This window comes from Erpetoichthys calabaricus, assembly GCF_900747795.2.
Source record: "Erpetoichthys calabaricus chromosome 1 unlocalized genomic scaffold, fErpCal1.3 SUPER_1_unloc_18, whole genome shotgun sequence".
Taxonomy (NCBI): Eukaryota; Metazoa; Chordata; class Cladistia; order Polypteriformes; family Polypteridae; genus Erpetoichthys; species Erpetoichthys calabaricus.
In genome coordinates, this window is record NW_026261583.1 from 1 (window position 1) to 111,311 (window position 111,311).

Here is a 111,311-nt window from a genome sequence, read left to right on the forward strand (position 1 = left end):
GACCTGGAGGTGGCAGAGTTAAAGATGCTGTCTCCTTCTTTCTGGTCAGTGCCTTTCACTCTTGCTGATATTCATCTGTCACAAATCACTCCTGACACTCTTCTCCACCCATTTCAACTTGCCTGCACTCTCTTTTTTTCACCTCTCTTCCACAAGCCCTGTTACTCTGTACTGTTGATCCCAAGTATTTAAACTCATCCACCTTTGCCAACTCTACTCCTTGCATCCTCACTATTCCACTGACCTACCTCTCATTCACACACTCATTTTCTGTCTTGTTCCTACTTACCCTCATTCCTTTCCTCTCTAGAGGAGATGTCCACCTTTCCAGGGTCTCCTCAACCTGTTCCCTAATATCGCTACAGCTCACAATGTCATCAGAACAGAACTTTACAATTCTGATAAGTAAATGAGAAAAACAAACTGAGCAGAACTTGAGTCTGTGACTGTGGTGGACAGAATATGAGATGAGAACGAATACAAATGTATAGAGTGGGAGATAAGTGTAGTTCCTCACGGTAATTTTTCTAATTTTCCTGTAGATGTTAATAACTGGCAAAGGTCATCCATCCACAGCACAAAGTGTGCAGAAAGTTGACTTAATTTTAAATTTGCCAGTTTTACCCAACAATATACACTCAATAACAAGTAATGACAAAGTGAAAAAATGTCTTCTGAAAGGTTTGCAAATGTAATGCAAATCAAAAAACTGAACCTCTCATTCATATATGTACTCAGACTCTTACTTCTGTACTTTTCAGAAGCCCCCTTGGCAACAATTCCAGCTTTGAGTCTTCCTAAGTAAGTCTCTATAAGCTGAGAACACCAGGATTTAGGCAGTTTATTAAATTCTTCTTGGCAGATCTGTCTTCCATTTTTGAGTTGTGTGAAGTTACTTTATGGTGGTTGGCGTACCAATCCTGCCGCCAACTCCCAAGTTTTTCCTGCAAGATGGAGGACCAATTGCAGGACTGGACTGAATGGGGGTTGCCAACAAGGATCGCGAGCTGTTTTGTCATGTGGTGGGTGTGGCAACACGCTGTACCAGTGCATGCTCCCCAGCCTGACCTGACCTGAGATCTTCACAAGCTCTTGTAGATTGTATGGGAAGCATCTGCAAATCTGCCAGGTCTCTCCACAGCTGTTCTATGGGGTTTAAGTGTGGTGTTTAGCCGGACCACTCTTGGACACTCAGAAACTTCCCCCAAAGCCAGCGTATCATTGACTTGGTGGTATACTTTGTGTCATTATCATACTGAAAGGAAATCCAGCTCCCCAGTCTGGGGCTGTGTGTACTCTAGAGCAGGTTTTGCTCAAGGTTCTCTCTGTATTTGACTGCATTCATTCTTTCCTCAGTTCTGACCACTTTTTCCATCCCTGCTTCTGAGGAGCACCCCATAGCATGATGCTGCCACCACCATGCTTCAATGAAGGGATGATATTAGGCAGATGATGAGCAGTGCCTGATTTTTGCCAGAGACAGTGCTTGGAGTTTTGCCCAAATAGTTCAAATTCTGTCTCATGCAACCAGAGAATCTTTTTCCTGTTGCTCTCAGAGTCCTTTAAATGTTTGTTGGCAAACTCCAAGTGGTCCGTGTTGTGCCTTTTACTCAATAGTGACTTCCATCTAGCCACTGTACCATAAATGCCTGATTGATTGATTACTGCCAAGATGATCGTTCTTCTAACTGGTTCTCCCAACTTCTGATGCTCTGTTACAGCAACCATTAGGTGTTTGATCACCTTCTTGACCAATGCCTATCTTGGAGTGTTACCCTGTTTGGCTGGACTGCACATTTTAGGTGAAATCCTGGTGGTGCAAATCTTATTTCATTTCACAATTATTGGAGGCCAGAGTATTCCTGGAAATGCCAACAGCTTTAGAAATGGTTTTTATGCCCTTGTCTTTATCTATGCCTGACCACAATTTGATTGCTGTGGTCTACAGAGAGTTTCTTGGACATCTTGGCTTAGGTTTCATTGTGGCATGCAGTTTGAATCGTGGGGCCTTACATACACAGGTACACGTGTGCTTTTCTAAACAATGTCAAATCAAGTCAGTTTGTCACAGGTGGTCTCCAGTGAGGTTCTAGACACATCTCAAGAAGAATGAAAGCAAATAGGATGCACCTGAACACAATCTGAAGAGCTACAGCAAAGTGTTTGAATACTTCTACTGTTGAAATGAGGGAATACAGTTTTGAAACTTTTCTGAAAATGTATTTTCATGTTGTCATTATGGGTTATTAAGTGTAAATTAATGGGCAAAAGTGTAAAATGTATCCATTTAAAATTAAACCTGCAACACAATCAAGTGTACAGAAAATGAAAGGCTCTGAATACCTGATGAAGCCTCCATACGGTTTATCCATCTATCCATCCATCCATCCACCCAGTATCCAACCCACTATGTCCTAACTACAGGGTCACGGGGGTCTGCTGGAGCCAATGTACGGTTTTTGTAAACTGCGTAATCCAGTTTAAACAGCATACATTTCCATGCATTGAGTGGGATTGGATTTTTGTTTCTCTCCCTAATCCTATACCACCGTACTGCACAATTTTATATGTTTTGGTGCTAAAGTTCAACTGGTAATGCCTGATAATGAGTGTTAAAGAAGTTATTAACAATTTGAAGTCTGTGTTATTGTCGCACATCTCCAGTAGTGCGAGTTTAAACCTCAGCCTGTATACTTCCCATGTGCAGTTTTCATGTGTGCCCTGTTTCTGCCTTTATTATTAATAATAATAATAATATTTATTCTCCCATGTTCTAAAGATGTATTTATAAATCTAACTTTGCTTTACCAAGGTAGTGTTAGATCGATACTGACTCTTTTGACTTTGGTATCAATACCAGCTTTCAGACCGCAGTATTGGTACTGAGTCGGTAAATAATGGTCATCCCTACATACCACCTGTCCTCTCTCCTGTTATTAAGATCCTCTTTGAGTAAAATATTCATGAAGGTTAGTAATTGGTTGCTACTTACCTGGTTTCTCCTCTTAGGGTTACCCATAGTAGATTGTTCTTCTTGTTTCAGCCTGTTGGACCTTTAATCCGCTGATAATTTGAAATAAAAAGTAATGTGTTACTGTCGGCATGCTACGAACGGTCAATCTTCTTATATAATACACTACCGTGGCTGTTCGTTTGTCTGTCCAGGATTTTAAATCGCCTGTAGCTTGCAAACCATTTCACCTATTGACTTGAAATTTGGTACACATATACTACGTGACGTCTACTGTCCACTTTCAAAGTGATAATTTTTATTACTCTTTTTATTTTTTTATTGTAGAATAAACTCTCGGCAGCATGCAGCAGGGCGGCCGTACAGTGCATGCGTATGGGCGCCGTTATCATTCCCTACCACATTCGCTAATTTATTCTTGAGGCAGATTGAAGAGTTAAGTGCCAGCTTAAGTGATAAATTAAAGTAAATGTACTAAGTAATTGCAACACAAAAACTAACTTAATTAGTTTTAACGCGAAAAGATAAAAGAGAAGCAGCGGGCTGCTAGGGTAGAAAAAAGAAGAACTGCTCAGAGAGCAGCAAGCGCATCAACCTCTGAGCAAGCGAATGCTAAACAGACAGAGGAAGAGTAAGAAAACTAGGAATGCACAAGTCAAGTGTATTCACTGCACGTTATCGTGCAGTACGCCGTTACTGGTCTTTATATAAACCTTAACAGAGAGGGTGTTATGAAATGACATTCAAGTGACTTCAGAGCTAAGTGATGAAGTTTTAATGAAGTTACTTCCTGTTCTTTTTACAGAGAAAAAGAAGACGCTGATGTTTACTGGAACATCTCAATGGATGTGAAACTGGAGAGCTGTGATGTGGACACTAATATCATGGATATTAAGGAGGAGGACTGTGAGTTGGAGTCCATCTACCTTAAACAGGAAAGTCTGAGCATTAAGGAGGAGAGCAGTGAACTACAGACAGTGGGCATTAAAGATGAAGCTGAAGAGAAGTCTGTCAGTATTGAGACAATTAACCATACAAATCTGGACAGTGTAAATGAAGACAACCTTCATGATTGGTGTCAAGATGGAGTGGTAACCTGGTTAGACTCTTCTCAAAGCAGACACTGTTCATCTCCAGAGCCTTCTGTCAATGTGAAGACTGAATCATTACAGTCTAAACCAAAGAGGACTAAGAAAAGTACATCTGTTAGAGCTCAGGAAAATCGGCCACCATCTTCAAAGCAGTCTGGAAAAAGTAAGTGCAAAATAAAAAATGGGCAAGTTTTAGAGTTGGAGTTTATGGGCTTGATAGGTCTAGTCTTGCTGTTTTTATGAGAAATACTGTGTTTTATTGTGTGCTTAAATGTAGTTTGAGATTTCATCAATGTTTATGTAAGGTTTGCAATTTTTCATGCAAAAGTCCTAAACATGTCCTTGGTAAAGAGTGCAATACAAATATACAGCTGCAAAAGAAGGTTGTGAACCTTTTGGAATTCCCTGGATGTCTGCTTTAATTCATCTTAACAATGAGGTCTGATCTTCATCTATGCTCCAAATACAGACAACCGAAGCTAATAACCCACAAACAATTGGAGGACTTCTTGTCAGTCCTGAACACATCATTTTAACATTCACAGTCCGCTGTGTGACCCTCCTGTCTTTACAGACTGGTTGACCCTTCTTTAATAGAAATGGCCTCCACCAAACTTCACGTGGCTGCTGATCAGCCTTGAATTTTAATCCATACCTTCTCTCCAAACCTTTTTGGTTTCTTTTATTCCTGAGAGCTCTTTTCTGATCAGTTCTCTTTAGGTCATGCCACAGCATCGCTTGTCTCTTACTGGCCATTCCAGAACACCAATTTCCTTCTGTTTAAGTCTTTCTCTTTTTGATTTCTTCCTGTGATTTGGCTCGTTATCCTGTATCATAATTCAACTTTTGTTACGCTTCTGCTATCCTGATTTTTTGCTGTCAGATTTCTTGATAATATTTTGAATTCACTGTCCCTTTTATCTCCACCTCTACAGGATCTCCTCAACCTGCTCCCTACTATCGTTACAGATCACAATGTCATCAGCAAACATCATAGTCCATGGGGACTCCTGTCTAATCTTGTCTGTCAACCTGTCCATCACCATTGCAAATAAGAAAGGGCTTAGAGCCGAACCCTGATGTAATCCCACCTCCATTTTGAATGCATCTCTCACTCCTACCGCTCATGCTGTGGCTCATCAATTTTATCCCCCTGTAGTTACTACACTCCTGCACATCCCCCTTATTCTTAAATATCGGCACCAGTACACTACTTCTCAACTCCTCAAATATCCTCTCACTTTCCAAGATTCCATTTAACAATCTGGTTAAAAACTCCACTGTCATCTCTCCAAAACATCTCCATGCTTCCACAGGTTTGTCATCTGGAACAACGGCTTTTCCATTCTTCATCCTCTTCATAGCTGTATAATATAATAAACGTATTTTGCTGCATTTCCATCCATCCATCCATCCATTGTCTCCCGCTTATCCGAGGTCGGGTCGCGGGGGCAGCAGCTTGAGCAGAGATGCCCAGACTTCCCTCTCTCCGGCCACTTCTTCTAGCTCTTCCGGGAGAATCCCAAGGCGTTCCCAGGCCAGTCGAGAGACATAGTCCCTCCAGCGTGTCCTGGGTCTTCCCCGGGGCCTCCTCCCGGTTGGACGTGCCCGGAACACCTCACCAGGGAGGCGTCCCGGAGGCATCCTGATCAGATGCCCGAGCCACCTCATCTGACTCCTCTCGATGCGGAGGAGCAGCGGCTCTACTCTGAGCCCCTCCCGGATGACTGAGCTTCTCACCCTATCTTTAAGGGAAAGCCCAGACACCCTGCGGAGGAAACTCATTTCAGCCGCTTGTATTCGCGATCTCGTTCTTTCGGTCACTACCCATAGTTCATGACCATAGGTGAGGGTAGGAACATAGATTGACTGGTAAATTGAGAGCTTCGCCTTGCGGCTCAGCTCCTTTTTCACCACGACAGACCGATGCAGCGCCCGCATTACTGCGGATGCCGCACCGATCCGCCTGTCGATCTCACGCTCCATTCTTCCCTCACTCGTGAACAAGATCCCGAGATACTTGAACTCCTCCACTTGAAGCAGGATCTCGCTACCAACCCTGAGAGGGCACTCCACCCTTTTCCGGCTGAGGACCATGGTCTCGGATTTGGAGGTGCTGATTCTCATTCCAGCCGCTTCACACTCGGCTGCGAACCGATCCAGAGAGAGCTGAAGATCACGGCCTGATGAAGCAAACAGGACAACATCATCTGCAAAAAGCAGTGACCCAATCCTGAGCCCACCAAACCAGACCCCCTCAACGCCCTGGCTGCGCCTAGAAATTCTGTCCATAAAAGTTATGAACAGAATCGGTGACAAAGGGCAGCCCTGGCGGAGTCCAACTCTCACTGGAAACGGGTTCGACTTACTGCCGGCAATGCGGACCAAGCTCTGGCACCGATGGTACAGGGACCGAACAGCCCTTATCAGGGGGGCCGGTACCCCATACTCTCGGAGTACCCCCCACAGGATTCCCCGAGGGACACGGTCAAATGCCTTTTCCAAGTCCACAAAACACATGTAGACTGGTTGGGCAAACTCCCATGCACCCTCCAGGACCCTGCTAAGGGTATAGAGCTGGTCCACTGTTCCGCGACCAGGACGAAAACCACACTGTTCCTCCTGAATCCGAGGCTCGACTATCCGACGGGCCCTCCTCTCCAGGACCCCTGAATAAACTTTTCCAGGGAGGCTGAGGAGTGTGATCCCTCTGTAGTTGGAACACACCCTCCGGTCCCCCTTCTTAAAGAGGGGGACCACCACCCCAGTCTGCCAATCCAGAGGCACTGTCCCTGATGTCCATGCGATGTTGCAGAGGCGTGTCAACCAAGACAGTCCTACAACATCCAGAGCCTTGAGGAACTCCGGGCGTATCTCATCCACCCCCGGGGCCCTGCCACCAAGGAGTTTTTTGACCACCTCGGTGACCTCAGTCCCAGAGATGGGGGAGCCCACCTCTGAGTCCCCAGGCTCTGCTTCCTCATTGGAAGGCATGTTAATGGGATTGAGGAGGTCTTCGAAGTACTCCCCCCACCGACCCACAACGTCCCGAGTCGAGGTCAGCAGCTCACCATCCCCACCATATACAGTGTTGACACTGCACTGCTTCCCCTTCCTGAGACGCCGGATGGTGGACCAGAATCTCCTCGAAGCCGTCCGAAAGTCGTTCTCCATGGCCTCCCCAAACTCCTCCCACGCCCGAGTTTTTGCCTCAGCAACCACCAAAGCCGCATTCCGCTTGGCCTGCCGGTACCTATCAGCTGCCTCCAGGGTCCCACAGGACAAAAGGGTCCTGTAGGACTCCTTCTTCAGCTTGACGGCATCCTTCACCACCGGTGTCCACCAACGGGTTCGGGGATTGCCGCCACGACAGGCACCAACCACCTTACGGCCACAGCTCCGGTCAGCCGCCTCAACAATAGAGGCACGGAACATGGCCCATTCGGACTCGATGTCCCCCACCTCCCTCGGGACATGGTCGAAGTTCTGCCGGAGGTGGGAGTTGAAGCTACTTCTGACAGGGGGCTCTGCCAAACGTTCCCAGCAGACCCTCACAACACGTTTGGGCCTACCACGCCTGACTGGCATCCTCCCCCACCATCGAAGCCAACTCACCACCAGGTGGTGATCAGTTGACAGCTCCGCCCCTCTCTTCACCCGAGTGTCCAAGACATGTGGCCGCAAGTCAGACGACACGACCACAAAGTCGATCATCGAACTCAGGCCTAGGGTGTCCTGGTGCCAAGTGCACATATGAACACCCCTATGCTTGAACATGGTGTTCGTTATGGACAATCCGTGACGAGCACAGAAGTCCAATAACAAAACACCGCTCGGGTTTAGATCGGGGGGGCCATTCCTCCCAATCACGCCCTTCCAGGTCTCACTGTCATTGCCCACGTGAGCATTGAAGTCTCCCAGCAGAATGAGGGAGTCCCCAGAAGGTATGCCCTCTAGCACCCCCTCCAGGGACTCCAAAAAGGGTGGGTACTCCGAACTGCTGTTCGGTGCATACGCACAAACAACAGTTAGGACCCGTCCCCCCACCCGAAGGCGAAGGGAGGCTACCCTCTCGTCCACCGGGGTAAACCCCAATGTACAGGCTCTAAGTCGGGGGGCAATAAGTATACCCACACCCGCTCGGCGCCTCTCACCGGGGGCAACTCCAGAGTGGTACAGAGTCCAGCCCCTCTCAAGGAGATTGGTTCCAGAGTCCAAGCTGTGCGTCGAGGTGAGTCCGACTATATCTAGCCGGAACCTCTCAACTTCGCACACTAGCTCAGGCTCCTTCCCCTTCAGAGAGGTGACATTCCACGTCCCAAGAGCCAGCTTCTGTAGCCGAGGATCGGACCGCCAAGGTCCCCGCCTTCGGCCACCACCCAACTCACACTGCACCCGACCTCCTTGGCCCCTCCCATAGGTGGTGAGCCCATGGGAAGGGGGACCCACGTTGCCTCTTCGGGCAGTGCCCGGCCGAGCCCCATGGGTGCAGGCCCGGCCACCAGGCGCTCGCCATCGAGCCCCACCTCCAGGCCTGGCTCCAGAGTGGGGCCCCGGTGACCCGCGTCCGGGCAAGGGAAAACGGCGTCCAAAGTTTTCATTCATCATAGAAGGTTTGAACCGCTCTTTGTCTCATCCCTCACCTAGGACCAGTTTGCCTTGGGTGGCCCTACCAGGGGCATAAAGCCCCGGACAACAGAGCTCCTAGGATCATTGGGACACGCAAACCCCTCCACCACGATAAGGTGGCGGTTAAAGGAGGGGCATTTTGCTGCATTTCATGTTCATAATGATATTGTCATCATATGTAAATATGCACTGTAAAAAGTGGCTCAGGTTTTGCAATATTATAACTATATTGCAAGTTTACAGTGAGGTGACTGTATTTATAAGTACAAACAGGTCTGCAATGAACACTTGAACTGATTGAGTGCGTTCAGAGCTCTTGGGATGAAACTGTTTTTGAACTGCAATGTCCCTACAGGAAAGGCTCTGAAGAGTTTGCCAAATGAAAGCAGTTCAGATAGACAGCATGGCTGAGGCAGCATGTGCTTGATGCTGTATCCCGATAATTCTCTTTCCGATCAGCTGCTGTAGAGCTGTGATTTCACACTCCGATACAGTGGGATGAATATTTGAGAGTAACAACGCTAAGGCTACTATGGTATTTGGAATAATTTGGCCATTCCATTAACCATTATATTGTTGCAGGTTAATTACAATCAGATGCCTTAAATTAATTAACAATATGTGGTCAATTTCAGTGTATTTGATAAAGCCACGTCAGGGATGTGGATCTAAAAAAGAAAGGGAAACCACACTGGAACAAAAGCACTACATTGACACTGGGTGTTGCCAATTTGCATATGCCAAAGATTTAGCTGGCGTGAAAATGTGCGTGACTTTACACCAAGTTTAGTTTTTATACATCATGATGTGAGCGTGGAAACGGGAATATGCAACATTTTTGTGCATACACACTGTTTATACATGAGGCCCTCAGGCTTGAATGACCTTCTTCGTGCAGCACCTCCTGGTGTGGCGGAAGTGCTGCTAAACAGGGCCCAGTAAGGGGTGGCAATGGGCCCCAACAAGGTTGAGCTTCCATGCTCCAAACCCGTGGCCCCGTTGCAAGCCAAGGGGGCTGCCCTCTATCGGTCTGTCGGAGACGGTATACAGAATAAGCCCTCTCTCCCTGTCTTTCTGTGCTGAAGGCATCACTGCTGGGAATGGGCCCAGGCAGTCTGTCATACCACAGATTGTCATTAATGTTCAGATCAAGGAACTGAGAGAGCCATGACAAAACCTTAAGCTTGGGCCTCTTGAGGAGTCCATTGTGAATTCTGGGGTGCAGTTCTGATCATTATCCTTTTGTAGAAGCCAAACTCTTTTCATTGTTAGCTTTTATAGATGGTGTGATGTTTGCTTCAGAATTTTCCAATATTTAATTGAATCCATTCTTCCCTCTACCAGTGAACAGTTCCCAGTGCTCCTGGCTTCAACACAAGCCTGAAACGTGATTGATCTTCTCCCATCCTTAACAGTCAGAGACGTTTTCTTGTCATGGAATTCTGTGCCCTTTTCCTCCAAACACACCTTTGCACATTTGTCCAAAAAGTTACTTTTTGACTTCATCAGTTCACATGGTTTGGTTCCAAAATGCATCAGGCATGTTTAGATGTTCATCTGTTACCTTTGAATTTTGTGGTGAGGACACAGGAAATTTTTTCTTTTGATGGCTCTTCCTTGCAGGTCATATTTGTGGTGGTGTTGCTGCACAGTAGAACAGTGCATCACCAATCCAGAGTCTGACTACAAAAGACCATCAGGAAGCTTTAAGACACAGGGGTTTAGATTTGCCATTCTAGCAATGCTATGAGCAGTTGTCCTGGAAAGTTGTCTTGGTCTTCCTGACCTCAACTTGATTTCCACCATTCCTGTTAACTGCCATCTCTTAATAACGTTACCAACTGAGGAGGTGGCTACTTGAAAACTCTTTGACATCTTCTATAGTCTTTTCCTGCTTTGTGACTATAAATTATTTTATTCCTCAGAGTGTTAGACAGCTGCTTAGAGGAGCCCATGGCTGCTGATTGCTGGGACAAGGTTTGAGAAGTCTGAGAATTTATACAGCTTTGAATTTTGCATCGCCTGGCCATTCCTAATGATGATTGTAAACGAACCAAAGCCCTAAGGAGCTAATTAGGGTCTGACGTCTTGGGGGGGAAAAAAGATATCTCAGACCTCCAATCTCTTGGGGTGCACAAACATTTCTGGGGAACTCATTTTTTCACTCTACAGATCAAAAATAAGACACAAATCTTGTTCAAAATGCAGAAAAGAATTTTTTATCTTTAATTGATCTCCAAAAGCCATAAAGTTAATCTGCTATTGACTTAACTATTCACAGTAACAGTTATTTTCATCAGGGGGGTCCCCACACATTTGCATGTCACTGTGTATGAGATCTAAAATGATAAATTGTAATTATTTTTGAGGGATACTCTGATTTTTTTTGTCCTGTCCTGATCATATGTCTGGTTCTTTTCAGTCAGTGCTATTATTGACAGCTAAGACACATTTGTTTCCTTAGAGGTTTTGCTGCTTTCACTGCATTGCTGAAAGTCTATGTGCTTAGCCGAGTGTTGTACCTAAACGTTTCTCCTCAGATTAGTTGCGGCAAATGTCTTTGCTTTAAATACACCACAACTAACTTTTTCACTTTAAACTTTATATATAAAATTCCTATCACATTTCAGATGCTTTAAGATATTTCCACACAGCAGTTATTTTCTTCATCAGTTTCCACTCTGTCAGTGCTGCGCGTGTCCTCAGCTTAACATATTCCATGTCATGAAATCAGTAGACCAGTCAACCAACTACAAGCCGATTTCACAATAAACATCAACAACTGGGCAATTTTAATTCAAGACTGATTAATTTGTGTAACACTACTGTTTAATTCAGTTGTATTTCATCTTTATAGCGCTCTTCATTAAGTGCAGGCTTGGACTGCTTGATGTTTGCAGCCATAACAGAGATAATAATTCCATACATGAACACACACATTGGATCAAATAGACAGTAAAACCTGGCAAATTTTAGCTTACTCAACATAAATAAGTCCTGATAGTAGATACCCTTTAACATTATAATGGTGAGTTTAAATGTCACCCGCATGTCACAAAGGTTACCAGTCCTGGTGTCACCTGCCACTCCCCTGTAGAGCTGAAACACCAACAGCTAAGCTCTTCCTCGGTTTTCTCATCTTCTATTTTTTTCTCTGATGTCACTGCAGCTTCTGTAGGCCTTTGCACTGAGGTGTCACTCATCCATTGCTCTCTTTTGCTTTGGTGAATGAAAGAAGACATTTTGTTGTTTGTTTTGGTGTCAAGTGGTTTTAGTTCAAGTGTGGATAAACGTCAGGGCACATTCTAATTATTGAAGGTGCACTTTTCATGCTTGGCGTGGCATTCTGTTTTATATAGTACCCTCCATAATTGTGGAGACAAAGAAACATTCTTCTTGCATTTACTCCTTTAATCCACCATTATGAATTAAATAATTCAGATGTAATTAATTTTAAAAGTACAAATTACTGATTTTCATATAAGGGGATTTGCAAACATTTCAATCACACCTTGTAGAAATGACAGCACTTCTTCTGAAAATGTCCTCCCATTTCAGGGCACCGTAATGTTTGGGACAATTGGTGCCAGAGGTGTTTGTGATTCCTCAGGTGTGTTTCATTGCTTTAGTCTTGCAGGCCTAAGACACCTCAGCTTACTCCTACCTACAGACTACCTTTTGTCTCTGTAGTTGCCATTGTTCAACATGAGGGCAAGAGCTGTGCCAATGAAAGTCAAAGAAGCTGGAAAATAATAATGAAATCATTAGAGAGATCGGAAAACCTTAAGATTACCCAATTCAACTGTCTGGGATATCAATAACAAGAAAGAACACACTGGTGAGCTCAGTAATCACAAAGGAACTTGTAGGCCAAGTAAGACCACCACTGCTGAAGACAGTAGACATTGCTGCAGATTTAATTTGATCACGACTTGCATACCCTGATGGTAACGATATTGCATGTATCTCTCTACCGTCTTAAGTATACCATCCCATACAGATGGCATTACGTGGCTCAGGGTGACTGAGAGATTCCTCACCAGTCAGGCAGTTCACACTGAAAAGCTGCCATCGTCAAATAACCCACAGCTGTTAAGACCAGTAAGAGAAAAGGGATTGTGTGATTTCTGTATGGTGGTCTCTGTAATGAAGGCTGCAGTTCAGCACACACTTCAAAGAGGATGACAGTAGGGAGTCTAAATCAGCTAAGTCATCATCATGAGCCAAAATGTCATTGTGATACATCAAAACTCACTTCTTGTGTAGCCTGTCAAACATCAGAATGTGAAATGTGTAATGAAATGAGATTTTCTATTCACTTCTTCGTTTTTCCACCTGAAGTTGCTAAAATGCCAACACAAATAAAGTCTGCATGGGACTTACAAATGCTCAAAACTTGAGGGAACTTTGAGCTAATTTAAATGGCAAGTTCTAGTTTTATAAATCCTAACTTTTGCATAAGAAACAGCTTTCATTTATGTGGCCGAGCATAAGGAAGTTTTATACATGTGGCCCTGGTGAGTAGTTGTAATAGAGAATGTAAAATTAACAAATTAAGTGTGTTTTCCAAGTACAACAAAAGTTTTATAATTGCTTATGCTGATCAAAGGTTGTTCCTAATTGCAGCCATCATGTATTTAATGTGAGTTAATATTGATAATGAGGCAGCAAATTGAAAATAACCTTTTTTTTTTATTATTATTTTCCTTTTTGTGTTAAATTTTACACAGGAAAGAAAGATCACTGGAGTGTGGAATGTGGCAGAGAATTTTGTAACAGGAGTGCTCTTCAGAAACACACGAGAGTTCACACCGGAGAGAAGCCATATTGCTGTAATGAATGTGGTAAACAGTTTTCACGTAAAGGCCATCTTCAGGGACACGCGAGAGTTCACACCGGAGAGAAGCCATATTGCTGTAATGAATGTGGTAAACAGTTTTCAGAGATGGGCAATCTACAGAAACACACGAGAGTTCACACTGGAGAGAAGCCCTATTGCTGTAATGAATGTGGTAAACAGTTTTCAGAGATGGGCAATCTACAGAAACACACTAGAGTTCACACTGGAGAGAAGACCTATTGCTGTAATGAATGTGGTAAACAGTTTTCACAAAAAGGCCATCTTCAGATACACACGAGAGTTCACACTGGAGAGAAGCCATATTGCTGTAATGAATGTGGTAAACAGTTTTCACAAAAAGGCCATCTTCAGATACACACGAGAGTTCACAACAGAATAAAAACAGTAGCACTTCAAAAATCAGTCCAGAAAAACAAGAACCCTTCAGGACTCAAGAGTGAGGTTCAGTCGTGTCCTGAAAAGTAAGCAAACTAAACTGTTGTTAAGAAATTAATCTCAAAGAGAAGCCATATTGCTGTTTGGAATGTGGCAAACAAATCTGTCAGAGCAGTACACTTCAGAGAAGCACCAGAATTCACACTGGAGAAAAATACAACTGAACTGTCCTGACTAAAGAGTGAGGTTCACTCCTGCCTGGACAGTAAGCACATGTAACGACTCAAATCCATCCTACTTAGTGTTGTGTCAAAAACAAATCAACATGGAGGAGACATAGAAGTTTATATCCTTTTTCCTTTTGTAGAAACAAAATAAAGAACAGGGCGTCATACAAACGGCTTCTCACCAAAGCCCCTACAGCCTCCACCATGTGCCTAACTCTGTTTTCTTAACATACGTATTACATATAGAACTATTTACAATATATTATACACATTTCATCAGAAAAAAGAAAAAATAACACTTTACAATATACATAGCCTCACACAATAAATAATAGTTCAGCTTTATAATATTATATATTTTGCTATTTTAATATAACAAAAAATAAAAAAAACATACCTTGTCAAAAAAAGAACAAACAGCTTCTCGCCAATGCTTATTACATAATAAATGAACTACTAATAATTATAAACACAAACTATTAATACAAAATCAATAAAATAAAATGTAAAATAAAATTAAAATCCAAAATATACACATGATCATGCTGTACACCACACAAAATTATGTTTTAACACTGTGGCAGTGCACTAAAAGAAGAATGCTTTTTTAAATTTTATTTTGTTTTTGTTTGATTGCTTTTAATACTAAAACATACAGAACTGTATATAAGAACTCGGGCGGGGGGGCACACAACTTATTTAACACTTGAGAATTACCAAATAATATACATGTCAAATAAATACAATAAAATTAGATAAAGCTTGGAGAGAGCAGACTTACCTGTACTGCAGTGGTTCTGAAGCTGTGGGGCGCGAAGTAACAAAAAGGGGGGCGCAAAGATGTGAAAAAAGAAAACAAGAATCAAAAATATGAAAAATACATCTATTGAAACCAAAACAAATTAACTTAAACTACATTCTGATACTAGAAAAATAAATTTAGAGTTAGATAAATGTCGATAAAAGTTAAGTAGGTATAATAAAATATGCATCTGTGATATATCATTAATTTAAAAAGAACAAAGTGGTATTAGTGGGCTCATTTAAAAAAAAAACGTTAGGGGGGCGCAATTAAAACTGTTATGAAAACTCGGTTTGCAAATACTTAATGGTTGAGAAACGCTGCTGTACAGCATCCACCATCACCTGAGGGTGCCTGCCGTCTATGGGGAGTCACATTAATTATCATCCGTACTCCAAATATGACACTAAGTTTACACAAACAACTGCTTTTTGGAAAATTCATAACTAAAAGATACAAACAAATTAAAAGACAGAATACACTTTGCTCCACATATTGCAGTACTGGATGTGCCAACAATTCTCACAAATCGGAATCTTCTGGGCCACAAAAGAATTCAGACTGGTGCCACCTCCAGAAGTGGGCTTCGTTGGAGAAGATCTACACCGGGGGCTGTCTACCCTTTGTCATGGCATACCAGCCCAAATATATAAATGTTCTGAAATACCTGCATTTTATTTTGGTGTTAAATTGTTAATTACTGAACTGTTGTTATGTTAAATTAAAGGTAGAATTTCTTTTTTCACCCAGACAATGTTCTTTCCGAGAGCTTTTCTAAGGTACTAGTAATGTTCACCTGTCAAAGACTTGTGTTAGAGTGAATTTCAAAAGGATTTGATATGTTAGGACTGATAGGCACTGGCAGTGTGTCACCATGAGGAGGTCACTTCAGCTGTCTGTGCTAATACTGGAAAAGCAAAAGAAATGCCAGCAATTGTGTCTCAAATGTTGTAAGACTGCTCAGCGTCACTAAATATTATTATTATTAATGTTATTGTCAAAAAGTTTAGTAAAGTCACGCCTTGTGACCAGAAGGGGTTTCCTGTTCCTGACAGACTTTGCATTCCACTATCTTGGTTTACCTACAGTGTGCTTACTTTATTGTTGTATATTATTTGTTAATTATTTGAATAAATTACAATCACCTGTCTGTCATCTCCAGTCATCTGACGGTGACTCCTGCACTCGGCTTTCTGTTGGCCAAACCCTGTGAATTAGCACATTTTCCAGAGGTCCATGAATCCCCTCTTTTACATGGTCCTTTGAGCCGAAAGCTAAACCGACCAACCCGAGAGCAAAACTGGCAAGGCAGAGTGTGCGGAGGAGCCTAACCTCATCTCTAATAATAATAATAATAATAATAAATTTTATTTATATTGCACTTTATATTTTATCAATCTCAAAGTGCTACAGAGTAACAATAAAATAATAAAAGAAGAGAATCTACTTGTACTTTAACAGAATGTCTTTCTAAAAAGATGAGTTTTTAGATTCCTCAGTCGACTGTGGGGCTCTCAGGTAGTCATGGAGGGCGTTCCTCAGCCTCAGTGCCATAGATGACAAGGCCCTATCACCCATACTGCGACGCTTGGTTCTAGGGACTTGGAGAGTGTTAGTGTGTACAGAGCGGAGGGTGCGTGAGGAGGTATAAGGAGTAAGGAGTTCCTGTAAGTAAAGGGGGGCATGTCCATCAATACACTGATGGGTGAGGAGAGAGACCTTGTACTCAATTCTGAGTGGGACAGGGAGCCAGTGAAGGGTTTTCAGGATTGGGGTGATATGGTCATGCTTTCGCACCCTCATCAGGATCCTGGCAGCACTATTCTGGATATACTGGAGTCTCTGGATACTCTTGCCGGGAATCCCGATAAAGAGCGCATTACAGTAATCCAGCCTGGAGAAGACAAAGGCATGGACGAGCTTCTCTGCATCTGCCAGGGTGAGAGTTGGGTGGAGTTTAGCGATGTTCTTGAGGTGGTAGAAGACTTACAGAGGTATTTGATGTGGGTGTCAAAGGTGAGTTGAGGGTCCATTTTAACACCCAAATTGGTGACAGATGTAGAAAGGGGGATGTTTTGGCCAGCGAGAGTGATACTAGTGATTATAGAAGAGCGGAGATGGTGTGATGTGCCAACTAAGATGGCTACTGTTTTGGATCTGTTTAGCTGAAGAAAATTGAGCCTCATCCACACCTGTATCTCCTCCAGGCAGGTAGTCAATGTAGATATTGGCAGAGGAGCAGTAGAGGAGATGGGGGTGGTCCTGAGGTAAAGCTGAGTGTCATCAGCATAACAATGGAAATATAAACCATGTCTGCTAATGACATTTCCAAGAGGGAGCATGTAAATGGTGAAGAGGATGGGTCCAAGCACAGTGCCCTGTGGGACACCACAGGTGACGTTGTGGGTATGAGATTTTGCACTGCCCAGGGCGACATGCTCAGTTCTGCCGGTCAGGTAAGATGTGAACCAATTGTGAACATTTCCTGAGAGTCCAATGGTGTATTTCAGGCGGTGAAGGAGGATGTTATGGGCTATTGTGTCAAAAGCAGCTGTCAGGTCAAGGAGGATGAGTAATGAAGGGGAACCAGTATCTGCTGTTATCAGAAGGTCATCTCCACATTCAGCCAAACCCCAACTCACACACTGCAGACCACCCATCTGTGGGCGCCGCTACGGCCTTTCAGACAACGGGCTCAGTGCACTAAGCTTGAAGTGCTCGGCCGAGGCTGCTGACAGACGAGGATTCCATCTCACCGTTTGGACTGGGATGTGAGATCCTGTCCTTCCAGAGGTAACGTGTTGTCCATCACGAGCTCCAAGCAAAGTGCAGATAGCAAACTGAGAAATGCAGTGAAGTAACCGATCAGTTAAATCACATCATGGCAGCAACACATGCAGTGTGCGTACAGCTTTACTACGACACTTTGTTTTTCACCATCGAGACAAGTGAAGAAAAGAAACGCGCTGAACTGGAGGAGATTAGGATTTTGTAAGTAATGAGCAATGTAATGAATTTAATTTAAGTGACGTTTCCCAGCACTGGTCGCTTGTGAACTTTTGTTTTTGTATCTGAGATATCATCACTTAAATAATTGGTGGAAATAAACTGAAGTCTGCTTAAGCAACTGGCTAAATAAATAGGCAGAAACGCAATAATGTTTTACTTTTCATCTTCATATCATTTTAAAGACAGAATTATTGACATAACCAATCAAAGTTCTAACTAATTTGCATTGTTGTGTGGCTCTAAAGTATTAATTAATTAATCCTACTTTGAGCCATTCACTAATTAGTGTTGTACTGTTTGTTCATTTGTTTCTGTTACACAAAACTGTTCAATAAAGACACCAAAATAATTTAATATACAGAGGCAACTGATTATTAAAACTGTTTTGTATTAGAAAGTAATCCCTGAGTTATTTCTGCTTTAAAGAAAAATATTAATTTGCTTGAAGGAAATATGACAAATTGTAATTAATACAAAGTGACTTTCGATTACAAATTTGAACTGACAGATTAATTGCAATTGAATTTTTAATCAGGTGTCCTCATGCAAACACATAATTTAGAGCCATTACAAATGATGAAAATCATAATAATTGTGTACAATATCCAGCGCCATTTCTTGCTCTATGAAGTCTCCACAGAAGCAGAGGGCCATCGAAGCCACTAAGGGCCCCCAAGCTGCAAGTTCAGCCTCAGTATATTTGTGGAGTATGAACATCACCTGTCTGTGTGTAGCCAGCTAAGCCCCGTCATGTGTTTCATGAAGCACTTACAGTATCTGATTACAAATTAAACATTTGATTTAAACAAAACTCAGCTGCAGTGGCAGGAAAGCTTTGGCTTGTGTTTGTGGGGCAATTAAATCAAAATCAATGATTATCACCAGACAGTCGTGTCGCACAATGAGTGACGTCTACCGCCAGGAATGATGGGAAGCCTGACTGAGAGTCAGGAGGACAATAACAGGAGCGAAAGTCACATTGATACCTAAGATGGCATGAAAAACGTAAAAAGAAGAAACTTGAAGAGAGAATGTGCACAGAATGAAGGTAAAGCATTTGTTAACGATGATGCGATGGATCAGAGCTGGGAAGAATAGAAATAAAACAACTTCGTAACTGTGCTGGAGTAGAATTTTCAGGTAGGTTATCTGTATCTTTACTTGGGTATTTTATTTATTTGAGACTTTTTATTTGAACTCATTGCATTTAAAAGGAAAAAAATCTCCCTACAACATAAATAAATCAATAAAACATCTGCAACTTACTATGTAACAACAACAACATTTATTTCTAAAGCACATTATCATATAAATAATGTACCTCAAAGTGCTTTACATAATGAAGAAAAGAGAAATAAAAGACAAAGTAAGAATTAGAATAAGAGAACACTAATTAACAGAATAAGACTAAGGTCCGATGGCCAGGGAGGACAGAAAAAAAAAAAAAAAAAAAAAACCCAGACGGCTGGAGAAAAAAAATAAAATCTGCAGGGGTTCAAGGCCACGAGACCACCCAGCCCCCTCTGGACATTCTACCTCACATAAATGATCAGTCCTCTTTGTATTTAGGGTTCTCATGGAAGGACTTGATGATGACGGTCATGTAGACTTCTGGCTTTTAATCCATCAATGGAGGAACATCACGGTGCTTTGATCAGGTGGTGGAGGTGCACGTCAACACCACAGAAAACCAGGATAAGAAACAGAAGAGAGAGTAGGGGTTAGTACGGATTGTAGAGCCACCATGAATAGTTATGATAATGAACTGAATACACAGAGTATCAGGATTAAATGAAGGTGAAGTTATCAGAAAGTCATGTTACAGTAATGTGTTTTCAGCAGTTTGTTAAAGTGCTCCACTGTATCAGCCTGGCGAATTCCTACTGGCGGCTTTTCCAGATTTGAGGTGCATAACAGCAGAAGGCCGCCTCGCCACTTCTTTTAAGTTTTGCTCTTGGAATTCTAAGCAGACACTCATTTGAGGATCTGAGGTTACGATTTGGACTATAAGGTGTCAGACATTCCGATATATAAGATGGGGCGAGATTATTTAAGGCTTTGTAAACCAAAAAACAGTATTTTAAAGTCAATAATTGTATTAAATTATTCGCATGTATATGCGAAATTGAAGGACTATTCCATCTCTTATATATATTTCTCTTCTGGATCGTCCTGCTTCCATTTCAAAACCGGTCCCCAGCCGACATGGCATTTCTCGGCAAGCTACTGAAGTACGTTTACAAAATAAATCAAACTCTGCATGCAGCGCAAATGTACTTCTCCAGAGTCCAGCTAGATTCCATGCTCAGGACCATCAACCCCTTCGCTAAATCACACAAACACACGCATGAAATCGCTCAGTCCAATCCAACAGCATCTGTACGAATGGTTTTCAAGGAATACCCTGAGCAGGATTTACGACGATACAATGTTCCGACATGTCACACCGATGTTGCAGAGAGTTTCGTCGGAGAAGATGGCGAACCGCCTGCCGAAAGGGACATTTCCATCTATCCCATAGGCAACTCCTGTAAACAGATTTCCACGCTCAATATGAATTGCGATCCTATGGTTTACACACTTTTATTCCCTTATGGAGACATTGGCTGGCATAAAGATTTACAACATGTTCCTGATAAAAGAACCGCCAAGCGAATCAGGCTTACTCAACGTCATTTGTACGCGTACAGATTAGCAATGAGGAATACATTTAGTATTTTACACTCCAGCGGTAAACTATTCCAACAGTCCGTCGTAGATGCGTATGTTAAAACAGAGGGCGCGCGTCTCAACGATCTCAGATCACATCAACAAGATCTGCACGTGGAACAACACAAAGGACTATCAGACACACCGCAAGAAAAGGCTGAAAATAACAACATACGTGTAGGAATAATGATCAGATTACCGTCCACATTTACAGGAAGTCCAAGATACATGAAACAAAACTACCAGGATGCCATGGCCATAGTACGTAAATTCGGAAAGCCTGATTTATTTATCACTTTCACATGTAATTCTACATGGACTGTCGGATAGCCAAAGACCGGAGCACAGACCTGATATTGTAGTACGAGTCTTTTGGATTAAGATGAAGGAATTACTTACAGACATTCTACAACAACATCTTTTTGGGGTTCTTATTGATTACGTAATCGAATTATTGAAGCGCGGCCTTCCTCATGTCCACATGCTGTTTACTCGTCACAATAATTCTAACAACCACTCTTCAGCCCCGGTCAGTTGTTCGTGGCTTTTTCTAGGGTCAGATCTTTAAACCCATTATCTGTCGTCTCCACCAAAACACCTACAATATTCACAACTGCGTCTTTCAAGGAGTATTCATTTCTTCTTGATTTCTGAATTCCTTTCTCACCGTTTTCCGTTCCTATTCTCACACCGCTGTGTCCTACAGCGGGTGTCGGCTAGTTATATTTATTTGCACAATGTATGACTTTCATTTCTGTGAATACAAAACATTAAGCACACGGGAGAGAAGCGAAAGGAACAGCAAAGGCAGCAACTGTGATGATTTAAAGGGCGAAGATATCGTCAAACCAAAGTGAAGCAACGCTGGGCTTATTAATGATATCGAAGATACAAGGAGGTCACAAAATACGTCCCTTAACAAGTGGTTGGCACAAAAACGAGCCTTGGTGGTGAATGCGTCGCCTTTTGTCCCAACCATAAAAACAAGAGGTGATGGCGTTCAAAATTCACCTTCCGATATTAAAGAAACACATTGGAGAGAAACATCTGAAGAACTTCTGGTTGTGCAGGAATAGTTGGCATTCGCAGCAGGGTGTCGATTAAAACCCTTGGAAAGTAGATTTCAGATCCAAACTCTAATATGCAGATATAGACGTACATATACGTGTGTGTGTGTGTGTGGGTGTGTGTGTGTGTGGTGTGTGTGTGTGTGTGTGTGTGTGTGTGTGTGTGTGTGTGTGTGTGTGTGTGTGGTGTACAATAAAAAGTTAAAGTAGAACGAGTCTCACATCCCAAATTACACATAAAGGAAAATAGATAACGTTGCAAAATCTTGTAAAAATATGACAAAGAAAATGACAATACTAAAGTTGGTCACTAGATGGCACCATTGTTACTACAGACACTATTGAGAAGCGTTTCACAGAATTAATGAAATTACAAATAGTAACAAAAATACCGTTATTAATAAATTAAATATTCTGAGTTAACCGTGCCTTATAAGAACTACAGAAACAAAGTTCTTAAAAATATACTATAATATAATAATAGCTTATTGGTTCTAAAATAGACCATATATGCGCAAACAATTTAATATGAACACAATTCTTATTTTGCAATTCTTATTCCATTCTTATTTGCAGTGGTGATGGACAGGCTGACAGACAGACGACATTAGACAGGAGTCCCCGTGGACTGTGATGTCTGCTGATGACATTGTGATCTGTAGCGATAGTAGCGAGCAGGTTGAGGAGACCCTGGAGAGGTGGAGATCTGCTTGTTAGAGAGATCTCAATAATAAGGAGACACGGCTCATATTTCAAGGTGCACCTCCCAGTATCCACGAGAGCGCATATTATGGGATGTTAAAATAAACGAAGGAGATGCACGTGTGCTGCAGTAGTCATTTCCGCGTACAGAAAGTGCTCGTTGACTGGTGCGCTGTGCTAATAATAATGTAGCGCCCCTGAGTCCTGACCTGAGAGAGACGCGCTGCTCAGGTGGTCGAGACCTGTCTGAGAAGGACGGGACTCCCTGGAGAAGCCGACAGAAAAGCAGCTCTGCCATCTCCGTTTTACAGACGCAGCACTAAGTGTGCACAGTAGCGGCCAGGAGACGTGCCGGGGGTCCAGCTGCCAGGTGGCCTGTTCGCCTGTGACTCTCGCAGAGCCGACTGCCAGGGCCATACGAGTGCAGCGCTGTGTCTGCGAGCGCCGATCTCCAAACTGATTTTTTTTTTGACGGCGTCTCCGGCAGTCCCGCCGCTTCGACCAGTTTAGCACGTGTGTGACATTTACTGCTTTTGTCGGTGGTAGAATCGCGGTCTGTCTGGGGAATTATTTGGGTTACAAAATGTGTGCCGACATAGAAAAACGGCTGGAAATGCTGCTCTACAATCATTAGTGTTCCTGGCACGCAAAGAAATATCGCGGTAGCTGCCATCTCACTTAGAAACTGACACCGTGCGTTACTGGAGTGGTCATGTTGTATTCTTTACATAAATTACTGAAGATGCAGCAAACTGGAATAATGGTGAGGTAATAATCGTCTATTTCGTAGAATTCTGACATCATATTAGGGAGTCGTCACTGCACGCTACCTGACAGCAGAGCCGCCGTAAGCTACAAGGCAGATGCATAAGATCACTATTTGTATTTTATATGTGCGGCCGTATAGAAATGACAGCAATCTGAACTACCATTTGATAGACGTGCTGAATCCGACGAAGTGAAGTCTTTCACTGGGGCCATGTAAGCAAATATTGTGTTCAATATTTAGGAAAACATAATGACGCCTTTCGTGGGTCCAGCAACAAATTATTTACAGAAAATAATGGCAAACTCCTTGGACGTATTGAAATGATAGCCACATTTGATCCTCCTATGGATGACATTTGAGAAGAGTTTCGAATAAGGGAATATCGGAGTTGTGAAATTCAGAATGAAGCGATCAATCAAAAAATAAAACCGAAATAAAGGAGCGCAACAAGAAACGTAAATATCTTTCTGTTCTTTTGGACATTAACAGATATCAGTCATGAGGAACTGAAGAAAGGCAGACTTGCAATACGCAGTAGTCGCTGTGGTGTGTCGGTTAGAACACAGGAACTAATCCAACCATTTCAAGAAATCGCTTTAATGTTGAGATGCCAAATTCCACATGAAGTAGAATAACTGTACAGGTAGGTGAGTAGGTATATGTGTGGTTATTTGGTTAACAACACACAAACTTAAACTTTTTCCAGCGGCTCCAGTAGTTCCGGCTTTCACGAGGTACATCTCACAAAACGCGCATGCACCCTGCACACGCCACGGTTTTCACGTTATCATGCTTCAGCGCCGTAAAGGCTCAGGAGCCTTTTTTACAGGAACAGTTAACATTTATAATAAGAATTGAGGAATTTCCAAACGATGACATTACAATAAAAGAATATTTCCCTGATTTTCTATCAGTTATTAAACTACAGGATCTAACTGAAGGGTTCAGAGGCCATCTTGCCGATACGGGGTTATCTCTCCAAGACAGCAGGGGACAAGGTGAAGATAACGGCGCCAATGTGGTTGGGAAGCACCAAGGAGCGGGGCCGGCTCTACGCTCGGGCAACAGGGGGCAATGCCCCCTTAAACAAACGTCCTGCCCCCTTAAATCAAACTTTTAGAAGTTGAGAAAGAAAATAATAGATTACCCACAAACTGAATATGGACAATATTTACTACAGTAGCTGAAAAATCCACTGGAAAAGGCACGAATGGAATGATAGGTTTCACCTCTTGTTCGCTCTTTCCCTCCGTGCTCTGTTTGTGCGCATGCTCACACAGCACTCGGCAGAGATCCCCCACTCACCCTCCCCCCAGCTAAACATCCAATCACAGTTAGTATGCAAATGACCAGGTGTCAGGTTTCTCAGTAGGCAGGGCAGAGAGCAAAATGACCTGGGGCCTCATGTATAAACGGTGCGTACGCACAGAAATGTTGCGTACGAACCTTTCCACGCTCAAATCGCGATGTATAAAACCTAAACTTGGCGTAAAGCCACGCACATTTCCACGGTAACTCATTCCTTGGCGTACGCAATTTATCCGCCCGGTTTTGCAGACTGGCGGCACCCAGCGTCAAAGCAGTGCTACTGTTCCTGTGTGGTTACTCTTTCTTAGATCCACATCCACGGCGGCGGCTTTATCAAATACACTGAAATTAACCGCATATCGTTCATAAATTTAATGCATCTGATTGTAATTAACCTGTAACAATATAATGGTCCACAGAATGGTCAAACTACTGTTCCTGTGTGCTCATCCTTTCTTTCTTAGCTCCACATTCCTGACGCGGCTTTATAAATATACTGAAATTAACTGCATATTGTTTACTAGCAAAATACCCGCGCTTCGCAGCGGAGAAGTAGTGTGTTAAAGAGGTTATGAAAAAAAAAGGAAACATTTTAAAAATAACGTAACATGATTGTCAATGTAATTGTGTTGTCATTGTTATAACTGTTGCTGTCTTATATATATATATATATATATATATATATATATATATATATATATATATATATATATATATATATATATATATATATTATATATATAATATACACACACACATAAACATTTATATACATATACATATATATACATATCTACATATACACATCTACATATATATACACACATACATAAACACACACATAAGACTTACTGAGTGAAACGGGCTTTCATTGACAATCATGTTACGTTATTTTTAAAATGTTTCCTTTTTTTTTCATAACCTCTGTAACACAGTACTTCTCCGCTGCGAAGCGCGGGTATTTTGCTAGTATATATATATATATATATATATATATATATATATATATATATATATATATGTATATATACATATACACACATACATGCAGTTTTAATAACACAGAAATCAATATAAACATTAACATCATTATGATATGAGAATATGAAGTAATATATAAGAAGCACATTTCATATAAATATAAATTATGAAACAGTAAAATCTTCTTCTGTAATTTGCTACCGTGGCAATTTGTGTGTCTGTCCAGGATTTTAAATGACCTGTAGCTCGCAAACCGTTGCACCTATACACTTGAAATGTGGTACACATATAGTACGTCACGGCTACTATCCGCTTTATGGGTGATGATTGTTTTACTCTTTTTATCTTTATTTTATTTTATTGTAGCATCAACTCCTATCTGCGCACAGCAGGGCGGCCGTGGGCGGATGCGTATGGTGTATTCACTCCATGTTATCGTGCATTGCGCTGTCAGTGGTATTTTGATAAAAGAATTTGAACAACATATAAGAAGCGTATAAATTATTAAACAGTAAAACATTAACATTTAAGAAGTAAAGTTACATTAAGTACTACTGCTGTGCCTTCGGGTATACCTCATTTTTTGTTTGCCCATTACATGCTTAAATGTATACATTTTTTGGTGCACCTACCAGAGAACACGCGACATATAACCGAGCGTGGGAGAAGCATGGATTTTAAACACGCGTTGAGTTGATCTGCTGGTCTCCCTCGTGGAATAACTGGTAATGTTTGACTAAAATGTACAGCGAGTAAAACGACATCACCTCCTATTTTTTTTTTTACGATCTCTGAGATCTTGCTTTTTTCGGTTCAAGGCTTCATAAGCTCTTTTATGTTGTATGGTGTACTTATCCCAAACCATCATCTTTGAATGTTGCAAGACTTTCGCCTTGTATGTAGATCGGGGTAATTACATTCATTGCATTCCTAGTCTGAATCACAATGTGATTGTATGGGTGGTTACCTGGCACTGTAGGGTTGCCACCCGTCCTTTAAAATACGGAATCGTGCCGCGTTTGAGAATGAAATTGCGCGTCCCGTTTTGAATCAATACTGGACGGGATTTATCCCGTATTTTTTTTATCATTTTTTTTTTTAAAGCAGCGTCTCATGCAAATCATCCCACACGCATTTTATGAAGATGCCTCCTTTCCTACTTTTGATTGGGTAATACTTGATGTCATCGTTAGTTTGATTGGTGTTTTTAACTGTCCAGTGAGGAGGGCGTGTCTTTTAAGTACAGTCTGCAAAGTGTTGGCACTGAAATGTGGCGTCAGCGCCATAGTTGAAGCCCCTAACGTTGCGGTCAGCAAGTCGGCTAACATCCGCCATGTGCCGTCTTTCAGTTGCGAGAAGCAGATCATAGAATGGTTGAAACTGTTGCCCCTAACGTTGTGCCACGGCGTGTGGTTCATTTATACCTCGTGTGTTCTCATTAAACTTTTATCTCGCGAATATGTTATTGCAATCCGCAGCGGGAGCGTTTCTATAAACTTAATTTAAACTTACGTTTTACACCGTGCTTACAGTGAACAACGTCAGTTACCTTTGTTCCCGCGTTTGATAAAAGGTGAGCTTTTAAGCCTGAGAAATCACCCCGTAAATGCACACGTTTAATTGCACATGTGTTAATATGTATGCTTACACAGTATTAAAAGACAGTCAAAAATTAACGTCATTTACCTTCGTTCCCGCATGTGACTCGTGCTGTAAATCTCTTCCTTGTTTTTAGTTCACGTGATTACGTAGGAGGCGTGATGACGCGATACGTGACTCCGCCTCCTCCATTACAGTGTATGGACAAAAAATATGTTCCAGTTATGACCATTACGCTTTGAATTTCGAAGTGAAACCTGCCTAACTTTTGTAAGTAAGCTGTAAGGAATGAGCCTGCCAAATTTCAGCCTTCCACCTACACGGGAAGTTGGAGAATTAGTGATGAGTGAGTCAGTGAGTCAGTCAGTCAGTCAGTGAGGGCTTTGCCTTTTATTATTATAGATTAGTGTAATACATCTGATTGTAATTAACCTGCTGCAATATAATGGGCCAGGGAATAGCCATAGTATTCCAAATACCAGAACTGCTTTAGCGTTGTTACGCTCACTGCATCTTGTTCTTCTTTTTGCTGCTCCCGTTAAGGGTTGCCACTGCGGATCATCTTTTTCCATATTACTCTCACTGCACCACTCGGAGTATTTATATCACTGTATCTGAGTGTGAATCACAGCAGCAGATGATCGGAAAGAGAATTATCGGTATACAGTTTCAAGTACACACTACCTCAACCACGGCAAAAAGCGTCAAAGCCTTTCCTGTACGGACCTCGCGTTTCAGAAACAGTTTCATCCCAAGAACTATAAACGCACTCAATCACCTCACTGTAAACTTGCACTACAGTTATAATATTGCACAACCTGCGCTACTTTATAAAGCGCGTATGATGACAATATCATTTTTAAGATGAAATGCAGCAAAATATGTTGCTTATAGTATACAGATAAAACTTTAACTTCATTTAAATAATCTGTATTGCTAATAATTAAACATGTGAGGACACGGTGCCGCAGCGTATAGCTAGTTCAAGGATAGCTCCTGCCTTGCGCTGTATTCTTGCTGGTGCTGACGCGACACTGGAAGGATAGACGAATAGAATAATTAAACATGTACTACGAAGATATTTCAATGTTCCTTAAAAGTTTTGAAGAATCGGCGTTCTAAGCTTACAAATGGCTTCACGTCTATTACAGAGCTGATTGTGTGGCGATTGGAGAAAGAAAAGTATGGACAGGAATTGGAGGTTAGTACGTTTGAAAGAGACAGTACTTCTGTAATAAATTATTTCATCGAAGGTCACACATGGTGCAACAAGCCTCTTGCGTGAGATATGAACAATCACTGCGCCACCGTGTTCCCATGTTTAATAACATGCTTTCATTCCTATCATCATGAAAATGATATCACGTATACATCTCAGTATTTTAATTATTCAGAGAGCTGTAATATCTCGAATGTAATGCATTCTGTGTCCTGTCGGAGAAAGAGAAAGAACGGAAGCACGTAGTGATTCACACACATAGAGCACATAGAAGATCAAACACAGAAAAAAGCATTTAACATGCTACTTGAGAAACTAGTAAAATAAACGATTTTAAGAAATTTCGAGATTAAAGTTGACATTTCGTGCTTTTTTCCCACTGTGTGCCTATGTTTTTTGTTTGTACCCTAATACGCTTTCATATGACACTCAGACGGTGGGCTACAACTCGCCTTTTCACAGCGACTTTGATATGTGATTTCTTTTTTATTTCGGGCACTGTTCGACTTTGTGAATTTGATCTTTCGAGTTTTTCCGACACTCTGTCACTCGATCAACTTTCTTTTGTTGATTATACCACTGTTTAAACCAACAAATAGCATGTTTTTCCTTTGCCTCCACTTGGTATTCGCTGAAATTCTTATATTTTCTCCCGTGCTTTTCCCATTGTCTTTTCACAGAAGGCTATTTATATTGATTTGCATATTCAAAGAGGCGTAATTCTGGGAGGAGTTGGGGCGGGACAGAAGGCGCGTGCACGTGCGTTACTTTTCACGCAAATCGGGATTTATGTAGTGGAAGAACGTGAAAGTATGCGTGCGCACAGATTCCTGCATCTGGATTTTTCTGTGCGTACGCACAATCCCGCTTTTGTGCTTACGCCATGTTATAGTGTGAGTTCTACGCACGGCGTTATACATGAGGCCCCTGCACAACAGCGGGAGGCTTTGAAGAAGCAGCAAATCTCTGTCGTCAAAATCATAGCGACTCGTGAGATAATTAACAACCACTAAAAATATACATCTATATTTGTACAGTCAATGGGGGACTAGTCCATTGTTCTTCTCACAGTTTCAGTCTGGTAGAGAAGTGTTTCTTTCTCGATCCCACAAGCACCACTGTGAGCCTGTCTGCTGCATAGAGCCGACTGGAGGACCTGTGCCTGTCTGTCAGACCCCGACACAAAGCCCCGTCCCAGCTTTCAACTCTGCACTCCACAGTTTTCTCGTTTCATATACTGATGTAATCACAGCGATTTTAGTAAAGCTTATTCACTTTCCACCCCAGCTTCCAGCAGCAAACAAAGGGAAAGTTAGTGCTGTGAGATGCATCCTTTATTCCAAGCTTTTAAAAAGTGATGCTGCTGATGGTACATCAGAGACAGCAGCTAGCATGTCTACTCCTGTGGCATCAACAGGCACTGCTTCTCCTGTACCTCTGCCAACAATTGCTACCGCAAAGCAACCCGCTCAGCTACCCAGTGACTTAAATGGCAATACACCATCTCAGCCAATACTGGCTAGTTACCCCAAACGTGTATTTGGCAATCCAGACCGTGTCAGAGAGGCTGAGAGACAACTCACCTTGGAATGCACATCCCTAATGCGGTCCTCGCCAGACTCTGTGCACGTGACACCCCAAGGTGATTTAAGTATGGAATGTTTATTTTTGGTATTTGATACATTTAATGTGTACTGTGAATAAAACCATGTACTCTTTGACTCTTTCAAACAGAGCCACAGCCTTCAACATCAGCCCTGGCCCCATCCTTGGAAGTAGCATGTCCCACAGACCATCTATGGCAACTTTTGCGTGTTTCCGAGACTCAAAGAGTCCACAGTGCCAGGTCAAAGTTCTTGAGTGTCCACATCCCAGTGATACTTGAAATGGTTTTGTTGACAGAAACTTGAATGTGTTTGGCTATTTGGCCACCTCGGACTTTGGAAGGAGCGCTGGGGTTAACTGCAGTTCTAGTTCTACACTTTTGTCTTGGATTTGTACGACTATTTCACTCCAGTTTTTATGGAGTTGTAAGTGTGTGTTTTTGGGTTTTTTCCCTCTGTAAAGGTGAGTTATTTTTAAGTAACATTTTGACATCTTGATGTATTAAGTATCAGAGTACAATGGAACTGTTTTAACTTAACTCAACTCATGGTATGAGGGTCACAATTGTTCACTTCAGAAACCTTGTCCATTTTTATTATATACAGCTTTATAGTCTACATTGATTTAGAGGAATTTTTTACTTAAATGTAACTTGTAAATTACCAAAGTTACTGTTAATATTCAGAATTAAGGGCAATTTTGTTGCTTTCAATGTTTTCCAGGACTACCAAAAACTACAATGCATTTTGGATGAGTTTTGAGAAGTGATTTAGGCCTAACAAATGTCTCAAGATCAGCACTCTGTCAAAAACCACTGGCGAGGCGGACACTTTGGAAATTTAAGAGGCAAGTGTTTCTGTAAATTTGGTTGTTTTGTTTTTATTTTTGGCTGTATAACAAGTAAACCTGCACCACTTTGGGGAAAATGCAGTGAGGTAGTATTAAATTTAAGATATAAATTACATTTTGTGTTTACAATCTGGTGGCTTGGACCAATGGTTCATTTTACAAACCTTTTACCCACAGTCTGGGACAAATACAGGTGATCCTGCCAGTATACAGTAGTTATGAAACACATGTTATGACGCCATTCATTTTAATGGCAGCCAGTGTGTAGCTTGATATTTTGCTGATTAACAGAATTGAAGTTGGGAGTGGGTTAGACCTGCTGTGGCCAGTTACTTTAGGCAGAGGTGACCGTCTCAAGCCAAGTCTTTCCATCTTTGGAGATGAGGGTGCATTGTCCCCATGTCACAAGGCTCCTGATGGCATACTTTGAGAAGTTTGATGCACTTGTTGTCAATGCTGAGATTAGTAAACATGACTTTTCAATGCCACACTTTAAAGGCCTACTTTATTTGTCTTAAGTGATCCTGTAGTTTCTATTTAGCAGGTTTCTGCTACTCCTGCTGTCCTAGAAAAGACTCTGCTTGCCAGAATCTCACAAGACTGATTTAGTTCTTGGTATGTACCGTACTGTTCATAACAGTACACTGGACATTTTATTAAACAATATTTTTGTTTGAACATATCGGATCATTAACATTTAAATCATGGTTGGTATAACAAATACCTGATACTTTACTTATGGGTCTCAATTGTTAAGCATGATGTTAATACAAAATGTCTGTTTCAGGTGACTCACTAATGACTGCACAGACGATGCTGAGCCTTGAGAGCCAAGTGGTGTGTGAGGGGCGACGTTCACCTGCGTCTTTTTGTGAATGGAATTGTACTGATCAAGTTTTCTACAATCAAAATACAAAGAAGCAGCATTGACCCTTAATTTCTATGAAAGTGCAAAAAACTTTGACATGTAAATTGTTTTTTGTGCTTTAAGGGTTGCTAAATCTATTCAATCTTACTACTATGCTTTGGTTTGGTTCTGCTTATTCTACGCTATTCAGAGAATTCTCTTATCAAGACTGTTCACAACAGCATGTTGAGTTACAGAAAATGTAATTTGTGAAATGACAACCTATATGTAAAATTAATTTAATAATTGAAGACAGTTTGTAGTTATTTGTACAAGATGTGTAATGTGAGCAAAACTAGAACTCGGTACATGGCAGAGGAGCACACCGACATGCAGATTAAGTCCAGTTTTTAAATGTTTTCCTTGTAAAGTTAATCAAAACCTTGTAATCTGACAGTCTGAGTTTTCCATAGTGACACATTTCTTTATATTCTACAAAGATGGGACTATTCTGGGTTGAATTTTAGTAGTTATTTTAATAAAACTTGTGCACAATTGATTATAAAGGAAACTGTAATGAATTGCCATGGAGTTATTTCAATTAAGCATCTGGGTATTGCATTATGTGTAAACATTACAGTACTTTAGTGCAAATTTAAGAGCATTTCACATTAGACTACTGGCAGTGTAATGTATTGTAGATACAGTATTACTGTTTTACTAGCAATTCTTCTAGTTATTGCAAAACTTAGAGTGACAGTTAGTGATGAACCAATCACATTTCCACGAGGTGTAGTCTAGTTTGGTTGAAGAGTTAAATTCAAATACTGATATATGCTGGTTTTACATTGGAATTAGAATATGAATGTACATTGTGCAGATTAAATTCCCGATTAGAAGTCTAACACCAACCAGGTTTTCAAGGAGCATTGCCGCATAATCGGAACTATCAATCAAACGCATCAGGCAACGGCAATCTGCAATCGCCAGACAGATGCTGACCAGGTTTGTTATTGAACACGAGACCTGGCTGTGCGACTGGCGTAATTGTTCAAGCCACCGTTACGTTTACTTCTAAACAACGGTAATCAGTGCTGGCGCCTAACGTATGTGTATCTAGTCAACGTTGACCCGATTACTGCAGAATAATTACTTGCTAAGCGTATGCCGATTTACAATGCTTGACATTATTGCCAATTATAATTTTTGACTTCAAAGATGTCTATCACAACTTCATAGACATTTGGTATTCGTCCACAATGCTCTAAGAGTTTACTGTTAAAATGTGCTGTTAATACAAATGGCCAGGAGATGTCACTAGAGAGGTGAGTGTCAAATGCTTCGATACGATTTCCGACACCATTGCTTGGTGAAGCTTCACTCCGCTGAACATTTAACACTCACCTCTCTAGTGACACCTCCTGGCCATTTTCATTAACGTTACACAAACTTATGATCCACTTCAATGACGTCTGTTAAAACTCTTATTGCTTTTACTTTTTCGCTGCTACAGACTGACAACGAAGAGAAGGGATCGTCAGCAGCTTCTAGTGTCAGATGTCTAAAAAATATAAATATAACTAACGCCAACAGGCAGAATGCACTATACGATAGCAAGAGTTAAACAAAATAAGACGCCTCACTTACTGATCCCCGGCTCTTTCAATGAATATTTACTTTTGCACTGTATCATTATAATCGCTCCTGTTATTAGTATTATAATTAACTCTCATCTTTTCTTGAGATCACATTTAATAGCCTTAAATGTTTTCTTTGGTCTGTCTTAATTGAAACGGAGTAGACAGAAAATAAAGGTTTATCCCTGTACTTTGCCATGATATAGGTAAGCACATTTGAGAAAGAAAAGGTGAAATCCTTAAATCACGGATGTTATTATTCGATCAAGTATTGAAATATTTCATTTATTAATACTTTACAATATTTTGTGGAGCGCAAATATAACGAGCTTGCTATGAAGAAAAGACGCCGTCAGTGGCTCAACTGACTAAGGTTGTTGCTTTTCAAATTCTGAGGGTAGTGTTAGCCCGAGTTCGATCCGAATTAAAGACTCATCATAATTAAAAAAATGATCAGGAGTGAAATCTTTATAACCAATTTGAACTAAATAATTCTGAGAGATACTATGGAAGGATCGCATAAGAGATCCTTTTGGGAATCATCTCCACTTAGAATCGCCATCAAAATGCGATGACTAATTGCGTAAGGCAGCTCACGTATTTACATTACAGTAATCCCTCGCTACTTCGCGGTTCACTTTTCGCGGATTCACGACTTCGCGGGTTTTTAAATACAAGTGATTGCCCGCCTATCGCGGAAGTTATGTTCCAGACCCATCAGCAACAGGAGAAAATCCGTGATATAGAAAGACCATATAAATAAACATTTTTTTAGTTTAAGCCTTAAAATACCCATCCCACATGCTTTAAACACATGTAAACTTACACTGTAAAAAATCAATGCTACTCCCAATTAAAAAAATATTAAGTAACTGATTACAATGTGCTTTTTGAGTTTGCTCAACATTACGTTGACAAATCCTGCCAATTACAAAATTTGAGTTCACTGGATACAAGCTACACTATGCCAAACTAAGAAAATTAAATTAGCTCAAGTAGAAATAACTAATATGTAAAAACAGCACTAAGCCCATCTAACATAAATTTTAGGGCTTTGTCAATGTCATCTCTAATTGGCGCAACTAAAAAACCTATGCTGAATAAATGTAAGTAAATTTAGGCAAACTTCAAGGTAGTAATTCAAGAAATGAATATATTTATTTTTTGCAAACTCAAAAAGCACATTGTAATCAGTTACTTAAGAACTCTGACTTTATTGAGCAACATATTCTATTTTAACAAAAAAGAAAAAACAGCTTTTTTGAAAATAATGCAGCTTTATTTTCTTAGACATGGCATTACATTATTATTACAATGTGAAATATGAAAATCACTTATACAAATGTATTTATATTCAGTACGTTCAAATTTTGTCTTAATAACATTGTTATCATTACTAATAACCACAAGCCATGCCATCTCTGATGTTGTGGAATCTTAATTTGAAAAGTGTTACATCAATAATTCCAAAATTTTTGAACAGAACCTGCACAGGGTAAAGAGATTCTGTCATAACATTAACACTAAGGTGCAACTGAGAAAGAATTTCACACAAAGAAAAGTAGCTATCGCAATGTTAATCTAAAATCAAAAGACAAGCACATCCCATTCTGCAGATCTGAGACATATTTGCCTAACATTTATACAGCATATTTTTGAGTGACAATACTCTATGTGAGTATAAGTCTCCAATATTTAGAAACACCTTCTGTACTGTTTCAAAAGTATATTTAAGTTCTTTTGGGTACTGAATGTTTCGAGCATACAGAAGACCAACAAGTATGACAAATGCAGTTGTGAAGTCGACAAGCTCTTCAATTACTACTCGACCTTCTATTACCACAGCCACATTCATTGCCGCAGCTCCAGGATTGGTCTCATGGTGCCTCACAACCTCTAATATTCCTATCTTCATTTCATTTGTATATATTTGAAGGGAGTCTGTATCCTAAAAATATAGAACAATATAGTTAAAGTGTGAAAAAATAAACCATAGTTGACTCTTTTCCAAAGCCAAGTGAAAGGTTGTCTACCAACTTAACTTTCTAGTTTGTTAATCATTTAGTTTTACATTTCCAACAGAACTTACATGACATGTTGTTGATAACTTCTTGTATTCTCTTAAGTACAGAGGTAGTCCTTGTAGAACCGTTGCCCTCTTGTGTGTGGTAACATCCATAGTCTGAAAAGTACAGTAACAAGAATGATAGTCATAGAGGTAGAATATACAAAGAAATAATATTTGAACCGAATGACAATTTAAGAAAACTTTAAACAAAACAACTAAATATATTTGACATATTTTCTTTCTCATTACTGTACATATACAAAAATCCATCTTTGTTAAATGATCCAAATAATGAAAGGATTTTGCACTTCTGCAAATTATTTAAAATGTATGCACAGATCCAGACACACACAAAAAAAAATGCTATTAACCTGGGTAATTTAAATTGTCAATTTATAATAAACAGAATAGCTCAGGAATTTACTTTTATTTCTGGTAAAATATTGTTTGTGTAAATCTCACCATCAAATAAAACTGTAAATTAATACATTATGAATTTGTAGTCCATGACATTGGAGGGAATATGTACAGTGCCAATGACTCAGATATAAACATATACAGTATAATTTAGCTTGTTCTATAAAATCATTTTGCATACATTTGATAAGTATATGGGTTTGCCACATGCACCTTCATAAGCAAACAGTTTAACAGCCTTAATTACAACACTGCCCTGCACATACTACTTTAAGTTCATGCTTATGAATATAAAACAATTCTTTCCTGATCCTTATTACGTACCTGTTCATCTAGTAATTCTAAAAGTGATTTCAATTCATGTGCCGTCTTGCCTCCTTTTGCTCTGTACATTTTGATCAGAGCTGTCGAATACTTGTCCAAGGATGTCAGCGATGTTTCTTTCAATTGCACCTGGGTAATGCAATAATATTCTGTATATACCTGTAACAAAATTCAGGAATTAATAATGTACTTATTTTCAAGATACTAGCATCGCTACTCGACAATTAATTTATAAGATTAGATAAAACTCACCTGTTGCTCTATGAGAAGGCCTGGCCATCTCTGTTGGACTACAGAGACCAGCGGTTCATCCATGACAATCTCCTTTATTCTCAGGGAAAAAGTGAGGTCCTGAAAAAATATCATTTAACCCTTCAAGTATTTGCTGGGTAGCACTTTTTGACACGTGAAGAACAGTTTGCATACAAAAAAAGAGAGAAGCAAATTTGTGCTCAAATGCATCTCCTAAATCCTCATTGTAAGCAACACATCCACTACCTACATGATCATCCTCACCATCAATAAGAGGTCCACTATTGTCTGCAGCTGAGCTACTATCAGGACTGTCTTCTTGGCCTGCATGATTACTACTTAAAATGGATAGCCTGAAATCATGAAAAGACTGACCCTTATGCTTCCTAATTTTATGTACATTAAATGTGGTATATACATTGGTCTGAAAGTCACAGTTTACAAAAGGACATTTCACATATTCATAGTTTTTAGATGTTTTCTTATATGGCTGTAAAAGGTCTTCCCATCACAGATATCTTGAAATTTACAAAGTTCACAGCTCAAACAAGCCAAATCCTTGCTAACTTTTGAAAGGGTAGCATTGGGATGTATTCTGTTGAGATGTGTCTTAACGCACCTGCAGTCCGGAATGAACAAATACAGTCACTGTGAATGCAAGGAAACGATGAATATGGTCCACGCCAGTGCTTCAATCTATAATGTCTGAGAAGTGTGTCCTGAGCTGAAGTACAAAATGTACAGAGCTTGCAATGCACGAAGACCCTAAAAATCACAATAAAGAAATAAGAGCTGATTTGGATGGCCTTCAAAAGAGTTTGTATACCATAACACTGCATTAAATAGAATTAAAGTAGGTTCAGTTAATATATGAAATCATATCTTAATAATTCTATCACAAATGTCTAAGGTGGTATCTGAAAATGAACACAGTAAACTACACATCACGTTTACACATGAGCAGTTGTGTGGTGCGACTTATATTTATTAACATATGTTTGTGAGGGTATATTTTTTTTTTCCTTGAAGGAGCTAAGAATTGTTGTTGAGGTCTGCTCAGTGTATTAATTTTAGGTCCTTCCCCCTTTACCACTCGCTTTCTCCCTCTATGACGCACACCCCAATTTTCCTCTATAAAAGAAACAGCATAAATTGAATGTACACAAGAAAGAAAGGAGTACTCCAACCAGTAATCGTGCGTCTGCCTTTACAAGCTGTTATGCATATGCACCCCAGCGCCCGTAATAATTTACTAGAACATTCAGTTGAAAAAAAAGCGCCGTCACCACAGAAGCGTGCACGCCATCTTTTACTTTTTTTCGACTGTATGCAATTTTACGAAAAAAACGGTACTGAACAGAATATTGATGTCATTTTATTAATTTACCGTTTAAAAAACAAAATTATCTGACCGTTGTCGTACTCTCGTATTGCCCAATCCACTTGAATAAAGTGTAATCATCTGCGTTCAGTCTCTACTCTAAACTTTAGTATGGTGCCTCAAAAGCTCGAGTCGGTCACCGCAGCTACTACGGGAATTCAGACCGCTAACTTTATGTGAAAAAAGTGTCCTGATGTCGGGTTTTGAGGTATAAAAACACAAGTTGTTATAGTGAAAAAGGAAAGAGGGAAATATCGCAGTTGCGTGGCTTTTGATAAAAACTTATAGCCACCACAGTAAGCACAACTGACCTTTCATTTTATAATTATTCATTTTTCAGATTCTGTTATAGTCACTAAAATCTTCCGTAATTAACGGACCCGCCGTCATTACAAGTTGCAAATAACACAAGCGAACATTAAACACATAAAAAACTTTTTTACGTTCGGCAGTTGGTTATAATCGATGGTCGTCGAAGTTAGTAAGGTTACTCGCGTGGTAACTGTTAATACTTCGTACCCCGATTTTTTATGGTTTTCAACAAAGGAAAGTCCTACTCTTGTAAATGTATGTACTTACCTTAAGTCGGGGCTCTCAAACGTTAGTAATTACAGATTGTGGAGTCGTGGATTCATACACGTGTCCAAATCGCATAAATCAAGAATATTCTCGCAGGACATGCGCATTTCGCACAAGAAAAACTCGCACAAACAACAGATTATTAATTCTCACAATGATGATTTTTACATTTGAACCCAAAAGAAAAATAGAACTCACATCTGCGCCACACAATGAAGAAACGATTGTCAAGCCAAACATTTAACACAGAAATGCTGGAACAACAAACATTTTTACCCTGGGTCGACTATCACTTAGTTACATTTTTTACAGTGTATAAACTTTGTTAACACATATGATATGTGGATGTCGGGCTAAGGATATGAGTAACATCTCACTATTATAAAACATTTTAACTTCACGCAAGACAAGACAGTGAGACAGGAAAATTGGTGATGTACACCTAAAAGCCTGATTGTACAGGCTTTTAAATTATTGACACGCAGAGCGACAAGCAGCACAAACCCAGCACAAAGTCCACTTCTCCTTAGCGTTCATTCAGCTCCCCACCCCCTTGACAATGCGAAGTGGCAGGAGCCTATTGCGCTTCCGGGGAGAGGGGGGAGGGGGGGGGGTGTTTGAGCGAAGGTGCGTTCAGCTCTCACACACCCACACACACACACTCCTCGAGCAGAGCGACAAGCAGGCATTTTGGCAGAAGCAGCACAAAGTCCATTTCTGCTCAGCGTGAGTTCAGCTGCCCCCCTTCACAAAGCGAGTGCAGACACATTGACGTCTGATCGCTGCGTGCAGTGTGCAGTGTTGGTCTGAGGTGTTTAAGAATGTAGAAAGTGTGTAAGAGCATAGGAAGTGTTTATAAGAGTGTGGGAAAGGTTAACAAGAGAGTGAGAAAGGTTTATAAGAGTGTGGGAAGGGTTTATAAAGCCTTAAAATATGTATAAATAATAAAATAAATATAGGTCGCTACTTCGCGGATTTCACCTATCGCGGGGGGGCTCTGGAACGTAACCCCCGCGATAGGTGAGGGATTACTGTAATTCATCTTCTATTCATCGCCATTTGACGTCCATGAACCCCTCCATTGAATAAGGTGATAACAAACCCACTGTGGTAGATCAGGTTGAATTTGCTCTGCTGCACCAAACATTCAAAGGTGTCAATCCGGAGCACATCAGAGAGGCTGAGAGACACGGTGCAGATCAGTCACCGGTACATAGACACACACGGGACACTCCGAGGTGAGCAGTGCACGTATCAAGGTCAGCATTAAAGATCCTCTTAAGTGCTGAGGCAACAAAAAGCAGCGGGATAAACACATCTGGACCTGATGACGAAAAAGCATTTCCCTTTACCAGCAGCATCCCTCCCTCGTGAACACATCTTCAAAGTCCAGACAGGCGATCAGTAAAAAGTTGTCTTAGTCACAGCACAGTGCAATAATAAAACATAGTTGTCCAGTCTGTATCATTCTTAAACAATCTTCCAGTTATAGAGGCGCAATCCCAGTTACTAACACATTTACCGTGTAGCTCCCCCCCAAAAAAAACTCAAAGTAAGAACACATTCCACCTTATTAATTTAATATTTAAAAATTTAAATCGCTAAACCCGCCATCAACAACTACAATAACAGTTGAAATCATCACTCAAATATTTTTTTTTTTGTTATAGACTGCTGTTAAATGAAAAAAAAAAAGAAAAACAGACACTTTTGGGTGACAATTCACAATGAGTGGACGTGGGATCCGAACCCACGCAAGTCTTATTATGGAGCGGCAACGCTACCGCTGCACCACTACTGTTTTCAGCAGAGTGGACGTATATAATGTATGTTTTTTTTATGGAGCTTTGCAACCTTTAGGCCGATCAGACCATAATATATTACAGCTCATACTCACATATAACCTCATTGTCCAGCAGCTGCCAGTCACCACCAGGACCATTCAGGAATGGACAACAAAGGCTGGGGAGACTCTGAAGGACGCCTTTGAGAACACTGAGTGGGATATTCTTTGTGACTCACACAGCCAGGACACTGAGGGTCTCAGCCACCGTATCACAGATCACATCAATCTTTCTGTGGATAGCACTGTCCTCACAAAGGCAGGGTGCTGTTTCCCCAACAACACAATCACAAAAAACTTGAAAGGCTGCTGAAAATGTAAAACTTGCAGGTCTGGAGATAAAATCAAGGTGGTGCAGTCAGAACTGAAGCAACAGCTCTGTGAGTGGAGAGCCCACAACAGACACAAACGTGACCACAAGTTACAACAAAACAACATGAAGTGTGGAATGGGGTGAGGATCATGACAGGCAGCTGTAAAACATGCAGAGGAAGGGCATAAGAGCAGAGACAATGAACTGAAGTGGATCTTCAAAAGGTTTGACTCATTCTTGTCAATGAACAGCAACAGCACTGGGTATGGGGTTCACAGGAGGATTCACTTAGTTCGTTACTGGGCTGAAGAACGCGAACGCGCCGCGCGCCCGTCACTCAAGTCACGTGCGGTAGGTTCTGGAGGTTCTGCTCCAGCTTTATAACACACTGGTGAGACCTCATCTCGAGTCCTGTGCACAACACGGTTATTTAATTACAAATTCGTTTGGGTCAGATTTTCAAACCAAGAAATTTATCTGGGACAGACATTTTCAGTGGCCAGTAAACAGACTAATTTTAAAACAACACAAATGAATGTGCTGACAAACAAGTCATGTTTATTCATTGTTACCCTTTTAAATTTGGTTAGATCTGACACAGGCACATCAAAAAGTGCATAAAAATCAATTAAAACGCTACAATAGAACAGAATCTGAAGTAGTAGCAATACTGTGCTTTTTATTCAGCTTTTGAAATTAAAAAATATAAACATTTTGCTCACATCTGACCAAGGCATATCTCAGAGTTCATAAAAATAAAAAGTGCACAATATTAGCAATAAAATTTGTTTCCCTTTTGAAATAAAATAAATATTTTGGTCATAGATGACCCAGGCACATCACAAAGTGTGTTTATCAGATTAGACAAGCACTACCACTGCTCTCAAAGCTCTCAGCGCACAAAGCCATGACAAGTGATAACAGCGACTAACACACGTGAACACAACGACTACTGCACTCTGAGAAAACACACAGGAGGTTGTCCATGATCAGACAAACAAACGGTTCTGTGGCAGCACCAAACAAACGCAGCTCCTCCGTTGACTCTGTTGATTAAATAGGCTCCCATAAGGCAGTCGGACACTGAGCCACCCAGCCTCTCTCCAGGCATAGCCCACTGTCACGTGACCCTATATCGACCGCTGGGTGACGTCATCCAAAGCGACGGCTACTGTAGCCACGCTGCCACTGTCTTGCTTTGTGAAACGCTACAGACGCAGGGCTGTTACTGAGTGAGACAGAAGTGTGAACGAGTTCAGAAAGAATCTCATCGTCACGAGGCAGACAGTAAGTGTTCTGGATTTTGGGGATGCACTTTATGGACGTGTGAGTTTTCATTCGCTCCATTAGAATCGCCGCGCGCGATCTGAGTAAGAGTCGAGCGGCGCGTTCGTGTTAGTTAGCCCCCCGCTGAACTTTGCTCGAGTGAATCCTCCCGTTGCCATCCGCGTGTTGTTTCTGTTCATTGGTATCAGCGGTTCACGTAACGTGGCTAAGTCCCAAATTTTAAATCGTAGCACCCAGTCACACCGCTGGCGCCTGTTCATTCATCTCCGTGTGTTCCTTTTGTCGATTCCTTCTCGAATCGCAGACATCGAGGAGACGGCCATTGCACACGTACGGCGCTTTGATTTTTGCCTTTGTTTCTCTTTTGTCCCTCCGTGGTGTCCCGTTCAAAGACAGTCGCGGAGGTGGTGACCGGCTGGCCATTAAAAGAATAGTGAGGAGTCAGATTAGTAAAAGTGAAAATCGAACTGGAGTCCATGACCGTGGAGAAGAGTCTTAGAGAATACGAGCTGAGAACAAATACTAAGATATAGTGAGCGAAAACGGCAGTGCTGCCACGAAGAAATTCGCCTTTAAGAGTATAAATTATATGACCTTAACTGGTAAAGGTTTGCAGTCAGTATCTGTATTTACACTCACGGCCTCAAACCTGCTTAACCCAATGCAGACAGCAGACATTTACATGCATTGCTTGAATGGACACTTAAATGGGTGTCTTTTTTCCCCATTTAACTTGTATCAAATATGACAAACTCACATGTTTCAGTGCTAAAGCCAAACCAGTAATGTCTGTTAGTAAGTATTAGAGAAGTTAATAGAGATTTGTGGTTTGTGTTACTGCCTTACAGTTCTAGCTGACTGAATTTGAATCTCGGCCTGTTTTTTAAGTCTCTATGCAGTTTCCATGTCTGCTCTTTTATTCTTATTTTCTCCACTTCTCTAAAGATGCTCAGGTTTAGTGGCCTGGCAAATCTAACTTGTCTTGGTGTGGTTGTGGACTTGAATGTGAGTGTACCCTATGTGAGTGTCTGTATTTGGCTCCTGCCCTTTACAGGTACTCTGGTTTTATTTCTGCACCCCAATAACTTCTATTTGTGTTTGTTTTGGCTACTTATACATGTGACTTTATCATACAAACCCAACCAGGCTGTGTGGGTGACCCCATGTGCCACTCTTAGGTGAACACCACTGTCAGGACTGGCATCCTTCTTCTGGCCAAGACCCACTTTCATTTAATTAGAATTTTCATGAAGGTCAATAATGAGACGCTTTTACTCTGGACTCCCCTTTTAATAGTAATACATTTTATTTATACAAGGCGCCTTTCAGAGAACTCAAGGACAATGATCAAACAATAAATAAATAAAAGACACAATTATAAACAACTTAAAACATCAGAAAATCTAAAAATTAAAACCAAATAAAACCACTGTAATCATAAGGAAAAATAAAAAGCCATTTTAAACAGATGCTTTTTAAGTTTACATTTGAAGGATGAATATGATTTTATGTTTGAGCTCCGCAGGTAATGAATTCCAGAGCTTGGGAGCAGAACGGCTGAAAGCTCTGCTCCCCATGGTGGTTAGACGGGCAAAGAGGGTCTGTCAGATGGATGGAGGAAGAGGATTTAAGGTTACGGGAGGGAATGGCAACATGAAGAAGGTCAGACAGATATGGAGGTGCAAGATTATGAATGGCCTTAAATGTTAATAGCCGAATCTTAAAATTAGTTAGAAAGTTGATCGGGAGCCAATGAAGCTGCTGCAAGACCGGAGTAATATGGTGAATAGATGGGGTTTGAGTAATGATGCGTGCTGCAGAATTCTGGACTAACTGAAGCTTATGAAGAGATTTATTAGGGAGACCAAAGATGAGTGAATTGCAATAGTCCAGCCGAGAAGTGACAAGACTATGAACAAGAATGGTAGTGGTGTGAGGAGTGAGGGAGGGGCGAATGCGATTAATATTACGTAGGTGGAAGTAAGCAGACCGGGTGATATTATTAATTTGAGATTGGAAAGATAGAGTACTGTCGAGGATGACACCCAGACTCTTGACCTGAGATGATGGGGGAAACAACAGAGTTATCAATAGTAAGAGAAAGATTATTGGTTTTGGATAATGATGATTTTGAACCAATGAGGGGAACCTCAGTTTTGTCACTGTTTAATTTAAGAAAATTCGAAGAAAACCAGGATTTAATTTCAGCAATGCAGTCAATAAGCGAGGGTGGTGGTAAAGAGGAGATGGGTTTACTAGCAAGGTAGAGCTGGGTGTCATCAGCATAACAGTGAAAATTAATGTTTTATTTATGAAAAATATTGCCAAGGGGAAGAAGGTAAATAATAAAAAGCAGAGGCCCCAGGACAGAGCCCTGGGGCACACCAGAAGTAACAATGGTGGGTTGGGATGTGAAGATTTTAAGCTGAATGAACTGAGTGTGGCCTGAGAGGTAGGATCTAAACCATTCAAGTGGAGTGTGAGTAATGCCAATCAAAGATAATCTATTAAAGAGAGCGGTATGACAAATAGTATCAAAGGCCGCACTCAGATCAAGGAGGATGAGAATAGTGATTAGATCAGAGTTTCAGCAGCCATAAGGAGGTCATTGGTAATTTTAACAAGTGCCGTTTCTGTACTGTGAAGTGGGCGAAAACCAGACTGGAACTTTTCATATCGATTATTGTGAGATAAATGGGTGTGAAGTTGGATGGCTACTATTTTTTCAAGAATTTTGGAGATAAAGGGCAAGTTAGAAATGGTAAGAAAATTATTGAAATTAGTAGGATCAACACCAGGTTTTTTTAGTACTGGGGTTTAGCAGCAGTTTTAAAAGATGAGGGAATAATACCAGTAGTAAGAGAAGAGTGAATGATGGCAGAAATGAGAGGGACTGGAGAGGGGAGGCAGGCTTTAACCAGAACTGTAGGCAGGGGGTCCAGCTGACAAGTAGATAACTTAGATTTGCAGATGAGATCTGAGATTTCAGAGGAAGTGGGAAGCTGGAAAGAAGAAAGAGTGAATAGGCAAGTGTAGTTCAGAAGGAATACAGAGAGGATCTGGACCGAGGTGCTGATGTAGCCTTTAGATTTTCTCATTAAAAAAGGACAAAAGAGAATTACAGAAAGCAGTTGAGTAAAGGTGAGATGGTAAAGAGTCTGGAGGTTGTGTAACATTATTAAGTAAAGAAAACAAAGACTTGGTGTTACCTGTATTACAAGTGTTGTGATGTGAGATTTTACATATAACTTGATAAATATTCTGTATGTCTTTATGTCTTTATTTGATTTTTAGGCAAAGCAATGTAATTTAGTATTACTTTGGTGAGAGGCATTCGTGTTTGCTCCCCCCCTTTTTTACGACTGAGTTTTTTTGAATTTTACGACAGGATTTGGGGGAAGATGTGCCTTAAACCAGTTTGGTTAGTGTTTCTTTGCTTAATTCATTTCTACCCCCCGCAGGAAAGACTTAGACATAAAGTCTTGGGGGTGGCAGGTTTTAAGATGTTGTATTCCCCCATTGGTCTGAGGTATGGCTGTTTGGAATTGGCTTGTCTCAGAGGCCTTTAAGTACTACGACACCCTATTGGCTGTAGGGGTTGGCCAGAAAATCTGTATATTTACTTGTTTAACCTCACACACTCTCTCTTACTAACCAACATCTGAAAGAAGCATCTCTTTTGCTAACCTAAGACGACACAATGAAGAGCACAGCTCAGCAGCCATTTTGAACAGGCATGTGGCTGAAAGCTGAGTACCAGTGATGCCTTAATGAGAGATATTTAAGTAACTGCAAGTTTGTGTGCCACCTGAACTACATATCACCATTTAATCAGGTTGTATGGTTGCCAATATTCAAATGTACTTTGCATTTTGTTATTATTTATGAATATTATCAGTAATACATTATTTTATGTGTAACTTCTGCTTGTCTTTTTACTACATCTGATTGCCTGAGGTTATAGATATAGAAGGGAAGGTGGGGATAAGTTATATACAATAATACCTTATAAACAGTGGTAAGTCTGTGAGATTAGGCATTCTAAGGCTACATAATAATAATAGAATAGGGGAAAGTAGAGCAATATATATTACTCTACCAAGACAAAACAGCAAGTAATCGAGTGTAATAATTACATTTGGTTTGGGCTATACAATCCTTGTAATAGAGTACATGATTTTTATACATCTCTTTGTGTACAAAGAGTCCGGATTTTTTATATAAACTTTCAAGTTGCCTGCCCTTAGCTTTAAGAAGCCGAAGTTCAGGCATAAACCAGGGGGCAGAAAAAGAAACAGATCTATTTTTTAGCGGAGCAAGAGAATTAAGAATACCATTAAGACAAGTGTTATAATATGAGACCAGTTCTATGGGAGTGGAAAAATTATAAAAGTCCATTTGGGAATCAATTCTAAAAGACAGCAAATTCAAGTTAAGATTCTTAATGTTACGAAAGGCTATGAGACATGGAAGCTTAGGAACAGAAAAGGTAAGTTTGGCATTGAATGAAAGGAGAAAATGATCGGTTATAGTGAGTTCATCTGCTGTAAGATCGAGAGGAACAACACCAGAGCATCAGATCAGGTCCAAGATTTGCCCTTTACAATGGGTAGGAACATCAGTGTGCTGCTGGTATCCAAAGCTTTCCAGGCAAGATAAAAAGTCTCTAGTGAGAGGGATATTGATATTGTCCAGATGTATATTAAAATCCCCCAGCAGAATTATATTTGGAGTAATTATAGATAAATGGGTAAGGAAGGTAGCAAGATCGTTCAAAAAATTGTTGTTTGACTTAGGAGGATGGTAGACAGTTGCAATGATGGTAGGAATTGGCCCACACAGTTGATTCAAAAGAGCTAACAGCAGGAGCAGGCAACGGCAGGACTTTGCACTTCTCGCGATAAATTATCGTGACACCTCCTCCACTGCCAAATGCACGGGGTTGACATCCATCCACCCATTATGCAACCCGCTGAATTCGAACACAGGGTCACGGGGGTCTGCTGGAGCCAATCCCAGCCAACACAGGGCACAAGGCATGAACCAATCCCAGGCAGGGTGCCAACCCACCGCAGACGGGGTTGACAAGTGTAAACAAACCTCGGTTGCATTCATTAAGTTTTGAAAAGTCTTGAGGTTTCTGCCAAGTCTCGGTTAAACAGAGAAAGTCATACTTACGGTCAATGAGGAGATCCTGAATGAGATGTCCCTTGCTCGTGAGTGAGCGGATGTTCAGTAGACCAAAGCTGACAATGTTGCTGTCGCATTTGACAGTGGTGTTAGTCGACCGAGCTAAGCTGGCCAACACGCTATGGTCAGCGTTCCTATCTGTGTTATGTGGAGGGTGCCGAAAATCAGACCAAAAAGAGTTAATTCCTTTCGAGGTATCAATAACCCTTTTAGGGTTACACATAGCAAACTGGTCCATCAGAAGCAGAAATGGAGCGTTAAGAAAGACTGAAGCACACAAGGCCTCCACCATTACAATCTCACAATACTGGGAGGTGCTGCTGTTTAATAGGAGTTTATTAATGTGTTAAGTACTAAAATATTTGTGATGTGCGCAGAGTGTACTTAAACAAGATGAAGCTGATAAACTTGAAACTTATTTCAAAGTTGTTGATAATGGCAAAGTTGTTTTGAAGAATGTTTTTTGTCCTGGATCATGCCAGACTTGCCACCAGTCACTGATCTCATCACCTGACCACGTTAATTTAAACAATTGTCACATTTAGTGATTGTGTGCCGACCATTCAGCAGAGTCGTACTCAGCCCTGTTTCTAACAACCAATAGCATGCTGCTGATGACACCTGTGGTGTACAAAGGGTTAACAGCTGTAGCTCTTCAGCAGCAATCTTCACCTTTTATTTTTTTCCCCTTTTGTTTTGCCATCTGAAACACGAAATAACAGAAAGAGGAACATCTCTTATTTTTGTTAGGTTCAAAACCTGCAGTTTCTTAGCACTTAACTCTATGCCTTCTACTTCAGGGAAACATTCACTGGTTGTCTGCTCTCCTGCACACACAGTCTGCCCCTAAGACTAAAAACAAAATCAAACCTGTTTAAATTTATCTTTGCGAGTCGCAGGCTACTTGAAGTCAGACATTGGGTGTCTCACATTAGGCGGCCATCTTTACAGGGACACACTGCCAACTGCCTCCATCTCACTAAGATTATGTAAATGAAGGCTGTGACTTGAATAATGGTTTTGGATTTTGTAAGCTTGGGGCAGTTTCACATTAGACAAGTTGACCAGCGATTGAAAGCTCCTCCTTCATATGCCCCTGTTTTTTAACATAATCCTCAGGCCTAACTTGTATAAACCTTCCTTAACATTAACTATTAATAAAATTCAGGACCCTAACAGTATTGAATGTTCAATCAAAGTAGTGAATACTGTTGACACACAACTGTGCAAGATGGCCTCCTTCTTTTTCTACCCTGATGGACCCTCCTTTTATTCCCAAAATCATTTTACAGCTAATGTGACATGAAAAGTGATGAGTTACTGTGTGATTGCTATGAACTGTCTGACTTAACATCAGCTTTAACTAACAGGATGTTATTAAAAATTAAATGTCCTCAGATCTGAATGATGCAGTTTTAATGGAATTGATTCCTGTTTTTTTCCACAGAGAGATAAAACTCTGCCATTTACTGTAACATTTAAATGGATGTGAAAGAGGAGATGTGTGAGGCTGACCTGAATATCATGGAGGAGAGGATCATAAATGTTAAGGAGGAGGACTGTGAGTGGGAGAATTTGGTCATTAAGGAAGAGGTCTGTGAACTGGGGTCAGTGTGTGTTAAAGAGGAGTGTGTCAGCACTGAGACTGTCAAGGAAGATGACCTTCATTTTGGAGATCAAGATGGAGCAGTGACCGAGTTAGGTTTTTCTCAAAGAAGACATTCTTCATCTCTGGAGTCTTCTATCAGTGTAAAATATGAATCATTACAGTCTGATAGAAAGACGACTGAAGAAATTTCATCTCCTAGGACTGAGGAAAGTCAGCCATCACCTAAGATGTCATCTGAAACAAGTAAGTGTAAAATAACAATCGGTGTACATTTTAGAGTCAGGGTTATGGGTCTGAAATTGCTGTCTTGTGCTTTTTAAAGAAACTTAGACAAAAGTTCAAACTATATTAAACACCGCAATTTCACTACAGTTTAAAGGGTTTAGGACTCTGCACTTCTTCAATTATTGTTTGTAACATTATGCAAACACTCTAAGCCTGATTTTGGTAAAAAAAAAAAAAAAATAAGTTTGTGAACCCTTTCGAATTCTTTTTATTTCTCCTAATTCTGTGGTCTGATCTTCAGTTAAGTTCCTATAACAGACAAACACAGTCATCTTAACTAATAACAAACAATGAGACCCTTGTCATTCCTGAATACATTGTTTAAACATGGGAACAGTCCAGTTTGTGACCCCCCTGCCTTTAGAAACTTTCTGATTCTCCTTTAGCTGTAATGACCTTCACCAAACATTTCCTGCAACTGCCACTCAGGGTTCAATTTCTTGTCTCTTCATCATTTCGAAAGTTTTCAGTTCCTTTATGTCTCAGAGATTCCTTCAGTGATCAGCTGATTTCAGGTAAAGCCAACGAATCCTAAGCTCTTCGTTTTGATTTGCCGGTCCTGAACACCAGCTTTCTTCTGTTTAAGCCTTTCTCTTGTTGACTTCTTTTCTTTCAGCTGTTTGTCTTTTTCATTCCCTAACTTCTCTCAAGCTTTCACTTTCATGACTTCTCCTATCAGATTTCTTTCTAACAATTTTTAATTCAGTGCTACATTGATGATGGCATCCTGTCCTGGTCCTGCAGAAGCAAAAAAAGCCCCAAACTGTGATTCTACCATGAGGTGGGTGATAAAAATGGTGTGCAGTGATCTTTTACCTCCACACCACTGTGAATTGGGAACACACACATGGTGACATGGGGATTCAGGCAATCAAAAGACCCACACACCAGACCAGGGGTGACATTTATAAAACATTGCATGGAATTGAGTGTGAAAATATGCACACACAAAAAAACCCAAAAAACTGGAAAATGTGTACGCCCAGAAAAAAATCGGGTTTATAAACCGGATGTATGCACATTACTACAAACTTTACTTTTTATGAATCATAGTCACTTTTTAAATATGTATATGTGAACACTCCTTTACCTGCCACCCTGAAAACATTCACCTATGGAGCCTACTAATCCATCACCTCTGTATGCAATCATGATGCTGCAGAACTTCATTAGCTGGTAGATCTGCCTCTTCCTCCTGACACTTGGAGACCCCATCACCTGCATTCGAGAATATCTGGCTTTGCTCTTCATCTGAGAGTGAAAGATTACACATGTAGTTACAATGCCTCTCCTCTCTGCTCTGGGGTTCAGGAAAAGTGTAGGGCAAAACTGTCTGTGCAGGAAGACACTGTCACCTGCCGCATGTAATGACATGATTGCTGTTATAATGAATAGGTCAGGTCATATGAAATACTGAGGGATCAGCAGGTTACTTCACCAACACATACTTCACCATGTAAAGCAACATCACTTCTGTCAAAGCTACTTTGTCTCAAAATAAATGAATCGTGGTTTGAGTGAGGTCATGGAGATGTGACATTTGTCAGGCACATCTTAGATGACTTGTGTATTAATGGAATGTAACTGCTTACGGTTAACAAAAGCAGCTTCAATCTTGCTAGGTGCCCTTTCTGCAATATGAATGCAGTAAAGTGTTCCAGTTGTGTTAGGAGAGCTGGACACAGCTGCAGATTGACTTTTTGTGTTGGCAAAAACATGTCGTATTATGTGTGTACACTCACACCGTACCAAAACGAGATGTAGTGCATCAGCAGTCAGTTAATGGCTTCCAGCACAGCAGGCATAATGGAGTGAAGCGAAGAGACATCAACTGGCAGATATAAAGTGATGACAATGTAGAATTTCTTCAGTGCCAATATGTATCATTGGCTCTCCTAATGGGTACTAAAATACAATCTGTACATCATAGATCCAATTTTTGAGGTGTCATGATTGTCACATCAATGCACATTATAATAAAGGCTTGGTGAATTGAATTATTCTTGCGAGTCATCATTTAGCTGGTTTGGCTGCCTTTTCCTCTTTGTTCAAGGGTGTCGTCATTTCCCAGTTACTATAAATATGTTTGTTCCTCTGTTAAGTTTCTTTTGTAAACCTTGAAGTTTGTATGGGAGGTTGCATACACACTTTTCAAGTCCAGTTTTATGTGTATGCAAGCTTTATAAATGAGGCCTTAGGACCTTCACTAGCCTATCTATAGATAGGTCTCAACCCAGGCAGCCTTACTCCAAACTCAACATGAGGCTTCAGCATGCACAGGCCCAAAATGGATTGTTGGCTTAAATAGTTATAATAAAGCACTCATCAAATGTCACTAAACAACTGAAGGACCATTTCCCTGATATCAAATATAAACGCTGGGGGTGGTCCTTCAGAAGTGACATTGGTGTGACCCCACCTCTTAGGGTCTCACCCACAAAATACAAAGATATTTTGGTAATTAATAAACACAATATAAACAAAACTTGAAATTACATAATCAGAATGCAAAGGCAGGTAATATTTTAAAAAATTTGAAAGCACTAAATAAGCAAAGATTTTCTTTTAAATGCCTATTTGCTCTCCAAGAATTATTTTTATTGCCCTTTGTTATAATTTCCCAGCTTTATTCTCCTCTTACTTTCTTATTATCTGTTCTTGACAATCTTTAAGAGTTATCTTAATGTGATGTTGGGACAGCTTAACTGTTAGCTAAACTAACAACCTTGATGGTCTGATGAATGGTCTCCTCGTGTCTGTTACATTTCTTATGTTCTTGTTCTGTATGTTCAAGAGCAGATCTTTATGAAGAAGAGACGGCTTTTCAAGAACCCACGTTTCATTCCTTTTATTTGTCTCTAAGCCACACCTCCAGTCTCCTCTCATTGGTTGAACACCTGACTAGACGGGACTGTAAAGGTTTAAATGACGTGTTCAGCATTGACAGTCCAGTTTGTGTGTTATGAGTTCAGGTTAATTGTTTGTGTCTGTTATTGTAGTGCAGTTGAAGATCAGACCACATTCTCAGGAGGAATTTGGGCAAAAAATCAGGAGATGCCAAGGGGTTTGCAAACTTTTTCTTACATCTGTAAAGCTATTTAAATTCTATTGAAGATTTTAAGCAACACATTCTTGGAGCTTCTTAATCCAACCGAGCGTCCATCTCTGTGCATCTTTAGCAAACAGTCTTGTGTTTGGCCTGTTTGTATTGTAATGTGTACAAGAACACAGAGACACAGTTGGTAACCAGTTTTGGGTTAATTTTGCACAAACATTAAGATGTTGTTCTTTACACAGAGAACAGCAGAAAATAAAATAAGCTACCAAGTAGTGGGGTAGACAGTAGAAGAGCTGTGCTGGGCTGAATGACCTGTTATCATCCAGGTTGTTCTCATAGAGCTGCAGTCACGTGAGAGAACATTGAAGACTTTTTTGTTGCCTTAGCTCTTCTCTGTGTATTGCTTTATCTCCCTTTCTCGTATAGCAGGCCTTTTTGTGCTTTACTATAGTATTGTTTAAGTTTTAATTTCTCCAGCTTTGACTTGTCTATCATTTAATGGTAGATGTTCAGGTTGCTCAGCTAGTGCTGTATTTCAGCTGATGGAAAAAGAAAGACATTGAAAGGTGGAGTTTAGATTTTCATGGGACTTTTTACATATGCACTTGAGAAGTCTTGGTGTGTTAGAATGTTAATGTTATTTATTGATTGTCATGAGTATCAAGTTGTGTTTAGTAAAGATTTACTCCATAATAATCATGTGATTATTATGACATCATATTGGTGATTGTTTTAAGGTTGGCTGGAGTATTTGAAATTGCAGAAGAAGTCCTGTGTTTGCACTTTTTCAAACAGATTGTTTTCTTTCTGATTTCTTTGTTTAAGAATTATGTGCTTTTTTTTTTTTTTTTTTTTTTTTTGGAACTCCTGGATTAGACAAAAAATCAGTTTGACTTTCAGTTCTCCCTTTTGGCTCATAGTTTTGGTATCCTCTGCTTATTTTCTTCTTAGTGTCTTTGCCATTTTACTATTCACAGTATCTCTCTCTCTCTCTCTCTCTCTCTCTCTCTCTATAGTGTGTGTGTGTGTGTGTATATATATATATAATATATATATATATATATATTAATATATATTAATATAAATTCACTAAGCAGCCAACCACAGCACGCAAGACTGAGCCACGGCCACCAACTCACAGAGCCCCACCCACCAACTCTAAGACCATGGGATATGCCCAACAGAGCACCGCCCACCTACTGTAAACCTCTTCCTGCGTCATGGGATACTCACGACCGCGTCCACCCTCGCAAACTGTTTTACACACTGCATACAGCGATTCCCATCCGCGACCAACATACTTTCTCTTAGATGGTCCTGCAGGAACAGGGATGACCGTTGTCTACAAAAACCTGATTCATACCATACTAAGAGTTTTTGTTGGCTTGCCTGCCTGCTCGCCTGCGTGACTGTTACCAGCATTCACTGCAATGTACTGGAGTGTAAAACTATCACAGCTGCTACCTCACAAACTGTCCTTATTCCCTGGATTTCCCTGACCCCATCAGATTCAAATTTGCCTTTTACTTTTACACGCAGACAATTTCCTGTTAGATTAGTCTTTGCAATGACAATTAATTAGGCACGGGGCCAAACTTTCAAAAAGACATGCTTCTATCTGCCAACTCTAAGACCATGGGATACGCGCGACAGAGCCCCGCCCACCAACTCTAACCCTCCTTCCGCGTCCACCCTCGCTCTCGAGGCATGCACACTGCCTGCTCATGTGCCCTCATGCAACACCTCACCAAACACCGCCTCAGTTGCTTTCGTCTCTGCTACAGTCCACATGCGCCATTGAGCCACATTGACGTTTCATTGTTCTTTTCGCTTCCGGTTGCTTTTCTATATATAATCCACCAAGTCGCCTGACCATGGGATACGAACGACAGAGCTCCGACCGCCAATTCTAACCCTCCTCCCGCGTCATGGGATACGCACAACAGAGCCCCGACCGCCAACTCTAACCCTCCTCCCATGTCCACCCTTGCCCTCGAGGCACTGCTTGCTCATGTTCCCGCCCCCAACACCTCACCAAACACATCTTCACTCGCTTTGGTCTGTGCTAAAGTCCACATGCAGCTGTGAGCCACGTTGACTGTTCATTTGCCTACTATGGCCACTGCTTCAAATGTATTTCATGGAAACAACACTTCTTTCAATGTTATACAAATTCCTGCATCAGGTAACTGTTTGCTTTTATCATTCGTTTTTTTCTGGAAAAATGTCATCGACGAAACTGTTGCTCTCGAACTTTGCAACACGGCTGTCACCTTTGTTTGCCAACATTGGGATAACTTCGGCGACATGCTGTCTGTTGTTATTAGTCACGGAAGCATAGTCATACAGTCTGCTCAACAATACGCTGACTACATGAATACTTCCGGAGTTTATGGTGGCGAGGCAGAAATTGTGGCGATGTCCCAAATACTTCCTCACAAACTGTCCTTATTCCCTGGATATCCCTGACCCCATCAAATTCAAATTTGACTTTTACTTTTACACGCAGACAATTTCCTGTTAGATTGGCCTTGGCAATGACAATTAATAAGGCACAGGGCCAAACTTTCAAAAAGATATGCCTTTTATCTGCCAAAACCAGTTTTCAGTCGTGAACAATTGTATGTTGCTCTCTCCAGAGTTCCATCTTTTCCTGCACTGTCGTATCCTCAAACCCACCCCATTTGGACAACTGTGTCTTTCAGGAAGTGTTCACCCATCAATAAATAATTATGCGCCGTATGCTACGCCGCGGGTTGGCTACTACACATTATTATCTATGTGGTATAGATTCTGAATTGACCACGTACAAGAACTTGGGAGTAAAGACCACTGTAAGGAGCTCTGGACAGGAGTTTGTTGGTGTTTGTAATGATGACAGCCCTAGTAGTCTTTAGAGGATAGCAGTAGTAAGGGAAACTGTCAAGTTGAAGAATGAAGCCTTTAATGTAATCTTAGCAGGAACATCTCCTGATGTGAATGAAATTAATCAAAAAGGTGACAGACGCCTGCAATTGATTAATAAAAACCCACAGAATGAATAATTAAGACTTCATTTGCATACATGAACTTATATTAAATTTAATACACAGTAAAATGCAACACATTTAATTTCAGTTAACATAGTGCACGTCCATGACTATTATAAAGGGCTGTATAAGTGAGACCGGTGTGAGATAAAGCTGACCAGTCCTGGTTTCACTTGCCACTCCTCATCCAGAGCAGACACTAATACGAGTAATGGCTCTGATCTCGGGTTTCTTCAACTTATAATTTTTTTCCTAGATAAATGGTGCTCCTATGGGTCAGTACATTAATACTTCACTTTGTTCATTCTTCTGTATTGCTTTAGTGATTTAAATGCAAAATATATACCAAAATAGCTTATTTAGGAGTCCACATGATGCTCAATTGAATAATGGCTGTATTGTAAGAGTACTCCATGACACTATCCTTCAATTACTGTTGTTACAAATTAATCTAAAAAATGAATCAACATAACTTTTGTGGTTTTTGGTGTGACATATGAATTGTTCAGATCGGAAGACGCGCCCTGGTTCTTTGCATTCAAGGCCAGTAAAGAAGCCCAGAGGAGTTTGACTGAGGATGGCATGGCGGCTGATAACTCCGGAGCAGTTTCCACTGTTAATCAACAGGCAGCCTTTATATCGAAGCAAAATGGAGTTCTAAGTGTGACCTGAATGCATCAGAAGAGAGGAGGTTATCTGACCTTCTTAGTGATATTGTAGAAATTAGAAACGAAAAGCAGAAACTCCTGTCAGTTTTAATTCAGGTCTGTACTCAAATTGTGCAGCATCCCATGGAGAATACAGTCCTTTTATGCTGAGACCCAATATCCACATAAGAAACTTCCCAGACAATAACATGGATCAAGGAGAGGCAAAATCAGAATTATTGGAGTTCCATATAATAAGAGTGGGAAAATGGTTGACTTTATGAAGAAATAATGGCTTTTTTGGTTTTCAACCATTTCTAATTTCATAGGCACATAGAATATATACCAGGAAAAGTGACATGTCTACGTCCAGTTATGACTGAGTTACTATTCTGAAAGATGCACACAAAAATTCAAATGTAACTTTTGAAGGATGGACGGTCTAATTTTACTCCCAATTATTCAGTTAACACCACACCAACCCCACAAGACCTCATCTCTGGTGATCAACAATGCTCCACAAATTGATCTTTCTGCTTTCCTGTTTTCTCTGGCCAAGCTTCAGACTTCTTCACTGGGGGGCAGCGGCATTTCACTGACCCTCAACAGACGCTCGGTGTCCTTGACTCCATGTCACTGGTGCTTGACCGCTTTGACTGTTTTATGTATAATATACCAGTACTGCTTAGAAATTTTCCTGAATATTGATTCATAATGGCTGCTTCTTCCTTTTTTTCTTTTGTGTATTTTGTGTGTACATACACGTGTGATTAGAGAGTCATTGCCAGTTATGAGAGGTCAGGACCTTTCATGCTCCACATACTGTCAACCCACAATTGTTTAATATTTTCTTTCATGTCATATTTATTTTCAGATGTGTTTTTTCATATTTTCACCTCATTGACTCTTGTATTGTGAATGTAGGGGTTAGGATGGGATTGTTTACTGAGCTCTCTCCATGTTCGCCCATTCATAATGTAAATGTGACACTGTTCCCCTAGCTTAGGCATCATCAGATGGATACTCATTACTTCATAAGTGTAGAAATTCTGGTCGAGGAGGAGGCCTTGGAATAATTCATTGTAACAAAGTGCAAATCACATCTAAAAATTTAGGCAAGTTTACATCCTTTGAGGCATTCATTTTAAGTAATAAAACCGATTGCAACCCAATTATAGTGCTAGTCTACAGACCTCCAGGGCCATATTCATTGTTCATGACTGAATTTAGCAACCCTTTATCTAATTTGGCTATAAATTATGATCACGTAGTACTGATGGGGGATTTTAATGTACACGTTGATGTGGAAACTGACACTTTTAGCAAATGTTTTACTTATTTGTTAAACTCAGTTGGATTTTGTCAGATTGTCAAAGGTCCAAGTCATAATCATAACCACACATTAGATTTAATTATAACTTACAAAGTTGAAATTCAAAATTTAAGTATTACTCCATTAAATTATTTGCGATCACTACTTAATTACATTTCATTTAGTCCTGCCCTTGCCAACGCACTCACAGATTAAAACAATGACAGTGCGACATCTAGATTGTAATACTGCTTCAGTATTTATAGATACTTTGAGTAAGTCGAGTGTAATTGTGTTAAACCATTTAGATCAGTTAACATCAAATGTAAACGTGGAAACAATTTAGACCACCTAACATCACATTATAATGTGACCTTGAGAGATGCTCTGCACACAGTGGCTCTCCTTAAAACAAAAGTGATCAAAGCACATAGAAACTTTCCCTGGTTTAATGAAAACACTCGAGCTCTTCAATTAGAGTGTCGAAAACTGGAGCGCAGATGAAGAACAACAAAGCTACAGGTCTTTCAAATTGTATGGACAGAGAATGTTAAAAAAAATTTAAGAAAGCTCTCCTTAAAGCTCGCTCAGAATACTATTCCTCAATAATAGATAGCAATAATAAAAATCCCTGGGTACTATTTAGAACAGTGGCTAAATTAGCAAATGGGAATTCAGATGTACAGTGCAAAATGCCAACAGATATTAGCAGTACAGACTTTATGAACTTCTTCAATGAGAAAATTAAAAATATAAGATCCCAGCTCTCAGCATCACAGTATAAACCAAATACTAGCTTAGCAGACCCTGTCTCGCATTGCATTCAGCACTTTAGTAATTTTAATCCTGTAACTGAGCAGGAGGTCTTAACTTTAATTTCCAAAATGAAGCCCATTACTTGTTACCTAGATCCAGTGCCAACAAAACTAGTAAAAAGTGCAATGGATGTTCTTGCTATTCTAAACATTATCAGTAGTTCTTTATTGCATGGCACAGTACCTGAAGCACTAAAAGTGTCAGTCATTAAACCATTACTTAAGTCAGACCTAGACGCATGCACACTAAATCATCCATCCATTATCCAACCCGTTATATCCTAACTACAGGGTCACGGGGATCTGCTGGAGCCAATCCCAGCCAACACATTGTGCAAGGCAGGAAACAAACCCCGGGGAGGGCGCCAGCCCACCGCATACTAAATAATTATAGGCCTATTTCAAATGTACTCTTTCTCTCTCTAAAATACTAGAAAAAGTAATCGCCAATCAGCTTCAGTCACACCCTATGCATTACAATTTATTTGAGAAATTCCAGTCTGGTTTCCGCACTGGTCATAGTACAGAAATGGCACTAACGAGGTTTGTAAACAACATTCTGATATCCGCTGATGAAGAAAACTCCACTCTAATTATGTTGTTAGACGTAACTGCAGCATTTGACACCATTGATCATTCTATTCTACTGCACAGGCTAGAAAATGATGTTGTGCTTACATGCACTGTGCTCGCTTGGTTTTGTTCTTTATCAAATCGATTCCAATATGTACAGAAATATGGTGACAGTACTCCGTCATACACAGAAGTACTGGGACCTTTACTGTTTTCACTTTACATGCTTCCACTAGGATCTGTCATTAGGAGACATAATGTTAATTTTCACTCGCATGCAGATGACACCCAGTTATACCTTTTCATTTAGATCAAATGAAGTTTCTCCAATGTTGTCTTTAATTAGTTGTGTCAGTGAATTAAAGGAGTGGATGGATGAGAACTACTTGTCGTTAAACACAGATACAACAGAGATGTTAATTATTGGAGGGAATGACGCTGATCACAACAATATTTTGTCATCATTTAACTCCGTTGGAGTCGCCATTAATTTTACAGAATCATTCCACAATCTATGAGTTATCTTTGACTCTAGCATGTCATTTAAAGCACATATTACAAAGTTGTCCAAATCATGTTTGTTCCATCTTAATAATGTTGGGATATAAAGGCGCTTTCTAAATAAACAGGATTCTGAGAAATGAATTCATGCATTTATTTCTAATACGATTGACTACTGCAATGCTATGTTCACTGGATATTAAAACTGTTCTTTATACAGCCTACAGTTAATCAAAAATGCTGCTGCAAGAATTATTACAAGAACAAGAAAATACGAACACATAACTCCAGTTCTTAAATCTTTACACTGGCTCCTGGTTAAGTTTAGAGCAGATTTCAAAATCCTCCTTTTAACATATAAAGCATTAAATAGTTACTTGTCTGATTTTTTTTTTTTTTTTCTCTTAAACTTTCCCCTCTGCTGAACTCCCATCTTTGGAGTGATTGATGTGTTTTTTTAATTTTATTAATTTACCAAAACTCTCACAAAATGATGGTGCTTTTCTGGAGGACCGTGTTTTAGCTGAGGAAATTAAATCCATTAAATACATTTTAAAATCAGTTTGCAACAAAAAAGCCCCTGACGCAGGTGGTATGAAGGCAGAAGTATATTTTGCATTTTGGCCACAAGTGTCTAGTTTGCTGTTTCAGGTCAGGTGTTGCGTGGGTCTCTGGGCTTTTTCAGTGACCTGCGTGTTTTATTCATTTAAATTGTAGTCTGTTCTCGTTGTATATTTAAAATGTTTTTGCTTTACTATCCTCTGCCTCTTTTTAAAATCAAATTTAAAAAATAATATGGAGTCGGGTGGCTTTGGATTGTTTACAAATATTAAGACACATTCTGTTTAATAAAAGTTCATTTCACATTTTTGACATGACGCTCTCCAGTGTAATGATGGGTTATGACTATTACTTTCTACCTGCAATAATTAACAATATATAATGTTATAATATTTCAAGAATATGATGAGAAAATGATGATGCCATTCTGTAATGTAGTTAAATAAAATCAACAATAGTCTTGTTAATTGTGCCTGTCACATGTGATCTGTTTATTTTACTATTTTAACTTCTTGGCTCCTATAATTGTGCTCATGTGATGAGTAGTTGAAATACAAATGAAAAAAATGAACAAGTTGAGTCTCTATTCACTTGCAACTTAAGTCTTATGATTGCTTATGCTTATCAAAGTTTGTTCATAAATTAAACCAATATTTATTTAGTGTTGTAAGATAATGTCAGTATGAAAGTGGTGGTTAAAAACTAAAAAAAATTATCTTTTAAACTTTATACAGGAATCAAACTTCACTGCTGTTCTGAATGTGGCAAACAGTTTTCAATAAGATGTAATCTTCAAAGGCATCAAAGACTTCACACAGGGGAGAAGCCATATTGCTGTTCTGAATGTGGTAAAAAGTTTTCACAGAGAAGTAATCTTCATAGCCACCAAAGAATTCACACAGGAGATAAGCCGTATTGCTGCTCTGAATGTGGTGAAAAATTTTCACGGAACAGCCTTTTTAAGAGCCACCAAAGAATCCACACAGGAGAGAAGCCATATGACTGTTCTGAATGTGGCAAACAGTTTTCAGAAAGATGCATTCTTCAGATCCACCAAAGAATTCACACAGGGGAGAAGCCATATGACTGTTCTGAATGTGGTAAAAAGTTTTCACATAGAAGCAGTCTTCAGAGCCACCAAAGAATTCACACAGGAGAGAAGCTGTATGACTGTTCTGAATGTGGTAAAAAGTTTTCACATAGAAGCAGTTTTCAGCGCCACAAAATAATCCACACAGGGGAGAAGCCGTATGCCTGTTCTGAATGTGGCAAACAGTTTTCAGAAAGAAGCAGTTTTCAGCGCCACAAAATAATTCACACAGGGGAGAAGCCATATTGCTGCTCTGAATGTGGAAAACAATTCTCTTACAGAAGTCATTTTCACATACACATTAAAACTCACTCAGGGGAGAAGCCGTATTGCTGCTCTGAATGTGGCAAAAAGTTTTCACGGAAAAGCCATCTTAAGAGCCACCAAATAATTCACACAGGACAGAAGCCATATGACTGTTCTGAATGTGGTAAAAAGTTTTCACTGAAATGCAATCTTCAGACCCACCAAAGAATCCACACAAGGGAGAAGCCATTTTGCTGTTCTGAATGTGGTAAACAGTTTTCACAGAGAAGCAGTCTTCAAAGCCACCAAAGAATTCACACAGGAGAGAAGCCATATTTCTGCTCTGAATGTGGCAAAAAGTTTTCACAGAGTAGCAGTCTTCAGAAACATCAAAGAATTCACACAGATGAACACAGTACAATGTTGAGCAGTAGAAGAAATACTTCAGTAAGTTTAATGAAAATAAAAAAGATCTAATTGGGGAAACTACAAGTAAAGTGGTAAATATACTGCCCCCCCTCCAACAGCCTCAGGTGGAAACAGAACTTACTCATGCATGGCTTATGAGGGGTGAACTAAGACCAAAACATGTACACCTCATCATAGGTGCACAAAACAGTGGCTTGGACACAAAGTGGTTCAGATTAAAAATAGAAAAAATAATATAACCCATAATTGTCACTTCTACCACAAAGAGCTAGAAACAGTCACACATCTTGTTGCCTGGTGTGAGGTACTGACTGCTGAAGGATTATAGGCTGCACAACACCACAAAGTGGCCAGGCTCATTCACTGGAAACTCTGCAAGAAGTACAACTTACCCTCACCAGAAAGAAACTGGGACCACAACTCAGACAGCACAATGGAAAATGAGGAGGTGCAGGTCACTTGTAGCACATCAATACTGACTGACTAATAATAGAGGCCAGAAAACCAGATGTAAGAAATCCTGGATAACAGAAGTATTAGTTCCTAGTGATTACTCAGTCCGAAGAATGGAGAGGCAAGAAAGAAACAAAATACCAAGAAATGCAGTCTTGAAATATGACAAGTGAAATGTGGACCGAAAAATAAAAACAGAAGGACTGCCTGTTGTTCTAGGATGAACAGGACTGATAAAGAAAAATGTTCAGGCCCATCTTAACAAATTGCATTACCTCCTTATGGCCTGCATAAAGAAGCCTTATTAGGAACAATGAAGGTTGTACACTGAGTCCTTGTGAGAAACTTAAGGCAGTGAGAAGTTAAACAGTACAATGAGACTGTCCTGACTAAAGAGTGAAGTTCACTCCTGTTTTGATGGTTAGCAAACCAAGAAAATTTGGAAGAATTAAACCTGAGAGAAACTGAATTGCTGTTCTGAATGTGGTAAACAATTCTGGCACAGAAATACTCTTCTGATGAACATTACAATTCACAAAGGAGAGAAGCCGTATGGGTGTTCTGAATGTGGCAAACAGTTTTCATGGAGAAACAACCTTTTGGATAAAACAGCAAGATTTATTTGTATTGCACATTTTCATATAAACAATGTAGCGCAAACTGCTTTTACAAGATGTAATAAGAAGGAAGTTAATATAAAACATAAACAAGACTAGGCAATAATATACAGTATGTAACAAAGAAAAAGGTAATGTTGAATGCCCAAGTGGACAGAAAAAAAGCAAAAAAAAAAAAACTCCAGTTACACCGAAGAGAAGAAAATCAACAGGGGATCCAAGGCCAAAATACTACCTGGCTGCCTCTAGGCATTCTACCTAACATTGTACCTAAATCAGTCCTCATGGTTTACATGCTTCACATGAAGATGTTGATGATGATGGCCATGTGGACACCTGGGACACTCGCCATTCAGTCCATAACCACGAGGCAGTGTGGTATGTTGATCAGAAGGTGGAGGAGCTCATCGTCACCACAGAAGAAATGCAGAAGACAGCAGCGAATAGTACAGATTAGTATGGAACTGCACATCACAGAGGAAAATGATAATCCAGTGTCCATATAGACAAATAGGGATACAACTAAAATGCAGCTATGAAAAGCCATTTTAAAATAATGTGTTTTTATCATTGTTTTTAATGTTCTACAGTATTAGCCTGGTGAATTTTTATTGGTAAAATATTTTAAATTTTAGATGTCTAACAGCAAAAGGCCACATCACCAATTCTTTTCAGATTGGATCTTGAAATTATAAGTAGACCTTCATTTGAAGATCTGAGGTTATGACTGGGAGTGTAAGGGGACAGACATTACAAAATGTAGGACTGGGTGAGATTATTTACGGCTGTGTAAACCATTACAGTCGATCTCCTACTTACAAGCAGGTTCCATTCCAGCAGTCTGTTTGTAAGTCCATTTTGTTCATAAATCCAGCACGTATTGGCATCTGTTGATAAATGTTTTAGTTTCAGACGTCTCTTGATTTGGACATATAAACAATGTGTTTTGGTAGTTTTTAGTGTGCTTTGAGCAAATTACAAGTATTGTACATGAAATAGTTATTTTTGTTATCATAAAGATCTTCCCACCCCTGATGCCACCATTTGGCAGACATGCAAATTATCCTTAACTGCTAATTTTGGACTTGAGGACCACTTTGTTCATATATATGAAAGTTCACATCTCACTAGTTCATAAGTAGGAGACTATCTGTTGTAGTATTTTAAAGTCAGTTCTAAATGGCATGAGTATTCAATGTAACGACACTAAAACTGATTAGATGTGCTCAGGCTTTCTTTTTCTGGTTAAGATTCTTGCTGCTGCATTCTGCACTAACTGTAACTGATTGATGTCTTTCTTAGGTAGTCCTGTAAAGAATACATTATGGTAATCTATTTGACTGAGAACAAAAGTGTGAACTAATTTTTCAGTGTCTTATAAAGTTATAAGAAGTCTAACGTTAGCTGTATTCCTGAAGTGAAAAAAGCAGTCCTGGTAATCTGATTAATATGTGATTTAAAATTGAGGTCAGAGTCAGTGATTACTTCTAAATTCTTTACCTCCAACTTCACTTTTAAGCCTAAGGCACCAAGTTTATTTCTAACGCCCTCACAATGTCCATGTTTGCCAATTACTAAGATTTCTCTTTTCTCCTTATTAGTCAGAGAAAGTTACTACTCGTCCATTCAGAAACACAAGTAATACACAGGATCACAAAAGAATTCACACAGGAGAAGCCATTTTGCTGCCCTGAATGTGGAAAACAATTCTGTCACAATAGCTCTCAGTCAGTCATTTTCCAACCCACTGTATCGTACCATAGGGTGACGGGTGTCTGCTGGAGCCAATCCCAGCCAGCATAGGGCACAAGGCAGGAACAAACCCCGGGCAGGGCGCCAGCCCACCGCAGACAATACCACTCTTCACAATTTATTTTTGTATAGCCCAAAATTACACAAGAAGTGCTGCAATGGGATTTAATGGGCCCTGCCTTTTGACAGCCCCCCAGCCTTGACTCTCTAAGAAGACAAGGAAAAACTCCCAAAAAAAAAAAAAAACCTTTGTAGGGATAAAAATGGAAGAAACCTTAGGAAAGGCAGGTTGGGCGTGCAGTGGGTGTCAAAGAGAAGGGGGTCAATACAATACAATAAACAGAACAGAACACAAGTAATCCTCAATACAATATAATAGTGCGATAGACATATGTTGTCCGATATGAGGTTTTAGCTCCTCGGAAATATGTTCTTTTCAATTGCGGCATTTTAATTAACCTGACTTTAAATAATTATAAATTAAAAAGGTGTTATCCCAATCCCCCAGCAATATGGCGGTCACAAGATTACATGAGAAGTAAGGATGAACTTACCTTTGTTTAATATCGGCTTATTCTGCATAGTAGACGGAGGAAACACACCGCAGTACTCAGTCCAAGGGTGAGGGCCTTGCGTATGGCGTTAGCAGTCATCGTCACAACGCAGGAGCGTTTTTCCGGACCAATTTGATGTAGTCTCCAGTCTGTTTGTCGAGTTTCCCAATGGCTGGCAATCCTCCAGAATGTTTTATACTGCTTTCTCCACGTGCAAGCCCCCAGATGGCACATAGCCCATTTCCAAACAAGGAGAGAAGATTTTGTGCTGACATCAGACAGTAGGTTCAAATAACACACAGTTCTCTTTCAGGCTGATGACACAGTCCTCCAGCTGTCCCTGTCTGTCTTATCCTGTGCTTGGCCCAGCAATTCTGAATGCTGACACTCTGTGCTAAATCTGGCTCAGCTCAGCATGCACACAGAAAAGGAATGAAAAATACATTTAAAAGGGTCTGAACAGAGACAGTGACATTAATCTTAATATTATAACAAACTTAATATAACAAACCACCCTTTGTCACTGGATCTGTGACAAAACAATCCCTGAGGATCTTATCCACAAAGTTAAAGGTACTCGGTCCCCCTCTACAATGTAAACAGCTCCTCAAGAATGTTTGTAAAGACGTGGGGTGTAGTGCCGATCTCGCTCCTGCTTCACTCGTCTAATACGCAAGTGTAGGTAAATATTTGTAATGGTGAAAATTATAATAATAATAATAATTAACCGTACAATTGGATGAACAAGTACATTTAAAATAGTGTTACTAGATGGTGACCACTTAGTGAAAAAATCCCATCAGTGATGTGTGGATATTTCTTCTGCAGAGGTAATTACTTTCTTTTCATCAGTTTGTAATCTTACTAGTAGGTCCCTTGCTTTTTGTAACGTTACATTAAAAAGATGTTCATATTGTTTAGCATGCTCTAAAATCGCTTTATATTTAGGTAACTAGCAAAATACCTGCGCTTCGCAGCGGAGAAGTAGTGTGTTAGAGGGTATGAAAAAGAAAAGGAAACATTTTAAAAATAACGTAACATGATTGTCAATGTAATTGTGTTGTCATTGTCATGAGTGTTGCTGTCATAGATATATATATATACACATCCACATATATATATATATATATATATATATATATATATATATATATATATACACACACACACACAGACACATATATATATATATATATATATATATATATACATACATATATTTACATATCTACATATATATATACACACATATATATATACCAGCTGAAATACCCAGCGTTGCCTGGGAGGAAAATAAAGTGTTTTTTTTTTTAATTGTTTGAGAAAAATATAATTAGAAAAAACACAAGTTTAAAAATAAAAATAAATATGAGTCGGTTGTTGAAACCCAAAAAAAGCGATCATAATATCAGACCCCAACTTATACGCCCGTTCAAAAATGCAACACTTAAATTTTTTGCCTCCTCTAATCTTGCATCAATTTCTCAGATTCATTGAATTGTGTGGCAGCAGCGCAGTTACCAATTTCTTTTGCCACTTCAAAGACATTTAATTTAAAATCAGCTTCATATTTTCTTCTGATCGAACGCTCCATTGTAGATAAGGGATTGTCTTACGATAAAAGTGTATGAGGGTGTGAGATACAAAAAACACAAAACAGTGCAAATGTTGCTTCGGAATAGTTTGGGTATTAGCGTGTGGTCACGTAGGCATAATAGAGAAAGAGAGAGAGAGGTTAGGACTACATACAGCGCATTGCCTCACCTACAAAAAAAGGCAGTGTGTTCTGTGGTTACTCTCTCAGGTGGGCATTAGCATATCATAATCTCTTGGATCAATAGCAAGAGTTTTCCCGCTTTCGACTTGGACAACAGACAGTATAAAATACCATAAATTATAGAGTAAAATCCAGTCCTGACGGTATATACGGTAATAAAAACAAAAACAACTTTAAAAATAAAAATAAATTAACAAACAATGAAGACTAACTAATGTGTTTGTCTTGCGGTCTTGTATGTATGAAACAGGACAATAGATGTTGGCACTGTATCTGATCGTGTTCAGTTCTTATGGGAAAGCATTCCCCAGGTGGGGAGAAAAGCACATGCCCGTGATATCTGTGGCAGTCAGCAGCTACCCTCTAAAACACACGTAGCTCTGATCTCTCTCTCTCAAAAACGTTAAACGTTATTCCTTAACAATCTGTAGATGATAATGTCTGTTGAACACACAGGTATCACTAGCTAAGCGGAGGCAAGGTGCACTGCAACACGTGGCGAGACTTGGAGTAACTGAAATAGAGGCTGGCGATTGAATGAGGAAGGCCCCCATGCTCTGAGCCCACAGCCACTCTGTTGGATTTGCATAAATACATCGATACCGCAAGTGAACTATGGTACTTAGTGTGACTATTTGAGACTTACTTTTCTGTTCAGGTACCCATTTCCTTTATGTAATCCGCGGATTCTCCGCTATTTTTTTGTTCGTTTATTACGATTATAGTTATTTATTGATTCCCTTCTTTAGCTGACTGCCTGCTCATATAAGGCGCTTCGCTGTTTTTTTTTTTTTTTTTTTTGAACAGGTTTGATTCATCCAAGTGATCACTCGGGCTCCGTTCATTCACTTCACGTGAGCCACTCTCTTGTGTGATGTTGCGATGTCCACAGCTTTATTTAATGTTAGCTAAGACCCGGCACTTAAAAGTTTCTCGCTACTGCAATTTTAATTCCGTTACAAAGTGATCCAAAGTCTCGTTTATACCTCGTGTCTTCTCATTAAACTTGTATCTCGCGAATATGGTATAGCAAACGGCAGCGGGAGCCTTTCTATAAACTTAATTTAAACTTACGGTTTACACCGTACTTCGTTTCCGCAGTAGCTGCACTTATGAATATGCTTGTATGCGTCACTCGCTTGCTTCTTATTCTTCCGCTGCCTACTCAATTGTGTAATGAATGTTTTCTTCAGCGCTCTTTCGCGCTCTTCCTTGTTTTCTATGTACTGCCTTCACAGTCAGTTCACATGATTACGTGGGAGGCGTGATGACGCGACACGCAACTCCGCCTCCTACGGCCATCTTGCTGCCTTCCATTACAGTATATGGACAAAAAAGAGGTTCCAGTTATGACCATTACTCGTAGAATTTCGAAATGAAACCTGCCTAACTTTTGTAAGTAAGCTGTAAGGAATGAGCCTGCCAAATTTCAGCCTTCTACCTACACGGGAAGTTGGAGAATTAGTGATGAGTGAGTTAGTCAGTCAGTCAGTCAGTGAGTGAGGGCTTTGCCTTTTATTAGTATAGATTCTATCTCATAGGCAAATTGTAAGTGGAGGAATGGGTTAGCTTCTGCTTCCCAATGTATATCCTCCCATGTAGTTAAAACGTAAGTCCTTCCGTAATAGTCATCTCGTATAGTACTAACATTGGTGCGACAGGATACACCTGGGCCCTTGTAATGGGTACCATCACTCCAAGTTATGTTATTTATTGTTACTGCACATGCAGAAGTGGTATCAGTTTGAAACACTTCTGTGGAATTTACTGCTATTTGGCGCCAACAACAGTCTCCAGCTAAAGGATGCAAACAGGGCTGTGGCAATGTTCCCACCCTTTGACATACGAACCCTTCTTGCCAGTTATAACAAAAGGCAGGTTCAACAGTATTATTATTCATGTCTACACATTTTCTATCTACTATGGGTGCCCACCATGTTCCTCCTAGTAAAACAGGCAGAACATGAAACGGACACCAAACATTGTCATCTTCAGCGGTGGTTGCTACCTGAAATACAGCTTGGCATATTGATTCTTCACACATGAAGGACTTTGGCTACAACCACCAGTCTAATGGTAGTTTTAATTCCTTTCTCCAGTGTTGGGGGTCTTTGAATCCCCAATCTGTCTTAAAATTTAAATACTGCTGTATAGCAATAATCTGTTTTAAATAACATGCTGATTCTACATCTATGGCCCATTGGCTTTGCATACCAGTCCATAAGGACTCATTTAACCATACATGGTGAGTCTTCCATAAAAGCAACTGCTGTAAATGTCTGTCTGCCAACTCTAGCCCCCAATGAGCCAAAGTTTGCAAACTGTTAGCTTGTTTTACACCAATAGATGATATTTTGTTATATAGTGCGGCTATTTCAGCAGTATTAAGAGACCCTAGACCTAAACCTCCTACTCCTAAATCAGTTCCTATAGCCCCCCAAATGTCTCGCTGTGGCCTTCGTTTTATTTCTACCTTATGAGGAGGCCATAAAGATTGTGTGTGTCTACAATGATATGTTGCATCTGTACTGCGTGGTACTATATTTTCTCATTTTATATTAAACCCACTAACATTAATGTCAAGTGCTACAGTAATTATTTGATGTGCTATCCTAGCTTTTTTACAACCTTTCATTTGCCTGAGTAGTGTTGCGTCAAATGGATAACCATTTCCTCTTCTAGTCTTATGAATTTCCCATAACATTACTGGTACCTTTACATTTGTTGTTGGTTCCTTTTTAAAACATATAATATTACATCATTCTCGGGTGTTGATATTGCAGTCAGTTGTTGCCCCCCTTCAATTGTCCAACGTGATCCTCCATTAGAATCAGGTTTACAATTCATCATAGCTAACCAGACAGATACATTATTATGCACAGTCACAGTTATTTCAGTGTCTTCATAAGTCATAACAGGTAAAGGTAACAGTTCAGGATATTCCAGTTTCATGGAAAACGGAGCCGTAGGTGTCTTGTCTCGTAACTGCCAGGTACAGTTCTTGGTAAGAGTGAAGTTCAGTGTCACATCCTTTTCTGTTCCTGGCGTGTCAGCAGCCCAAATAACTTTATTGTAGGAGGTGCATCGGCTCCATAAACCGTCTGTACTGATTACTCCACACGTGAGGATAATCTGTGTAAGGGAAAGCAGAGGGGCGACTGAGAGCCTGTTAAAGAACCATTCTGGTGTCTCCTGGTCCTGCTGCTATTATTTCTCCTGCCCTAGGTTTTTGCCCAGGAGTTGATACCCATACCTTCCCTCCAATTTCTCATTTAAACTGTTCAATACTGACTAGAACAGGTGCGACTTTTTCTATGTGCAGTTTCCATATGGCCTGTCCTTCAGCTCTGTGTATGTCTCGACTGCCTTGATTTGCTAACACTAAACACCATTCTTTTAAACAGATATCTAATGTCTCTGTTAGGCATGCGTCTGGTACAAGCATTTCAACATTTATTCTAACCTCCCATTCCTGTGGCCACTGACCTGTTATTCCCAAGCTTAGTTTTTCTGATGAGCTTAACTTGATTATGAGTGACTTAGGTGCCCTAACCAATAACCCTGTGGGAGTTAATTCGTTGTTTGCCAGTGGGCTAATTGTTGTCGGGCGGAGGGCACACACAGGTGGCTCTCCTCCGACATTTTGATGTCTCATAAATGGTGTGGACCCAGCCAACGGACGATTATTGAGGTTAAATAAGGCTTGCTTTAAAACTTTAGTCCAGCCTTTAAGATGAGTCTGCCCAGTTAGTTTTTTAACTTGTTCTTTCAAAAGGCCATTCATTCTCTCAATAAGTCCTGCTGCCTGTGGGTGATAAGGGATATGTAAAGTCCACTGGATTCCAGCTCCTTGAGCCCACTCTTGTACGTCTCTCCCAGCAAAGTGGCTTCCTTGATCACTTTGGATTTCTTCAGACACTCCATATGCTTGGATTAAATGGCTTAGTCCATTAAGTGTAGCTTCTTGGTCAGCTCTTATTGATGGATGAGCTTGTAAAAGTCCAGAATAAGTGTCTACTGCAGTCAAGGCATACAGTTGTTTATTTTCTCGTGGCAGTGGCCCAATGTAGTCCACTTGCCAAATTTGTCCTGGTCCAAGTCCTCTCTTCAGTTTACCAGTTGCCTTCTTCTGTAGGGGCCATTGTTTTACTTCTGTACCGGTAGAGCAGTTGTTCACTGTTTGTTTAACTATATCATTAGTGACTGGTATACATCGCTGATGACACCATTGATATGTTTTTTCCGCTCCCATATGTCCTGAAGTTTCATGAGCCCACCTTGCTAATGATATTAATGAAGGCTCGATTACGTGTACCTCAGCATAGTGGCACAGCTCATCATCCTCTGTATAGCCTTCGTCCTGTTTGATTTCTCGAACAGCAGCTATCATATCAGCTTGTTGGTTATAAATCCTTTCAAGGGATGTCAGTGGGGCATGGGCATCTACATGACCAATGGGGGTCTCCCCTCTCATGCTCATTGTCCAAAGCTGCTCCCACAATTCTGTGCCACCCCATAGTTCTCTCCCATGAATAGTCCAAGCAGCCCTTTTCCACATGGTTATCCACACTGTTAGTCCTTGATACACTGCCCAGCTATCCGTATAAACAACAATAGGGAAGCTTTGATTTTCTGTTAATGCCATGGCTACAGCAAGAAGTTCAGCCCATTGGCTTGATTTACCTTCTCCTGTTGATGGAGGATGGTCTCAGTGTGAGGCTGATAAGCTACTGCTCTCCAAAGCCGTTTTCCTCCTTCCACAGTTGCTGACCCGTCTGTGAACCAGCTGTTGTCCTGTTGCGGTGGTGTCAGATGATCGTATGCTGGTGTGTCTTTAACGGGCGACTCCACTACACAACAGGTGGTAAGTCATCTGGATCCTCATATATCTCAGCCCCTGCCATGGCGCCTTGTAATGCACTCCTGTCTTTTCCTTCAAAGTGTGCTCTTGCTTGCAAACACCATTTCCATTTGCATAAAGTTTGATTTTGGGCAGCGCCTGCTCTCGCTTCCAGGCCATTGTCTCTAACCCACCCAGCAATAGGCAAGTTAGTGCGTAGCTTTACCGGAGCAGGACCAGTCTGTCTCTCAGTGTGCTGTAAGGAGCTGCTTTTCGAGTGGTGTACATTTAGTCTGTGACCCTGTCAGCTGTCGGCTCCACATTTACTGCCATGCTTTTACCACAAGCTCCACGTAGCAATGTCGTTCTGTTCTGTAGCTTCAAGTTCAAAAGGCAAATCAGCTTTTAAAGGTCCCAGTCCTTGGTGTTGGACTAAAGCTTCTTTAGCGGCCTCAAAAGCAGCTTGTTGTTTTTCTGTCCATTCAAACCGTGTCTTTTTCTTGACAACATCGTGTATTGATCTTAAAATTATTCCCAAATGTGGCACAAAAGCTCTCCAAAAACCCATTAGTCCCACAAAGGATTGAGCTTCTTTTTTATTAGTGGGTGCCTGTAATTTACACAAAGAGTCAATTACTTTTTGGGGCACTCGTTTTTCTGGTCCAAACCACATCATGCCCAGAAATTGAACTTCTCTGGTGGGTCCTTGGATTTTGTCCTTATTTACGGCCCATCCTCTGCTCTCCATGTGCGTTATTAAAGCAGGCAATGCATTTGTTACTGATGATTCATCTCCAGTTAACGTTATATCATCCACATAATGGAAGCGTCGTACCTTCTCCAACTCTGAGCAGGTAGCCAGGTCTCTTGCTACAAGTCCATGGCACAGCATAGGGCTGTGTAGGTATCCCTGTGGCAGTACCTGGAAAGTGTACTGTCTGTCCTTCCAGGTAAACGCAAACTGATCTTGACTTTGGATTGCAATTGGAATAGAGAAAGAAGCATTAGCCAGGTCGATGACAGCAGGCCACTCTCCTGCATTAGCCATGATGTCTTCTACAATGGTAACAATATCAGGAACTTCAGCAGTCAATTGCGGTGCTTTAGCATTTAGACCTCTGTAGTCGATCGTCATCCTCCATGAACCATCCGGTTTTCTGATTGGCCACACAGGAGAATTGAAAGGGCTAACCGCAGGTCGAATAATTCCTACCCGCAGTAACTCTTCCACTGTTTCTCCTATTTCTTGTAAACCTCCTGGCAAATGATACTGTTTTAAATTTACAGGGGTGTCAGGTACTGGGATTTCTAAAGGGGTCCATTTCGCCTTTCCTCTTACTATTACTTTAACTGCTCTACACATTAAATTACGAATCCCAAAAGAAAATGTTCCCCACTTTGTTTGTAATGACCTTCCTGTAAGAATATCTATCCCCAGAATATATTCAGGCAATTCTGAAATTAGCACATTAGCTTTAAAAGAGGGTGACTTTCCTAGTGCTAAGTGTACTGTGATTAGTTCCGCCTGTATATCTGAGCCCCCGTATCCGTTTACATTTACAATTGGTCCTGAAAAGTTCTGTGGGTTCCCTTGAATTAAAGTTACTTCTGCCCCAGTGTCCATAAGTGCCATAACCTGATGTGGTTTTCTTCCGTTACCCCAGTAAATTGTTAGTGGGACGTACGGGCGTCGGTCTCCTGTATGAATGAGCCGTACCTCCCCGCCTACAGGAGACCTGCCATCCCCTCAATACGTCAGTCGGGGTGTGCGCCACGCTTTTGGAAAGTTAAAATATCATCTCGGTTTTTGTTCAGATCATCTCTTTTCTGGTTCACTAGGCGGTGCGGTTGGAGTAGTTATGCCCTCTCATTTTTAGGCTTTCTCAGAGCTTGCCATTTCTGAAAAAGTTCTGCAGTTTGTTTGCCATCTATGTCCTTTCTATTTACCCTGCTTGTAGCAGATCATGAATTATCTTTCCATGACGTACAGTTAGTATATCATTTTCTTCTATGGCTCTGACTGGTCTCGGCCCAGTAGATGCCGACACCGTAGCACCTAATTCATCTAACTGACTCAATAACGCAGTCACATCCCATACTGTCTGTTGATTAGCTCCGGCGAGCATAGATAATAGAGCCCCTTTTAACAAACTCGGTGCGTTTTTTATTAGACGGCTTCGCATCCCAGCAGTGAATGCCTCAGTATCAGGGCCAGCAAACGCGACTCCTGGTGCGACTTTATAAATAACTGATTGACGCCCATTTCTCGCAGCTGCTGAATTGGTTCAGGAGCTGTCAGCCAGGATCTATCAATCTCTTCTGAGTCTCTAGCGTCTGGATATGCGTGTTTTACAGCATTTACTACCCATTCTACGATCGAGACTATCGCTTGATTTTGTGTCCCTCGTAACACATTCCTTACTTTAGGATTCGTAGTGATAGAGCCTAAATTTTTAATCTCTACATTCGTCAACTGACAACTATCACCACCCTCATCCCATATACGTAATATCCATTGTATCAAACTCTCGCCTGGTCTCTGCCTATACTGTTTACCAATTTCCAGAAACTCTGTTTGTTTAAAATCACGTACGGTTCACGTTACCCTGTGCGGTCCGCCTAGGTGCGCTTTGGTTTTATTTTGAACAACCGGTCTTGCGTCTATTATGTCAAAATTATTATTTCTATCATTTATCTCATTTGATTCCATGCCGTATTCCCCCAAAACATCATCGTCACTGTCTGAGTTGTATACAGTGCCGTCCCATGTTTCTGGGTTCCAATCACCATGCATTATGGCTCGTATTTTAAAAGAGGAAACGGGATGTTTTTTTCCCTTGTTTCCGCCTTCTATCATGCACCAAACGTACGGCTAAAGCCGTGCATTTATTCTCCCACTCTTCTGCACAGGACACGCCATTTTCCATGCATTCTCGAGAGATACTTTGCTTTTCTTGTAGATGTTCTATTTCTTGTTTAAGTTCCCCACACTCTATGACCATACTTTGAACTTTATGGTCTAACTCGTGTATTGCGGTTAATAAAAGCCATCCTAATTCACCGGCGGCTATTCGTTCCTTTTTACCCCTGCGTCCTAGCCTGAGTGCCAAAACCGCCTTTTGGACATTTGAAGGATTAACTTCTCCTTCTAGCTCGGACCACACACTTGGGGCCGTATATGTATTAAATAACTCGGCTATGGGCGTCCATGACAGTGCGCGCGACCAACCTGGTATACGTATATTATTATACGTATAAATATATTATATATAGTTTAATAATATAGCCACAATCCTGCAGACTACGCCAATTTGTTTTCTGATATGAGGTTTTAGCTCCATGGAAATAAGTTCTTTAAAATTGCGGTGTTTTAATTAACCTGGATTTAAATAAATATAAATTAAAAAGGTGTTACCCCCCCAGCATGCAATGATGGTTTATAAGATTACATGACAGAGAAGATGAATTTAGCTTTTGTTTAATATCGGCTTATGCTACATAAATAACGGGGGAAACACACCGCAGTACTCAGTCGTGTGAGGGCCTTGCGTGTGGAGTTTGCGGTCATCGTCACAGCGCAGGAAGGATTTCTCGGACCAATTAGACGTAGTCTCCTGTAGTCCGGCTGTTGAGTCTCCCAATGGCTGGCAATCCTCCAAAAGGTTTTATAGGGTTTTCCATGCGCAAGCCCCCAGGTGGCACAGAGCCCATTTCCAAACAAGGACTGAAGATTTTAGCTGACATCAGACAGCAGGTTTAAATAACACCCAGTACTCTTTAGGCTGAAGCACAGGCCTCCAGCTGTCCCTGTCTGTCTTATCCTAATGCCTGGCCCAGCAAATCTGAATGCTGACACTCTGTGCTAAGTCTGGCTCAGCTCTGCATGCTTACAGAAAATAAAATGAAAAATACATTTATACAGTTTAATACAGAGATAGTGACAATAATCTCAATATTATAACAAGATTTATATAACAGGGCTGGAAATAAAGGACAAGTATTGTTTTTATAAAAGTTTTAAAGTGAAAGTGAAAATAATGCATATGTAACAATCTCTTTAAATTGTATATCCGTGAAACCAAACCCGGGGGTGGGTAAGCAAAGCAAGCAGGGGGCGGAGTCACATTGTTCAAATTATAATTTAGTGGACCGGAACTGAAATAAAAGTTAAATAAACTGTGTGAAGAGTAGAAGTAGAGAATAAGGAGAATGAGACTGGTGTTGTCAGGCTGATGTTCACCACACTTGTCTTTGTGTATAACACACATGTAATAGTATGATGTGATATGTGTGTTAAGAAGGTCCATCACAGACATGAAAGGCACTATATAACAGATCACTGTGAGCACATGGTGGATACATAAGTGAAGATTTTACTCCAGTAAGGTCCAAGCTGGGGACATCACAAAGCAAAGCAGCTGCTGGACTTCATTGTTCTTGGCTCCGGGGCATTATGGATACTCCATCCATCATCCAGCCCGCTATATCCTAACACAGGGTTCTGCTGGAGCCAATCCCAGCCAGCACAGGGCGCAAGGCAGGAAACAAACCCCGGGCAGGGTGCCAGCCCACCGCAGGGCACACACACACACACACACACACACACACTAGGGACAATTTAGGATCACCAATGCACCTAACCTGCATGTCTTTGGACTGTGGGAGGAAAGCCATGCAGACACGAGGAGAACATGCAAACTGCACGCAGGGAGGACACGGGAAGCAAACCAAGATCTCCTTACTGTGAGGCAGCAGCACTACCACTGTGCCACCATGCCGCCCATTGTGGATACTCACCATTTAGAAACCTGAATGCCATGATCACTTTGGAGTTGAGGTGGGCTACATTTCTCACAAACTGAGGAAGAGTGTGCTATATTGAGGAGTTCTGAGCTCTGGGCTGGTAGGTGTGTGAGATGTGACTATTTACGGGTAGCACCAGACCTTCTACACCTGCTCTGGAGCATTAAAGGTCCATCTGAGAAGACTCAGGATGAGCTGGAAATCAAGGATTAGACTGGATGGAAGCTCAGCTGGTGGAGAAGGAGAGGGGGCTGTGTGTGGGTAAGTGGGCCAGCAGCTCCATGGCTAACTAGAGCTACTGCTGTGGAGAAGAGTTAAGTGTTTGGGATTCTACCTCCTGGGGGTCTCTGTCTCCCCTTTCTCATATTTAGCCTTTATTTGTAAGCAAAACCTCCTCTTTTGTTGCCACTTGTGGCCCCTTTTGATATTATGTGGGTGTCTAGCTCTGAATTTAATGGGACGTAGTGCTGTGAGGCCAAACTCCCCCATATTGTTCAGGCCTTATTCCCTTTAAACAGTTCTAACTCAGCTTGACTTATGTTCTTGAACCTTCTACCATCTTAGTGTTCCACCAAAGTAGTTTTGCAAACCAAAATGAAAACTAAAAAATTGCTCACCAGAAATAAATAAAAGTGAAAAAAGGTCCAAAGAGTAGAACTAAACCATATGGAGGATGAAGATCGTGTTGTCATTCTGATGTTCACCACACAGTGTGGAGTCACCAAGTTAATTCATTAAAACCCGGTGGCTGCAGTGTTAGCTTAGACAAGAACATCAGTGTGTGTGTGTGTGTCTCCGAGTCCATCACTGTCTGCTCTTACACTGAGCCCCCTCACATCCCCTGTCACCTCGTCCTCTGTACAAATGTGGCAGTGCCAATCTAAACGTTAAGCTAATGATGTGCCCGCCTGCTGCACGTGCCCACCATGAACTGCCTGAACTGAACCTGCAGCTGCTCAGTTTAGAATCGCAGGGCACTCGGGTGATAAATGAGGTGGACATCAACTCGTCACATTTACTGTGCCACACGTACTCAAGTGAGGAGCTCTAAAGAACAATTGTGGCTCTCAGGGTAACTTTTGGTTCTTTAAGTTTTTCTTGTAAACATAAAAATGTCTCCCAGTTGACCAATATTTCCTGTTTTGTTTGAATGTATTTTTTAAACTTCCTGAAGTATCTTTCACTGTGACCCTTCACATTTTCGTTTATGTCATTCTGTCACCATTACAGATAAACTGTCCAATTTCTAATGAAGGTTTTGATGTCCTCTCTATTAGTGTTGAGGTGCAGACTGAGCTTCCACAGCACGACAGTAGTTCAGCATGGGAGGCTCATCAGGTGACGTTTGAGGTGGTGACACAACTAAAGCAATGGTCCTGGGAGAGTCGGCACTCCATCTGGTCCTGGCACTTAATGGACAGGCTGTACGACAGCTTTGTGAGATCTCCGCTTACTTGTGGAATGAGGAAGAAGAGCTGATGAAGATACTGCAGTGGTGATGTGGCGGAGCTCAGGTTTGAAAGAATGACCTGCCTGCCTCAAACACACCAGTGAAGAGATGGAAAGGACTGACATTATGTGACAGTACGGTGACTCCATTACAATGGAGCAGTCTGAGGTAACTGGGGTCCAGTAGTCAAAGAAAGGAAAGCAAGAAATGACACTTCACATGTCACACAGAGCAGAGGACGACATCACGTCCCTCAGGTAAGAAGCTGGGAGACACGCTGAGCTCCTGTGTGACAGTGGGAACCTCAGTCCTCTGATGTCACCACTTTATGAAGAGGGGCGGTGAACTTCACTAGGATGATCACTTGGAGTGGCTGCCCCTACGGCATGAAGGACAGAGTCTTACTGCAGAAAGGTCAGTGGGCTGCTGTGCTCCTCCGTAATCCAGAAGTTGGTACATCATCAACATCTTCATGGTCTCCAATAAGACCAGAACCAGATGTGAAACACATAACAGTGTGTGATGTCCAGACACCCCCTGCATGAAGCAGAAGACCACAAACAGGCTGTGGTACCAGGGCCTGACGTGAACGAGAGTGTCTTGTGCCCAGAGATACCCCTACATGAAGAGGAGGGCAGCAAACCACAGAGTGTGGTACCTGAGGAACATCAGATTGAGTCACAGGAACAGAAGACATTTACCAAACGAGAACAAATAATTAAATCCATCGAGGTCGCTTCTTTAGTGAATAGCTAAGATAATAAAAAGCTACTGTCTGTCTGTCTGTCTGTGAGTGTGTGGTCCCTCTGAGCAATCTGATTGGTCAGTTTGGCTTTGGTGGCTCACTGCTATGGGAGATGGACCTGATACTTTAGGGGTGCAAAGGTCAATTCCTGACTTTGACCCTTTTTTTGAACTTTAATTTATTTTTGCAGAAAAAAAAAAAAAGAAAAGGAAAAGTTAAAGCATTTCAACAAAAATGATGTTGGGCCACTAAAATCTAATAGGGTGCAAGCTGAGTTGCCTTTAAAGAGGGGAAGCATTTGAAAGAATAGAAATGAAGTTCTCACAGCGGGTAGTGATGGCCGTAGTGGAGAACCTTTTCTTTTTTTTTGTCTATTAACTTTTTCAGTTATATTTTTTTGTCTGACTGCTGTAAGTAGGGTCTTCCCATGGGCTCACCACCTATGAGAAGGGCCAAGGAGGTCGGGTGCAGTGTGAGTTGGGTGGTGGCCGAAGGCGGGGACCTTGGCGGTCCGATCCTCGGCTACAGAAGCTGGCTCTCTCGGTGAAGAGAGGGGCAGAGCTGTCAACTGATCACCACCTGGTGGTGAGTTGGCTTCGATGGTGGGGGAGGATGATGGTCAGGCCTGGTAGGCCCAAACGTGTTGTGAGGGTCTGCTGGGAACGTCTGGCAGAGTCCACTGTCAGAAGTAGCTTCAACTCCCACTTCCGGCAGAACTTCGACCACATCCCGAGGGAGGTGGGGGACATTGAGTCCGAATGGGCCATGTTCTGTGCCTCTATTGTTGAGGCAGCTGACCGGAGCTGTGGCCGTAAGGTGGTCGGTGCCTGTTGTGGCAACAATTCCCGAACCCGTTGGTTTACACCGGCGGTGAGGGATGCCGTCAAGCTGAAGAAGGAGTCCTACAGGATCCTTTTGTCCTGTGGGACTCTGGAGGCAGCTGATAGGTACCGGCAGGCCAAGCGGAATGTGGCTTTGTGGTTGCTGAGGCAAAAACTCGGGCGTGGGAGGGGTTTGGGGAGGCCATGGAGAACGACTTTCGGACGGCTTCGAGGAGATTCTGGTCCACCGTCCGGCGTCTCAGGAGGGGGAAGCAATGTAGTGTCAACACTGTATATGGTGGGGATGGTGCGCTGCTGACCTTGACTCGGGATGTTGTGGGGAGTACTTTGAAGACCTCCTCAATCCCACTAACATGCCTTCCAATAAGGAAGCAGAGCCTGGGGACTCGGAGGTGGGCTCCCCCATCTCTGGGGCTGAGGTCACTGAAGTGGTCAAGAAATTCCTTGGTGGCAGGGCCCCGGGGGTGGATGAGATACTCCCGGAGTTCCTCAAGGCTCTGGATGTTGCAGGACTGTCTTGGTTGACATGCCTCTGCAACATCACATGGACATCAGGGATTCAGGAGGAACAGTCTGGTTTTTGTCCTGGTTGTGGAACAGTGGACCAGCTCTACACCCTTAGCAGGGTCCTGGAGGGTGCATGGGAGTTTGCCCAACCAGTCTGCATGTGTTTTGTGGACTTGGAAAAGGCATTTGACTGTGACCCTCGGGGAATCCTGTGGAGGGTGCTCCGGGAGTATGGGGTACCGGACCCCTGGATAAGGGCTGTTCGGTCCCTGTACGATCGGTGCCAGAGCCTGGTCTGCATTGCCGGCAGTAAGTCGAACCCGTTTCCAGTGAGAGTTGGACTCCGCCAGGGCTGCCCTTTGTCACCGATTCTGTTCATAACTTTTATGGATGTTGAGGGGGTCCGGTTTGGTGGACTCAGGATTGGGTCACTGCTTTTTGCAGATGATGTTGTCCTGTTTGCTTCATCAGGCCGTGATCTTCAGCTCTCTCTGGATCGGTTCGCAGCTGAGTGTGAAGCGGCTGGGATGGGAATCGGCACCTCCAAATCCGAGACCATGGTCCTCAGCCAGAAAAGGGTGGAGTGCCCTCTCAGGGTTGGGAGCGAGATCCTGCCCCAAGTGGAGGAGTTCAAGTATCTCAGGGTCTTGTTCACAAGTGAGGGAAGAATGGAGTGTGAGATCGACAGGCGGATCAGTGCGGCGTCCACAGTGATGCGGGCTCTGCATCGGTCTGTCGTGGTGAAAAAGGAGCTGAGCCGTAAGGCAAAGCTCTCAATTTACCAGTCGATCTATGTTCCTACCCTCACCTATGTTCATGAACTATGGGTAGTGACTGAAAGAACGAGATTGCGAATACAAGCGGCTGAAATGAGTTTCCTCCGCAGGGTGTCTGGGCTTTCCCTTAAAGACGGTGAGAAGCTCAATCATCCAGGAGGGGCTCAGAGTAGAGCCGCTGCTCCTCCGCATTGAGAGGAGTCAGATGAGGTGGCTCGGGCATCTGATCAGGATGCCTCCCTGGTGAGGTGTTCTGGGCACGACCAACCGGCAGGAGGCCCCAGGGAAGACCCAGGACACGCTGGAGGGACTATGTCTCCCGGCTGGCCTGGGAACACCTCGGGATTCCCCAGGAAGAAGTGGCCGGGCAGAGGGAAGTCTGGGCATCTCAGCAGCTGTTGCCCCCGTGACCCGATCTCGGATAAGTGGAAGAGGATGGATGGATTGATAGATAGATAGATAGATGATGTAAGTATGATGAGTTCATTCAAGTATGCAGCCCCTCATGGTCACTCCGGACTTGAAGTATCAGGTATCTCTCTGTGTAACGTAATACAGGATGTCCATATATGACCTTATTTATATTAGATGAACATGTCATTAGCTGTATGCTAAACATGCATCTGTACATTCATACACTCCCATTGTGAGACTACTGGGCTGATCGAACCCCAGCTGGACTAACTCTTCAGATAGAAAGACCAGCAGCTACACCAGAGAGTGGTGTGAACACCAATACAGACTCTGGAGAAATGATAATAGAAATACTGAAATCAAATCAAATAGCCTTTTATTGTCAATTCACTATATGTGCAGAACATACAGGAGAGTCAAAATACTGTTTTTCTCTCAACCTCGCAATACAATAAAATATAAAAAAGTATAGAAGCATAACAAGATAAATAACATTAGAACTTGTAAAGTAGACCTGTGTACAATGTGCAATAGTCATTAGTGCAAAAGCCACTTACAGTAAATTAATAAGCAGGGTTGCCTAAATGAGTCTGCAACTTTTTGTCATTTACAGTAATCCCTCCTCCATCGCGGGGGTTGCGTTCCAGAGCCACCCGCGAAATAGGAAAATCCGCGAAGTAGAAACCATATGTTTATATGGTTATTTTTAGAATGTCATGCTTGGGTCACAGATTTGCGCAGAAACACAGGAGGTTGTAGAGAGACAGGAACGTTATTCAAACACTGCAAACAAACATTTGTCTCTTTTTCAAAAGTTTAAACTGTGCTCCATGACAGGACAGAGATGACAGTTCAGTCTCACAATTAAAAGAATGCAAACATATCTTCCTTTTCAAAGGAGTGCAAAGCAAGCAGTCAAAAAAAAAATCAATAGAGCTTTTTGGCTTTTAAGTATGCGAAGCACCGCCGGTACAAAGCTGTTGAAGGCGGCAGCTCACACCCCCTCTGTCAGGAGCAGGAAGAGAGAGAGAGAGAGCCACAGAAAATCAATACGTGCCCTTTGAGCTTTTAAGTATGCGAAGCTCCGTGCAGCATGTCCTTCAGGAAGCAGCTGCAAACAGCCCCCCTGCTCACAGCCCCCTACGTCAGCGCAAGAGAGAGAGAGAGAGAGAGAGGGAGAGAGAAAGTAAGTTGGGTAGTTTCTCAGCCATCTGCCAATAGCGTCCCTTGTATGAAATCAACTGGGCAAACCAACTGAGGAAGCATGTACCAGAAATTAAAAGACCCATTGTCCGCAGAAACCCGCGAAGCAGCGAAAAATCCGCGATATATATTTAAATATGCTTACATATAAAATCCGCGATGGAGTGAAGCCGCGAAAGGCGAAGCGCGATATAGCGAGGGATCACTGTACATTCTGTGTAACCAACTAGCAGAGCGATTCCAATTTTCTTTCCACACCTGACTGAATTATTTCAGATTTTTCTTTTTGTTATTTACAGTCTCTTTGGACTTTGCCTTTTTAGCATGAATTTTCATGTGTCCCTGAAGATGAGTTTTCTGTATGAATGTTTTTCCACACTTAGAGCAACGGTATGGCTTTTCTCCTGTGCGAGTTCTTACGTGTCGATGAAGACTGCACGGTTGTATGAATCGCTTACCACATTCAGAGCAACAATATGGCCTTAATCCAGAATGAATTCTGTTGTGTCTATGAAGGCTGCTGTTATCGGTGAATAGCTTGTCACAATCAGGAAACGAGTATGGCCTCTATCAAACGTGTGTTCTTATATGTCTGTGAAGATTGCTTCTTCGTGAGAATTTCTTGCCACATTCAGAACAGGCATAAGGACGGTCTTTACTGTGGACTTCTGCATGACGCATTAGACCGCCTGTGTCGGAAAATCTTTTGCCACATTCAGGACAGCAATAGGGCTTCTCACCAGTGTGAACTCTTAAATGCCTGCGATAATTACTGCTATCTGAAAATTGTTTGCCACATTCAGAACAGGAAAATGGCTGTTCTCCTGTGTGCACTCTCATGTGTGTCTGAAGATGGCCTGTTTGTGAGAACCGTTTGCCACATTCAAAACAGGAAAATGGCTGTTCTCCTGTGTGCATTCTCATGTGTGTCTGAAGAATGCTTGTTTTTGAGAACCATTTGCCACATTCAGAACAACAATATGGTTTCTCTCCAGTATTAATTATTTTGTGTTTGAAAAGACTGCTCTTGTCAAAGGAATGTCCAGCATGTGGTAAACAACGGCATAAACCCTGTCCTCCATGACCAATCATGTGTGTCTCAACGTGGCTCACTTGTGAGAATCATTTGCCATCTTTAGACAAATATGGTTTCTCTACAATGGGAGTTGTGGTATGGCTGCATTTTGAAAAGTTCTTAACACATTCAGAATGGTGGTATGGCTCCTTCCCTGTATTATCTTCTCTGTGTTTCTTAGGCATGTGACTATTTGAGAATTGTTTCCCACCTTCAGGACAGTGATACGGTTTCTTACTCCCATGAATCCTTCCATTATCTTTAGAATTCAATTTGTATTTAAATGTTCTCACACACTGTTGGCGGATTGGATTTAGACTGTACAATCCTTGAGTTTTGATGACATCGATTCTTGTTAGCTTCACAATGGGCTGAAATCTAGGGTGCTGAGAGGCCGTTACCAAGTCTTTTGTTGCAGATGCCAGTTTCTTCCTATTCTCATTAGGTTGTTTAATTTGTGGACGACCCTGAAGAGAGGACAAGTTGTCATTTTCTTGAAAATCTACAGAAATAAAAATAAAAGTTAGTTTTAAATGACTAATATTTAAAATAAAATAGCACTACAAGAGAATATTCAGTGTTTAACAGTATATGCCTTTTGCAACCCACTTTACAAAAGCATGCTAATGGAGTTAACACTTCAACAATCCCAACATTTGCAGACTGAATTAACAAACACATGAAGCCATATTAGGATGCAGTTACCATGGACCAGGAACAAGCCATGAGCAACTATCATTAATTAATGGCTTGAAAAATAAGGAGCAACTGGGGCAGCAAGGGTGGCCAACATGACCTGCAGATCTTTTAGAGAAGACCCCATATAGAAATGTCAAGGATGATAAAGCCAGTACATCTACATGCACAGTGACAACTGTGCTAATTAAGGAGCTAATTTATTGGAATAAGTGTGAACTCCCGTCCTGGGCAATCAAAATAATTAGACAGTAAGCCACATAGTATATTTACATACTTCTTTCAGCTGCTCCCATTAGGCGTTGCCACAGAGGATAATCTTCATCCATATCTTTCTGTCCTGTGCATCTTGTTCTGTTACACCCATCACCTGCATGTCCTGTCTCACCACATCCATAAACCTCCTCTTAGGCCTTCCTCTTTTCCTCTTCCCTGACAGCATCTTTATCTCTGCTACCTCCAGCTCTAAGATTTGCATTGGGGGTGACGAGGATGGACAGGATTAGAAATGAGGGCTATAGAGGATCCACTCAAGTTGGACGGTTGGGAGACAAAGTCAGAGAGGAAAGATTGCGTTGGTTTGGACCTGTGCAGAGGTGAGATGCTGGGTATATTGGGAGAAGGATGCTAAGGATAGAGCTGCCAGGGAAAAGGAAAAGAGGAAGGCCTAAGAGAAGGTTTATGAATGTGGTGAGAGAGGACATGCAGGTGATGGGTGTAACACAACAAGTTACAGAGGACAGAAAGATATGGAAGGAGATGATCTACTGTGGCAACCCCTAATGGGAGCAGCTGAAAGAAGAAGAAGCGGTGCACAAAATCCCATGGTTCATCAGAGACATTAGATCTTTAGTGAAGTTAAAAATATGAGTTTTACAGTTATTTGATTAATAAAGAAAGGCTCAGGCATGTATTTTTCTTTTCTATAAATTGCGTAGAAATAAGTCTGATATTTATCCAGCTCGAGGTCAGGAACAAGAAGTAGAAATAGATTTATACACACACTGGGAGGACAGAAATATTAAAGTACCCTTTACTCCTTTTACTTTGCCCAGTTAAAATTCTAGAGTTTTTCTGGAAAAGAGAGACTGATTAAGCCTCATGAGATGAGCACTGCTAATACAAGAACTCTGCCCAATGTTTTTTTGATTTTCAGATTTATTGCTGAAGGACCTGCCATTATATATCAGACATCAAATGCTAGGACTTCAAAATATTTGCTTCACGTCCAGTCCTACTCTGAAGACCACAATCTAGCACAGTTACTAATTGTTCCATATTTTAACTTTGCTACACTAAATAATTTCCCACGTCACAGACACACCAAACTATGGAGTATGTAGTTGTAGGAAGGCGGAGAATTTCTTCCATTTGAAATCAACTATCCCATCCTCTTGTTATTACAAAGAAGGACGGCACCTCTTGCACATTTAAATTCAAGAGTCAACAAGTTGTTCTTTATGTTGCTATACAAACCAGACAGGGTCCCCAGTTAATATCAGAGATTCAAGCCTCTCTAACTTAAAATTATTGAGGCTAAATTTCTGCCTTCTTGTTTTTCATCCATAACTTAACCTTTTTTAAAATCACATTTCTGCTATCTTAACACAGTCCTTTGTCATAAATTTGGTATTTCATCTTGCTAAACACAAAAAAGGCCATTTTGTTGCAGGTTATCAATAGAACAGAGTTTGAAGTGGGGTATGTTTATTTGTTTAAAACGCTATATACTTGCCCCTCTCCTATAACAAAAACGAGGTAGGGTTTGATGTTCAGCAAAAAAGAAGCATTTGAAGAACTATTCAGAATATTTTCTTATGCATTACGATATTAGAAGACCTCTCACATTTAATGACTCATTTGTACTGATTGCTGATTGGAGGCAGGCATATACAGTGCAATTTTATGTGCTCAAGAAAGGTTGGAGGCCTTCAGAACAAGACACACCCAACTGGGTGCAGCTTTACACTGTGAAGAAGGAGATTTCACTGTATCTCTGTTTTTTCTAGCATGTCGACATTAGCTAACTTCATTATTGGCTTTTGCAGATTAGGCCAGTGAAGTACGTTGCCAGTGAATTTGGAATTTCGCCATCAACACTGTCAACTTTCTTGAAAGACGGAGCAAAAAAAGAAAAATCTCGGGTTGCCAATATATGTGAACTGCTGCATTTGAAGACATCGAAAAAGCCGTTTTTATGTGGTTCAGTGATGCCCGTTCAAGAAACATTCCTATTAATGCGGCACTCATTCAAGAAAATGTGAGGTTTGTAAACTCTCTTGGGCCCTCCTTCAACTAGACAGCATGCCGAAGAGCGTCCCGAAGTCCAAACTCCGTGTCTATGGAAGACTGTTTGTCTGTTGCCGGGGCAACAGTAGGCTCAAAGCTGTGCTGCGTCTCTCCGCCAAAGCAAACAGAAAAGATATCGATGGGTGATATGCAAGGAACATTGTAAATGCATGTAACAGGATTACTTGATCACTGATCTGGCCATGACCCTGCATGACTGCTGTGTCTGAGTATAGCAGAGTGGCAGATCACGCTACAAAAAATAAGTGTGCCGTTCCTGTTTCGAGCTGAATAAAGCTGATTTTGCTAAAGTACGGAGACTTAGCCTCGTGTTTTGGGGTGCAAGACAGGGACTTATAGTGCAACCCCGATCTTTTAGGATTTGCTTCTGTGTCGCTTCACTGCAGTGCTATGAGCCTGTTGTTTCCCTGCCCCGGCAACGGACAAACAATCTTCCACAGACGCTGCAATTGCACTTCGGGAAGCACCTCAGTGTGTCGTTCCCGTTGGGTGGGGAGGGTCTTAAGAGTTCAGAAACGACACAATATGAAGAAAAGGATGATTCGGCTCCTGATTGATAACTGTGTTGCCCACAACATGCTTCCACATTTAGGTAATTTTCAGGTTGAGTTCCTCCCACCCAACTACACAGCAGTGCTTCAGCCATTGGATTTGGCCATCATTTTCACCCTGAAAGTGTTTTACCGCAAGGAAATGCTGAGAAAAATTATCGCCAGCATAACTTGTAGGTAGGACTTGATTAAAATTAACGCAAAAGAAGCTATGGAAATGATTGCAAATGCCTGGACGCAAGTTAAAGAGAGCACTACAGTAACAAATATAGAATCTCATTATAACAAAATTTTTGTTACATCGAAATATTTTTTAGGTCCCTAGGAGTTTGTTATAATGGAATTTTACCTGTATATTCTTACCATTGATTGATAATATAATGACAGAGGTTGAGTCTGCCCAAAATACCTTCTTTCAGGCTGTGTGTGTGTATGTGTGTGTTCCTCCTAGCATTTAAAAGCAAATATTGGAACTGTGTCACCGGACCACAGAGTTTAAGATACTTCAGCCAAATTTTTGTGGGAAAAGTATGCATGAAGATGTTTGGGGTTATACAAGCTACATGTTGGACTGCTCCGGTACCATTACGTTCATGGGAGCAGTAAACCATGGACTTTATTACTGATATGCCTTCCTCCAAGGGTTTTAAGACAATTTTTGTGGAGGTAGATTGAGTTTTGAAATGTGTGCATCTCATTCACTTCTACTAAACACCTGGCAGGTGTCTTTCTATAGGGTGGTGCAGATCTAATTATGTAATTTTCATTACGCTGTAAGTTAAGTTTATTACAAAGAAAATCACCTGAAAAATCCTAGACCATCGAGAAGTGTGCGAACTGACAACATGAAGAATTGTCTTTGTGCTGAACTGGAATCGTCCCCGCATAAGTCAAACTCATCCAGATGATCTGGATCTGCATAATTAGATCTGGACCACCCTGTAGAAAAGACTGATAGTATCGATGGTTTTCTGTATCAAGATGTATCAAACCGTGGTCTTCCATTTATTTCTCGCTTCTAGAAACTATTCTGTCAGAGATTTGGTTGTTCTATAAAACTTCAAATGTTTGGTTATCAGCCAGAAGCTAATGGGCAAATGTAAAGAATTAACAGAGGCCTACAGAAACACTTGTGCTGTTTGATTGGTCCTAATCAAGATGACTGCGTTGATTTTCTACCCATTGCTGACTCTGAAAGGAATGTACCAGTTCACTCTGCTCCTACAATGTCACCATTTGAGTGCCTGTATGGTTGTCATTCTAGATTTCTTGAGTCACTTTCCTCTCTACTTTTCCATCTATTTTTAAATAATTACATATTTAACAGTTTTGTGAAAAGTTGAATTTGGCTCAAAAACTTTTTGAAAAGCTCTTGGCCAAATGATTTTCTGATTACAAATGTAAGGCTACTCCTATCGTTAAAGTTGGGCAAAAGGTACGGCTAGAGACCCAAGACATCGGTCTACATAGTGACCCTTTTTAAACTGATACAGCACCAGAACAGTATTTATTTTGAGAAGATTGTGCTTTTAATTCTGACGTTTCCTTCACTCCATGTAGTTTTTTGATAGACTCATTCATGGTTTTTTGGTGGATGGACTGTTCGTCTAAATCAATTGTTTTGAATTTGCGTAGTTTGCCATAGCTATTTAAAAAAAAAAAAAAAAAAAATTCCTAACACTAAACGCCTTTACTGGGTGGCATACAGTCATGTAGGCTGTACTAACTGTTGAGTTCTGATATCACCTACAGCCTATTCTGAGTTTAGGGCATGTTTTGTACTATAACGCCAATCCCTTAGCTCCATCACATGATGTCATATCGCCTCCTTATTTAAGATGGTGGCATGGTATCCTCACTCTTCTACCTTTGTCATAATTGGCCGTGTTCTTCATATTTGATTTTCATTGACAGATACTGTTCTGTTTCATTTATGTTAGTCAGTTTGAAATGGCTTTGTTTTCCTGTCTGTTTTAACTCATTATGTGATTAATCATTTGTAAAATGTTTAATTAGATCATACCTGTGAATTTATTAGAGTCACCACTCAGTGAACAGTGCTACAAAATAAAATTACCTGAACTGAATCATTTTTTTCTAATGCTCTAAAATGGATGAGAATTTCAAAAAGATTTCAAGTCTTGTACCAACTTGTATTTTCAAAAACTTCAAAAATTAAAAAGTCACCACATCACAAAGATCAGCCCTTTTCATACGGGGCAACTGAATTGACAGGAAACATGAAATGGCTAAAAGCATCAAAATCCTTTAAAACTAATTTCATAGAATGTTTCACACGTTTTAGATGAAATTCTGCTTTAATTAACAATTTTGTTTATTTAACTCAGTAAAGTTCAGTGGACCAGTTTTCTTCACATTCACAAAGTCTTTGCAATTTCAGAATATATAATGATAAATGTGAACAGGACTGGTTTATCCATTCACAGGTTTTGCACTCCACTGATGCACAGAGATTCTTACACACAGGCAGACGTGAAACACTTTCATTCAGAGGGGTCTAAATTGTGCAAATTTATTGAACAGTCAAATGGGTGACATGTCTACTCCACAATACTACATATGGAGAAAGTAAAAAGGCAATACATTATTGTTTGAAAGGGTTTCTTTAAAGAAAGTTAGAAACAAACAGATTTGACTTTTCTTTGACTTCTCTTTAAATCTGTCTAAAATCTATTAAAAGGTTTTCTTCATAATAAAGACATTAAGCTAATGATTATTATTAAAAAGAGATACAACCCAAACCAAGGAAATTGTGAAGTGATAGTGTTAGGTGAAAATACTGCAAGAACAACTCAGCCAGGCCTCCTCATTCCAGTCCAAAGGATTAATTGTTTCTGTTCCTTATACTTTAAAAATGAAACCCGTATTTTTAAAAAAGCCTTTGTTTCTAAGCAGAGTGAAAATGCAAGAAAGCACCCTTCAGGTAAATCATAACTGCCTTATTTTATTTTAGCACATACCTTCTCCAGTTTGATTTGGACACAATTTCTTCTCGGGCCTCACTGTGTTAGTCTTCAAGGATTCTGACGGCTTGTGGGCATTACTGTCCTTCAAGTAGCAGCGTCTGCCCAAACTGGAGCCCAATCTGTTTAAGTCTTCATCTGGGCCCATATATTGAGGATTACAGTCTCTCACCTTCATACGGTTTATAATTTTGCGAGGTCTCTGAATGTTAGTCCTACCCTTTCTTTTGATTCTCTTTTCAGAGACATCCTCTTCACGTTGACATTCTTTCTCTAAACTCTTCTGGCCAGCTGGATACATTTTTGGCATCTTCTTCATTTTCTCTGTATAGAACACAGAGTTTAATTAATTCAGAAGTGCAATACAAATGTAACACATTTAAGTCCCATTTTTCTATGTCCTCATCAGTTAAGAAAGAAGCCAAGTCAAGTTATACACCGAGACCACTTGGGCAGAGTAAGTAATCAATCTCCATACCAGGTGACCAGATATGAAACAGTCTCAGGTGAGTGTGTCATGCCTTTACGACACACCATTATGACTCGGCACCATCTGTTGATATTAGGGATGTTATGATATTAGAACTTTTTTATGTGATATACTAATATAACACAATTTTACAATGCTGGATACCCTTTGATACCACAGCAAACACAGGAATCCTACTACCCCTAATTTAAAGAATTATTGGTATTAATAAATCTCAAAATATAATGCAAGCCTTGAAATGTAATGTGGGGCAGGGATGGAGACCCCCAGTGCAATAGCACAAGGTAGGGTTTACAATCTTGGTGGGAGTTTCAGCACAGAGTTTATAAAGAATGATATATCATGAAGTGTCTGATTTATCTTAGCATGTGCACATTTCTAATCATTCTCAGACAGTAGTTGAAAAACACTGCTTAAAATTCATAACACATATTAAAATTCAAAACATTATTATACTGTTGAATTACTGAATTTCAAGATTCAGGATACTTTCATTTAAATAAAAACTCTTTAAGATGTTTTTCTAACAACATGGTTTTAAAGTCTAGTTAATCACAGACCCATTCTATTTGAACTGCAACACTTGCTATTGCAAGATTTAAATTTGCATCATTAGCTGGTTAAAAAAATATTACTAAAGAGCAATATTTAACAGAATAGTCAAATTAAATCAAAAAATCAAATGTCACAAGCTTGCCGTGCTTTAATTTTCTAAATCTGCCCCTTCCTTTTACCAGCTTTGAAGCTTCCAGTGTGAAATCAAACTTGTCAGTTCAACATTTATCCTTTATTTCAGAACTCCTGTTAAGCAGCATTTATTGAACTGCTTTAGATGTTTCTGACAAAAGTAATGACACCTTGTTATTGTTTGTGCTTGTGTATAAATCCAGAATTAGAAAATGACCTGTCGTCACACGTGTGACTAGAGATCACCTGCAGAGATTTGTTCAGGTGAGAAATACCAGCCCAGGATGAGAGGGAGTGCTGCTGCTAACTATCTCCTCTTCTTTATCTACAATGGAAAGAAACGCCCAGCCAAGGAGTCACCACACCCTCAGCTCTTATCTGGTTAGAAGAAGAAGAAGGAGGCCATCTTGCACAGTTGTGTGTCAACAGTATTCACTACTTTGATTGAACATTCAATACTGTTAGGGTCCCGGAATTTTGTTAATAGTTAATGTTAAGGAAGGTTTATACAAGTTAGGTCTCAGGATTATGTTAAAAAACAGGGGCATATGAAGGAGGAACTTACAATCGCTGGTCAACTTGTCTAATGTGAAACTGCCCCAAGCTTACAAAATCCCAAACCATTATTCAAGTCACAGCCTTCATTTAAATAATCTTAGCAAGATGGAGGCAGTTGGTGGTGTGTCCCTGTAAAGATGGCCGCCTAATGTGAGACACCCAATGTCTGACTTCAACTAACCTGCGACTAACTAAGATAAATTTAAACAGGTTTGATTTTGTTTTTAGTCTTAGGGGCAGACTGTGTGTGCAGGAGAGCAGACAACCAGTGAATGTTTCCCTGAAGTAGAAGGCACAGAGTTAAGTGAAGAGGAATAAGAAACTGCAGGATTTGAACCTAACAAAAATAAGAGATGCTCCTCTTTCTGTTGTTTCATGTTTCAGATAGCAAAACAAAAGGGGAAAAAATAAAAATAAAATAAAGGGTGAAGATTGCTGCTGAGTAAAAGCGGCTTATTATTGACCTTCATGAATACTCTAATTAAATGAAAGTGGATCTTGTGCAGAAGAGGGATGCCAGTCCTGACAGTTCACCTAAGAGTGGCACAAAGACGTGACCCACACAGCCCACCTCACCACCCTGGTCCAGTGCAAAACAAAAACAAATAGAAGTTATTGGGGTATAGGAAGAAAACCAGAGCACCTGTACAGGGCAGGAGCCACCTACAGACCATCATAGGGTACACTCACATTCAAGTCCACAACCACACCAAGACAAGTAAGATTTGCCAGGCCACTAAACCTGAGCATCTTTAGAGAAGTGGAGAAAAATAAGAATAAATGAGCAGACATGGAAATTGCATAGAGACTTAAAAATCAGGCTGAGATTCAAATTATTTCCGACAGAACTGTAAGGCAGTAACACAAAGTTGCCCGAGGGACTCCTCGCCGCTCTTTCAATGTCACCAACCCCGCAACTGTCAGAACTGAGCGCCGCGGAGTGACAGGAGAAACAAAGGCAGAAATCAAAGCGTCTTACGTGTGGAATGGCCGTCTGCTCGATGTCTGCGATTCGGGAAGGAAACGTCAAAAGAACACTCGGAGGGGAATGAACAGGCGCCAGCGGTGTGACTGGGTGCTATGAACTAAAATTTGGGATTCAGCCACGTGAAGTGAAGTAAACCGCTGATACGAATGAACAGCAATGTCACGCGGGTGACCACAGGAGGATTCACTCGAGCAAAGTTCGGCGGGGGGCTAACAAACACGAACTCGCCGCGCGCGGTGATTCTAATGGAGCGAATGAAAACTCACACGTCCATAAAGCACATCTCCAAAGTACTTACTATCTGCCTCTTGGCGATGAGATTCTTTCTGAACTCGATCACACTTCTAGCTCAATCAACAACAGCCTTGAGTCAGTGTAGTGTTTCACAAAGCGAGAGAGATGGCGAGACTGTAGCAGTGTGGCTTCAGGAGCCGTCGCATTGGATGACGTCAGCCTGTCTCCGATTTCGGGTCACGTGCCAGTTGAGCGAGAATACGCTGTAGCTGGAGAGAGGCTGGGTGGCTCAGTGCCCTGCTGCCTTATAGGAGCCTATTAAACCAATAAAGTCATCGGAGAAGCTGCGTTTGTCTGGGGCTGCCACTGGGCCGTTTGTTTTTGTGATCATGAACTGAGTTTTTTTTTAATTACAGTAAGATTTCCTGTAAATAGTTCTTGTAAGATTTAGTAAAGTTTTTAGTGTCATTTTTGTTTTTCGATACAACAATAATAATAACAATAATTATATATATAGCATAATAAGAAACTTTCATTCCTCCAGGATAAGTGTGGGTCCCTCCTCTCTTTCTTCTCTGTATCTCTGCTATTTCCAAAGAAATCCGTTTTAATGGCATACTCTGAAAGAAATGCTCACCACCTCTTCTCTACCTTTAAGCCTCTTTTAAGTCTTCCTGATGCTCCAAGACCTTTGTCATTCTCTCCTGATGATTTTGCTTCTTTCTTCTCTTTCAAAATCACCAAAAGACCCCAAAGACATCTTCTGAGTCTCCTCCGTGTCATTCTCCTCTTTCATCCTTCACTACTGTAAATGACTCTGACATTTTAGACCCCTGTGCTCTAGACCCCATTCCTTCATACCTTTCTACAGTCCATCTGTCCTTCATCGATCCCCTATATCTTTTCTCTTTCCAATGCCTCACTGAACCCCAGTAACTTCTCCACTGATTTCATCCTTATGCTCAAAAACCCTCTCATCTCATCTGCCCTTGAGAATTACCATCCTGTGTCCATTCTGCCATTTCTGTCCAAAGCCCTAGAACACATAGTCCATAAACACCTCTCTTCATTTCTCTCTGACTATCATCGACTAGATCTACTTCAGTGTGGATTCTCGAAGGGTCCCTCTACTGAGAATCCACTGCTTTCAGTTACAAATGCTCTTAGATCTGCTCAAGCTCCTTCTCCCTCCTCTGCCCTCATCCTCCTTGCCCGTTCATCAGCCTTTGTTATGGTTCACAACCCCCTGCTTATCTCTTCTCCTAATTAAATTGGAATAAGCGGCTCTGCTTTGAACAGGTTCAAGACCTCCCTCTCGGTCTGATCCTTTTGTGTCTCCTTGTCTAACTCCTTGTCTTCTTGACAGAACATTTCTACAGATGTGCTTCAAGGACTGGTGTTGGGTTCACTTTTCTTTTCCTTGTACATTTGTTCCTTTGTCAATGTTATTTCATCTCACCATCTTCTCCTACCACCTCAGTGGTGGTGACTCACAGATCTCCTCTCATCTCTCTCTTACAGTCCACTGCTTTCAGCCGAGATCTTCAGTTGCCTCCCTGCCATCTCAATCTGAATGAATGATCAGCACCTTAAAGTGAGGATCTGATCAAAGACTTTGTAATCGGAAAAAAGTAAGAGAACACTTTTCAAATATAGTAAAGTGGAAGGATACAAAAAAACATTATTTTCATCTTACTGTAAGTTTTCTTTCATTTTGAAAAATAACATTTTATTTTACAGTTTATTATTGTTTATATTTTGAATTAGATATTCATGGGGCCACCAAAATCTATTAAGGGCTTGAATCCAGCAACATCCCTGTATTCTTTTGTAATCCTTTTTATGTGTAAATTTGCTTTGTTGTGTATTCAAAATTATGAAAGTAACCTGCTTAATAAAGCCCTGAAGACACAGCCTACGATGAATCTTGGCAGAACAACAGAGTATTTCCATAATATTCTCATTATGATCAACTAATGTGGAACTGAACTGACAATACAGCCCTGTCCACGGTAGATCGGTACGCTCAGTTCAGATCGGGCCATGCCGTAAAGTGGAGTTTGTTTTATTTTCTTCATTAAGCACATGTGCAGTGCGTCACATCAGCTCAGATATGATATCACACACTCCATAAATTATTAATGCTTGTGTAAAACAGATTGGTCAGCACCGTAAACTGTGTAATGAAGCAGACTTTCAATACACATGTGCAGATAAGGTGGGCAGCGCAGATCGGGTAGTGACAATGGGTCCAGCTGAAGGGGTCTGTGATTGAGTAGGTCACTGGACAGCCAAGTGGATCCCAATGTTTTGTCACTTGGTTTACTGGACTTGAGTCAGATAAATCCTCCCTCAACCCTGACCTTCACCGTAATGTAACCGGGTGTCATCACTGATGTATAATATAAAGCAACATCCTCCTCAATGGAGTGGAGCTCTGGAGGTCTGCACTAAGAGTCTGTTGAAAAAGTTAAATGTAAGATTAGGATAAGAAGTGCTGGCATCAAGAAAGGCATTTGGTGTTTTATCAATTCATCCTGCTTTATCAAACTGTACTACTGTAGCACAAACTGACAGATCTGTGGTCTCCTACCACACACAGTGTCAGCAACTTTAACAGTTAAAGAAATCCCCACAAAATAAGGAAGAAACTAACTGTGTACAATGAAAAGACTTGCATTATGATATACAGTATATATATACAGTAGGGATGCACTGATACCGAAACGGGTATCTGGTATCGGCCTCGATACCACATTTTCTAAAGTACTTGTACTCGTTAAAAGTCCCCCGATACCGGGGACCGATACCACAGTCTGAGAAATGTCTATGTTTGAGCGGCGTGTAAGGGGTTAATCACAGGCGCCGAGTGCCCGCCCCCAGGCCCCGGCTGCAGCTCAGAGCGGGGAGAAGGCAAGGTGAGGTGAGACATGTCAACCGTGTGGAACTATTTCAAAGTGAATGAAGATGACAAAACAAAGGCGGACTGCAAATTGTGCTCAGCGAAATTGTCCAGAGGAGGCTCAAAAGGTAGCGCATTTAACACAAGTAATTTAATCAAGCACCTAAAATCCCAACACGACAACGAGTACAAAGAGTTTACCCACGCTTCTAAACCAACACAACCCACGCTGCAGCAAACTCTTGCAAGACGAGAGAAAATGTCCAGAGACAATCCTCGTGCTGTGAAAATAACACAGGCATTATCGAGTACATTGCATTGAGTGACAGCCACTCTCGGAGGTAGAAAATGTGGGATTCCTGCATCTCCTCCATGTTCTGGAGCCCAGATATGATATCCCAAGCCGCCGCTACATGACTGACACGGAGCTGCCTAAACTACACGACTCCGTGAAAAAACATATCCACTGCTTACTGCAAGCCTCCTCTGCATTTAGTTTCACCACGGATATTTGGACAAGCAGTGTTAGCCCCGTGTCGCTAATTAGCCTAACCTCCCAGTGGATAGACAAGAGTTTCTTGTTTTTTTTGTTAAATTATATGACTAAAGCTGTTACCTGTAAATTTAAATCATGTTTTTATTAAGTACTCGGTATCGGCAAGTACTCGGTATTGGCGAGTACTGAAATGCAAGTACTCGTACTCGTACTCGTTTTCCAAAAAAGTGGTATCGGTGATCCCTAATATACAGTATATATTTTTTTTTGTACACGCCTTATAGCTGTATTTGTAACAATTTTGAAAACCCTCTAATAACACAGCTTGAAAGCATAAAGGTGCATGCATGTAGTAAATCAGTTATTTGAAGGATCATATGAATAACAGTAAGTAATCACAGATTTAAAAACATGTTGCAAATTGATAAACCACTGAATATCTGGATGTCAGGTCACAAACACCAGGCAAACGGTTCAAAGACTTCATAAAAATGAACAAAAACTCCAGACAAATGTCACACATCACTGTTATAAACTCAGGCAAACTGAAATAAATAATCAAAACATGTAGCTCTAGGACTTACAGCCTCTGTGTACCTTCACAGTCCTTCAGACTTGATCAGAAAGCAATGTATGCGTACCGCCATCTTTATGTTAGTAAACCGGTCACCACCTCCGCAACCTGATGGTCGTACAATACGACACACACGAATTCTGATAAATGAATAACATGCACACAGAATTTTGAGTCAAAATTAGCCATATGTTCCCATGTATTTAGCCCACTTCTGTCATCTCAGCGTCTATCGCAACATTACATTATTAATGCATATCTAAAAGTTGAAGCAAAATGTCTCTTTATTAAATCGAATGACATGCAAAACTTAGAACGGAACATATGCAAGGTCTCATTGATCATGTTCAAAATTCAAATATCAATAGTTCAGACAATTCAAAGAAGGTAAAGCAGTAATATTACCATCATCATATCAAGGTAGTCCAAGAGCATTGCAACAGTTATATCTTGATGCAATGGCAATATCCCAAACTATCGGTCGGCCAGATTTATTTATTTCAATGTAGAGAGAGGATTATATCTGGTTGTAGGTTCCCATTTTTGTCACCTTCTACAATTTGTGTTGGATATTTGTGTTATGTTTATTTTATTTTTTTATATTTGTATTTTTTTTTAATTTTAGCATACTGCCCCTAATGGTTTTGATGTTCCAGAAACACCTAACTTTCAAAATCCAGATATTTTAAATGTGTGTTTATATAAATATTTTTGTAACATTAAACTCCTTTTAACACTGTGACTCTGCTCAGTCCTCTTTAGAATGACATGCTGGCTTTGAGGAAGTGCTGGTGTAGAATGTTACTTTAGAACTCCAGCCCCAAGGGGTACATGAAATTTAAATTTCCTTTAATAACTTTCATTTAGTTCTGCGGTAATGTGGCAAATATACTTAGCCATATTGTAAATCAAAGACAAATAGTCACAATGCTTACCATTATAAACTTAGTGCTTCTTTTTGAAATCACTGAAGTAACTGCTCACATCGGACTGAGCGAGCAAACGCCTTTCTAAATGAAGGCCAAGAACCAAACAAAAAATTAGAAGGTACAGAAATAATTTACAGCCAGGACAGGCTCATTTATTGTGCTTATTCTTTTGGTTCTTTTTTAACATTTCCTTAGGTAAATATTATTTTCTCTGTTTTCAGGTTTAGACTTTATTGAGCCATTAATGAGAAGACAAAGTAAAGACTTGCACTACGTCTGAAATGAAAAATGAATGTCTTGCTATTCTGTTCCATAGCACTGCATTCTGCAGGTTTGAGATCTTTACATTTAGAAGAAACATCAGCCTCCCTTCTCCAATATCCAGCACAGGGCACTGATGAGCAGGTATAGACACCTCATTTTATAAACTTCCATAAGAAAGATGAATTCCATTTTGTTGATGCTGGCTTACAATGCCAGTGGAACCTCAGTTCACGAACGTCTCGGAACACGTACAAATTGGGTTACGACCAAAAAGTTCGCTAAACATGCATCTGTTCTCGACCACACACTCGGTATACGAACACGCCAGTTTCCCTTTCGGTTTGTGCGTGCTGATGATTTCCACACGTGTTCAGTCTCTCCCTGTACTGTACATTGTTCTAGGTACATCACGCAGAGGGACTCTCCCTCAAAACTGTAACCTCTTCTCAACCCAGCTTCCTCCTGTGGTATAGCGGGTCCACAGCTCCCGTCTAAAAGGCCAGCTTTAATAAATAACTAAATAAATAAAGCGAATGCAGGATAGTGAGAGTGAAGGCTCACGTGCTGATGAGAGAGAGAGAGAGAGAGAGAGAGAGAGAGAGAGAGAGAGAGAGAGAGAGAGAGAGAGAGAGAGAGAGAGAGAGAGAGAGAGAGCGTGCAGCTGAGAGAGAGAGAGAGAGAGAGCATGCAGCTGAGAGAGAGACAGATTGAGAGAGAGAGAGAGAGAGAGAGAGAGAGAGAGAGAGAGCGCGTGCAGCTGAGAGAGAGACAGAGAGAGAGAGAGAGAGAGAGAGAGAGCGTGCAGCTGAGAGAGAGACAGATTGAGAGAGAGTGAGAGAGAGAGAGAGAGAGAGAGAGAGAGGGAGAGAGAGAGAGCGCGCGTGTAGCTGAGCAGGGAGCCTGGGTGTTTGTGTCAGTGTTATTCAATGTTTTTACATTAGTTTACTATTCCACTGTGCATTCTATGGTATAATTAACTATTTTGGTGCTTAAAAATCTTTAAATAAAATATATTTACATACCTGTACAGTTTGCACGGTCTGGAATGGATTAATTCTATTTACATACAGTCCTATGGGGGAAATTACTTCGTGTCACGACCAAATTGGGTTACGACCAGAGTTTTGGAACGAATTATGGTCGTGAACCGAGGTTCCACTGTATAGTGAATAAAATGTATAAAAAGACTTAATGCTTGTCTCAGATGCCGACTGTTAATCATTAACCAGTAGGAGTCAAAGCCCAAAAGACTAAAAGCCTGTTTTACATCTTCTGACAAACTGGAGGACTAGTACAACTCGTAAAGGCCTTAGATCAGGGTTGTCAAACTCCAGGCCTGGAGGGCCGCAATGGCTGCAGGTTTTCATTCTGACCCTTTTCCTAATCAGTGACCAGTTTTCACTGCTGATTAACTCCTGTTCCCTTCATTTTAATAGCCCTGTCCTTAAGGATTCCTTTCTTCATTAAATGGCAGCCAAACAGAAATGAGGCATGAAACGAGCCAACAAATGACCAGCTAAATCGGGGCTTCAGAGTCCATCCAGTTTCACAATGAGAAGCAGATTCTTGTTGTTAATTAAACTCGTTATTTAATTCCATGGCTTGTTGGTGCTCTCATTCTGCCACGGCAGACATTTCTAGAACTGTTAATTTTTCTGTTTTTTCTAAGACCACCCTCACAATGTTTTGGTCAGCTGAGAGATCAGCCTTACTGAGACCTCCATCTTTCTTTATTGTGACATATTTTGTGATGGGCACAGGTGAGCTGGTCGTATGGATTCTTGTTTTGTGTCTCGTTATTATTTGGCTGCTAATTAAGATAAAGGAAGCAACTAAGGGGCCTGAGTCAAGGTAATTAAAATTAAGGCAAATAAGGTAATTAGCAGTAAACACTGGTCACAAATTAACAAGATGGTTAGAATGAAAACCTGCAGCAACTGCGGCCTTCAAGGACCGGAGTTCGACACCCACGCCTGAAAACATTTGAAATGCATTGTGTGCTGTGTTAATAATTGTGTGTGGTAAGAAATATTGAAGACTTGTAGAATCTGCGATCAAAAGCAGTAATGGTAATAATGTATAATAAATTCAGAATATACTGTACATTATTTTTTTACTTTCCTTTTCTTACATTCCTTGTAAATGTGGAGGAAAAGACCATAAGCTTTATGATGACCTTTTTTTTGTTTGTTTTTTTAATAAAACATATTACAGCAACACAGAAACCTTCAGCATTTTACCGAGGCAGAGAAGTGGTGTGCTGAGAACATTTCTGTGTTCAGGGGGCACATCTCACTCCCTGCATTACTGTCAATGGACAAAGACGACATTGAGGAGGCCCTTCAGAAATTTGAGTTGCTCTCTGAGTTTCCAGAAGAAGACGAGAGGTCTTTAGACCCTTCATCATCCTTTTTTCAGATGTGGAAGACATGCATCTGTTTTTAGATAACGTGAGAGGAAAAAGGAAAATGACTGTTTTGTGAGAAAACGTATCAAACATACATGGCCCTCATTGTTCAGTTACAACCTACAATTCTTGTTCTTTATTTTATATATTCTTTAACTTTTTTTGTAATAAATGTTGCAAACGAACTTCATCTTTGCGGTCCATTGTCTCAGATCTGCACGTCTTTGTATTATGTATTAAATAATGTTTTATAAAGAAGGGCAAGGCAATTTTTCTTTTTAAAGCACATTTACAACAGCAGCCAGACTGAACCAAAGTGCTGTACAAGGAAAGGTAAAAGAAGGAGTTCAAATATACTGTATGTACACAGCACAACACTGCAAGAATAACCAACCGTTACATAAATGATAAACCCACACCCATACATACATATTGATAATCATGAATGTACATGAGCCAACATATACACACAATGTTAACCTCTTGCAGGGTCAAATGGCAGCAAGAAGAAATAAGACTTTAATGATGACTTAAAAATGGCCGCTGTTAGAGCAGACCTAATATAATAAGGTGAGCCATTGCAGAGAAATGGAGCGGCCACCACAAACGTCCGATTCCTCCTTTGTTTCAGCCTCAACCTCGGCACAACTAACAGCCTCTGGCTAGTAGACCACAGGGCTGTTGTTGGCACATACGAGTGAAGAAGTTCCAGGAGGCAAGATGCAGTTGATCTATTCAAACATTTGAAAACAAGAAATAGAATTTTAAAATCAATTCTGAAACGGACCACAAGCCAATGAAGCAAGGTCAGTATTGGTGAAATATGGCCACACTTACGAGAGCCATTGAATAAGCGAACAGCAAAGTTGTGGACTAGTTGTAAGTGTTGTAACAGGGCCTGACCAACACCTGCCTACAAAGAACTGCAATAGTCCAAATGAGATGTTATAAAAGCTCGAATGGTCTTTTCAAGATCACTGAAAGAAAGAAAAGCCTTTACCTTAAAGTCTCAACTAGGAAAAGTTTCATTTAACCTCACAATTTATCTGTTTGTCGAGTTTGAATGAGCTGCCACAGATCACACCTGGGCTCCTAACTGAAGCTTTATGATACGTATATGGAAAGGGGTCCAAGAGCAACATCAGAGACACTCAAAGTTTCTTAACTTTTGGACACCATGATCACAGTTTTATTATCATTTAGTTTAAGAAGATGCATTGCCATCCAGGTTTTAATATCATTCAAGCACGTATGGAGGGTTTGTATTTTCTCACTTTGATTTTAGTGTCAAATATATTTGAGTGTCATCAGCATAGAGAAGCCATACTTGTTAACAATGAAGCCTAAAGGTAACATGCATATCAAAAAGAGAACTGGTCCAAAGATGGAACCCTGTGGAACCCTGCAGATAAAAGGAGAGTAGTACTATCAGAAAGGAACTGTCAAAGGGATGATTGATGACCTTAAACCCTCCCCTGAAAATATAATTTATGAAAATGTGATTTATGAAATGTCCCCACCCCTATGGGTGTGTGAGTGTTAATAATGGGTTGGACCACTGTCATAATTGATACTCTCTAAACTCGTCCTTTTAGGGAGGTGCTTTCATAAACCGAGCCCTTATCACGCCCCATTAACAATTCCCATACCCATGAGGTATTCCTTTGTCTCTCTAACCGCCTATAGGGTTAGGTGAGAGGTGTGTCACTCCACCCGGCTGTGGTAGGAGACGAAAGAGTTCTTGTATAAAACTCTAGTCATTGAGTGAAAACACCACAACACACAAAAGCAGATAGAATGGACGGTCTTGTGAATGCTCCTAAGAAAATGATAACAGACAGGGTTTCCAGAATGCTTGAGTTACACAACCATCGATTCAGCTCAGTTTGGTAAGATTCTAATTGTGCTTTGAGCCAGGTAGAAGTAAATAGAAATGCTCTGGGACATCTCACGGTGGTGGTTTCCAAGAAGGAGCCTATCCTTCCTGAATATAAAGAGGACGGTTACGAAGAGGGGGAAGAGCCTTTGATACTATTTGTCATACCACTCTCCTTAACAGATTATCTCTGATTGGCATTACTCACACTCCACTTGATTGGTTTAGATCCTACCTCTTAGGCCGCACTCAGTTCATACAACTTAAAATCTTCACATCCCAACCCACCGCTGTTACTTCTGGTGTGCCCCAGGGCTCTGTCCTGGGGCCTCTTCTTTTTATTATTTACCTTCTTCCCCTTGGCAATATTTTTTCGCAAATATAACATTAATTTTCACTGTTATGCTGATGACACCCAGCTCTACCTTGCTGGTAATCTCACCTCCTCTTTTCCACCACCCTCGCATATTGACTGCATTGCTGAAATTAAATCCTGGTTTTCTTCGAATTTTCTTAAATTAAACAGTGACAAAACTGAGGTTCTCCTCATTGGTTCAAAATCATCATTATCCAAAACCAATAATCTTTCTCTTATTATTGATAACTCTGTTGTTTCCCCATCATCTCAGGTCAAGATCTGGGTGTCATCCTCGACAGTACTCTATCTTTGCAATGTCACATTAATAACATCACCCGGTCTGCATACTTCCACCTACGTAATATTAATCGCATTCGCCCCTCCCTCACTCCCCATACCACTGCCATTCTTGTTCATAGTCTTGTCACTTCTCGGCTGGACTATTACAATTCACTCATCTTTGGTCTCCCTAATAAATCTCTTCATAAGCTTCAGTTAGTCCAGAATTCTGCAGCACATATCATCACTCAAATCCCATCTATTCACCATATTACTCCGGTCTTGCAGCAGCTTCATTGGCTCCCGATTAAGTTTCGTATTGATTTTAAGATTCTACTATTAACATTTAAGGCCATCCATAACCTCGCCCCTCCATATCTGTCTGACCTTCTTCATGCTGCCATTCCATCCCGTAACCTTAGATCCTCTTCCTCCACCCATCTGACTGTCCCACCCGCCCATCTAACCACAATGGGGAGCAGAGCTTTCAGCCGTTCTGCTCCCAAGCTCTGGAATTCATTGCCTGCGGATCTCCGAAATATCAAATCATATTCATCCTTCAAATGTAAACTTAAAACGCATCTGTTTAAAATGGCTTTTTCTTTTTCCTCCTGATTATAATGGTTTTGTTTGGTTTTAATTTCTAGATTTTCTGATGTTTTAAGTTTCTTATAATTGTGTCTTTTATTTAATTATTTATTTATTTATTTATTTATTTATTTATTTATTGTTGTTCGGTGTCCTTGAGTTCCCTGAAAGGCGCCTCGTATAAATAAAATGTATTATTATTATTATTATTATTATTATTATTATTATTATTATTATTATTATTATTATTATTATTATTAAGAGTACAAAGATAATGAGATAAAGGAATGAGTGAGTGAAATTCATTTTTCTATAAAAGACTGGAATTTTTTTAAATCTCTTATTCCAAATATTTATGAGGCTATTCATCAAGGAAAACTGTCTGACCAAATGAAAAGAATTAAAAGAAAACTGGAGCCATTGTTTTCAGAGGAGAAGATTTGCATGCTGAATAATTCATGCTCGGAGGAGGAGGAAGAAAATTGGGAAACAGCCACCCCTAAGTAAGTGGAGATAAATACAGAGGTCTTTTTTCATAGGTTACATTAACCTAAAGCAATCTTGAGATGTCTTCAACCAACTATCCTACTGAAGCTGAGCTCCTAGAATCTGTTGATAGCTGGACCGGTCGTCTCCCTGTTCTCTCGGACCCTGAGATGTCAGAAGTCCTCCACACTTTGATGCTCTCTGAAGAGCCGATCTACGGTAGTGTGGAACAGACAGCCACTGCTGACTTCCTGTTTTGGCCGACTAACCCTCAAACCAACCCCACCTACTCTGCTCCAGACCAGATGCTGACAGCCAACGACGTGTTTTGGTCGGGTAACAACCAGCACCTCTCCGGCTATGCTCCTGATCAGGCATGTTGGTATACAGAACAGACAGTGCCCGCCAATTGCCTGTTTTAGCCTGATGATATCGTCCCCAACTCTGGGTACTCTGTTCGCCTCCAGACCAGCCGTTTTGGCCGGACCTTCTTATGCCTTCAACTGACCAGATCTATTGGCCTGAGCCTCAGTTACCTGCCCCTGATGATATGTATTGGTCAGACAGTCTCCTGGAGAACCGCACAGTACCTGACAAGTTTGTACCTGCTAATGATGTTCCGGGGAAACTAACAGGGCCTGAGGAGATAGCCAATCAGGTCATGTGGCAAGAACAGGCCTTGGACGAACTGGTAGAGGTTCTGGCCGCTTGGAAAATATCACCCAAGGATGATGATTATGCGGGTATGGACCTTGAACAAACTGACGGACCCCTGGGTGAAACATTTCAAAAGGCTCTGAAACTGGTCAAGAGTTTGAGTGCGGCTCTGCTGGATATAATAGTTGATCGGGACCTAAAAAGTACCTGTCAGGGGTGTTTAATAGATCACCCCAGCAAGACACAGCATAAATGTCTGTTTGAGCCTGACTCTGTTTATCGGGTTGGCCACTTTCAAAAGGTGCTGGCTGTTTTCTGCCAAATGTGGCTCAGAAGCCTGGTCATAAAGACTCTGGGTTGCTTCAACATCTTTCTGCCTTTTCACAAAATTCACACATTTGTACAAAATGCTGTTGACGACCTGAAAAATGAACATTCTATTAATGAGGCTATTGTACAAGCCTTTCATAACATGGACGATGACTCTTACTCAAAAATATGTGAATTTTTTTCACTGAACGCCATTTTTCTGTACCTGATATGTCTGATGTACCTTTGGGGTTTTATGGGGAATACGACATGGAAAAATCAGATGAAGTGTCCAAACTGAATGTACCTGTGATATAACCTGTTTTAATCATGCTGTTTAGGTGTAATATTATGTTTTGAAGTGGTTGGTAAAACATCTCTGAATTTTATTATTGTTTTTGAAAATTACCAATAAAGCACCATTTGACATTTTTCTTTCACCGTCGATGATGGAGGGTTACATGAAAAAAGTTTATTATAATCCTGCAAATCCTGGCAGCTTTGGGGGAATATACTCTTTGAAAAGAGCTCTTGAGGTTTCAGGTCAGAAAAGTAATGACCATCAGCTGTCGGATTGGTTATCTGGTCAATATTCTTATAAAATTCATAAACCCACTAGAAGGGATTTTAGTAGAAATAAGGTTTATGCATCTGATATAGACTAGCAATGGCAGATGGATTTAGCAGACCTGACAAATGTGTCCGAGCATAACCGGGGTTATAAATATTTGTTAACCTGTATCGATGTACTTTCTAAGTACGCATGGGTAATGCCCCTGAAGAACAAAACGGGTAAGGAAGTGACAAGAGCCTTCCAGAACATTCTGAGCACGTGTAGAACTCCAAAGAAGCTCCAGATCGATAAGGGAAAAGAGTTTTTCAACCAAGATTTTCAAAAGCTGTTAAAGAAGATCATAATAAAACATTTCAACACAAGGAAATTAATTAAATGCATCCATGGTGTAGAGATTTAAACACACACTAAAATGTGGAAATATTTCAGTGCATATAATACAAGAACCTACATCGATAAATTGTCAGATCTAGTATACTCTTACAACAAAAATTATCACTGAAGCATAAAAATGGCTCCTTCTGATCTAAACACGTTAAATTCCTGGAAAGTTTTCAAAAACTTATATGATGTAGCCAACCCCCGGTCCACCGTTGATTAAGTTCAAAGTAGGAGATACAGTTAGGGTTTCTAAAACCAGACATCCCCCTTTTGCTGAAAGGTTATGAAACAAACATTTTCAGATGAAATCTTTACCGTATCTGAGCTTGAACCTAGGGCGCCAGCTGTGTACAAACTGCAAGATTACATGGTGAAGAGATAATTAGGATCCTTTTACAACCCTGAATTGCAGAATTAAAGTTGACTTCCACAGACGTTTTCAGGGTCAAAAAAATACTGGCTAGGAAAATTAAGAATCAAAAAACGATTTGTTTAAGTCAAATGGCTGGATTGCCCAGAAAAATTTAATAGCTGCAATACCAGAGAGCCATGCCCAAGATGTTCAATAAAATCCAGAATGCCCATAATCGGCTCATCATTCTCTAACAGCTATACGATGGAGCACAAAAAAGTTTCTTTGTGATTCTGCCTAGCACGGTTCCTCAGACATTTTCCCTAACAACACAATTCCCTAATTTCACGACAAAGCTTGCTAAACCTATAGAATTAGAAGGTTCTTGCGAAGTTGGTCTAGCAGAAATACAGTACCCACATACATGGAATACCACAGACAAACCGGATAACGAATTCTAGTTTAGCAGTCAAGTCAACGTCAAGTCAAGTTGGGGAGCATGCACATGGTACAGTACGTTGCCGCACCCCACTACATGCAAACATACTCGGGATCCTGGTTTGCAACCTCCCAGGCAGACACACAGTCCAGTCCCCACCCTCCGGAAATGACCCTCTATCTGCTGCAGCCAGGTGTTATGTGGGTGACCCACTTGGCCTAGTCTAGCCACTCCAGTCCCAAACCAATGAGGATCTTACAAGCCAGATCACCCTCAGGGAAACACGCCACATAGCCATATCTGCTGTAACTGACGCACCCTCACAATGCAGGTAATGTGCCTCATTCAGGAACTCCATGACCAACTGCCTCATTCGACACAAAGTCAAACCAATTGGTACCTACAATGATTTTCCAGAGAGACACAGTACTGAAGGAGTCCAGTGTTCGTCTCAGGTCACTGGATAGCGTCCATGTCTTGCAACCATATAGCCAAGACAGGAAGCACCAGGACTCTAAAAACTTGGACCTTCGTCCTTTTGCATAGATATCAGGAGCGCCACACACCCCTTTCCAGCGACCTCATGACCCCCCATGCTCTCCCAATCCATCTACTGACTTCACAGGAAGAGTCACCAGAGACATGAATGTCACTGCCAAGGTCAGTAAACCTTTCAACAAGGTCAACACACACTCTCCGCAAACAGAGACACTGCTGATGGCTTTGCCCAAGAGGTCATTAAAGGCCTGAATCTTGGTTTTTATCCAGGACACTCGCAAGCCCAGACACTCAGACTCCTCGCTCAGTCTCTCGAGCGCCCCAATCATATCCTCCATTGACTCCGCAAAGATCACAGCATCGTCAACAAAGTCGAGATCCGTGAATCATTCTTCACCAACAGATGCCCCACAGCCGCTTGACCCCACGACCCTCCTCAACACCCAGTCCATACAAGCACTGAACAGAATAGGAGCAGAACACACCGCTGACGAACCCCAGAATCAACTGGGAAAAATGCAGAGGTCCTGCCTCCACACTGCACAGGACTCACAGCCCTCAACCTCGAGGGGATCCCGTGAACCCTCAGGATGTCCCACAGGGCAGCTCAATCAACGGAGTTGAACACTTTGCGAAAATCAACAAAGGCTGCAAAGAAACTATGCTGCTGTTCATGTTTGCGCTCCATGAGAACCCTTAGTGCCAGGATTCAGTCGATGGTAGACTTCTTAGGTGTAAAACCAGACAGTTCCGGATGCTGGTAGGTGAGCAAGTGATTACGGATCATATTGAGGACAACCCTAGCAAGGACCTTACCCGGCACCAGTGTTATCCCCCTGTAGCTGCTGCAATGCAGGCAATCACCCTTCCCTTTCCAGATAGGAATGATGCAAGTCACCCAAATGGAAGTAAAGATTGCTTGCAATGCCAGAAGGACAGCCTTACCAACAGCCTGGAAAGGTTCAGCAGCCTCCCCACCAAGGAACCCCACCCCCCCAAGCTGGTTCACCACCTGTGCAATGTCAGTTAGATTGGGTGGTTACACAGCTGATTGGAGGATGAGCCTCAAGAACCGCTGGACCCCAGAGATATCCAACGTCCTAGCGGAGGATCAGCCTTTGAACAACTGCTCATGCTAGCACAGCCCAGCGGGTCACAAACTGCAGTGTCATCCGTAAGGACCCATTCCACTCAGCGTCCTGACTGTGGCTCTCCGAGGAACAGATTCAGATATGCGTAATGGTTCGATTCTCTCTGTAAGCAGGACGTGGGCTACTAGACCCACAGATGGTGTGTCACTTGCTCACAGATCCTATTACAACGCCTCTTTATCTGCCCTCAGAGCCCTCGCAGCCATCCTCTCCTCAGTTCCCGGTTACAGACCAGAGTTGCCATTGAGCCCCTGCACTGCGACCACTCTTGATGATATCCAGGATGCCCTGCAAGATGAAACACCTCTTCTGGGAACACCGGTAACACCATACAACAACCCCTCAGCAACCTTCAGGGTCTTGTAACGGAATGTCTCCCACCTCATTAGGATCGGCAGTCGTACCCCAAATCTGAAAGTTCCTCACTCAAACTGCATGCAAACTCATTAGAAACAGTCCCTGGTCATGAGGTCTGGCCAAGTCCCAGGCTCATTTTCCTAGTAGGTGGTAACCTACTGGACTAAGCTGGATCCTAGAGTAGCAGCAACAACAAGTTTGTGGTCAGAATTCACAAACTGGGCACGTCTGTAGACCCTGCAGTTTTGTAAGAGCCTCCAGCGTGTGCCCTCAAGGATGTATTCGATCTCCTTCACCCACACCACCAGTATTGGTAGTACCAAGTCCAATGATGCGGTTCAGGGCGCTGTAACCAGTATCCAGTGATTCACAGCCCCTGACCTTTTGCAAAGTCAAGGAACAAGGAGCCACTTTCAACACAGTCACCAGACCCATGGGGATCGAGACACTCCCTCATAGCCAGCGCTGTCAGTGCCAGTGGCTGCATTGAAGTCACGCCACATGACCAGAGGAGTGTCACACTCGCGGACACTCATTCTCAACCACTGAGCGAAGCTGCGAATAAAATGTCTCCCTCGCCGAGACATCACTCACCGTGGTTGGAGCATACACTGAGACAACAGACAAGGCACTCAGGGAAGGAATGTTATTTTGACAGCCATCAGACCGACCCAGAACAATAAAAGGTGTATCCACTTTCAGAGATCTGTCCAGTCCCCCGGTATGTGCACCTGAGAGAGTGCCGCCACTGACAATGCAGAGTTTTATGCAGCTACTCCGACAGCAGAGGAAGATGATCATCTTGCCGGAGAGACAAGACGTTTCCACGTGCCCACACCACATGGGCCGCCTCAAATCGGGACCGATTGCTACTTAGATGCAGCGGGCGAGCGCCCTCAGCACCACACCAGTTTTGATCCCTGACAGCCCTGATCCATTGGATCTCCAACAGTTTTCCCCCATCCTCTTCATGATGCGAGCAGCATTCCTATGGGCCCAGCTGCAGCAGAGCTACTTCTGCGGAGAGCAAAATGGAGTCCTTTCTGTAGTCTCGGAGCTTTATGAAGTTTGTTTATGGTGGCTAGAGTGCCAATCCTGCCACCAACCCCCATGATTTCCCTGCAAGTTGGAGGACCGCTTGTAGGGCCTGATGCAGTTTAACGTCATACCCAGGACAGAGTGTTTCAGCTCCTGGGATAAAAAAATATTACTACATTCCATGCGGGCATTACGAAGGTATTCACGACCTACTGTCTTTTATGAATTTGACAACCTTAAGCCTACCCACTTTGACAGATGTTGCAACAGGAACTGTCCCTTCTGAGAATCCTGTGAAATTCAGTTATAATGCTGTGGAAAGAAGAGTCTTCATGGTACCGGGCAAAAAGGATGAAACTATACACTTTAAAGGACAGCTGGGTCGAATATTAGGAGCACATCTTGATCAGACTCGGGGGTTAACTTACAAGGCTCCTTTCCCTGCTGACATCAGGGCTGGCTTTTACACGTTGTACGTGTACGGGGACATGATATCTCATCGGAGTCAGCGAGAGCTACATGACCCTTTTGAGGTGTGTTCATATAGAGCAGGGGTCCTCAGTCACAGTCCTGCAGGGCTGCAGTGGCTGCAGGTTTTTGTTCTAACCCAGTTGCTTAATTAGAAAGCAATTCTTGTGTGGTGGGTGGCTGGCTAAATATTCCCCCTCACCCCCAGGCCGCCAGATGGAGCCCTCATGACAACATGGACGTTCCCTGAATTCCAGCAGGGCCTCCTGGACTTTGTAGTTTATTTGCGCAGCCCTGCTGGGTACCCTGGGGACCACCAGGAGTCGCTGTAAGGGGGCTATCGGACTCTTACGTGCCCTATAACCCAGAAGTGCATCATGATCATATGACAAGAAGAAACGACGTGCTTCCGGGTTGAAGAAAGGATCTTTTTATCCGACCCGGAATTGTTCATGATCACATGGACAGAAGAGAGAAACACTTCCGGGTCATGGACTATATAAAGGACTCTGGGAAACCAGTACGCGGAGCTGAGCTGGGAGGAAGGGTGGCGAAGTGTCTGGGAGTGTGGAGGATTGCTTATTGTATTGATTAATTTATGAGTAGTGTGGAGTGGAGGGTGCTTTGTGCACGTTACTGTTCAAATAAAAGTAGTATTTGGACTTTTACCTGGTGTCTGGAGTCAAGTCAGAGGGTTCAAAAGGACGACAGTGACCTCAATCTGTCACACTTGTCAATTATTTAATTGCATGGCTTGTTAGTGCTTTAACTCTGCCATGTCAGGTCATTCTCATATCCTAGTTTTATTTTCCTTTCTAAGGATATCATCCAAATGATTTGAAGTCTAAAACAGATGAGTAATTATCAGTGCTTCACTTTTTTCTCTTCACTTTCCTTCCAAGTATTTAATTAAACCAAATAGTGCATGATAAATACACACAGGTGTAAATGAAAACAAGCTAAATGGAGAAATGCTGGTCTCTTTTGTCATTTGCATGGTATTGCTAATTAGGAGCAATTAAAAACCAAGAATACAGCTGTTTAAGACTAAAATAAGCAATAAGGGTTCAAAATCTTAACGAGCGAGACAACTAAAGTGAAGCTGAAGTTTTACTTGAGCAATAAGGGCTTCTTATTAAGCAATTGGGTTGGAGCAAAAACCTGCAGCCACTGCGGCCCTCCAGGACCGTGGACTGAGGGACCCCTAATATAGAGGATCAAGCGAATAAAATTACTCCCATCACATACGACAAACCTCATTATGCCCCAGTCAGCAAGAATCATTTTGACACAGTGACTATTGAAATAAAGACGGACCAGAACATTTCAGTTGGTAAGGTGATAGTGAAGTTCCATTTCAGACCTGTTAGGTATTGTATGCACGACTGAAGCAATGAGGTCTTACCAGGACCTGACACCTTACATCCAATATTACAAGACCCAAGCGGGTAACAGGTTAACGGGATTCTCTGGATCCCCCTGTAATGTATGGTGGGGGTATTGGAGGTATATTTTGGGGGTTCTTAAGAAGAGCTTTACCTCTCTGTAAAAAGGCT

General features: G+C 41.1%; 3 protein-coding genes across 3 annotated transcripts; 1 reads left to right on the forward strand and 2 right to left on the reverse strand.

Moving 5' to 3' along the window:
• Positions 1-3,776: 3,776 nt before the first annotated feature.
• Positions 3,777-62,659, forward strand: LOC114641970 (zinc finger protein 883-like; the record flags this gene model as incomplete). Its single annotated transcript, XM_051921657.1, has 3 exons — positions 3,777-4,225; positions 13,557-14,014; positions 60,020-62,659. Coding segments are annotated over 3 exons (2,002 nt in total), but the record flags the coding sequence as incomplete, so codon positions are not given.
• On the reverse strand, positions 34,416-36,446 carry LOC114651659 (uncharacterized). The gene is made up of 4 exons (XM_028801498.2): positions 36,319-36,446; positions 36,067-36,225; positions 35,347-35,439; positions 34,416-35,205 (listed from the first exon to the last, which is right to left on the reverse strand). Exons 1-4 carry the CDS (start codon positions 36,430-36,432, stop codon positions 34,891-34,893), a joined length of 681 nt encoding a protein of 226 aa, XP_028657331.2. The 5' UTR covers positions 36,433-36,446; the 3' UTR covers positions 34,416-34,890.
• A 19,190-nt stretch (positions 62,660-81,849) lies between the features above and the next one.
• On the reverse strand, positions 81,850-92,706 carry LOC114642083 (zinc finger protein 3-like). The gene is made up of 3 exons (XM_028791068.2): positions 92,437-92,706; positions 89,413-89,739; positions 81,850-83,376 (listed from the first exon to the last, which is right to left on the reverse strand). Exons 2-3 carry the CDS (start codon positions 89,732-89,734, stop codon positions 82,922-82,924), a joined length of 777 nt encoding a protein of 258 aa, XP_028646901.2. The 5' UTR covers positions 89,735-89,739; positions 92,437-92,706; the 3' UTR covers positions 81,850-82,921.
• Between the last annotated feature and the right edge of the window lie 18,605 nt (positions 92,707-111,311).

Excerpts from the sequence above, each read along its gene's own strand:
- LOC114651659 (XM_028801498.2), bottom strand. The coding sequence starts at position 36,432 with ATGATATTTTTTCAGGACCTCACTTTTTCCCTGAGAATAAAGGAGATT. Across the intron at positions 36,226-36,318 it reads GCCTTCTCATAGAGCAACAG|GTATATACAGAATATTATTG; the intron begins GTGAGTTTTATC and ends ATTTTGTTACAG. Across the intron at positions 35,206-35,346 it reads AGTTATCAACAACATGTCAT|GATACAGACTCCCTTCAAAT; the intron begins GTAAGTTCTGTT and ends CTATATTTTTAG.
- LOC114642083 (XM_028791068.2), bottom strand. The coding sequence starts at position 89,734 with ATGAAGAAGATGCCAAAAATGTATCCAGCTGGCCAGAAGAGTTTAGAG. Across the intron at positions 83,377-89,412 it reads TCCAAATCAAACTGGAGAAG|ATTTTCAAGAAAATGACAAC; the intron begins GTATGTGCTAAA and ends TTATTTCTGTAG.